Raw genomic sequence first — 144179 nt, forward strand, 5'->3', positions numbered from 1 at the left:
GATCATGATCTACACTGGTCGCAAAGGCAGAATCAGTCGTGTTTAGCATAAGGGTTAAATGAAAAGGTCCTGTTTATCTTTATATTTTAAACCACGAAGTGAAAGTGTTTCTTTCTGAGAATAGTTTGGACAAAATTTGAAGCTATACGTGTTTATGCAATCATCCAATATTTTATCTTATAGAGTTGCCACTAAATATATATTTGTTTCTTCGACTTAATGGAAAATTATTTTTGCTATTTGAATCAAGAGCTTCGTATATGCTTATTAGGACTGAAAATTTAGTATAATGCTCTTTAAACGTGAGAGAAAGGTATTCAACGACATCAGTTTACATCATTTCAGTTTTTTGTGCAGATTTTCATAATGAAATATTGTATATGTTTTAATAACTTTTTTTAAAAAATCCGATAAAACATTAAATTTATATGCACTTTTCTTTCGATGTAAGCATAAAATTTAAGAAAAACTGCTTAAATTGCCTCAACTTTTCCCAGTACCAAGAATCGAAAAGTTGTAATCCATTCAAGTCACTGGCAGGGATCATAGATAACTATGGTGGCTGATTTCTGCCATTTCGCGTTTTCGCCCCGCGACCCCGCCGAGCGAAAACACGAGAATTTACAAGTTAAAATGGCGGGGGCGCGGGGCGAAAACTCGCTATTTAGCGGGGGCGCGGAGCGAAAACACGATAATTAGCGGGGTCGCGGGGCGAGAGTTAGTAATTGGTATGTCGGGGGCGCGTGGCGAAAACACGATAATTAGCGCTGCTTAAACGCCGAATTTTCGCCTGGCGCCCCCGACATTCCAGTTCCTAAATCTTGCCCCTCGACCCCGCTAATTATCGTGTTTTCGCCCCGCGACCCCGCCGAGCGAAAACACGAAAATTAACAAGATAAAATGGCGGGGGCGCCAGGCGAAAACTCGCTATTTAGAGGGGGCGCGAAGCGAAAACATGATAATTAGCGAGGGCGCGGGGCGAGATTTAGTAACTGGAATGTCGGGGCGCGGTGCGAAAACTCGACGTTTAAGCAGCGCTAGTTATCGTGTTTTCGTCTCGCGCCCCCGACATACCAGATACTAAATCTCGCCCCGCGACCCCGCTAAACAGCGAGTTTTCGCTCCGCGCCCACGCTAAATAGCGAGTTTTCGTCCCGCGCCCCCCGCCATTTTAACTTGTTAATTCTCGTGTTTTCGCTCGGCGGGGTCGCGGGGCAAAAACGCGAAATGGCAGAAATCAGCCACCATAGCTTACTAATAAACATTCTCGTAAAATATGTTGTATACAATGTAATACCATGCAAGTAAACAATAATCAATTTTGGATTTGATTAGGGATTTTATGGAAATTATTTAATGTATATGCATAAGAAATATTTTCGATGGTTTTGATCCCTATTCGAGGTGAATTTTGAGACATTGGGTGTAGTCGTGTAGTATTATATCCGATTTGCTATAAACATTCATGCCACTTTATATGAAAATATACATCGAACTCAAGAAAATAAATGTCTAGCCATTACAGCCTATAGAAAAATAGAAATTTTCAAAAACCTTTCATCCAAAAGCTGTAACTCCCCCGTTTCATGCTAACATGCTATTTATGCTAACAAAGTCAGTGACCGTGACATTTACTGTAACCTTGACTGACTTAGGTGAAAAATTGCACGATTGAGGTGAAATGTTTGCTCATAATTTCCATATTATTTGATTGACTTTCATGATATAAAAAGCGTCAAAGACAGAAAAACGAGTAGTGCTTTCGTCGACATAAAACTGTGCCAGACATTCTCAATATGTTTTGCAAATACTTCGCCCAAATGTCAGTTTTACGGAACAAAAGTTAGGTCACATGCAGACACAGCAGTGTTGTTGGTTTGTTCGGCCCAGCTATGGATATTTAAAACATGTTGACCGTTTCAAAGAACAACAGATTAATAATTAAACATTTTACCGGAATCGTAAAGGCCTCATAAAAACAATACATTTTGTTTTCATTTTTAATGCACGAATAGAAATAATCCACATTTGATTTGTGCATTAATGTCTGCAAAAGCCCAAGGGATTGTTGGTGACCGAGACCGGTTAGAAAACAAAAACCGTGTATTTTCGATACATTCGAATGCGTAATTACTGTTATATGCGAGTGTCAAAAGAATAAAATAGTTTCCCGTAATTAAATATGTATATTTATCTTGGCTTCTGCGATAAGCTTTTCTTCTTGAACATCGTACAAACATTTCGTAAGAATTTATTAGACTATTCTCTCATTGGGTGGTTTTTGAAATCCTTTTTTGTCCCAATTTAGAATTTCAGGCTATAGTTTCAGTTCATCCAAATCTGTCCAGAACCATTCTGGATTGGGTTTTTAATCCGTTTTGCCATTTTTTATCGTTAGTCTAAAGCTATCGAGGCTTTGGTCCTCCTTCTATGATCATGAACATTAATGCGAGAAGCTAATTATGACGTCAGTATATCATGACGTCAATGTGTTTGCTTTTGGATAACATCATTTTCACAAACGTTTTAGGACTTATAGATCGTCCATTGCTTTGGCTAATATGAATCGGTCGTTGTTGTGGAATCAGCCACCGTTGTGTTATAAACTGGTTTTAGATGTGTGTTAAATTTGGACATCGTTGAGCAAATCAGCCACCGTTGTTGGACTTGCCATAGATATTAGACCTTCATATACGGACAATTTCATTGTACAAAAAGTGTGAATATTTAAAGCTAGCGAAGGTTGCATTCGTCTGTGCATGTTCTAAGTCGTTGTGTATGTGTATACATTTACACATATTCCTTCTTCAATGTTGAGTGCTGTGTAGGAGGCTGCGTTCTCTGAATATTGGACTGCTGTCTTTGTCTTATGCCATTTGCATTTATGAGATCGTTTGCTATGACGCAAATGTAAATAAAGCAGCCAAAATTATTATGACAGCAATAGGTTTAGTAATGCTTACTGCATCTAAAATGAAACCATAGAGAGTTACATCGACAGCATATGCATCAAATAAGATCCCTTCACATCGCTAATCAATATCTACTTTCCAATAATGAAGTTTGTTATTATAATATTTGTATTGTATAGTTAAGCATGTGTGAGGAGCTAGAATATTAATGGATGCAATTTTAAGGAATTTGCAATATTTCTTTGTCACCTACTTAGATGTCCGAAAGACTATTTATATTTTTTTCTGAATTTTTTAACTTAGCGAGGTGGCTATGGAAAAGCAGATGATTAGGTTTAGAAAGGTCAGGTGGTGAAAGTTAAAGCGACTAACCCACACATTGTGAATTGTAATTATGTCTCCCCCAGGAGACATATTGTTTTTGCCCTGTCCGTCCGTCCGTCTGTCCGTCCGTCCTTCCGTCCGTCCGTACGTCACATTTCATTTCCGAGCAATAACTGGAAAACCATTTGACCTAGAACCTTCAAGCTTTATAGGGTTGAAGGACTGCTGGAGTAGACGACCCCTATTGTTTTTGGGTCACTCTGTCAAAGGTCAAGGTCACAGGGGCATGAACATTGAAAACCATTTCCGATCAATAACTAGAGAACCACTTGATCCAGAATGTTGAAACTTCATAGGATGATTGGTCATGAAGAGTAGATGACTCCTATTGATTTTGGGATCACTCCGTCAAAGGTCAAGGTCACAGGGGCCTGAACATTGAAAACCATTTCCGATCAATAACTAGAGAACCACTTGACCCAGAATGTTGAAACTTCATAGGATGATTGATCATGAAGAGTAGATAACCCCTATTGATTTTGGGATCACTCCGTCAAAGGTCAAGGTCACAGGGGCCTGAACATTGAAAACCATTTCCGATCAATAACTAGAGAACCACTTGACCCAGAATGTTGAAACTTCATAGGATGATTGATCATGAAGAGTAGATGACCCCTATTGATTTTGGGGTCACTCCATCAAAGGTCAAGGTCACAGGGGCCTGAACATGGAAAACCATTTCCGATCAATAACTTGAGAACCTCTCGACCCAGAATGTTGAAACTTCATAGGATGATTGTTCATACAGAGTAAATGACCCCTATTGTTTTCTGGGTCACTCCGTTAAAGGTCAAGGTCACAGGGGCCTGAAAATTGATAACCAGTTCCGATCAATAACTTGAGAACCACTTGACCCAGAATGTTGAAACTTCATAGGATGATTGAACATGCAGAGTAGATGACCCCTATTGATTTTGGAGTCAGTCAATTAAAGGTCAAGGTCACAGTGGCCTGTTCATGTAAAATCATTTTTTGGAAATAACTTGAGAACCACTTCACCTACAATGTTGAAACTTAATAGGATGATTGGACATGCAGAGTAGATGACCCCTATTTATTTTGAGGTCATTGATCAAAGGTCAAGGTCACAGGAGCCTGAACAGTGACTTGAGAACCACTAGGCCAAGAGAGTTGAAATTTAGCGGGATGACTGGACATGCCAAGTAGATGATCCCTGTGTGCAGCCAACCATCAGTGTCTCTTTGACTTTCGCTCCTGACCCCTATTGACTTCTTACCTATAGGACTTTGCATTTGGGGAGACATGCGCTTTTTTACAAAAGCATTTTCTAGTTTTTAAAATAATTTATCACCGAAAGGCAAAATACCGCCACTGTTTCATATATTTACATGAAACATAATGGTTGACCAGTTTACAGTTTCCAGAATTACGGGAACATTCGAGTTTTTGCAGTTTTTCTCATGTACTTTTATAAACCGTTACAACGGTTTATTTTGTAAACATTGATAAATATAGAACGAGACACGACCGTATTTTTAGACGCTATCATCATGTGGGCAGCAAATCAAAATAGCTAATGTAGTTTGACGGGTCAATTTATATACTTGTCTACCGATTAAGGAAGTCAGCATGATTTACTTTGCCTTATTTAGTTAAGAACCACTGAAATCGTACCGAATAACCTACCTAAATAACGTTCCATTATTAAAAGTACATGTAAAACATCGCTCGCCACAACACCGAACTATAGGTAGCGCACTGTATTAAGACGTTTAGAAGTGAAAACAAAACAGTAAGATAAAATTAGGTCTAAACACAAAATTTACGATTTAATTAGTGATTTCTCGTTGGTTGAGCAGTATTTCTATTATACCTTTTCGTCGGGAGTTTGATCCCATTTTTTTCAGTTTACATTTAATTTACATACTTTGTGTAAGTTTGTTTTTCTCTGGTTTCCAATTTATTGTTTTGTTTCTTATTTTCGTATAAAATTGGAAGTATCTATAAATAAAACAATCCTAAAATTATGGCCAGGCAATGCTAACTAGAGTATTAATGTGAAGTGTAAGACTGTTATAACACTAACCCGTACAGGTTTGAAAATATCGCAGGAAAGATTAAAAAACATAAGATCATATTATAGGTGGAATGTATTTAGACATAATTACGTGTCAGTTGTGACATATAATTTTTGTGAACATGTTAGAACTAGATTTACTAACTCGTTTTGCCTTTATTGAATTGTAGTGAAGAAAAACTTAAAGGCAAACTTTATTTAACGGGTCTAGGAATCGAACTCACGAGAACAAGTATAATACGAATGCCGTAACTAGGCCAACGAAAAATCACTGACTGCATTGCTAACATACTCAGTGTACTGACTTCCATTTATGTTTTTATTTTTTTTATTTCAAAACGTCACAACAGTGTGCGATACCTATACGTGTGCGCTCTTTTGAAAATCACGTGATGTTTGCTGACGGGAATACCGTTTTTTATAAACCAGAAGTTGTAGACGAATGTTTTTATTTTAAATATATTAGGAACAACGATTTTCAACAGAATTTGATGAAAAATACATTGTAAGAACATCGATTATGCAGCATGTAGGTGAATAAAGCAGACGTTTGATTTTTTTTTAAATCTAACACAACGATGTTTGGGTAAGTCGCTTTAAACGAAATCTAAAAGAACATTCCTTAAGGATTTGGAGTGTTTTAAAAATGGGTGTTTTCGGGCTTGAGTACATGTCTATCTGAAATCATGCTGTTGAAATTTTATCATCATTGTTTGTAACACGCCTCTCTGTCCAGAGATAAAAATGTTTTAAAAATAATTTAACATTTCTGATTCCAACAGTATTTATTTTGTAAAAGACAAATGCTGCAATGCAAATAATAGAGCTATTTATTTACCTGATCGTTACGTAGGGGTTTGAATAATTTGCTTAATTTTGCAATTTAGATGTATTGGTTTTGTCCTTTCGGGTTTTCCAATGCTTCTCAAATATCTACTTTTTCGTTTTCAGTTTTTTTATTTGGCAAAATATCTGTGTGTGTGAAATTTTATGTGACATGGGAGGTAAAAATGACCAAAAATGATATAACATTTTAACAGCGATTTTCATAATAAAGGCACACGATGGCAACACTGATAAAAATGGCGAGGTACTTCATTCGAATGGTTGGTTTGATTATGTATAAATTTCAAATGTTTAAAAGAAGATATAAAATGATTTTTTTTCTTGTAAAATGTTTGGAAATTTCTGTAATTCTGGCCTCATTTCTAAAAGCGAATATGGTAGCTCTTTGGTGAACACCTAACATTCAAAGTAAATATGCACAAATATAGGCTGAACTGATCTTAGACTATTAAATGAACATAAAAAAATTGTCAGAAAGTTTAAACTGTGTATGTGATTCTGTTGATATCCGTGCATAATATGTTAAGCCAGTATTTGAATTAATCATATGTCATTTTGTGACTATTGTAGTGGGTGTTTGCTAGTGAATACACACAGGATTATGCGTTTCTCCTTCATAACTATTACACAGTTAACTGTGAAATATAGTGCTGCGTCAATCAAAATGCTTTAAGCGGAGATTTTATCAGGATTATCGCTTCATTAACTGCGTCAATGGGAAGGCACTTAGTAGATACATATATGGTTCATTAGAGGTTTCTTTATATATTTCTGCAAAAGCATTGTTTATGTTTTGCATATCATTTTATGTGTAAGGGATTCTTCTTGCGTCTGTGTAGATCTTTGCAAATATTTGCGTTTGTTTAAGAATGATGCATATGATCTTGCTTAAAGGGAATTCCTATAGTTTTTTATGCGCATCTTTCTGCGCAGCCAACACTTTCCATGGAAAACTGAACTGAAGTCAACATTTGTTGAAACATGTTACAGACAATCTTAAATATGAGGAATTTGAATGAAATAACATTTTTGATAAGTTATATCAGTAATCAAATGTTGATACTGATTTATGTTGTATTGACAAGTATCATGCCTGACAGGTATCTTGCTATTTTTGTGGTTGTGTTTTCACATTGCATTTTAGTACAAAGACAGTGTTGTTCATATAATGTAAGATAATTGGCTTAGTACTGATAAGACACTATCACCTTTCAGATTATTTAGTATTCAATTATAGAAAGAATTAAGAATTTTTAAAACAAATTTTAACTTTTAGCAGACATACATGTAATCAATTTGGCCAGGTTCGCGCCATTTCCGTCCGAACAGGTGTTGTATTCTAGCGGTCTTAACATAAAATTTAGCCTGGTGACCCATACATTTTTAGCCATTTTTATGCTCACAATACAGTTATCTATACACAAGAAGAAAAAGAAAAAATTCTATGAAAGAGTTTTTTCAAAATTAAAAAAAAATATATTCTTCACTATGGGTATTTTTCATTGAAAAAAGTTCACAAAAGTAAATATGAAACAATATTTTTTTCATTTGTACCCATTATTGTAAGGATAGGGTATTACAAATATGACTATGATATCAAATAAGTATATAATAAAATCTGTAAAATGAAAATAACTGTATTGTGCTGCCTGGATGTATATTTTGGTTGGTATTTATAAAAAAGCAGAAAATTATAAAAATGTTGAAAACTCGCTGGCAGTTTCAGCAACAGTGGGTGTGTTCAAAACAATTTTTCACAAAAACAAGCCTGGTGACCTATTGTTTTTATTTGTTCATTGTTTTCAACACAAATTTTCCTATCATATATGTGAATTTAAAAAAAATCTATGAAAGGAAAAGAACTATAGGAATTCTCTTTAAAATATGGAAAAAATGTTGTGCTGCTCTCTGATCGTTCGAGATATTTGGGAAGACACTTTGGATGTATTTTAATATAAACATGCTTGTCATCTCTGCTACACATAAGAAGAACGGTTATGCAAATAAGGCACAAATCGAGTTGACATACAAGACGAAATATTGGCATGGCGTTTTGGAACACGAATCACAATATTTGCGGAGAAAATGTTGCCGTTAATATAGAGAAATTGAGATTTTAATTAGTTTCATTTCATTTCATTTTGTTTGTTTGTTTTGTTGGGTTTAACGTCGCACCCAGACCATTTTTTGGTCATACAGCGACCTTCCATCTTTTATGGTGGAGATAGACCCAAGGTGCCGCTACGTGCATTATTTCATCACGGGCGGGTATTCAGTTTTGTAGTTGAGCAATTTAACTACTTACTACGTCATACCGGTATTTATGCAATAATAGTACTTGAATATGTATTTTCATCCTATCTGCCAGAACGCTTATACACAATTTACTATTTAAATTACTGTTGTGTTCAGAAATACTGATCTCTCCTATTTACATGATGACATCCATCGAGTTATTGGTCGGCAATTATATTTCGATTTCTTCATTGCTAACGGTATCCTTAATTATGTGATGAACATTTCGCATTTTACCAGTTTTTAACACAAGCAAGAACCCTTTACACGTCGATGTGTTTGACTATTTTCTAATCAAGGTGATAAAAATGTTACTCATTATGTTAGGCAACATTGAATGAAAATATACAAAGATCTTCAATTAAGCGCAGTGCATATATTTTGTCTTGCAATTTTTGAAACTATCTAAATTGTTTACATGTCTGACGTCGTTGGCTAGAAATAACGTCATATTTTGGGGGGTTTACATTTTTGTTATAACATTTTCAGGTTAACGTCTTTTAAAGTGAAGAAAAACTGGTCGAATTGGCCTCGTCTATAGTACGTACAGAAAGAAGATATTGCGGCCTTTCATTTATGTCTTTCAGCATTGAAATTATTCAACCCGTTTAATAAATTCAGTATGAAAAAAAGCACTCAATTAAATAGAGGATATTTGTTTGTTTCAGTGTAAGATTGAAATGTCTGTTACGAGTGAATACCAGACGCAATATTTTCAGGAGTGGCATAGCTATGAGTGAAATATATTTTGATCGTACATGTAAAACAAACAAAATTTTCTTTTTATTTCATGTCTTGTCTGAATTTACCAATTTAATAGTTTGTTTTCAGTGAAAAATATATTTCATATTTTGTACTGTGCAAATACCAGATCGGTTTTATTTTAATATTTCTATTATTCACTGAAAAACATGTAATAAAATCTTTTATTGTTTATAGTTTGGTATATTTAATATAACTACTTTTTTGAAGATAATAAGTTCCGATATACCATCAAAACTTTATCACGATAACGTAGTAGGCGACAAACCTGTCTGCACGCAATAAGATCACATAACATTATCAAATGACGTTGAAATTGCTAATTTCTTTAACATGTTATCTTTCTATCAATAAAAGCAAACAGATGTTAATTCTACGTAATGATTATCTACTAAAAAAGTTCTAGAACGTTTGTTTGTTTGTTTTTGGCCGTTTTTCAACAGTATTTCAGTTAATTAACGGCGGACAGTTAACCTAACCGGTGTTCCTGGATTCTGTACCATTACAAACCTGTTCTCCGCAAGTAACTGTGAATCAGAGGTGTAGAACGAATGATGTCAGACACACTGTCTTTTATCAAATCGTCACGGAGAACATACGCCCCGCCGGGGATCGAACTCGAGATCCCATGATCCGTAGATCTGCGCTCTCCCTATTGAGCTAAGCGGGCGGCTGTTCTAGAACGTTTATCAGCTTGTAGAAAGCCATTTTAACTGCGTTTTGTTTTCATTCCTATAATCAGTTCCCGTGATCACAATTTGCTAGTCAGAAATATAATACTCTCGGAGAAACACCCATATCCTTTGTGATGGTTTGGCGGGACGTGATCTTTGTCACACTCTAGTGCAGTCGGAGAAACATATTTACTGATACTGGTGTTATTTCGTGGTCGTACTGTATGCTGCGTAACCTTTAATCAGTCATTGACTAGAAAGAATAGAAACAATTTCCTGTATTGATTATGTTCCATTTTGCAGATAATGTTTATTATTTCCGCGGCAAAAATACAGCTACGGTCTTTTGGATCGGAACCATCGATGTGTTTCGTATCATGAAAAAAGGGTTAGAAGCCAGACAATTGTGTCCATGGAGCTTACGAGTCTATTTTTTATTGTCGATTGTTGGTGCTTCAAAATTCGGCATGTATATTTGTTAAATGCAGTGAAATTGTTTAAAAGAAGTCATGGCAATATGAAAATTATGTCTATATACACCATATTATATCGGATGAATAAAGCGGTGATAACGGTATTATTTGAACTATAGTGGAGCACGCTTTTATAAAACAAATGACGAAAACCCTGAAATGAAAATGAAAAACAATACTTAATTTATTCTGCAATATGGTATACAGCCCGCTGTATGTACCTTAAAATTAAGATTGAAGTACTTGTGTTATCTGCTGAGATAACAAATGTTTTGTTCTGTTCATCTTGTTCAAGATATCTTGGGAAATGCTCTGGATAAATTTCAATGTAAACATTCAAGCCGTGTCTGCTAATTAGAATTTACAATCAGTACAAATAAACACGCACGCCAGATTTTCATACTAAATGTCTGTGTATCTTAAAACATTACATATTGAATGCAGCTTCACACACAGAGACAGCATGACAGGCCAGGAAAAATGTTGTTTTACGTAAGGCTAAGTGACAGATCTTTTACTTATACATTTGAAAATTATTAATTGTATCAAGCTAAAATTACCTGTGTTTTTTCCCAAAACACGTGTAAAACACATTTTGATTTAAGAATAGTTCAACTATTGTGATGAAAAAATAATGTAGATTATTCGTACTATTATTCATATACATTTTGTATACTGTACTGAACAAAAAAAAAAAACTTCCGATTTCTATACATACTTTTTAATGTTATAAAACGAAATCAACATGTCAGTTGGCCATCATATGTTAGCGAATGTGTCAAATAAAGCCAGTTATAACTGGATTGTACGCAATGTTGGATACTCATCCTTGTTTTTTTACACAAAAAAGTAAACGTTGAACTCTATTAACTGGTGCATGCACGGAGCAGTATAATCCGTGTTTGTAAAATCAAACCTTTCAGTCTGATTTTATAGACTTTTACCTGAACGTGCCATTGGCATGCTTAATGCTGGTATGGCGACGAATGAGGTTGCTTGGGTTGTTGGCAGCTCTAGCCGTGCTGTTCGAAACTTTAGGCAACGTTTACAAGAAACAGGGCGTACGGAAGATTACCACGTAGTGGACGTCCGCGCGTCACGCCTGGCCAAGACCGCTATATCTTGAACAACCCACCTAAGTTTTCCAAACTGCTACTGCCGCTGCCACTGCTGCTAACACCCCTGGAACACATCTAAACCGAAGGTGGTCTACGTGGACTTTGTCCTTACGTTGGTTGTCTTATGACGCGATGTCACCGCGTAAATCGTGTTAATTAGACACGTACACTCCATCGCTGGTTAAGGCAACAATGGAATAGCGTTCTCTACTCCGACGAGTCTAGATTTTCCATTCATCGAAGTGATGACAGGCTTCGAGTATACCGTAGAAGAAATGAACGTCATGCAGACTGCTGTGTACTTGAACGAGATCGTTTTGGGGGTGGAGGTTCCGTCTTGGTCTTGGCACGCATTGCGCATGGTTATTGTACGTCTCTCGTCGATGGGAATTTGAATGTCCAACGCCATCGAGATGAGATTCTTGCGAGGAACGTCATCGCATTGTTTCAAACTAATGCCGGTATCACTCCGTTTCAACAGGATAATGCCACAAGTCATACAACTAGATATGTGAATTTCCTCAGGACGAATAACATTGCATTTATTAATAACTGGCCCATCAAGGGTCAAACACCTGTGGGATAATTTGGACCAGCGTGTTAGACGTCGCCCTATTCCACCGTCGAACGTCAAGTTACTAACACAAGCATTAATTTAGGAGTTGAACAACATTCCTAAGGCCGAAATCAAAACACTTGTCGGTTCTACATGTATGTGCCAATGATGCCAGGCAGTCCTCGATGCTCAAGGTGGCCATACCCGGTATTAATGTGTGATTTTGGTGTACGACCCCTACCACGTTTAATCAACCATTTCATCAGTTTTCCGTAAACTTAGAGTGATAACATTTTTCACATAAATTCACATTGAAATACTCTTGCAATACATATAAAGATAATTTAACCTTTTTCCATATTTACGTCTATCTGCACTTAAACACAGCGGAAGTTACTTATTTTGTTCAGTATATGTTCTCTGATATGTTGATATATATAAAAAAAAGATACACCTTGCAAATATTTCAAATTTTAGAAACTGCTTTTATTTGTTAGCTATAAGGTGATTTAGTGTGTTGTATGTGTTGTTTACAAATCATATTTGTCGTCATGTCTTTAAAATATGTAGTAAAGCTCTCTTTAGCTTAGTCGCGCAATAAATATATGATGGTTTTCGGGGGCATTTTATACCGTTATTATAACATATCAAGTTATTCTAATAAATAATATTGATTTGTTATATTTTTATATTTAACAAACACTGCTGCCTGGTTTAAACATATTGAATCTTTATATATCTGGAGGCATGATCCTTCATGATAGAAATTAAAATCTACTAGAAGACCCTTTGGAAGCATAGAGTGCAACCAAGACCAAAGTAAATAACAGAAGTCCCGGTTTAATTGATAAATTAATTAACTGAGAATGTTAATGACAGGTAATGAAAAGAGCAACATTCACGAACCCTAGCAATGGCTTAAGCGGATTGCTATTACACAGAAGTTAGATGGACTCAAAGATCCTTAAAAAACAAGAAATATAACAAAACCGAGTTCAAGTCCGGCGCACGGCACATGAAGACTGATGTTGTGATAGTAAATAAAATGTATGAGAAGATCCCTTTGAAGCAAAAAATCTCATTTTGTATTATTACAGCTACACGCATGCTACAGTCGAACCGTCAAATTTTACTGAATCGTATTCGTGAATATTTCTGCCTCCGAAAAAAATCAATTTTAAGATCAGTTAATATTTACGTTTCAAATAGTTATTTATCTAACCAGGTCGGTTTTGTTCCGCTCAAGTATTTTATGGGGACGTAGATCTGTTTAGTAATATTTGAACAGAAAGGGTGTCACAAAAACGTGTTTTGCTAGTTGTAAGTTCTAAAAAGCGTTTTTTTGTGATTCTTTAAACATAAATTGAAGCGTAAAATTATGGTATTTATGGCATGATGTGATTTTGTTAAATTTTAAATGTCTTAATCACATGTTTTCAAAATACTAGCAAAAAAACAAATAGCGGATCAGCAGTTTTAATCAGCAAAGTCAATAGGCGAGATAAGCTTACCTTTCAGGAATCAGAATTTGACGGAATTACTTTATACCACCTCTGTTTGAAACATATTAAGTGCGTCTGGTTCCGTCTCTTTCCATTTTAAACGAAACGTATATCACTGCTCATTTAGGTTTTTCATTTCTGCTGTTGGCATGTTAATCGTACTTGCACTAACACATAAAATAGAAGTAAATTTTGGTTGACGAGTTTGTTGTTCTGAATATACAATCTGTAAGAAGATCCGTTAGAAGCATTTTTACTCGTTTTCGAAAACAAATATTTATGTTATTGGTCTGGTGAATGTTTGTAACAGACTGAATGTCAAATTCTTGTTTTTGGTTGATACTTGTCATTTGAATTCCAAACGAATGATCTTATTTGCTCAGAACAAGTGTCCATATTGATATCTTATACATAGTAGTTAAAAGTTTGGTTTCAAGAAAATTTCGCTATTCCTTTGTTTCACAGATACATTTGTATTCTGTTAACTTTATGACTTCGATATTGCAATATATATATATATATATATATATATATATATATATATATATATATATATATATATATATATATATATATTTAAGAATTCAATTACCTGATGGAACAATGGTTATCGTATGTTATTTTGGTACTCAGTCATGATATAGACAAGTTAAACGTGATCAGTTCACATCTTAACGGCAACGTTGCTCAATTGATAGTACCTGCAGCGAAGTTAACAAACTGAAGACGCAATTGAAACAGAATGATATTCGCTTACGTTTCGATTCAAAGAAATAAATGTCTCTCGATTTTGTATTTTATTGCAGTTCCGAAGGACAAAGAAGTGTAGTTTACAAACAGTTTCGCTTGCGACGAATAGCTGAAAGCTTAGCACTGCCGATTCTTACTCTGACGTGTATCTTTAAGGAAATGAAATAGTAGCAAGTATAGTCAAACCTTTATAAATCTAAGCTTGATTTGAAAGTGTTTTTCTCAAATGTTAAAATATAAAGAATTTTAAATTTGGAATTGAACAAGTAGTCTTTAGAATCAGGTGTTCTCTGTTTACATGTTACATTTCACATTGAAGAATAGAAAGTAAACAAATCTTGATGAAAATAATTGTTTATTTTTCAAATCAAAATGATTTCATACATGTTGATGCAGTACTGAGATGGTACTAATTTAAGAAATAATCCTTTAAAAGTTCTCAACATATTCACCCGTTAACAAATGTAAAATATTTGTATATAGCAAGACATCAAAGAAGCAAATCATGTATAAAGCAAACGCTATATTTTTTTTTTAAAAAAAGAGTGAAGGACGCTTATGCAGATCATTTTACTATCAAAACATATGAAACTATCATAAAATTAACAAAATATTTTGACAATATTATTTAAACCATCTAAACCTATCTTTTCCGCAAACTTAATACAGTCAAACCTGTGTTAAGCAGCCAGCCAATGGAGCAGCATAATCTGGCTGCTAAAGGCTGGTGGCTGCTTAAGAGAGGTTGAAATTAAAACAGAAAGTCAATTTGGGAAGTAAGCTGACTGGCTGCTTAAGGCAAGTGGCTGCTTAATATAGGTACCCGCTCAGGCTGGTTTAACTGTAATTCAAAAGCATTATCCTAAGAATCATTTTATTAGTTGACAAATTAACTAAGTTTTAGTATTAAATATTATGAAATTATTTCAAGCGTTGAAACTATCCAAAATTCAAGGACAACCTCAGCTCAAGCATTACCCAGTTTTGTTGGTAAAACAATTTTATCGGTTATATTGTCGTATTTCATTCGGAGCGCGTCTTCATATCACAAGTATATATTATAATGTTTTATGATTCGGACAGGTTTCGGCTTTTCCGCATGTATGTCTCTCTGTCTAACCGTCCGTCCGTCCGTCGTTCAACAGGTGAGGCTGTATGTTTGCGTTCACTCATAGCTGCTTCCCTATGTCAATGTTGTGAGAAACAACTTTGTATTCCAGTCAGAATATTTTTATTTAGAACGAAGGTATCGCCATTTAAATTTAAAGGCACATTCTTCATCCGGTTTCTTATAAAGTTGGTCTGTTGTGTACCTGTGTTTTTCATCAGAAAATGTTTCACAAAATATTTATCTAACCATTTGCCATGTTTACATGGCAGAAGCCCCCGAAACCGAGTATTTAAAGTCATGTATGCACATTACCGCTGCATGTTCCATTGTACATTTCTTTCATGTAAAAGAAACCATAAGTTTGCTAATGGAAGGTCAATGGTTCTACCAAGATGCCAAACTTCTCAAACCATCAAACGGAAAGTGCGACTGTGCTAATAAACAAATCCAACAAACTCATTTACAATGCAGTTATTGTCCCTGAATGGGTAGAAACGTAACTTTTGTAACTATTAACATGTATACATTGTAGCAATTACTGTTACATGTTTTAGGGGGTCAACATTTTGTAAAATGCACCCGTAATGTAGATCCACTAACAAAATTACAGTTTGTTTCTTGAGATAATGAGCAAAGGAATTCCATCGTCTTACTACTTCCGAAAAAGTTCAGTAAACTGTTGAGTCATGCTGGACCTTTCCTGAGTAGTAGGACGTTATAAACATCACATATACGGCTGTAAATATTCTATATATAAACACGAATTTTATGTACAATTTTAAAGCAATATATACAATCAAAATAACAGGCAACAGTATTAATGCATATTCATACATTGTAGATCAGTCGAGTCATTTTCATCTCTCAATGTAAGTTTCAGCATAATTGAAGGTTTATACAAAAATAATCTAAATAGGAGATAGAGCATGCAACATATCCTCTTAAATCATTAAATGTATAGCAGGAAGGAAATGCTTGAAAAAGTAGTACCAACTAAAATAGCAGGATTTCAAACGAACCCATATTGACATAAGAACTGTTAGAAAATTTCGTTTCAGTTTGTCAATACCCAAGTATTTTAATGGTCAGTTTAAACAAAATAAATGGTAGTTGTTGTATTGAAAACACGCTTCGGCCGACTTTCTTTCCAAATCAGTTTATAAAAATACGAGCAATTTTTGATAGACATTTTCAAACATGTAAATGTCAAGCTAAATTTTCGAAACCCGCTTTGCCAAACTTTCCCTACTTGTGCTACAGCTATGTTCACTGCCAGTATCATTCCGAGGATAAAACTTTTAGAGAATTAACTTTCTATTCATATCATCTTTTCATTTGTTAAAGGATAATAGCAATCAAACAAATACATATATATGACAATTAGTCATACAAAATTCCCTGACGTTTCTTATAGTCAAACGTCTTCTTTCTTGCTATACATGGATTCATTTGAGCTAACAGAATAAAACACTGCATGATGGTCCACAGTGAGACGATTATGAGTTGAAGCTCCTATTGAGGCGCTTCTTGGTCGATCGAGTGAGCCAGTTTCTTCCTTTACTCTATCGCCTCGACAAAGAAAAGGTCTGCATGGTGTAACATCACTTTGTGTTCTTTGCATAGATGCTAATTCAATGTCAGTTGCATCAATATGAGACACGGAACCTGTTTCTTCTCCAAATACACTAGAATCAACTGTTCCTTGTTTAGAATAATCTTCAGCAGTTTCACCAGCAGTTTTGTCATTTAGACCGTCCATTGAGTCTGTTGACAAAGTATCAATAGTTTCCCCTCGTACTAGTCTTTTACCTATATGTCCGTTTTGATGGATCGCCGCATTATGCTTAAGAAAACTAGAAGCTATACCTGGGTCACTGTCTAGAGAAGTATGATGACCATTTTTACGTTTCTTGCTGAAAAACTCAGCAGATGAGCCAAGAAAGGATAAAATCTTGCCTTTACTATGACGTTTTGTGTTCGTCTGATAATCAACGCTGTTTACTTTATTATCAACTAGGTCCATGGACTTTCCTCGCCGCATTTTAGGAGTGCCCAAAACTGACCAAAAACTAGTTGATTTGTTGCCAAACGCTCCAAAAGCAAGACTAGCAAAAGAACCCATCGCACCCTTACCGCCTGGTCGCTGCCTTGCTGTAAAAAGGTTAATTCGACAATTCAGAAGTGTATCATATCGAAATGACTTGATGCGCAAATATCATACTCGTTATTGTTTTACTTTCTCGAAATAGATAATAGTTGGACAGTATCTGGAACTTAAACAGATATTTAAAACAATTGTAATTCTAACCGTAAGTTACTTATAGAGTCATGATATTTTTAAAATGCAAGTTTAATGTACGTTCATCCCAATGATTCATTGTATAAAATGTAATTTTGTGGTTGCTTAGTAATGGTTTAAAAACATGTGATCTATGTTAAACATAATTTTATTTTAAATGATCAATGTTTAAATCTAAACATGAAATATAATTGACATTATGACATGGAAGCTTCAAAAACTGGTAACTCAAGTAAAACAAATTAGTCTGACTCAGGGGATATTTCTAAAAACATCCTGTAAGTTATGTCATTTTGCAGTGACACAAAACATCTCCTGGACTAAAGCACAAAGTGCTATAAAATTATGTTTTAGAGAAGGACGACAATAAGATATTGAATCTAAGTATCACAGAGGGAAGGAAACGTTTACAACAAAAGATTAATAAAGTGGTTGAAGACAAAGCAATGTCAAGTTGGAAAACGCCAAATTGATTAACAGATTTTCTAGCATTGTAAAACTAAATTTTAAACCAATGAAGGGATACAGAAATTTCTCTGATCAAAGATGCTGCATCTCAAGAAAGATTTGGGGAAGTGATTTCTAACATCGTTCTATAATATTAATCATTGTATTTTAAGTATATATTCGAATCGATAATATTATTTATAGCATTTAAATAATGTTGCCCTTTATTTACACTTAAATCAGCTTTATTAATTCAACTTTAATAAATTTAATAATGCTCCGGCTACTTTATACTGTACTGTGCAAAAATATCGAACGTCTGTCACTGAAATATTGCCATAGTCGTGTTCTTTTTAGCCTTGAAAAATGTTTGTGTTTATCTATCACTTGTTAGTGATGGTCATATATCACTTATTATTGCTTAATATTATTTCAGTGGAAGAAAACATGTGTTTTCTCATTTTGTCTGAATGAATATTCTGCTTACGTAATGTCGGCCTTTATATTATATTTATGATTGTCGGTAACAGATCGAATCTGTAAAGAAAACTCCTGGAGACATCTATAATTTACACGATATATTTGCAAAAGCAGTACATCGTTGTACATATATGTCCTTGATTTCGATAATTTCGATAATTTTGTAATTATGCCCTAATTGTTAGGATATTACACGCACTACATTCTATCAATTATTTATTTTGCTTCCATAACGCTCTTCTCGTGCATTTTGCCATAGATTCCGAAATAAGTTCACAATTAAGTGCGGAGATAACCATTAAGACAGGTATATGTAAAATTTTGAAAATATTCTGTTACTGTTTAAGGTAGATTTTTTTCTATTTTATTGTTTTAGAATTTCCTGATACCATCTAGGATACACATTTCTATCTTTAGCAAAGCTTAATTTATACAAATATTTATTTTTGAACATTTTAATCATAAGCGCACCTGTTCATTTGTATTTAACAATATATGCGTCCATGCTATTAGATAACTGATTAATTGTTAACCCGAATCCGAAGCATTGCACTAAATAGTCTACATGGCGGCTTATTAAAACTGCTTTTACTCCTAGAAATTAATAAGTTGCTGTATTACATAGAATTTTCGACAGTTTTTCACTGTCTTGTTCAGCATTGATTTAATTTTACAAATAACCACAGTTCACTGCGTAGAGAGACATTGGCTCACTTCTTGCTGTTAATAATGGATACAACACATACCTAATGGATCAATCTAAAGCATGGGCAGAGTTAAAGGACTCAGTTGTTCCGAGAACTTTTTACGATCTTGTTACTCCTTTCAATACGATATGAATTTTAAGGTTTTTTTCTTCATTAACGTTCAATTATGATACAATGTACGCTATCCGGCTACTTCTTATTCAAAAGCTGTAGTTTGTTTTCATGCGGGATTACAGTGCCTACCTAAATTTCAGACAGCTTCCAAACTCTGTTGTATCAGGCTAAAATAGAGCTAGATTTACAATCACAACATCGAGACGGTAAAATACACTAAAAAGGATAAAAGAAGGAAAAGTAAGGTCTTAGGTCAATAAAAAATCTTTATTTCCTTTAAAACATCCATATTCATGCTTAACAGCTAAACATTAAAGGTTAAAAGGAATACATGCCTGCATAATTCCAATTTCACACTTATATATTGTTATAATATCAAACAACAATTATCACGCAACAATTCTTGCAAAATATACTTATGTACAATATCTTAACATTATATATTCGGTAAATAAATGAGTTCTTATCGGCTAAAATGACCACTTATTACACACAACTTTGAAAATTGCGATATTCAAGAGTTACTCAAGTAACCCTTCAAAATAGCAAGTGAGAATTTATATATTTATACTTTATATCATTAACAATAACAGTTATGAACATTTTAGCTGTGTCTTTGTGAAACAATATTCGTTTGCACATCATTTAGCTATAAAAACGCATAATTATTGAATGTTACAAAAACATAGGATCCTATGTACAAAGTATTCGAAAAAAAGAAGACAAGTGTCACCTATATAAATTTAATTTTCGCCCAAAAAATGTCTCAATCAACACGTTCCAAGTTTATTACATTAAGTCTAGAGAGCATTAGGAGAATAAAATCCTGCCATCGGTCAGTTTAAGCTTACGCAGAGAAACAATTGATAAAATGCTAACATTGGATTTGTCCCAAAACCTGTCAATTTATTGTTTTGGACAATTTAAATTATGGGTTGCCGATATTTAATAATGCACCAATTTTCGCATCATCATTTATACAGTCTCAAATTTTATTCATATACTTCTTACAATGTTCTTTAGTCGTTTTCTCAAACCATTTCATTCATTTCATTCATGCACTATCTATGCATTTAGACAACACACACGCACATTCTGTCATTCCTAATTTGACATTTAATTTTCAACTATTTTAATCATATCTTTAAAGCATTTATGACCATCTAATCTATGTTCATCGCAAGTTTTGTGCCATATCCCATATCCTCCTAGCAGTGTAATACGTAAAAATGTTGTATTTAAGAATTACACCTTTTTACAGTTATCAAGAGTTACCTACAAAAGCTTGTAACTGATAAATTTCAAGTGCCGTAAATGATAAATATTTTAAAAAGTCATCAACTTGCGAGCAGATAACAAATTCCTACTTCCTATTTATGTATGCCTATCTATCTATTATAAAGCTCAATTACTCGAGTACAGTTATTTACATACAATACTACTTTGGTAATATTCTAGATTAGATTCGATTATTCCTATAACTTACGAGTATATTTCAAGAAATTAACAATTAATTTCGTACAAATGGAAGCGTGGTTAAGTTGTTTGGGTTTTACAGGTTTTGTTTCGATTTTGGTGACGTATCTAGCTGTTTACAAGAATTAAATCATATTTATCGTTTATACACTGACGTAGAGAAATAATATTGTATAGCAATTCTTTACGAGTTAAGAGAACACTAAGCATATAACGTATCTAGCATATCTCTGATAACATATGATATAATGTTTAATTCGCTGTAATAAAGATGAAAATCATAGCCCGTAAAAATGAATCATGCAGGCTGTATTTATTAATCTGTCAGCTATGACACTGCAAACAGTGACATTTATTTGGATTCCATAATAACTTTTGACACTCTGTGCCGGGAAACATGATCGATCGAAATCAATAGAGTTTATGGAATTGAGCTTGGTAGTATTGTTATGTCTACAAGTCAATATATTTCGGAAATTTTGTATTATCCATATCGTATTGATCCAAAATAATCTACTAATATCAATAAGCAACTTTCCTCCTGTCAATTTCCAGGTTACTTAGAAACGGGTGATCAGTTGCTTCACATTGGCTACTAAACTCAGCTTTATCAACAGAGAACCAGTTTAGGGTAGATAAGAGGAAGATTAAGTCTTTAAATCTTAACGGCAAAAGTTTCTTTAGGCAAGAAATATAGTTTTGCACACAGATAAGTTTGTTTCACACATTTAACGAAAGGGGAAAGACGAAAGATGACATAAACACACATAAAGAGTTAATTAAAGGATCAAGAAGGTTCCACAACACATACAGTCTCATGCATCACCGTTTGCCATTTTTCGCATGCTTGGAAGATCCAAACAGAAACACGCCTTCCACTTTGAAATCTGCATTACCTAGGCTCTGAAATATCTTCCAGTCATCTATTCCCTCACTAAGACATAGTTTCTTCAGTGCTTCAACTTGCTCCTGTAATATACATTGATTTTGATCATTTTGAGAGAAAATCTGAAACTGAAATGTGAATATTACATTGTACCCTATCAAAATGAAAATACCTTTGTTTGTGTTATTTCTTTTCGGTGCGTTTAGAATCACGACGACACAATTTAGGTCTTTGAGCGACTTTTAAAGTTTTTGATGATAGAGACAGATCCTGGATGCCCCAGTAGGCACTGATTCAGGTACGGGCAGTACCTCCGATCTTCCTAAGACAGCTGGGTTGCTTTCTCACACGAAGAATTTTACAACCCAGGCGTGGTTGAGAATCGAAACCGCTGCGAAGTGATTAAACTGATTCAGCCACACAGCAGGAATCTCCCTAAATACCGATAGAATTTAAATATACATTAAAGTATTGTATTTATACATTTCAAGATTTCATCCCCTGAAACTTTGTTAAATTTGAAAGATACTTGTTGTTCAGAGTACTTTTTGATAATGTTGCATCAGTAAAAATTATACAGGTCATTTAAAATCCTATTAAACAGATATTTTCCACTCATTGTTCTCAACACCACTAGAATTATACGCACACACTGGACCATTATCATTTTTTTAAACCTTTTAAATTATAAACTTAACGGCCTACTTTAAGAGTGCTCGTAAAAGTGTGAATAAGATAAGAATATAACCCTATGTCTCTATGTTAAATAGGTCCAACGTTTGTGAAATCCGAGGGAAAATAGATTCTTTTCACATACATCAATATATTAGTACCTCAGCTTTGTGCATAAAATGTTTAAAATGCTATTGGTCCAGTAATATCAACGTAAGTAAAATTTAACGACAAACATTGTTAATAAACAAACAAGAAACATCTTTAGATAAACCTTATACGATGACCTCGTACTTTAAAGACAATATTCAGAAAGTAATTTGACTTTTGAAATTCAACTGGCGGGGATAACTTTTATTTACACTGTCCCGTGACTTTGGATATGATGGGGGTAAGAGTGAGTTTCCCGTTGACTGTTCAAAGGCAGAGCTCCACTGTGTTCGTTCATTTGTTCGTTTTGTTCAGTTTGTTTGCTTTGTATGTGTGTTGTGTGCGCGTCCTCGTGCTGGGTTAGCCCGCCCGCTTAGCTCAATAGGTAAGAGCGTTGGTCTACGGATCTCGGGGTCGCGAGTTCGATCCTCGGGCGGGGCGTATGTTCTCCGTGACTATTTGATGAACGACATTGTGTCTGATATCATAAGTCCTCCACCTCTGATTCATGTGGGGAAGTTGGCAGTTACTTGCGGAGAACAGGTTTGTACTGGTACAGAATCCAGGAACACTGGTAAGGTTAACTGCCCGCCGTTACATGACTGAAATACTGTTGAAAAACGGCGTTAAACCCAAAACAAACCAAACCAATCGTGCTGGGTTAACGTTTGGGGAGGCTACGCTTTTGGAACGTGGCTTTCCCTGTTGGGTATTTATCCTTGCTTTTTTCAAAATGAAATACTAGGCATTTGACGCGTAATAAAACTAGTCACTGACGTTTCAAACCTTAGCTTAGAATCAGAGACAGGATCTAAGAGACGATTTATATACATATTCATTGGAATAATTATATTGAATCATTTTTATGATATGCAAATACGCCTTTAGTGGCGTAAGAGTGTTTAAATAGACTTTGGGGTTTATGCAATGGGAGACTCTACGCCATGCCTTATACATGGCGTTTCGGGATGCTTTACCGTCAATTAACAGTTTGGGGTACATTGTACGTTTCTCGTTTTTATGCAGCTCTCCATTTCATGTATGTTTTCTTGCAATATATCAGAATTTTCATTTTTGTCAGACAAAAACAGTATGATCTATATATGAAATTGCTATTATCTTTAAGTATGTGACGTTTATATATTGACTGGCGGTCCTTTAATGTGTGTCTGTTATACCGAAAGGGGAATGTCAACCGTTTAATTCTTCATTGCCTGCTACCTTAACATGTTTTCCTTACATTAAGCCAGTACTGTTAGTTTGTAGTGATGCAAGTTACTTTATCATGTCTTAATTTTATATATCTAGCATTACTGTAGACAGATTTGTTTTGTCGTAATTCATATCATTGCACGTATTTGTATATATATGTAATGCCAATGTATAGCAAGTAATACGTTAAGGGTAAATGCCACAGTTGCTTATATAATATGTACATAGGCAAACATTTTCTTACGGACAGAATTTCTTTAAACTTTGTGTACTGACTGAGAGTCATGTTTAAAACGGAAATATGTATTAAAAATCAAAGGTACCCAGACTTCGTCTTGAATAATCTGCCCTTGAAAGTTCAAAAATACTAAAAAATCTAATTTTCAAGGGCAGATAATTCAAGATCAAGGCACGGGAACTGTGCATTTTAATCCTACTTCTGTTTCAGACTTCATTTGCAGCCAGTATACAATGTTTAAAGAAATTCGGCCCATGGGAAAGATCAGGACTTTGCTGTATTATTTTGTCATGTTCATAGACATTTGTCACAATGTCTAAATTGACAAGGGGCAAACTTTTCTTACCTCTTCTTTAAACTGTGTTTACTGACAGAGAATCAAATCAAAAACAGAAATATGAAATAAAACAAATCATACGTATCCAGCCTTAGTCATGAATTATCTGCCCTTGAACGTCGGAAAATACGGAAAAAAACCTATTTTCAAGGGTAGATAATTCAATAACAAGCCTGGGCACCTATGATTTTTAATACATATTTTCATTTTACACTTGATTCTCAGTCAGTACACAAAGTTTAAAGACATTCTGGCTGTAGGAAAATATTTGCCTATATACATACAAGCAACTGTGGCATTACAATTTAACCAGGTTGAAGTGAAATTTCCCTGTCATTATTACAATTTAACCAGGGTAAACTCAAATTTCCCTGTGATTGTAACAATTTCATCAGGGTATTGTGATCATACAAGTACAATCATGGCAATTTGATCATTACAGTTTAATCATGGCAAACGACATTTTGGATATAAATAGACAGACATTTGAAAATCTAATACTTCTTGCTGTTGTAAATTTTGCAGACAAGTTAAAGTAGTTTGAATTACCATATATTGCTATATTTCAAACATATTTGCATATTAAAATTTACCCTTGAGTTTCAGTTGTGCTTTTTTTAACTGTGGATTAATAAAACCAATATAAAGAACCTCGTAAACGTGTATGTCCTTGCCGATGAAAGTATTGCAGACAAATTTATCCAGTGTGTTTGACTTCGCTATTGGCATCATAACAGTATCTTAACTACATCTGATATTCGCATGTACATATACTTCGTATATACTTTGTCTTATTTTTTTTAACTGTATTGTATGATTCACATGCTCTTCACTAATGGAGGAAATAAAGAAATATATATCAATAGTTTAGGTTTAGCTAGTGAATTTACCTTCTGCTGTTAATATAACAGATTGGTTTAGCCAGTGTGATTAAACTTCTGTTATCAAAATTACAAGTCTAGCAAGTGTAAATTACCTTGTAATTATCACGATCAATTCGTATCTGCTTGTTTTCATGCTCTATCTTTTTCTTTTGTGTAAATAACATCTTTAACCGGAAATGCTCGTGATCCTTCACGGCAACAACCAAACCTGTTCAAACAAAGGAGATTAATTTATTAAGCGACCTTATCTAAATGGAAATGAGATAAAAACGCATCTGCACAATATGCCACGGTAGGAAACATGCACGATCTCTTACAAATAATAGGAACATTTGTTTTAGAATTACACTGCATTTGAAAATGCATGAAAAGTTCCCGTAGTTTATATATAATATTAAGGGAAATGGAACGGGAAATGAACTTGAACACAGAAATTATTGACATTGCGAAAAATAAATTAAGTATATTCAGCGTATCTAAAACAAATGTAACAATGTTAGGAATTATAGTATTTGAAATTGTAGACATAATCAATAAAGTATGTCTAGCTGTAATAAGAAATTGTCAAACGTTTGATATTTCGATTTACATTTCGGCTTAAACGTCTATGTTTTTTAGAACAAATTTATAAGATGCGAGCAGCTGCCATGCTTACGTTTTACTAAAAACAATGCAAACACTTACTGTTGGTCACCCTGATGACTCGCCATGGGAGCATAAATGCAAGTATATAGACAAACTGCTTCAGAGTGTACATTGATAACCCTTTCACAAATATCATATCAACAACAAAGGACGTCATTATAACAAAAGTGTCGAATACCTGAAACGAGGCTCATGTTTATTAATTGACAAAAACAATTAAATATAAATCACTGCAAACTTTATCAAAAAGGCAAGAGAATATGTAAATTTGGACAAGTAGGCAGTAAATTAAGAAAATTATTTTGATCAATTCAGTATTAGGGTATGACGTTATATAGCATTTAATTATGTGCAATCATCGTTTTATGTGTTCTACGTACCTCTAAACGCCTGTCAAGAAGATGTCGACCAAAACATATAATCTTTAGTAAAATCTGAAACAGAAAAAGTCAGTATATTCGTAACCACAGCAAGTCTTTTAAGAACAAAGTTAGCATCATTATCATCCTCTGCTTGGTAGTAATTATAATCAACATCGTTATTGTGACTGTACATGAATGACGTTTTGTTATTGTTCATTCTACATATAATGATAGTGTACCTGATATACTTTACGTAAGTCATACATAAAGGAACACATACAAAGATAAATATCCAACTGAGCAATGTACGTTGTAAGAACGCCATCTTTCCCAATAAGCAACAGCGGCGTGCAGACCAGCATACAAGCACAGGCACACGCATCCAGAACCCCATAAATCACAGCCAAAGTATAACATACTAACAATGAGGACAAACAAAAGATTTTATAAGGGAACCTTACTTGGCATCGCCTTCAATCGTTCAATGGCAAACGCATCACTTTGAGCTTAAACCGGTTTATGATGGTCACCAAACCTCAATTTTAACCCTCATCATGTTACAAAGTTACAGGACAATGCTTATCAATTTAAAGTTTTTCCTCCTTCAGATAAACTACGAACACACTCAATGGCAACAAATGGCATGGCATGTAACAAATAAAAAGCTGCTCTTGTAAATTTATATAAAAGGCAAATCTTAAAAACCATAAACGTATGTGTGCAATTTACGTTCGCACGTAAAGCAGAAAGACGTCATGACCTTTAAAAGATATCTGCAACTTTAAGTGCTAGTTTTGGAGCATCATCTGGGTTACGCTACGTTTTTCGTACAATAACGTTTATGAATAGCGATTCATACTATAAGAAACAACTGACCGAGTATTGAAGTGCAATACAGAAGTCCGTTACCGGTGAAAAATATTTTCTTGACATTCAATAGTGACCTTGAGCTTTGACCGACAACCATGGGTCATGCGCGCAACGTCTAATAATGGGGGAAATTTCTGTGTTGTACTCAAAAATTCCTTCGATGTAATTGAAAGTAACGGAGCAGAATGCATGATCTATGTTCGTGTGTAGCACTAAGATCTATCAATGCATATAAAAGTTATGGAGCAGAAAGAAATTTTTACTTGACCTTCAATAGTGACCTTGACCTTTGACCTACAAGCATAAGTCATGTACGTGCATAATGTACATATTGCCCTATATTCACATAGTTAAGTTTTAAGAACCTAAGGTTTCGAACAATTGATCTAAAGTTTGCACTTTTGATGACAGTTCGAATACTGTGACCCGTTCAATAGATCCAAGTTCTTACAAATTTTGATCGTATGATATAACTGTACACCTAGACATAGCGACCACCTATATTTTAATAAATTGAAGTTTCATACTTGTACGTGTAATTGTATGTTCAGACAAACTTTCTTAAATACCAAAACCGTTATGCCAAATGTCCGAAACATTGAATCAACTTCAGAAATAGGCTTAATTTACAAAGAAATATTTAAAGTGTATAACTAACTTTTGAGAAAATTGTGATGTTATAAATGTTGACAACTGAGACACTTATCAAAATAAAGAATAATATTTAACACGTACACGTATCCGACTGTTTTTAAATTAAGCCATTTGCAGATAAAGATTTAACATAATAATTTATTTTTGTCATTATGTCATATTTAATTACAAACATTAAATTTTGGAAGTATGTCCATACAGTTTCCGAAAGAAACGACGGAAAATGTAAATTCGCCGCTTTTTACAACGGAAGTTTTATTTATTTAATCAACGATACGCGTATATTGTCGATAAATTGAAATCAAAGATTAGTGGTGATCAATACATGACAAACACGAAAAGGGCAATATAGTAGGTATGCTGCTGGGGCTTCAACTCGCAAGCAGTCGGTTTGGATAGTATAGTCCTAGGTAAGGTCATTATAAAGAACTGACGATTCTGAAAGTTCCGAATAATTATATTCTTTTACTGTTTTAGTTACTTTGATAACAAATCTTTGTTAACATTCTTTATTCTTATTTTTCTCTAGTTAGAGAAGGCAACTTTTGTCTATGGCGATGTTTGTTCTTACCAAGGGGTTTTGTGAGTAGTACAAGGGATAGTTTGTTAGAAAGAAATAGTGATATATTGTGACAAAACCATTCATGTTTGAGCAAAAAGAGCAATTTAAAAACATCTTACACAATTTATGTTTGAACTGAAACTGGGCCTGGTTCAGACTGCTTAAATCATTTTGTTTCTGATATGTGAACGCATGTCTTTAGCAAATATGTCCAGTAAAACTACTGTTGATGTTACGTGCGCTAAAAATTGTCTCGCCTTACACCAGTTCATGAGATGACAGTCAAAAAAAAAGCAAATTAAATACAGTTAATTACATTGTGATTTTTAATTATTTGAGGTTTTGTTTGAAATAATATATTTTTATTATCGCCTCATTATATCTCAGTGTTGTTTTTGCAACACTTAAATCACTTCGATATTAACATAATACTGAGTGCTTCCTGGAAATTTAGATAATAATGTAAATTTATATTTTAGCAACAAGGTAACAGAAAAAAATTGAGCCTTTAGGACTTATATAAAGTGACCACAATGTGAAAATTTGAACCAGACATTTAATTAATACCTGTTAAATGGAAAGGTCCGTTTAGACATTTATATTTTGACATCTGAATTATGATTAAGTGTACAAATAAACGATATTGTCATAGAAGTAAACATTCTTAACATTTTAGAGCCATGAATTATAGATTTACTTCAGTTATTTAGAATGTATCATCTATTTTAGAAATTTCAAATTCGTTTGCTACGATGGTTTGTCGTCAAATCTTACAGCACGCGTGTATTAATTTATTTTGTTGGGCTTAACGTCGCACCGACACAATTATAGGTCATATGGCGACTTTTCAGCTTTGATAGTGGAGGAAGACGCCAGGTGCCCCTCCGTGCAATATTTCATCACGAGCGGGCACCTGGGTAGAACCACCGACCTTCCGTAAGCCAGCTGGATGGTTTCCTCACCTGAAGAACCCACATCGACGCTGGGCAATAACCTTAACCACTCGACCACGTAGGCCCCTGTCCTAATTTACGACTGCTTACTGACTTTCATGATCAAATTGTTAGTGAAGCTATATAGGTCTGTCTTTTCCATTAGCAATTAAAGTTAAAAATTAGAACAAAACAACAGTAAGTAAAATCATTTTTCATGTAAATGAAATTATAATAATGTCTTCAGATTTTCCGCCCCATAATTAAGCATACTTTGTGATTTCAATTTGCATTTAAGTTTTGTTCTGATTCAAGCCCTTCCATAAAGCTCAACTAGTTGGATCATAAAATATATTGTATTAAGCTGGTCCAATGATCAGGACTCGACGCTTAGGCACATGAAGGCATCTATCTCCCAAAGTAACATTTCATCAGTGACATATAACATATCATAATTTCCGGTTGACATCTTTCTGATATTATATCAGAATCACTGAACAGGAAAAATCACAGTCTGTTTCTTTGATCCCTTGGAATATAGGTTGCCGCCGTTATGTGTTTAGTCCTTGGATCAATAGACTATACCCTGCCGCCTGGAGGAATTAATGAATTACTTTCTCATTGCCAGAATTTCCATTAGTTTTGTGTTTTCGGGAGACGTTTATTTCCAATTTATATCTCCGTGAAGCGATTTGTCTTCAATACAATTCAATGTCTATCAAACATGTCTAGTTTGATCTTCGCTCGTCACGAGAACAACAACTTGAAAGGGAAATTTTCATCGTTGTTTATCTTTTAGCATCATCTTAATCTATTAAGTAAATGTGATCAATTGCTGTACATCAGCAACAACCACTTTATTCAAAATTTTGACTTGTACGTATATACTTTTGTGAATCTCTTTGTAATGCCAGAAAAAAAAATCATCAACTTTTTTTTTGGTTTGTGGTTTGTCCTCATAGCAGTGTTAATGACAATAGCATTTATGCTATTTAAGCGATAATGAATTACAGGCATGAAATATAATGAGATATTTTTGTTGGCAATAAATTTGTGAATTACTTGTACAATTTACAATTAATGCCATTTGTTATAATTTGGCAGTAAATAATTTTGCAGTTTGTATCTAAGTGCATTTACATTTTTTAAAAATGAAATTGGCAAATTATGAGAATTATAACATGATTTTTCTGAAAAGAACTTATAAGAATTTGAACTGATAAAGGAGCACATCATACTCTGGTGCAAGATATTGCTAATAGATGGCGACAAACGTATGTACCATAACTGATTCAAACAATGATAACGTATACGTGGATGTATTACACGTATCGCGTTAACTGATGAATTGGTCTTCTAAAAATCAGCAGCATACACATATGTATTTTTACACAATTTAGTACCAAAATATATTCAAATAAAACACGCATCGCACCTATTGAAAAGCTACTCCTTTTAAATAACCTAGCAGACCATAAGAATATTTTACTGTAACGTACTTAAATATAAAACCTATATTGAAAACACATACTTACATATAATACAAGTATCACACTTATTGATAAGCTAGTCTTGTGAAAAATATATCCGACCAATCTCAGCACGGAATCTTCGTGGTCTTCTTGTTGCATAGATGAATTTGCTTCTTGAGTGTCAGTAATATCATTTGACTGTGCATATGGTCCATTTGAGTTTGTAAAAGTTGCTTTGGAGCTGGTATTAAAGATGATATTTTGATCTGAGGATGTTGACTTTACCATAAAAGCCGTTCCATTTTCCCCGCCAACAAGTGCCGTGTGCAAATTGGTAGCATTGCTGTTCGTGTATGAAGAAGACCAAGAAAGATGGGCCAGTAAAATCTTTTCGTAAGCCATGTCTATTCGACTGTCAGGAATTCCAGAGAAGTGACTTGGGTATCGTGTTTGCAGGCTTTCCAAAAATGAGGCAGAAGATTGCTGGGTTTCAAAGAGTATATCTGAAACAGAGCAATATAACGAGTTTGCATTTTTTGTTGGGTTTATAGTCCAGCCGACACAAGTATAGGTCATATGGCAACATTCCAGCTTTGATGGTGGAGGAAGACCCCAGGTGCCCCTTCGTGCATTATTTCATCACGAGCGGGCACCTGGGTAGAACCACCAACCTTCCGTAAGCCAGCTGGATGGCTTCCATACAGGAAGAATTCAACGCCCCGAGTGAGGCTCGAACCCACACCGATGAGGGGCAAGTATTATAATTATTCCTTTTGCGGCAACTGCATCTTTAATTTGTTCATAATTATAATAAAAAAGATTTATAAGATGATCTTCTTGAAAATCTTCTGGAAGCACAGAATAATCGCAACTCTTATTTTTTCAAAAATCCATAAATAACAGCATCACAAATTCCATGTATCATCGGTAGAAAGGATGAAATAAGTGAACATATGAGACATAATTTTATAGGAATTAATATCTTCTTATTTTCAACTATTTATACACTTTTAAATCTTTTCAATTCCATGATATAGCAAAATGATATCTCAGCTTGAACTGATTTTGCACGCTTATTCGATTTATATTAAGATACTGGAAATTAGCTAGTTTAGTATCCAATTTCAAGTTTAGAGAAATTAATTTGTTTTTCAATCCAAATTTCAAGAATTTTGGAATTGTTATTGTCTCTTGTAGACAGTTTAGATTGCAAAACAATGATCTGATCTGTTGATAGTGAATGAAGAAATCACTGTATTTTATTTTAAAAAATAAAACAGATATATATAAATATATATATTCAGTAAAGAACAAAAGGTTTATTGATAGTTATGTATTATTTTCATATGACAATGAAAGTTGTTCAATTTCAATTTGTCAAGGGAACTCGTTTCCTGTGATATGGATCTCATGTTTTAACAATAAATCAGTTTTTTATTGTTTTTGTTTAGCTAGGGTTTACGTCGCACAGAAACAATTATAGGTCAAACGGCAACACTGCAGCTTTGACGGTGGAGGATGACCCAAGGTCGTGCATTATTTCATTACGGTCGGGCACCTTGGTAGAACCACCGACCCTTCGTAGGCCTGCTTGATGGCTTCCTCAAATGAAGAATTCAAATAATGCATTATTTTAGCAATTACTTCCCTATGTTTTCTCGTATTCTACAATTTTTAATTTACTCTTTTTGAATGATTCAGATGTGTTTTTGTACACGAAATCTCACTTATTCCTCATAACAAATTGTACTTTTTAATTTAGAGTAAATCAGCTTAATTTATTAATTCACCGAATGCCTACGTTATGAAAATCTATAAATCTTTGTTTATATTTTCAGACAATATAAATTATGGCTGTAACAGCATACATAAAACGTGCTCAAGAGACGTATAGTATTTCACTTGTAAGTGTTACCGTTTGATCCAGATTTAAAATTGTGCTAAATCAAATACAAATAAGGGAAACTGTAACGCAATAAATGCGGAAATGGCGTGAATTAAACCAACGAAACTTATATTATCTGAACGAAAACATATAGGGATTGGTTACCTTCGGGGAAGTTTTGACTCATGGTGTCTCAGAAAAAAAGGAAGATTTCCTTACAGAATAGACTGATATATTCAATACATTGTACATACATCGTCGTCATATGATTGTCACTTTTGCAAATGCAGAATATGATTTATATAACGTGTATAAAAGAACACAAATAATAGTCTTTATTTGCACCTAGTCTTTATTCATAGGTTAAAATTGATCGCGTATATCTAAATAACTAAATGAAAACTGGATTCTGCACTACTGCTAAATTGTTCTCTGCCCGTACAAGTAACTGACAAAGTCCCCACTGACAAAGAGATCGTTGACGCATGGCGTCTGTCAAATCATTTTTGAGAACACACAAAAAAATTCACAAATCGAAGTTGTGACCCATCAATACAATTACTGTCCGCCTACAACGGTAGTTGCGTGGGATTCTAAACAATGAACATCTTTATTTGTGTTGCATAAATATCACCGGAACAATTTTGTTTCTTTTCTTCCCCAAGAAATGAAAAAAGCAGAAAGCGCCCTTGGTTAACATTTGTAGCAATCACAAGAATCCCTTAATGTTTTAGTGTTCCTATATCTTTCTGTGTTTTGTCTCACGTTATTTTGTAAAACTGCACCGGTTTTAAATATAACGAGTGATATGTTTATTACTTTTATTTGATGCTGGGCAATTTAGTCCATCCAAAACTTTCAAAAATAATCATATCTCTCTATTCATTTACCTTTTACGTGATGCAGATCCAGTATCAACTCGCCAAGGACCAATGCGCAATCGATGATGTTGAGTACAACAATAAACAACAATATATATTTGCTGAGCAACAGTTTACCACACTTCCGACGCCATCTGAAAACAAAAACAGAAATCATTTAGATATGAAGAGTAATTGTTAATGTGATACTTTTTGTCAGCTTTAATGAGTATGTATGCTTTTTTACTTTATTACACTGACATCCGTTCCATAAGATATAATAAAGTTTAATCATAAGGCGGTTTAAATTCTGACCAGTTGTGTTTCAATTTTAAATGTTATCGCCCTTTCTTAATCATTGTATAAGACTGCATTTCTTGTCAGTGTGAGTGAGGTTGCCATAACAGGAAGCGGATTACTTTCTGTCCTGCATTATTAATCCTAGTCAGTGTGAGTGAGCTTGTCATACCATAAAACGTTCCTGTGTGACTCATAAGTGAGTCATATTGTGATTAACATTTTGTTTCGTTTTGCATGGACACTTCTTGGTTTATACTTCATTTTCTATCTAAGGAATGGTTGAATATTTTCTATTGACGCTGTAGAGAATCGTCTAGATTATCTGTCAACATGCAGGGCTTGTACACAAGTTTACCTTTTTCATTTGCAAAAGTATATTGTGAGACAACGTTTAATGGGATATATTTACATGCCTGTTCTTCTAATATTAAGAAAAATGAACATTTTGTTGTGTCTTAAAATTAACAATTAAGGCCAAATGAAGAATTGCAGGAAGCATTGAATAAAGCCAATGCTGAAAAATAAAGTTCTGATTATATTTTACTACCAGTATGTTTACAATTATTATTCATATTAACAAAAAATAACAACAAAAAAACAACAACAAAAAACATGATGATATATTGATATATGTAAGTATACATTGACGTTAACTGTAGATAGCTTAGAGACAAAATATATGCAACGAAGCATGTCTGGTGCAACTGATTGTTGGTTACAGAGTAATATATCAATTAGGTAGGTTATAAATAAGACCTTTATAAAACGGCAATGAAATTGTCTGTGAAATGGTTGTAAATAATAAACATATCATAAAACTGGTTCTTGAGGAAAAGAACTTAAATATGAAAGAGTTTATTACTTTTACAAGACAAGACGTTGTCATCAATTGGCATAGTTATATGTTGAGGGATGATTACAAAGAAACTGTCAAAAAGCAAACCTCTAGTTACGTTGTTAATGTCTTAAGTTACTACAAATGAGGTCGTTGCATAGTGTTGTGTCACTGAAGTTTTTCTATGTACTTATAGAACGTCGATTAGTCAGAATCTTATTTCTGTATGGCATGTTCCTATTTCAATCATTTTTCAAACTAGAAAAATAACAGCTGGACAGACAAAAACGAAATGCAGTCTAAAACCTGTTTCACGACAATTTTTACTAAACACTGAAATGTTTAATTATTTCAGGACTTTTGGAAATGAACTTGAATATTATTGCTATGTTTGTATAAGTTTGAATAAGTCTGGCCTATTGTCATGTTTCAAGGATAAGCGAATCCATTTTAAACAACTTCGGGTACAAATGCAGGGAGATGTTCTCCGTTTCACTGAAGTCTGTTCATAATGAAATTGAAGGATGCAGCACACCTCACGCCCTTCCAGCAACGTTAAAGCAGTTATACTGGCCTATGGACACGAAGTCGTATTCAGAAGAAAGTTGAATCGTCCATGTCATAAGGAACACAACGGACTCAATAACTTAGCCGCACCATGAGAAAACCAACATAGTGCATTTGCGACCAGCATAGATCCAGACCAGCCTGCACATCCGCGCAGTCTAGTCAGGGTCCATGCTGTTCGCTTTCAAAGCCTATTGCAATTAGAGAAACCGTTAGCGAATAGCATGGATCCTGACCAGACTGCGCAGATGCGCAGGCTGGTCTTGATCCATGCTGGTCGCAAATGCACTATGTTGGTTTTCTCTTGGCGCGGCTCAGTTATGTAAAACATTGTCAATGTGTGTAACTAAATTTACTCGACAATTTTATGTAGGAGACGACTCTGGCACCTTGACCCCAGATATTATACAACTGACTCGATATCACCAGCTGAGATTTTCAGAGGCAATGGGCTCGCTGGTAAAATGGTCCAGTAGCTTCCTTGTCCGGTGTTCAGCATCCAAAACCAGACAGTCGTCTATTTCCCATACGCTCGTGACGCTGTCGGAGGATACCATCAGGAATGAGATATCGAGAGGGTCTTGTTTCACAATAGACTGCCCTTATATGTGTGTAAATTAGATGTTATTCTAACACGACCAGCACATAACCTTCATACACGCAGAGCAAAATCTATCTCGGGTTATTCTGCAATAAACCACTCGCGTGCAATGGCGTCATCTGATCCAGGCGCGTAACACGGTCGTAAAAAGTAGTTACCATTTTTATAACACTTTTGATACTAGTATGTCGTGTTAGAATCGAAATGATAAGTTCCCAAGTGTAATTTATCGTAGAATAACCCGAGTTTTCCGTTCTTATGCGAAACAATATCTCTCTCAGGCCTACGGCCTTCATGATATATTCTTACGCATAAGAACTCAAAACTCGGGTTATTCTACGATAAACACGTTTGGGAACTTATTATTTCTTAAATATATATGTTTTATTTTTGTGTTTAGAAGATAGCAAAGTTTATGTATTACTATCATCTCATTCGTAACATTTCGAAAGCGATTTGGATCTATTTCAATGTAAATAGACAAACTGTGTCGGCTAATTGGAATTTACTACCGGTGTGTATAAAAAGCTTGTTAACACACAGGAATTAAAACCAGATCAATTTCAGCAATTTAAATTCTGCATTGTACATTATGCTTTGAAAATAGCTTTACACAAAATATATTTATTTATTTGGGTTTTACGGCGCACCAACACAGTATAGGTTATATGGCGCCAAACAGGACTACAAATTTTGGTTTCACATCTCATTTACATCGAAATTAAAACATGAGGTATGGAATCAAAATTTGTATACCTGCTGGAATCACAAAGTTACAGCAAAACCAAGTGTTAAGACCTTATTACTCGCCTCTTCCGATCATGCGAGGGTAAGGCAATGGTTCCAATTCTTTTCATACATAGATCGTCCCAGAACCACATGGGGCGCTTTACACAAAACGCAGGAAATATTATACTATATTCTAAAGAATTAACTTGTTTGGGGTTATTCAGACTGAACTAATAATTTAAATAACTACCCATATTATATCTATTATTATACTAATAAGACACAACTGAAATCAGATGAAGTTACCAAGAATCACTGCATTTACAGAAAAACAATGGTACGTATGTCCGTTATATAGCTGAAAATTAAATGTATTAGCCCAAATTGAGAATTAGAAACTGTGTATTTTTTTCCTGATAATCTGACGTAATTAAACATAGCACAATTCTGGTTCAGATTTATGGCAGATGAACATATTCTAAAAATTGTTATTGGTGATTGATAGTGTTCTGTTTTATGATGCTCTTGATTGTTAAGCACTAGTGGTCACGCAAAACACTTAAAGGAGTGATGTGTTTTGTCTGTGTTTCTCTTTAAGATCAATTTATGAGCATGCTGAAAAAATACATCGTTGTTTCACGTCTTTGTCTATGACTAACCAAATGAAGTTAGTTTTTGGTTGCGGTTTATCCCGCAAACAAAGTTAAGTGTATTTGATTCCAAATCACAACTAAAGGAATTTGTTCATGTGCTACACAAAGTAGTCCCATTCATGAACAATGCGGATGAATTATCAATGATCAAGCATTTCTTATTCATCCTCTATCCATTCACACTGGCCATTTAGATTATATAAGATTTGTCAATGATTAGATATTCCAGCCCATGGTTATATCACTTCCAGCTGTTCATGTAAGGTCAGGCAGAGTTTATCTTAGATCAAGGCATATTAGTATTTGTTTCTTATACATGTATATTAATAGATTGGCATTGAAAATGAAAATAAACCTAGCAAAACCCGCAACCACCAGACATCTCAAGGCTTTGATTACATACGTATCCGCCTTTGAAAATTGTAAATTATTACAGCTCAAAACATCTTAAATCATGATAAAGCGTGCATTGCTCGTTTATAATGTGATAACAAGTACCAGAAAGTGACATTGATCTGTTTTAAAGGGATACACATGTACAACTGTGGTTGAAAAATTAGATTCCTTTATATTATTGTAGAAACGATTTTACTGACATTCGCAGTTAAAACAGGTATATGTTTTCGTACTTTTACGTTGTGGATGTGCAACGTGCTAACATAACCAACGTCTGCCAGGATAGGCTTACACTTAAGCATTACTATAAAATGTCACGTTCCGCTATTTTTTAATGTTACTGACTTGTAATATGGACAAACTTTAATCTTCATATTATTGATTGAAGATACGTCATATATGTTTTGCGACTTCACATAAAGTCATGAAGCAAATAATCATGATTCTGTTTCTTTAAAAAGCATCTTGGTAGCCCTTTTAAATTTTAAACTGCCTTGTGATTTGTTTAGCTAACAGAAGTTGTTGTTTGTTTCAAATATCTAGAAGTGTAATGCTTTTCTAGAGACATGACCATTTATGACAGTGATAACTCTTGATTAACAATAAACGCATATATATTTTCATACAAATCGTTTGCAAATATTTGAATATTTCTTTTTTTTTAAATTGATGAAACAAAGATTTGAAGACAGTGGGTTCCCTCACGCCAAAACGATTATTTTCATTACATTACAAATTTTTTATTTGCTCTAGTTTACTGAAATTATGTATGTATTGGCATTCAATGTTTTTTGGAAACTGTGGATGCAAAATCATTTATTCATGTATTTCTATGGTGTTTCTTTGATTTTTTTCACCATCTACGAAAATGCTGGAGTCGATAACAAATCAGACAGATGAAATGTACTGATATCTTTGAAAAGTAAGTACACATGATCTATGACAAAGAACCTAATTTCAGTGTGTACGTAGTATAACTAGGTAATGTAACAGTAACTGTCTGTCATTGTTCACTGCTACAGAAATTCGTACTAAACCGACTAGTAACTATCAATGACACGTATGGAAAGCATGCTTGCAATTCTACTTATCCGTTTCTCCGAAACAACTTTTTGCCCATCTCAATGTAACTCAGTTTAAGAAAAACTCAAAGCCTCGTTCCTCAACAATCTGCAGCGTTTGCCTTTGAATGACGTTAAAATTAGGAAAAGTAAAAATACTTTTGGTGATTTTATCTAATTTTGTTTGTCTCCTAAAGCGGCCATAAAGTGTCATACGAGCTTTTTGAAGAACAGCTTAAGCGGTTATTACCTTAAAAGTCCGCCGTGTGAATACTGTTAATGTAAAATATAAAGAGCACCTTCCATCAGCGTACAGAAACGTTTGTTAATATCAGTTTCCTCTGAGACTGAGACAATTTGCAAGTCAAGACAATTTGCCATTGTGTTTGTTGATAGTTAAATGAAAGTATAACCAGAGATACAGTTACAAGCAATACGAAACGGAAGAGTTAAGTCCTGATTTTTTATTAATCAGAAGGTAGATATGATACAAGAGACAGACAAGCTTTATCGTACCAATTTTATATATGATAAATTGATTAAATACATTGATTTTGCAGCAAGGTACATATATGCTTAATGAAACTTTATGCAAATTCAGCATGTATATGCTCTGAATTACATGTAGAAATTTATAACAAATAGTTTACAGAAATATATTTGATAAATCTAATTCACAGTTTTTCATTCCGTATAGAGCAAAATATGATAGCAATAATAATGCCTCTACATTTTAGAATCATTCAATACAGCTTTCATGGAAATTTCTTGCCCAAATTAGATCTATGAAAAGATACGTATCTTTCAAATTACTTGTTATTACATGTAGGGTCATTCTGTCTTGCAGGAGAGAAAATCCATAACTTCTGATGTTTTCACTTAATATCAGCAAGTTTACAACGTGCATCTCCTGTTGTAATGGTGTAACGACACCACTATAGTGTCTCTACTGTGCTACATCACTTTCCAAATAATAGAGAGGACTGTCTGCTCTGGTATGCTTAACGAATGGAAGATTATTAGTAGATATTGTTGCTTTATCTTTGTCTAGCCATGGAAATTAAAAACATACGTTATTCGGGAAATGGTTTTTCTCAAACATACTGCAATTATAATTTTCAAATAGCTACAGAGGACAATATCTAAAGATAAAGGTCCTGCTGTAGGCTCGTGGTTAGTGTTTAAAGTACAGACACTTTAATGTCATTATTTCTTTCTTCTTTCCTCATCTTAAAATCCTCTGAAACTTAAATTCATTTTTCAAAAAATCACTAAGAAAATGAAAAAAAAATGCGTTTACTTATATTAAGTTTTCAACACGTAATAGGGGATGCATGAAAAGCCCTAATACGCGTAAAGTACTGAAATGAGCTTTTAGACGGGAAGGGCAAAAATTACCCTATATCACGGATAGGCAGTGTCTAATTTCATACTGGACTTACTTCGAAACAAATCTATTTATGTCATTGTTTATTTAATATCTGTTTGTGGCTACGAAAGCTTGCGTTAAAGTATATATTCATAGGCATTGTGTAATGATATAATTAATTTTGATTCCGTATGCGATGTGTACAATAAACTAATGTTTGATCGCCCTTTTCCTGAAGAAGGACTTTTCCTTTACTTAGTAAATATAAGACAATTAACATTTACTGCAAATTTTGCTTTATGTCATATTGTTACAACTTACGTTTAATGTAATTATATTTATTAGAATTGTATAATTCAGTGCAAGTATGAAATTATATTATATTATATGTATATGTCCGTCATATTATTTGTACTAAAATTGCCACATGGGTCTATGACCTTATGGATATATGAACATAAACAAACAAACAAACATTTAATTCATCGTCAAAAATTGTTGCGGTATTTCACTGATTCACTGTCACAATGATTGTCACAATGATTGTAATTACTTTATTTTTAACTTGATTATTATGAAACTTTAAATGCACCATAGACAAAACTACGTCAAAGACCAGAAGTTAACACAGGATAAAATACATTTTTGACATCATTCAAGGTACTTTAGTTCTTTCTTCTAACCCAAATTCGAATGTGGCCTAAAGGTCATCAAGATAAATATTCTGACCAAGTTTCATGAAGATAGGGTCATAAATGTGGTCTCTAGAGTGTTAACAAGCTTTTCCTTTGATTTGACCGGGTGACCTAGTTTTTGACCCCACATGACCCAGATTCGAATTTGACCTAGAAGTCATCAAGACAAACATTCTGACCAGTCCTCGTGAGTTTCAAACTTAAACTGTGGCCTCAGAGTGTTAACAAGGTTTTCCTTTGATCTAGCCTACTGACCTAGTTTTTGACCTCAAATGACCAAGTTTCGAATATGAGCTAGAGATCATCAAGACAAACATTCTAACCAAGTTTCGTAAAGATTGATTCCTAACTGTGGCCTCTAGAGTGTTAACAAGGCAAATATTGACGGACGACGCACGACGGACGCCGGACAATGACAGGTGATAATGGCTCACCTTGAGCACTTCTTGCTCTGGTGAACTAAAAAAGGAAGATCAAAAGAGCTGCACAGCTTAAGGATAATAATGTAAATGTGAAAAATAATTTGTGTAACTAAAGTACGCAGCATAGCAATATAAGATACTCTTGGTGAATCGAAACGTTATGTAACAAGTCTGTTCAAAATGGTTCATGCAGTTTACACTTACTCTTAAGCCTTGTTTTCTAAGAATGCTTAGAATATAGCATGGTGTTTTATAGCTTTCATCTCGTTCGTGATATTCGGGAAAATAACTTGGCTTTATTTCAATGTAAACATTACATCGACATTTCACCATCATACCATCGCGATTTCATCATCGTGCCATCGCGTTATCACCATCGTACTATCGTTGTTTCATCATCGTGCCATCGCACCATCGCTTTTTCGCCATCGTACCATCGTGCATCGTGGTTTAAGTTTCAATAAAAAGTCACGATTGTCTAAACGGAACACCGTACAATTAGAAAGGCAAGTTAATGAATATAACATCCGAAAGAGTAAGAAACTTTGTCATAATAATTATGTTTATATGACGTCAACGATAACAATCGACTGCGCATTTGCTACCTGACATTCAGGCTTATTGTTTACGTCATGTCTACATAAATCGCCATCTCTGTAAACGACAAATGATTGTAATATCAAGAAATAATGAGTTCCTTGACATTAACGTTCGCTTCCTGTAAGACCTGGATTATGAACGGTAAAAACATTCCGGCATTTTTATTGCTGATTAATCACGGTGTGCTTTATATTTTGTTCGATTGACATGTTTCTACTCTTAAACAGTACAAAAGCGGTCACGAAAATCCTTTTATAGAGCGATGTGTTTTGTTAAGGCAAAAGAAGAGCATACTGTTGTTTCATGTCTTTCTGTAGGATTTTAATACTAGCTTTCAAATCTTTGAAATTTTAACACTGGATAAAATTCAAATTTTCTTTAAACTTTTTAAATCAAATTTTAGTGATCTTGAAAACAAATCACAGAAGGATTCAATTATTATAACAGAAATCCACGCAATGTATAAGATTATTCGTACCTGTTCTATAACTAATATGTAAAAGAGACATGCTTCCCTCTTAAGGTAAATACTACCAAACTTAGGAAGTGGTTTCATTACTTAGTAAAGGCTTATTAAAACAAATTATTAGTAGATTCGCATAGTTCTAGGCTGCATTCAGACTTTACTTTTCTATCGACCTTTGTCGAATATGTAGAAAACATTTGGGTTTTTAGGTTTTTTTTGTTTGTTTTGTTTTGGGTTTAACGCCGTTTTTCAACAGTATTTCAGTCATGTAACGGCGGGCAGTTAACCTAACCAGTATTCCTGGATTCTGTACTAGTACAAACCTGTTCTCCGCAAGTAACTGCCAACTTCCCCACATGAATCAGAGGTGGAGGACTAATGATTTCAGACACAATGTCGTTTATCAAGTAGTCACGGAGAACACACGCCCCGCCCGAGGATCGAACTCGCGACCCCGAGATCCGTAGACCAACGCTCTGCCCTACTGAGCTAAGCGGGTTTTTTAGGTGGTTGAGGGAGACCTCAGATGCCCCACCTAGTATTGGACGGGTACCTGAGAGGAGCTAACGGCCTTCTGTTAGCCCTGCTAAATGACCTCCTCACATAAAGAATTCTACACCCAAAGCGAGTGTTCTAGCCAGCATCTATGAGAGGCAAGAGATTCGACGCCAGAGACCTTAACCACTCGGTCTCGCACGGAAGCCTCGAGAAAACATTCTTAGAGCGCTAGTTCCGCTTTAAAGAGACTAAAATGATGGGTTGTAATACAAAAATGGCCGCCAATTTTAATTTGCCACGCCAATATGTGGCAAAGAGAGCAAGTACTTCTGTACATGCTATCTTAAAAAATCTTTCACGGCAGTTAATAAAAAATTTCAAGTTTTGCTACCTGTTACATATATTCAAGATTTTTTGATGCATTATACTTTATGACAAAAAAAAAACGCCATATTATATCACCTACTTAGGCTCATTTATATTATTAATAAAAAACACTGCGCATATGTATTCTTACAATTGTTTTGCAGATGTACATTTATCATAATTTTGTACATTTGATAAATCTAGGTCTTGAAGGTAGGCCGTTCAGATAACATAGTCGTCAATAAACTTGTCTCGTAATTTCAGCAAGATCAGTTAACCTTTTGAAAGGTTCATACAGAATATTAATTTCCACGTAACAGCCAGCGATGAACCTGTTTAATAATATTGTTTCATTTCATAGCTAAATACAATTCCGCGACAGTGAATGTACAAGCAAGATTGTAAACTCTGAAGCCTGGATTTACGAAACAACAGTGGCATGATAATATAAGTAGGTTCTCTGTGACGATTCGATAAATTTGTGTCTGAAAACATTCGTCCTCTACCTCTGATTCATGTGGGAAAGTTGGCAGTTACTTGCGGAGAACAAGTTAGTACTGGTATAGAATGCAGGGTGACTGGTTAGGTTAACTGCCCACCGTTACATAACTGAAATACTGTTGAAAAAAACAACGTTAAACCCAAAACAAACTGTGTCATAAAAAGTACATCTTCCATGAGCTTGTAGAAATGTCACGTTAATTGCTTTTAGACAGGATAAATATTTCTACATTTGAAGTAAATGTCTAAAGATAAAATATTTTAGCGAATAATGGCTATTGGATATCTTTAATATTACAATGTACCAAATTTTACAATGTACCAAATTTTACCAAATTTTAGAATGTACCAAATTTTACAATGTATCAAATTTTCATTTTCTGAAAAAACAGGTTGAAAATCTGTTTATTTACCTGTAGCAAATGATTTGGCAGTGAGACACTTGTATAAGTGCTTGATACTTAATGTATAAACAACATAAAATATAGCATATGCTCTAGATTTCCGTATCTATTCATTGTATTTTATGGCGGCACATTGTATAAATTTTCCATTCACCTTTTCCGTTCTGTACTACAGTTTACCAATTATTTTCATATATGTGGCTGGATAACACCTACGTAGGCATTTCGTGAAGATGCAATTTTTATGTGTTATATGTAAAGTATATGATATAAGTAGTTCATTGATGCCGGTAGTCACAGTCCTAAGGTCAAATTAAGGTCAAGAAATTAGGTCAAAGGTCATTAAGTGCAGTTTTTGCAAATTCCACTTATATGGCATCATATCTTTTGATGAAATAAGTGAGCAAAAATGGTATTTAATTGAAGCCAATGTATTTACCTATGAAATAAAATCACTATATGCAAATTAGCTCATTTGCATATTAATTAATATTAATGAAAGCGGCAAAACCGTACAAAATTACGATAGAAATTGGCATGCATGTACAGCTGTACAATTTTTGTTGTTTTATATATAATTTTCGTGATTTGAATAACTGAAAGGTAACAAATGATATATTGGATACTTTTCTATTGATAAAAGCAACTGTTTATATCGCCATCATATGTGTTTTATGTGTAGATACTGCCTGAAGTGGGTTGGGTGAGTTGACTTCTGACCAACAATTATCTTTAGCGCAATTGAGTATTTATTTTCACAAAAGCAAGGGATTTCTTTTGTATTAGGTACATTTCTGCCGGCTATTTCAAAATGTGAACATATGCCACACAGCCAATATGGCTGCACCTTTTTTCAAAATGGCGACCAAGATGACCACCAAAGGTAAGTAGGTTCAAAAGTATGCATGTATATGAGTGTTTACATATGTTTTAATGTAATTTATTGCAGTATTAAGATTGATAAATACAACTGATAAAACCATACGCCATGTAGGCAACCTCAGATAACCAATATGGCGTTCATTTTTCAAAATGGCTGCCAAAGTCAATATGTTAAGGTTTCTTTGCATACACTATAGAGTTTACATAGTTGTTTTATGTAGTTTAGTATAGTATTGTGAATGAAAAATAAAACATTAATTACTATTTTAAATCAGGTTGACACTATCTCAGACAACCAACAAGACATTTTTCACAATGACCGTCAAGCAGTCAGTATGTTCAGTTTTTCTAATATACTGGAGAATGTACAAAAGGTTTTATGTAAGGTTTTGCAGTATTTTGACGGATAGTTAAACAATATACTATTTAAAATATATATTGGGTTTACAAACAGGATAGCCTAAATTGGAATCAATAGTATACATGGTATAACGACAGGGCACCCAATGTTACTAGAGGTATACAGAAGGCAACTATGGATATCTTCGGCATATCGGCAGGCAAACTTTGCTTTTCATACAGGCCACTATGGATATTCTTAGGATACAGACAGGCAAACTGTGTATCAGTGATATATAGTCAGGCCAGTTTTGGTATCATTTGTATACAGACACGCAATTCGGGATAAATATTGATGCCACAATCGATATCGAGGGTATACAGACATGCCAATCTGGGTATCCTGTGTATACAGACTGGCCCTTCCTGCTATACATACAGACATCTAGGGAAAACCTGGCTATACATATAGGCAACAATAGGTAGCCTGGATATAGAGACAGATAAAATGGGTATCCTAGTTGTACAGGAAAATTATCCTGGGTATACGTACATGAACATTCCAGTATGGGTATCTTAGTTATACAATCATTCACTCTGCGTGTTTTGTTAATATATGTATAGCCACTACTAAGGGTACCTTTGCTATACATACAGGTCATTATGCGTATCATGGTTATACAGAAAGGCCTATCTGGGTATTCTGTGCATACAGACAGGTCATATTGGCTACACATGTATACATACTGGCAAATACTGGTATACTGAATATACAGACAGGCAATTCTGGGTATTCTGGACATACAGAAGGGTCAACCGATTTTCCTTGCAACTCTGGATATTCTGGGTATACAGGCATGTCATCCTGGCTATACATTTGTATATAAAGGCTACTATTTAGGGTATCATCGATTTAAATACACACCAGTCCAGGTATCTTGGGTATACATACATGCCATCATGGCTATACATTCAGGTGACTTTGGATGGCATTGGTATACAGACAGGTTACCTATGTATCCAAGGTACAAAGCCATACCTCTCTGTGTAGCCTGGATATACAAACATGTCATCGTGGCCATATATATATGGATATCCCGGTTTTACATTCAAGCCTTTCTGGGTAAAACAAAACTGGGTATACAGGCATACCATCGTTGCTATACACTAGGCCAGTATATGCGGTGTCACCTGAGTGCATCCTAGGTAGACCACCTTGAGTATCCTGGATATACAAATAGGCCATTCTGACCGTTTACTTAATACCACCGCTATGAATATCCTGGGTATAAATACATGCCACCGGTGTACCCGAGGTAAAGAGGCAGGTCTACCTTGGTATCCTTGGTATACTGTCAGGTCTTTTTGGCTATAAATACAGGCCACTATTGGATCCTGGGTACCGCTATTTGTAAACTTGCTATACATAAAGACCATACTGGGTATACCGGGTATATAGGTCTTCCTGGTGATATATACAGAAAGCTATTAGGTGTAAAAAAACAGGCCTCTCGTGGTATTCATTGTATACATACAGGCTATCATGGCTATATATGTATGCCAATACGGATATCCTTGGTATACAGAAAGATCACCAATGTATCCAAGGTATACAGGTCACTCTGGGTATCATGGATATACATACAGATACTCTATGAGTGTCCGTGGCATACAAAGAGGCAACTATCGGTACCTTAGGTATAGATGCAGGCCATTTTGGGTATCAGGGTTAACAGACAGACCATCATAGCTATACATATACATGTATATGCCAGTTTGGACATATACTAATTAAGCTTCACAACTTTGCATCGATAGCGTAAAATAAGTTTGCATGCATACAAAGGATACCACGGGTGACATGTATGACTGTATTCCTATAATACCCAAAGTAACATATCATATACAAAAGTGGATTTTAAGACGAAATGTGGCAGTTCAATGTGCAAATGCTACCGATCCAACCAGGTCTGCATGTTTGAATGTGATGCGAGGCTATTTATAAACCAACTGTAGAAATGTACATGGCAACGAGAACAATAAAGTTGTGACATTTTTAAAACAATGTCCTCTGGTATTGTGTATAGAGAAAAGACTATGAGCAAGATTGAACTGTGTGAACTACGTTTTGCAGTATTTGAATAAGTGTTAAATACCAATTATATTCTTAATGCATGGAATATTTACAAGCTTTGCTTGAACATTTGTAAAATTGATAAGATTCTTATCAATGGTTAAAAACAGATATGTGTGTACTAAATGAACGTTTTAAATGCATATCTGATACATTTTAATTAATATTCATGAGTATGCAAATGAGCTGAAAACCACTTAACTAATATTTGTGAAGAACATTATTCCAAAAACAAAACATCTTACTATCTCAAAATATAGTTTATATGTGAGATATGTAAATATTGTTAGTTTTTTTAATATTTGTCTTTTTTATTGATTATTATACCCCACCCACTTTTGACAGTATTTACTATTGCAAACAATAAATAATACTACAAACAGATATATATTTATATAAAGTAATGTTTCAAATGTAACATTGCTTATTTTTGTCCATTTATAAACACAAATAGTGAAGCTTTGATCTTTGTAATATTTGAAAATATCATTTTTAACGAATTATCTGCCCATATATTAAGTTTTCATGAAAATTCATAAGTATGTAAATGAGAAAATATTTGATTATGTGTTTGTAAATAAATGTACAAACCCCTGGCTTCATTTTGATACCATTGTTGTTATTCTACACCGATAAATGACCAAGACACAAGGTATTTATGTGACACACATGAAAATATGCACCGAATGACCTTTGACCTCGTTTATTTCACTATAAAGGGCCTCTCAAGGGTGACTACCGGGCAAGTCTTTCTTGTCGCACCTAATAGATAACGTTTAACATGGTAGTCGTCCATCTTCAGAGAATGCCTACGCAAGTCAAAATTTTGAAAACTCTAGGCATACTACACAGTCAGTAAGCCTGCTAACAACTCTGTTGTGCATTTTGTCAGCTCTTTTTATCGTTTTGAAATTTGCATTTCGTAGTCAAACTTTTTTTACGAGCTCGTAATGTCTTCTTTTTACATGCGTAAGCAGATCAGGACCTAAAAAATCACTTACATTTTGTTGGCAGTATTTAAACTTTGGAAAATATACATTTCTTCGTTAAGAAGTTTATTAAGTACCTCTTAAAAACAAATGAAGCTTTGTCCATAACCCTTCATTCGCTCTGACCAGTTGTTGAGTAAGTAGTTGAAGTACAGTGACTCTAGCATGTAAGTTTATCCAAGAAAGGACTCTGTAGTCCTTAGAAAATTGATATTTCTTTGTTCATTTATAGCTAACCTGAGCCAAAGGTTCATGGTGAGCTTTTGTGAACGCTAAATGTCGTGCGTCATGCGTCCGTCAACATTTTCTAAAAAACATCTTCTTCTTAAAAACCACTGGGCAAAATTACACCAAACTTCACAGGAATGATCCTTGGGTGACCCCCTTTCAAAATTATTCAAATAATTGAATTCCATGCAGAACTCTGGTTGCCATGGCAACCGAAAGGAAATACTTTAAAAATCTTCTTGTCCAAAACCGCAAGGCATAGAACCTTGATATTTGGCATGTGACATCATGTAATGGTCCTCTATGAATATTGTTCAAATTGTGCTTCTGGAGTGAAAAGAGGCCCCGTCCCGGGGGTCCCAAGTTTCACATAGACTTATATAGGAAAAAATTTAAAAATCTTCTTTTCTAAAACCAAATGACCTAGGCCTTTGATATTTGGTATGTAGCATTGCCTTGTGGTCCTCTACCTTAATTGTTCAAATTATGCCCTTGGGATGAAAAGAGGCCTTGCCCCGGCTGGTGGGGGGGGGGGGGGGGGGGGGGGAAGTCTCAAGTTTTACATAGACTTGTATAGAATAAAAAATTAAAAATCTTCTTGTCTGAAACTGCAAGGCCTAGGCTTTTGATATTTGGTATGTTGCATTGTCTTGTGGTTATCTGCCAAAAGTATTCAAATTATGTCCCTGGGGTGAAAAGAGGCGCCGCCATGGGGGTCCAAAGTTTAACATAGACTTATATAGGGAAAAATCTAACTCTTCTTGTCTGAAACTTCAAGGCCTAAGCCTTTGATATTTTGTATGTAGATTGCCTAGTGGGTCTCTAACAAGATTGTTCAAATTATGCCCCTGGGGTGAAAAGAGGCCCCGCCCTGGGGGTCACTTGTAATATGAGTTATATAGGGAAAAAAACCTTCAAAGATTATCAGATCATATTTCCTAGACTGTTTGATTATAATTACCTGGTGACCCTAAGTGATTAGGGGGCACTTTACTGTGACCTTGACCTACTGACCTACTTTCTTGTTTTTTAAGAAACAGCCTTGAAATTTGGATGACATGTACAGTTTTGCACAAAGATCTTAAAACTGACTTTCAGTGACCATGAATATGACCTACTGACCTAGTTTCTTAATATTTAATATCAGTTTGCCATTTGAAACATGTGGCTCATATTACTCAGGTGAGCGATCCAGGGTCATCGTGACCCTCTTGTTATGTCTAGGTCTTTCCGACTTCATCTCAGTGTTGTTATATTTTCTGGTCCTTCGGGATCATTGATTTCAACTCATTTAGATTTGAAGATTGAATACTGCTTAAGCCGGTGCTAGGGGGCGTGAGCAGTGTTGCATTTTCCATTACTGCTCATGAACAGACTCAATCAAACCCAGTCTGCAATTTTCACTGTTTGCATTGTTCTCGGTGCTTCCGAGGGATCTACTTTTCAGATTATATTTCTTCCGCCATTATGTCACTATAACTTTGAAACTAGGAGAGACAGGTCCCATATAACGTGTATATTGTTTTATGCCATTTGGTTACTTGTTTGTTTGTTTTTCATGATATACAACATCAAATAATATATCTGTAGGCTCCCTTCATTAAACACCGTCTAAATCTTGGAAAACCGACTGATGATCAGACAAGTCATAAAAGAAGGCAAACTCTCATTCACAACGCGTTTCTGCTGATTTCAGTCTTCATCAGTTGAATAAGATTTGGATTCATTTCAATGTAAATACACAAACTGTGTCTGTTAATTGGAGTTTGCGACCGGTATGCATAAACACGCTTTCTGATTCTCGTTAAATATATGTGATCTTCAGTCTTAAAGGGGCCGTGAATGAAGTCTGACACACAGTAAGTAGAAAAATCAGAAATGTGTACGTTTCATCAATTAGTTTTGACGTATTTATATATGATATCCACAATAACAAAACACTTCTTTTGCTAGTACTATCATAAACAATGGAAACACTAAGTCTGAGAAAGTATGTGTTAAACAGGATGGATTTTAAGCATTTGAATGAAACACAATTTCTGAATACGTTTCAAAGTGAAAGGCCTTTTAACAGAAATATTATGCTATTATGCAAATAATCGGACTGAAATTGAATAGCATACAGATTAAGCATGAAAACGATAAAAGAACTCAGCTTCTCCAAACTGTTAGGATACCATGAACAGTTGAGTAACAAGAAGCACTACATTTACGGAGATAAGTTGTCACCAGATTATACTATTAGGTTCTGATTAGTATTTATCTGAGAAGTTATATGTAGCATTCCTAATAACTAACGAGACTATTTATAACAACATCATGTTATGCAGATGTTACATCAACAAACTAAACAGACTACATTTGCTTCCTGACATCCCTGGCAGTATAGCGTTTTTCTAAGATGGAAACTCCAAGCATCTCTTCAAAAATCTCCACTCTTACAGACGACATACAATGTTAAATACTGATTAATATATACTCATCGATCCGCATGTTCTCTTTTATTTCACTAATATGTGTGACGTTCTTCTGATATTTTATTTCTTTTAAACAAAAACAGTCAATCGAAAACCCTTACATATTGATGTATCTTATCTATTTTCCAAGTTCTTATTTAGGGCAAAAGCAGAACACGTTGGCAAGATTCATGTCTGAATTTACGACTATAATCACTTAAAGTCATTTTTATACCTATAATAGTCTTGCCTGACTACACACAAGATTTTTGTTCTCTATATTCTAAATATCAAAGGATTGCGGTAAAAATAGGCACAGCAAAAGTTCCTTTCTGTATGGGCATGTACATCCTGTAAAAATTTGAAGCATATTTTTTCATTAGTGTTTGAGAGTTTTCTCTGTATTCTATATAGCAAAACTATCAAAGGGCAATCACTTCGGTAAAAATAGTCACAGCTAAAGTTCCTTCTTTACGGTCACCTGCCCATCAAGGTTGCTCATCTGTGAAAGTTTGAAGCAAATCAAGCTAATATTCGGGATGTGCGTCCATGCGGACGAACGGATGAATGTACGGACGGACGAACGGACAGCAACAACGCTATGTAATTTTTGGCATACCGTCGTTTACCTGACCAGTAACAAGTTGTAAAGAGGTTGAAGAATTCAGTTATTTAACTTCTAATTCCGGAAACAGTGATATCTTGATATGAAAATATTGCATTAGCTTGTAGAAATGTTTTGTTAATTGCTTTCTATTTTAGTTACCATTATCAGTTTCCTATGAGAGAACAAAAACAATCGCCACTTTGTCTATCGATAGCATGACCAATGAATCAGCAGACGTGCACTTATTTTCGTTTATGTATGACATCAAAAGTTTCGTTACAGATTTAAAATACTACAAATGGTGACTTTTAATAAGGGTACTATATAAAACTTAATGATAATCTAGCAAACTCTCTAGCTGTTTGCGTATTCTGACAAAATGAGCTTACAGAAAAAAACGTTTAATTGATCTTATGCACATCATTTCTAGAATACATGACGAGAATTATACTGTAACTATATTTTGGATCCCCTTTTAAAGACACTGATTCTGGTATGCCTGGTATGTGGCCTATGGGAATGATTAGATCTGCGGTAATGGCCAATACACAAGCCTGGACTTTTGATAGACTTGCTTCTGTTTATCATAATAAGCTACTGTATAGCTACTGTGCAGTACATAAATTACAGGTGATATTTCTCACCTTCATAGCAAATTAGTTCTCACCTTTATAACCAGTTTAGAAAACTTGATTGAATTAGGGCTAAATAAACAAAGTGATAAGATACAACAGTGCTTTTATCATTTTTTTGATAATCAAATTTTTTAACAATTACATTTCATCATTGCTGTTTTTTTTAATAAAAAATATTTAAAAAAATGCATTCAGGCACATAGCTTTTAGAAATAATAAAGTATGTGTATTTTGAACAATGATATCTCTTTATTGCTGGATTTTATTATACATAAAAGAAACGTTATTTAGACAACACAAGGGGAATTATGCATTTTTAATATATAAAACCCTTCTGTCCATATTCCATTTTATCTGTTAAAAATGCATCTGAACGCTTCTTTAATTTCTAATAAAATCCAGCAATTATCTTTTTTTTTCTTTTTCTTTTCGTTACTTTTGATAAAAAGATCATAATCATTGAATAAACAAACTTTTAATTTCTTTTATTAAGTTTTAAATAATTATTTAAAGGTTAAGGAGTGAGAATTGCTTTGCTATAAGAGTTATGATTTAATTGGCCGGGACATTAATCAACATCAATTAAAAAAACATTTGTGTACATTCTAAAAAAAAAAGCATTTCAATCAATGAAATGCAAAACACAGGAAATAACCAATTTATCTGTAGGCAATAAAATTTATGATTCTCTGACAATAATTAGACTACATGTCAAGTCTACATGGGTTTTATATACCCTTATCAGACTGGACCAGATAGGATCTTGTATATTGGGGATTAAAAAATCTGGTATGGGGGGGGGGGGGGGGGGGGGGGGGGGGGGGGTCACTTATTTAGGAGATTTTCTTTGCCTTTAAAAACACTAAATTTTTTTCGAAGCGTACACTTTTTTTCACGACTCGCAATTTGTTTTGTGTATACTACTCAATTGATGCGCAAACTTACATTTTGCAGTCCAAAAACTAACATTGTAAATCTACCCACGTCTTCTGTAAGAATACCAGATAACAAGACATTATTTTCAATTCCTTCAAAGTAAATATTCTCTGGACAAATACTGAATAATACCATGCAAGTAAACAGTAAATATTTAGAGAAATTAAGTATTGATTATGAATGTGAAGGAAATTATTTTATGCATATGCAGGCAATTCTATTCTCAATGGTTTCTGTATAATGCAATAATAATGAGATACTGTTCAGCTGGCAATGAGCCAAATCTTCCTCTGCTTTCATTATTCAAATCAGTGGTCACATAATTATACACACTTTCACATACCGTTTTTCAAATACAGAATTGTGCGAACATGTTGACACGGACCGAAGATTGTACATTTTATAACCCGTTTCAATGGATTTGAATATTTGAGATTGAAGCAGACTTCAATTTTTTATAGCATTTAATATAAGTAACTTAAACATATTGATATATCTTGAAATAGTTTGGTGTTAAAGATCAAATTTACAGATGTTTCAATGCAGATAGGTTCTTTGATTAGACTGCCTCACGAATTCAAAAAGCAAACAAAAGAGCTTTCCTGATGTGATTGCTTCCAGGCTACGTATTTAATTTGATGCCGATGCATTTGATAGTTACGTCGACAATTTGACACTGTTCGTTACTGTTTTTGTTTGTTTGTTTGTGTTTTATTTTTTCACACTGAGAACATGTGTGTCTGTTCTTGTATTTTGTTAATAAATTCAAAAGTCATTTTCAAATAATAGACAAAGGGTCTTTAAAAATAAATAAACATACAATACAATGCAAAGCATTGATATGTGTGTATATACTGTTTGAAGTTTGTCTTACAGTTCGTCGTTTATTGAGAAACAATCTATGAATTAATACTATAAATCAATGTGACGGATCCTATCAGTTGCAAGTTAATTGAAACCTAATGGCATATTGTTGCTTGAGATTTTGTTGGCGACTTTAAGTTGTAAATAAGATGTAAGTAATGCATATCTGTTTTCTTTCACTAGGGCCAAAACAAACATTATTAATCTTAGTCTTATTTTAAACTTATCTTATGGATTTCAGTTCCCTTTTCCTTACATCAACCGTGCTCAAAACTTATATGTTATAAGCCATCTCTGCTATTCGAATCTCAAGGACAGAATCAAAGTCTGTGATACATCATATGCCTTTAGTTTTTGTGTCAAAATAAGATGTGTTTATCTAATATTCGGTCATCATTGAGAAATAATCAATAAAAGCAATTTCTGTCGTCTTGTTTCTAACTCAATAATACGTAAATTAAGTCAGGGAGAATTGAATTAAGGTTGACCAGCAAGCGATGTTACGAAACAAATTTTGTTGCCGCTTCTGTGATTGTTCCGAGGAACATGAGTTTTGTCACACTCTAATACTTTAGAAATATAGTTTCAAGATATTGTTGTAAATCACTGTTGACCTTGCAAACATCTTAATAATTATATTTTTCTACGATTTCTTAAGACAATTATTTAACAATACCAATAGACAATATTCTATCCTCTTTTTAAATCACAAGTCAAAAGTCTAATTGAAACGAAAACGAATTCAAAGAACGCAGCCATCCTTATAGCTATCAAAGTGGATATGCGTACATGTGTATACCTGTGCGCACAGATTGTATTGGGGCGTTCCATGAGAAAACCGGTATTAGTGATAAAAATTCAAAATTGAGATAATAACATGTTCTTTATCATAAAGAACATTCATTTATCTTTCAAATCCGAAAATTTGAAGTGATTATTTTCACTATTTTAAGAGCTACAATGTTTTTAAGTTAGTCACCGAGGGTATTTTGAGACGTGACGTTAAGAACGTCATGAAAGCAGTATGCCGTCGTTGTGCATGCCCTCAAGTCATTAATGGAACAAATTATGCGTAACACTTACTTAACATCATACATTTGAATATTTAAGAACAGTTTAAAGCGATTTTACTGAAAAATAGCTTAACCGTATATTTTTAGTTTCATCACGAGCCTTTTATCTATACACCTCTATATATTCATGACGCATGGGTGCTTTGGAATTTCCGTTGCCATGACAACAGAAACAACATTTATATGAAAAATATGGTAGATTTTGATTTGTCTTAGATGACACAATTACAATATATTACTTTTAAGTTTCTGATGCAACATAAGAAAAACAGCGATTTTTCAGTATTTTACACTACTAATTATACAAAAGTTATATCATGTCACTAATACAGGTTTTCTCATGGAATGGCCCAATGTTATTTGATAAAAATGACACAGATGTAATAAACAGACAATATTATACATGAAGAAGTAACACGCCAAGACATCGCTTTTGAACAGGAAGCCACAAGTTTAAGCCTGAGAAAACCATCAGGTGAAAGGGACATTTATCAAAACCATTCGTCCCTTTGGGGGTATTCCGGAGTTTATAGAAATAGAGCCCCAACTTTTCATCGCACAACAAAAGACAAAAGCGGAGTGACCAGCTGTAGAACGTTAAGCGAAATATGCAGTTTTCCTCAGAAAAATAAGTCTTAGCCTCTTCGAATAAAAGTTTTAATAAAGTACTTTGTCCGGTAGTCTAATTTAGTTTGTAAACTACATCTCCAAAGCAATCCGTAACGTCTTATGTTTATAATTTAATTAGACTTACGTAAATAAAATGCAACAAAAGACCTGCCAAAGAAACGTGTTGATAAAACTAGTAGTAATATTGGGAAGGTGAAAATCGATCTCTTAAATTTTATAGGCTCTGAAAAGTAAGTACAATACTTTACACAAAGATTTTATTGACGTCATTTTGTGTACACGCCAATATTTTTGTGAGTTCACTTACGGTTTATTTGTTGCATTTTCAAATGAAATATTGTCCCGTCGCTATATGGCTCCTCCATAATTTATAAATCATATAAACATCATAAATGCATTTTAATTGTTATTATCAAAATATGCAATAAATTTTATTAATTGAAATATGAAAACCCTTGAATCCTTTGGCATATTGAAAATGCCAAACCAAAGTAATTAAAGATGTATATCTTTAAAACATGGCAATAAAATGTTTTATGTTTTATGCAAAATTTATTTTTTATTATCAAATATTACGAAATTCTTTAGTGCATTTGTGTCAGGCTGTAGCATATCAAGACTGCTTTATCAAAGTGCAAATCTACGATACCGCCAGACATCTATGCATTTTGAATTGTAGTTAAAATATGATTGCAAATTGAACTGATATTCCGGTTTAGGTAGCGGTAAACGGTTCGGTCGGGTATCTATTATTTCAATAAAGAACTATTCGTACAAAACAAATACACTTTCTTTACTTTTCTTAAGTTAATTTTGGATATTTAAATAAAAAGAACAATTATGGCCATAAAACGTTCTTTTCCTAATACGCGTTTGTCACGTGTCTCATTCGTTCCCTTGGGTGAACTGTACCTATAAACCATAGGCTGGCAGTCCAACATTAATAACATGAATATTAAATTCCTGACATAGTGGATATAATATCAAATGATATTAAGTAATGTTAGTTCCTGTAGAGTTTGGACCGAATGATGAATACGCATGTTACTATTTTTGGTATGACGACAAAGCTGTTTTCGGTGAGTTTAGAGCAGTTTGAGTTAATGTCAAATATGAAATTTTCTATACAAAAATTCATTCATAATTATTTGAGTATTTCACAAACGTACTTAAGACAGCGTACGAAGCATAACTACTTATCTAAGCAAAGCTTGTCCTAATTGTATCTCTAAATATTTTACTGATTTGCCAAAAGAAAAATGTTTCTGTTCATTATTACTCTATATTATTTTTTACATTCGCGCCACTTCCTCAGATCTGTACAATGAAAAACAAATTCAAACAATACTTGGCAAGATTTCAAGCTTATGTTACATAGATCAAGATATATGGTAACCATGTAAATAGCTTTAAATTTTTGATTAGTTTTCTAGGTTGTCCTAGTTTCTTCAGTGAGGCTGCCTATTCAACTCCCTAAACAAATACATATGTAATAGAAAAATATTTACTATAGCCTTTAAGTTGCTTGAAAACGGTCTTCTTTTGAAATGCGAACCAGTGGGCTTATACTTATTCACCTATTTAAGACATTCCTTACTATAATTAATTAGCAGCCTTAAAATTAACTAAATTAAATGTAACTAGATGAAAAACAGAAGAACTTGTCTTAATCCTAAAACATACAATTTTGACAATTCGTATTGAATGAATTAAGAGTGTAATAGCGTCGTTGTTTTATTGTTATTGTGGGAAGTTTCTTGCTTCAATTTACAAATATAAGATCTAGCATGAATTAACACAACTCGCTAGTAAATGCACTCACTGATAGTCGATAATTATATTTTACTGATAATTTACTCAGAATGGCATGCAACACAATTTACAGGTTTGAAACATATTCTGCAATACCTCTGTAGATGCAAATGATAGCATTTAAAATACCATGGCAATTTTACAAGCCAATGCTGGAGAATGGAAAAGCATAATCAAGAGTCTATTCAATAAGCGCTTTTTACACCAAAAGAAGCATCTTTTTTTGACTGAATGACAACTACATAATCAAAATATTGATAACATGTGTCTGAAACTTTTCTTTATTTTATGGACATGGACTGTGCTAAATGAATGAAATTCCACAATCAACATACAAAAGATTCGAACATTATCACTTTAATCTTTCTCAATAACTTGCCACTAAATAGCCAAAATATTGATGTCGTGAAAATCATAGTGGCATCCTGGTGGATTAAAGTTCGTTATGTAGTGCTAAGGCTTAATATTGCTTATCGACAAACATATTAATTTTTGACGACAATAACGTAATTGACGCGCGGCGATCTTTGTCACCATGATTTGGAAGTAACTATTTTTATGATAGTTTGAATATATATTGCAAATAGACTAAGGTACAATGGTAGGAAGTTTGTGATTTTCTTTTCATTATACACATTTTTTATGGCTCCAGTAACATTACTTTCGGATAAATTCTCGTATGTCGAGATGTAAGCCTGCTTTTAGATGTTACTTAATACCTTCTATCCTTCCTCTTGTACTGTATACCGCTATGACAATATTGATGAGAACGACTTCACTTGTTACAATATGGATTATTATCTATAATTACCATTGTTTGTCCGGTTCTGCTGTATAAATATGCGAATCACGAGACTTAATTAGTGCTTAATTGGACGCTAGTATAGATTTTCTTATCAAATCGTAAGCTGAGAGCATTGTTATATTGCATTTACATCCGTTTAAATAAACGCTAACTCCAAGATTACTGAACTAATTTGCGTATTATTCAAGCTAGTGTCACGGCCCACCAACACACATTCATCGTCTGTACTTCACTATTACTTCTGCTTGCACAACACAAGTCATGAAAACAGAGAATAGGGACTTGCATTTTTTGTTCTTCCAAGCCCTGTACACTTCCCATTTTGATAAACTCTGTCATCTTTATTCAAGGACAAAGATGGTGCTTACTGAATGAAATCCCATAACCAACAGATACAATATTCGACCATTACCACTCTTTCATGTATACGCTATCGCAGATGAAACGCTATATATCTGTATATGAATGTATCACTTCAAAATTTGAACATCCGTCAGATAAAGTGTTGTACGCGTAAGAAGCAGCCTTAGGTACGATATCGTATTCTAAAGAATGGAGATATTTCTTTTGTGACTTTATAGAAGTATCTTATGAAATTATCTATCAATTATGAAAAGTTTTTCCATTCGTTAATTTCTTTATAAAAGAAATAATATGTGATATTTGATAAAGCATAATTCGAGAACAAACTGACCAGTTTGTTTATAAAATGAGTCTCAAAGTATAGGCGATTTACAATACCGAATAGAACAGAACAGAACAGAACAGAACAGATAGTTTATTAAGACTTGTACATAGTACATCATCTATAATACATATTCTATACATATATAATATCAACGTGACAATTTACATGGCATAATGCATCATTTATATTTAGTATTTTATACTTGAATATAATTACATGTACAGTGAAAATATGTGGAGAATGAACATAAGATATCAACGTTCGACAGTTAGAATTGCATTTCTGAGAAGTTCCTTGTAATGAATAGCCCGACTTAAGAAGTTATTTCTGACGCAAGGTAATAAGCTTCGGTCAAACAAATAAGTTAATACTAACTAAAAAGCTATAGTACACTACAAAAATAATGCGCCACATAGTTTTGAAACAATGTTTTTCAACTTCTATTTTTGGTTTTGCTTTTTCTCCCGTTCACTATTGAAATCGGACATTATATTATTGTTATTCTTAAACTTAATATTATTTTCTCTATATAAAATTTGTTTTTCTTTTGATCACTTCTCTTTCAGAACTGTAAACACGAATATTACCACTCCCGTATGAACTTTATCATTTATGTGTATGTATCTGTTCACATGTATTTACAATATGTAAACTGTGACTCCGAATAAAAGTACTGACTTGAACTGACTTGCTAACATAGCAAGTGAATGACCAAAATTGAGGTAGTGGTGCGTAACCTAACAAATCTGTCTAATAGAAACCATGAATCAATTTTGGCAAAATGTTATATACCACCATATTTTATTTGATATGATATTCATAGATTTATCTGGAAGGTTTAAATCTCGTTGTGGATATGAATAGAAATAACAAAAGAGGGACAGTTGTAGTTATGGAAGGAGTTTGAGTACTAACAGCAGATCACAGCAGAATAAGATAATTCTGTAGAAAACTGATGCGACTGGATATTCCTCTAACCTATACTTTTCTCCTGATATAAAGTAAGTTTTAAGATTATTTTTCAGAGTGCTGTTAAGGATTTTGTAATCTAATATGGGCACTGATATTTGTAACAATATTATGACCATTAAACAGTCTGTTTAGGGAATAAAGTATAGTCCATTATACTTTCCGATTACCAATGTTAGTGCAGTTGTTTCAGGATGAAAGAGCTACTTCCAAGCATAGGCCTACCGTATGCCTTCACCTGACCATGCAATGAAATAAGGAATTTATGCGGCTTTCATTTTTTCTATTAACTTGGCTATTTAATGTTTAAATCAATTATGGACCAAACCAGGAGACCTGCAAATTAATCCCTCCGTTTGATTTCACAAGACAGATTTGTAGAACTACAAGCTTAATTAAATAAATAAATCTACTCGTTTATACTTACTTGTGAATTCCCTTAACTTTCTTTGGGTCGTTTTCTTTATCTCTTTGTATCTCGGCTTCCAGCTCGTGTTCTAGCTTTTCTACTGAGCTGTATGCTTTTGCAAAAGCTAATGAGCCAGCTGCCAACATCTAAAAGTAACATAAACAAAACACAGATAAGTGTCTGGAAGAAACAAATCTAAGCATATCGTAGTTGGCCTTCTTTATTCTATATAATATCTGCAAATATCCAAGATATTCAGGGCCTGTAAGGGCCGCGGTCTATATATTTTTGTTCAAAAATGATTACTCATAACGTTACGCTTTACCAACTTAAATGTATTTTAGAATTTTTTTTGTGGCAAATCCATTAATCGCGCGCTAGCGATTCATGTTAAATTTGCCGATCCTATTCTGTCGTTCATTTCGCATGACCGAAAAAAAAAAGTTTAATTTCTTTTTCCTTTCCAATTGTAAACGAGATTAAATTATAAATTGCACACATCTTGTTGCCTTTAACATAAAACTCGGCTTCCCGGTCATTCTGTTCACTATATAGACGGAACAACTGCGACGTCATCTAAGGAACGTTATCCCTGACTATACGTGGACGTCGCCAAAACAGCGGCCTGTTACCACTAAGCAGCGTTGACGTAACTTTCGCGCCTTTCCTTTTGCTGTTCATACGAAATGAACGCCACAATTTTCAGTGGAAAAGAATGGGCGAATGTAAATATATAGAAACGAATGTCTTGTGTTTAACCAATCCCAATAAGGTATAAATAGTCGACATTTTAAACTATGTACCATAATTTGTGAAAAAAATCACTTATTTACACCTTGTGTTAGTATCTGCACCAGCGTAATTACACCATTATTCAAGTACAACTGAGCGAACACGTGCCATATTTACTGATAAGAATGAATATTTATTGTTTTGATCGAATCGCAGTATTTAATCAGTTGACACACCAAAGGCTAGACATTACCTATATGAAACTTTACTTGGTGGAGACTTATAAAGCATCCTGTCAAACATTATTTCTATCCTCTTAATGCAATTCGCAGTTTAGTCGATGAAGTTAGTTTCGTATATGACTTTAGTCTATTATTGAATCAGCAAATTACCAACATCACTTATCTCAAAGTAATCTTTTTAATGGAAATGAGTTTCCTTTATCTCAAACATGCCAAGGTTAAATTTCATGTTAAACATAAGATGAAAAAAAAATGTTCATTTTATGTCCATTACATGCCGCGTGCAACAATTTTAATTCATACAATTTAAATAAACTACATGTTTCGTAGCATGTTTCACAGCATGTTCATGCAACGGAATTACATTAATTCCATTAAAGATTGCATGCCAATTTAGACATTAGTTTCAAATGCATTAAATTGTAAATATTATGACCAACTAAATATAATAAAACACTAGGGTGTTGCCTTAAATATAATGGAAATAATGATGAACAGTGAACGCTAAAAGCCGTAATAGTTGTGTCTTCATAAATGAATTCACAATAAAGCATCTACACATACAGTGAGTGTTGTCAAATTTATATTTTAAGTTGCCTTCTTCATTTCGATTTATCAATATTGAATGGCTTTGTATCAATAAGGTCATGTCGTTTTTAATAGAAAACAACGCAATTAACACAAAAAACAAGGATGGATATCCAACAGGTAAAACCCCATTCTAAAAACGCAGCCTCTCCAAAGCGAAACCCACCTCACGCGGACGTACACGTACAGAGTGAAAAACAAACTGAACTCACAACAAAACGAACAAATAACAGAACACGGTGGGGGTAAAGCCTTTCTTGTTTAATGAACTCGCAACAGGCATCATCCGTAATCAGCGACGTCATTTAGCCCAGCTTAAACGTTTTTTAGGAAACGGCTGCTCATATTCAAAAGAATTAATTAGTTACAACTGTATTACAATGTGAGTGAAATTAATAATATGATAGAGTAAATTATTCTGATAATATCAAAACGACGAAATAGCAAAGGAGTGTTAAAATCCAAAGTACGATCAGTGGCAGTAATGTTAAGAAATTTTATGCGAAAAAACTTTTTATGTGCATAGCAAAATCTAATAAAGACAAGTGCACAAAAGTATGTGAAATCTCAATCTGACTAAAGTACATATCCTATTACGCTACGCATAGGATCTGAGAACGACCTATTCATTGCCTCGTTCTGACGACCCTTTCGCTAGCCAATCAGAGCCTAACTTACAACATCTTGCAAATCTACCTGTAGCCTTGACTTTTGATATTTACAATTTTTATGTCATAATGTATCACATAGCCGGTTAGCTCAGTCGGTAGGCCACTTGCTTTGTAAGCGAGGGGTCCTGGGTTCGAGCCCTGGAATAACTGCACATTTTTCTTACTCTTTGACATTCGAACATGTCGTCTGATTGGATAAAATAAAAATAGCAATACTGGAAATCCAAAATATACAGAAGACGAATGTGAATGGGTCGTTCTCAGATCTTCGTTTAGAAGATCAAGTACTTTAGTCAGATTGGTGAAATCTCAACCTGCCAGTATTTTATTTCTATATAAAGCAATTTTATAAACTACCAAAATAGTAATTACATGTCGCAGTTTAATGTAAATAAGATGATGTGATACAAGCCGATATTAGACGGAGACAAACTTTAAAAGTTGTATGAAGAGTAAATATTTCATAAATGTATAAAAAGTGGGAAATGCAAAACATAAGATCAAAGTAAATTTACTGAATGATCGTTGACTAACGTTATGGAAGTTCCAAGCTTTCTCTTTCGATGGATACAATTAATAAGTAAATTTGACAAAATATATTCCCCAACCGGCGTCTGCAAAGTTATGACAGCCGTGATGGATGGACTTGTTTATCCATTTCAGACTTGATTACTTATGTATCGAAAATAAATGACATATCTATTACCAAAGTGATTGTTCCGAGTAAATGAATGATATTCTATATCCAATTACTGGAATGCATGGAATAACATGAGGCTTCCAATATGATGCCCTGTACCGCTGCATTCCTCTCTAACCGTATATATTAATGGTTGGCATTGCATTTGCTGTATAAAAATCACCAAAAAGTAGGCCGGATAAACTATGAAAAGTATTCATAATTCGTCACAATACATGTACAATTTTAAATGTTTTGAGAAAAGCCTAGAGCCTTTTTATGCATAGTAGTAAAAATGATTAATCTATCCCAAGCTATATGTGGGGAGGGCCCTAGATAATGTTGGAATAACCGTTGGCCAAACCCATTTGTATGTATTTAATTTAATGCTTGTATTAAATGTGATGTATACATGTGTGTGAATATATATATACAATAAAATATGATTAAACTAAAATATGTGCAGATACAGATCTATGCATTTATGGCATTCAAACAATCAAACCGAGTCTGCTATTATTCTTTTTTGGTTGCATTCTATGCCTCCAATGGATCTCTTTACAAATGTTATTAACTATCACAACAGTAATCTTTAAGTGCCATGTGCGGCCCCGTACTTAGATTCAGTGTTGTTATATTTTCTGGTCCTTTGGGATCATGGAGTTCATTCAATATATGTGTAATAGAGTTCCGCTTAAGCCGGTGCTAGGGGGCGTGAGAGGTGTAGCACATTTTATTACCTCTCATGAACAGACTCAATCAAACTGAGTCTGCTATTATTCTTTTCTGGTTGCATTCTATGCTTCCAAGGGATCTTTTTTACAAATGTTGTTATTCATATAAGTTAATACAAATGTTCTTGCAATGAAATAGCATTTGCTGATATAGATATAGAAAAAATGTTTATATTTTCAAACATTGCCAATGTTAATTAATCTTGAGGTTTGTTTGTCTCGGCATTTTGCCACAACAGCATAATTATTGAACTTTTTTTCCGACATAATACAAATCATTTTACTGACGATGTTACAGTAAATGTCTGCCGACGTTTAATTAGGGGAAAAAATGCTAAATTTGTGATGGGCTTCAGAAGAAAATAGTTCAAGCTATGGTTTCATGTTTATTGTGAAATATTAGTGTCCAATTTTTAAAAATTGTTTTCGAACGAGACCACTATATTTTTAATGAAGTAAAATCGCACGTGCAGTCTCGCAGAAAGTATTTCTCTTGATATTACTGCACCATTGTTGTTTTTACAAAAGTAAATGCTTTGTTCTTTCAGTACAAACTATTTCGTGAATGTAAATATAAATAAATACAAGCGAAATTGAACACTACTGTTAGCATTGCCATTAGCATATTATTGCTGCTAAAATGTTCACAGTTTACTTAAATCATGGAAATAATTATAGGTTATCGTCTTTGTTTTCATTACACCTAAAGTAGAACGTTTTAATGATTTAAAATGGCAGATATTTATATACTAGTAACAAGGTAAAATATCACACAGCAGTGATTGTTTACAAATCTATGCATAACATGGTGCCTATCTATATGACTGAACTATTGAGTTTCTCAAATAATAAATTACATTATCTACGATCAACCAATATACGCCAACAAAGATCTTGTTTTGTGTATAACAAACCGTATAAATTATCTTAAAGATTCGTTCTCGTACTTCAGCGTTAATATTTGGAATAAACTACCTGCTGAAATTAAGGAATCGATGTCATTACAAACATTCAAAATAATTTCAAACAACATTTGTTCATGTTACATTCCAGTGCTTAGAATATGTTCTTCCCGTTTTTACATTACATTTTTGTTGCTGCTGTTTGTTCTCTTTAATTTTCAGATACGCTAGTGTCTGTATGACGGATGAATGGGAAACTTCTTAATACACTGATCATTGATACACCCTTTTTAGCCAGGTTATAGCTCTTAATCAACTACCAAGACAGTTTCAACCACGCGTCGTTTGAGTTTTCCTTTTTTTCTATGTTACCGCATCACACAAATATTCAGGACGTGTAAAAATAGTCCCGTATTCATTTTGTATAATCTTGGTATTGTGTGAGTGTGTGAGTAACTGAGGACTGTTTAAAGCAACAAAAACAAGCAGCAACGGATTCTACAATAATTATGAACTTTATAATAACGTTCGAAATATTCGGAATCACTCCACTCTAGGGTTAGGGTTAGGGTTAGGGTATAGGGTTAGTGTTAGCGCTAGGGTTGACATTGGCCCCACCCTGGGGCAAATTTAGTTTAACATAGAACTGTATAGGAAAAACCTTTAAGCCTTTAAAAATCTTTTTGTATTGAACCACAATGCACCGATATTTGGCATGTAGCATTGTCTAGTGAACCTCTACAAACATTATTCAAATCATGACCAGTCTATGCACAATGAAATGTTGATTCTTTAGGTGTATCGGTAGCAATATAGCTCAATAAGCACTGGTTATCAGTCCTTTTAGGGCTTTGATTTAGATATATGATTTGTTAAATTGTGAATGTTTGTATACATGTGTATTGTTGTTGTTAACTGTAAGTATACATTTCATTTTCTTATTATATACAATGCATTTAATGGATTTATTTCACTACATCGACACCAAATGATGTGATGATAGCAACGTATTTATGAAAATCTAATAGTTCCAAAGGCAATCAATGTTCTGTGTTATGTTTAATAATATTTCAGTATTTTTGAAGTTTACCTCGCATTCTTGGTGAGGCTCAAAGGTGTGAAAACATAGGCAATGTTCCATATTCTCCACTGCCTGTATATCTGGTGCTTGGGGTGAATATAAAACCTGCAACTCGGCTGGAACAGTTGTTCTTCCATTCAAAGTAAGGACTTCTGTCGACTACCAATGCTAAAAATAACCCTCAACCTTTGTTTTCCATTGTATTGTGTAACTAAAAACATTTGAGAAACCGTTCGTTTACCAATGGGAAAACATGGACAAACGAAACCTACCCTATAGATATGGTCGCCAGAGCTGCTCTACAATGTCTCATTACTGCTCATTACTGCTTTTTAAAAAGCAAACACTGTACTTTTTATCAATAACAGTTTATAATATAGGCAAACTTACTTGAATGTGCTTTAAAACAGTTTGGTAAGATCGCAAATGTAATTTAAAATTTAGGTCAAGGCCTGTCTATTCTCTGTTCTGTTGGACTTTGTCTTGAATAAGTTAGTTGTTACCGGACCATTAAGTTGCTAGGAATATTGTTAGTGAAAAGTGTAGGTAGTCAAAATGTAGAATAATCATAGAAGGTAACAAATGAAAATAATAGCTGTTCGTTATAACAAATAATCTGTTGGATTCGCTAATTATGCGGTAACAGTCTAAACCAGTATTTAGAAGTACGAAATAGGTAATAAATCAAAATATTGATCAAATGCAATCATAATTTTAAAGATATTTTGTACAAACTGAATGTTCTTTATTCACTTAGTATCAGTCAGTATTCAAGGATCTGTCAGTAGTTTTATCTTATCTAACTGTTTGTAACGAATTGCTATACTAATCACTTGCTACTTATACCAATTTTTACTAGGGAGAAAACTGTTCAAGCAACTTCAAAAAGTGATAACAATTTAATACAACCACATTTTCTAATAATAACAGTAAAACTTTTAAATTTTAAATTATGCAGGCGTTATTTTATCAATGGCAAAATCATGAAGATTACAGCAGTGATAATGCTTAAGCATTTTGTTACATAAAATTTTACTTTTGTTATAACTGTGATCAATAAACAACTCTTAGATTGTTATATAAGATGAGAAATGCTGCATCGTTGCCAAATTGTTTTTGTATCGAGATTCATTATTGCAAGAAACTTTGATCAATAGTTCCGTATTTGAAGATTGAATTTTCTCCAAATAACAATGTTGACGGATGTGTGATTTGTCATCTGAGAAAATTTATTGTCTAGAGGTCCTGTCTGAGGCAGTATTAGTTTTTTCTGTTCCTTCATATATCACCAGCATTAGTAAGAGCCCTTCTGACTTGGCGGGCTTATTTAAAGAGCATTCATCGAGATGTACATGAAAATATCAAGTTTGTACCCTAACAGGAACGTCTCCATAATATCAAAAGTTATCAGTGAGTAATACAAAAGAAAATAATCACTAATCTGTAAAATGAGGCTTGATTTCTACATGTTTACATTATTGTTTTATTACGTTAGATGTTCAAGAAATGCACAGGTATTTCTATAGATACAGAATTTATTGAATAGCTTTGGATTTTTATGGCAAGAAAATAGTTGACCAAAAACATTGGTAATACATACTAACTTGCGCACTGATTGTCGTCCGTGTACTTCAATTCTTTTAATTAAGGATATCATTACAGAAATACTTTTGTTACTATTTTATTAAGGTTTTTTTTAAAGAAAAATCAACAGAAATTAAGGAAGAAAGCATAAGTTCGGACTGGCTCTAGTCTCGTTATCATAACAATCTAATGAGGCATTAAAAGATGATTTCTTATTGACCTGAAACAGAAAACGTTTTTGCGAGTTCTGTCTAAAAACAATGCCCCTAGGTCTAGCATATAGTGCATGAGTATCCCATGCTTTTATTGAGTTTTGTTTTATATAAGAACTTGAACGCCTTTAAGAAAGGCAATCTTCCCTACATTTTTACAGTTCCATGTTGTTCATACAAAAATAGTACATACTTTTAATTTAAAGTACATGACAGTGCAGACAATCATGTCAAATGTACAATCTTAGAAAAAGATGATTACCTGACAGGTATAGCCGTGTTTAAAAAAAACAGCTTCCCAGAAGCGTAACTCACAGCACGCGACGTACACAATGTTAGCACAAACACAGGCAAAGAAACAGACAAAGCAAACGAACAGACAAAGGAACACTGGGGCACCGCCTTACAACTAATAGTTAAGAACACTGGGGCACCGCCTTACAACGAATAGTTAAGATCAATTTAGAATATAATAAACCTTTGCATGTGTTGCTAAGGCTTCGAAGCAATGGCAGTTCAGAATTACTACGTACGTTATCATCTGTTACAAAGAAGAAAAACAACGGTACAGGATTTAACCGTTTAAGGCATTGTCAGCCAGTGTGCTTATGTACACAATAATTGAACGTTTTATTCTTCAGCGAAATTTCTTGTTTCTGACAGACAGTGTTTGCAAGGTCAAGCATAGACATGAGCGGAGATATGCTTTTATTTTCAATATTCAAAACATGATCAGTATGTATTTAATGACGTGATAAATCCAAGCTCTTACGAAACAGTCTGAGTAACTGAGTTTTTTTAGAAGCCCTCAACAAAGCAAGCAAAGATACTAGAACTTTACTTCCTGATTTTTTTTATTTTATCATATATTCTGCAAGTTGTTTTCAGTTTAGAGATAGCATTTCAATAAAGATAAAACTGTCCAAAGACTTTTAGTGCAATTCATTATCATTAATTTATTATCAATTATAAAAACACTTGCCGAAATGATTATTTTTAAAACCGAAATCCTCATCAACGGTGTATTAAGTGGCGTGACTTATCGCATCTCTCACATAAATTTGTTTATGAACCATTGTTTTATGAAATTATATGAAAGCCCAATCAAAGCAAATGTAGCAAATGAAGTTATCAAAAATCTTCGTTTTATGTACTAGTATGTTTTCATGATTTTTGCAGTGTTTCAGTTTGGCGAGAACATTTCGATAAACAACATTCAAAATGACTTTGAGTGATAACAAATGAACCTTCAGTACCAACAAATTACATCGTTTCTCTCATTTTTAAGAAGCACATATAAAGAGACAATATTATTGAACTATTCAGTGAACAACACCATAGATAGGGGCATTAACGCGTATTTACAAGAATACTAACTACTTTATGTGATATATTTTTACTAACAAACGATTTTTCAAATACTGATGTTCAAACATTAGTCAAAAAATAATGTAAAAAAGGATACTAGAAAATCCGACGATCCAGTAATTTGTTTTCAATGCATGAAAATACCAATATTAAAGGGATAAATAGGGAATAGTGGCTAAAAAGTAACCGGTACTTTGATTATTGAGAAATCGACGTTTCTAATATTCTACAGACATGCTTTATTAAAATAGAACGATTCTTTCTTATTTTGACGACGTAAGTGCGCAATTTTCATTATCTTATTAACCTGACCTACGTTTGCTAGGTTAAGAAAGGATATGAAAATTGCTACAAAATAGCTTGTTTCTTTGTTTTGTTTTTTTTTTTGTTAACTTTGTTTACGTAAAAATAAGTATGACTGTGATAAAAGAATATAAGATGATAAATATGCCGTTTATTTGGGACAGCATATTTAGACATATTGCGGACCTATGATATTGTACCGACGTAATTTACTTGACAGAAACCATCAACTACCGATACAATTACATTTATCTTAATATACAGTGTCTTCCGCCTTTTTATCTCATTCGTGGTCAGAAGGATGTGTCCATATATGAAAAGCCATTACTTTTATACCTTGAATTGTATGCTGCTCATATCCTGCGATGGAATAAAATGTGTATCTTTCTTTATCTAATGCTACAAAACTTGAGGTCTTACTATAGGTCAGACAGTACACGAATAAAAACCTTTTAGGAGGACCAATATTTACGTTATATATACCGATAATGCGAATATTGCATTGTAAAAAAAAATCTTTCAAAATGTAAAATACAAAGCCCTTTTACGCTTGACGGAGATCAAAAAAATAACTTTTCACATGCTTATACAAGTTATGTTGGCAACAATTTTAATCAGGTTTACCAGATATAAATATACTGGAATCGTATCTATTACTTCCTACATAATATGTGTACACCTGACGAAATCTTTTATTTTCATTATCCAAAGGAAACACTGTTCAATCTGTCTTTCATTGTTGTTAAAATGCGGCTAAAATGGACACTGAATCACGGAGTCCATTCAGTGATGCAGTAACTGATGGTTCCTCTTAAAACGGCGATAGAGAACGTCTCGGTGCGGGAGTGGATGTGAGGATTTATAGCTGTGACCACACAACTGATAGACGTCTTGCAGATAGCCTGTCTAGGCATTTTGCCCAAACAATATTCATTAGAACTTTCAATCACACCATCAGACTGAATACATTTTCATTTATCTGAGAAAATTGACAAAATGCCTTACATAAACAAAAATGAACAGTGACTTCCTGATAATTGGAAAAAATACATGAACCGCTTTGTCAGCCAAATTCATATAAAATTCGCAATGTTCTCATGACAAAAAAAAATATATTTATTTTTGTGTGATTTCTAACCCTTTTGTTGAAGTTTTACAGCAGTGGAAATGCCTTTGCACATTGTGACATAAAATTTTATTTTTTGCTAAATAAATGTTCTCATAAAAAGCCTTTAAAGGGTAATAAAAGATGAGAAATGCTGTATGGTTGCCAAATTGCTTTTGTATTTGGATTTATAGCAGCCATGAAGCTTAATCAATAGTTGCAAATTTGAAGATTTTCCTCCTAGTAAGGAAGTGTTGACGGGATGTGTGTTTTGTTATCCGCGGAAAGTTTGCTGTACATATGGTCTGCATGAGGCAGTATTTGCTCTAAGATATTTCTCTACGATAAATCAAAATGTGTGTAGATCGGAATGATAAGCTATCAGCAGTAAACAACAAAATCAGCAATTTTCGCGAGAGATTTAAATCATTTATTTATTATAAGCGTTTCTGATGCATTCGTGAATATAAGCGAGTAAAGCATTACTGATTACGAAGATTGATGCGCGAACATATTGACATTACAGAAGAAACCACTGCCTATATGTTAAGTGAGATCCTATCAGATAAAATAATTGAATATCAGTGTATTTATACTATGTATACCAATAGTTTCCTATACACTTCCATTATAACATTATGGCGTGTATGGCCTTCCATAAATCGAAACATATATCTATATACTAGTGTATAATATCTAATCACATCTTTTCAAGAACTATCTTAGTTCCACCAAAACATCTGACGAAAAACATATGAACAGTGATTCTTCATCTAAGTACTTTTCGTCTGAATGATATGACCTGTTCACATCGTTGGCATGGCGGGAGAAATTCATTTGATAAAACATTTGTTTTTCAAAATGTATAATAAAATACTGTAAATGCAGTAAAAAATTATTTTTTTACGAAAATAATCACTTCTTTGGTTTGTTTACATGACTGACAAATCAGAACGGACAAACGTTACTTTATTCCCAGGTATGCACTTACCTTATTCCCAGTAAGTTCCCTGTACTTTTTTGAATTGGTGGTCTCCGACCGTATAGGATAGGTGAAGTGCTTCAATGCATTAAGAGTCATTCAATGGATATAAAGTTTCAGAAGGCTTTTTAACCAAGTACTGAAACTTTTTACCGCGAATCTATACAATGCCAGTTTAATGCGGGCATGATTTGAAGTTTCCTGTATTATATATTTTAAAATGGATTGTTTACCAATTCATACGAACTCGTGTTTTGTAAGCTTTTGTTTTGTATAATTGGCAATCAAATATATAATTGTATATCTTGTGTTACCGTAGAAATAAATTAATGCATTTATTGTTCAGTTAATGGAAACAATTTAAACAGTGCCTAGATCTGATGTTAAGCAGAGAGAAGTAATATAAATAAATGTATTTATTATAAACAATTAACTGCAATCTGACGTCACTATTTCGTGTGGTTGCAACGTATGTTTCCATCGAATCTTCTTCTAAATTTGATCTCAATGAACAAAATGAATAATTTCTATAAAGATTGTTTCCATATTACAGTTATATTAAGATATTAAGATTAAGTAGGACTTGATTTTATATTTACAGGCATAACTGGTCAAGGTATCACTGCAGCATGTTCTCTTTGACTGAAAACTAACAGGTTTTCGGGGAAAATATGCGGATATGCAATACCTATTATTAACAGCTTTTTTTCCATTTTTTATTGTGCAAAACTGAGTTTAATTCAACTGAAACGTCTGTCTGGCATATTGCAGCGATTACTTGGATTAATTCCAGAGGTAGCGAGTACGATTCCCGTGCGAGCCAAAAGTCTGCTTCAGAACTTCGAGGATTTGTGTTGATATATTGACATCTGATGCAGCAGAACTGTACAATTAATTCTTGCAAAGTTACGAACATATAACACTGTTCGAGAGGATTGGCGTATTACATGAAAACCAAACTAAAATGTTGTCAAACGTTCCAGATAAATTTAATCGCAAAAGTTTCATCCTTTTAGATAAAATAAATACTCAAACCAAACTTAAATGTTGTCAAAAGTTCCAGATTAATGTAATCTGAAATCCTTTCAAAACAAATCTCTCACCTAATGTATCCATGTTAGTTAATAGCTGCTAGCTGAACTCTACTCCCCACCTTTAAAAAAAGAAGATACTTAAAAAAAAGAAATTTAGCTTTAAAAGGGATATTTTGAAAGTGTTTAAATTACAAGAATTGCGGGCATCGACAGGGAATATTGACGGCAAGCCACGAAATGTTCATGCAACAGAGCATAATTACAGTGATATTTGAATATACCCATTCTAATGTTTAAAGTAGGTTTAACGCTTTGACTGCTAACATTAATGTTAAAGTTTCGCACATTTGCAATATAAGCCTTTTAATAAAACTTGCTGACTATAAAAAAATCTTAGTAAACTTCAGGAAAGAATAAAAATAAAAGTGCGGGTTTATTAGCACACAGCATTAGCACATGTTGATGCACTTGTGTCTAATTTGTAAATATGTGTACAGTAATTCATGAACTGACGCAGTTTTTGCAGCTTTCATTCTGCAACAAGATGAGATGGAGATAATAAAGAAATTGTTTGTGTTATGCCCCTTTCGGTATATCATATTAGTGTGATGTAATTCTATTCAAAGATTAAACAAATTCCTGACTAGAAACTAATAAAATAAGATATTCTGGTTGAGAAATCTCGAATGACGTATTCAAGATAGGGGCGGGAAATTCACGCCCGTAAACAGGAATTACGTAACGTTATATATTTGTTTGTTTCATGACTTGAGAAATATACAAGTACAAATAAATGGAAAGTATCAAGATATTTGCTATTTACCTAAAAGAATATAAAATCCTAAAAGGAATGTTATTACACGAGAAATACATAAACGTGTATAAAACAGACAATTCACTTGATTTTCTTTTTTCAAATGCTGTGCCAGGACCGAATAGCATAAAAGTTGCAACCTAATTCATGGTACTGCCAACCGCTCTAGCTATATCTTTACTCACCACTCCCCAGATTACCCCCTTTCTAATGTGATGTCAGAAGAAGGAAGCATTTGATTTTTCGTTGATAATCGTGAATATGTTGAATCACATGTTATTTGTGCGATTAATTATTTTTAGTAATCATATCAAAGATGTTGGGATGAATTTACGGGTACGTTTTCATTCAATTCCTCACAAAATACATATAAATCTTAGGAGCAAGTAAGCACGATCTTACTCGTAACAGTAGTTTGTAATCAAAATAAATCGTATGAAAAATTATCATTCTTGAAATTGTGTTCCTGTTCACCGAACTTTTAAATTTGCAAAAGTTTGGCACATGCAATATGTGCGTGAAATTAGCCAGAGCAGCAAGAGTAGCCAGAGTTCAGCCAGAGTAGCCAGAGTTCAGCCAGAGTTTAGCCAGAGTAGCCAGAGAAGTCAAAAGTCTGGTTACTCTGGCTGGCCAGAGTAGCCAGAGTTCAGCCAGAGAAGTCATAACTCTGGTTACTCTGGCTGGCCAGAGTAGCCAGAGTTCAGCCAGAGAAGTCATAACTCTGGTTACTCTGGCTGGCCAAAGTAGCCAAAGTTCAGCCAGAGAAGTCATAACTCAGGTTACTCTGGCTGGCCAGAGTAGTCAGAGTTCAGTCAGAGTAGCCATAATTCTGGTTACTCTGGCTAGCCAGAGTAGCCAGAGTTCAGCAGGAGTAGCCAGAACTCTGGTTAGTTACTCTGGCTGGCCAGAGTAGCTAGAGTTAAGCAAGAGTAGCCAGAGTTCATCAAGTATCCAGAACTCTGGTTACTCTGGCTGGCCACAGTAGCCATAATTCAACCAGAGTAGGCAGAGTTTCTAGATTTTTAACATGTTCTGGTTACTCTGTTCAGCCAAAGTAGCAACAGTAGCCCGAGTCACCAGGATATCATTTGCTCTGGTCACTCTGGCTGTTTCTAATAGAGTAGCCAGAGTTCAGGCAGAGAAGCTAGAGTTTCTAGGATTTTAACATGTTCTGGCTACTCTGATCAGCCAGACTAGCCAGTGTAGCCAGAGTAACCAGGTACCATGTATTTTCAGTCTTAGCTAAGTTTAATTATGAAACTTAATATGTCATTTCTATCTAAATAGCATATTTAAAACTGAATTTCAAGTTAATAACTATTTTCAAGTGGTTAATTAAAGTAGCTCTGGTTACTCTGGCTGGCCAGAGTAGCCAGAGTTTCTAGGGTTTTAACATGTTCTGGCTACTCTGGTCAGCAAGAGTAGCCAGAGTAATCAGGTCCTGTGTTCGCAAAACATTTTCAGTCTTAGCTGAATTCGATCTTGAAACTTAATATGTTATTTCTTTCTAAATAGCATGTTTAAAACTGCATTTCAAGTTAATAACAATTTTCAATTGGCTATTTATAGTAGCCAGAGAAGCCGGAACTCTGGTTACTCTGGCTGACCAGAGTAGCTAGAAAATATAAAAGTCCTAGAACGTCTGGCTACTCTGGCTGCAGTCTAAAAGATAAGACAATTCTTTGAAGTCCGTTTTATGAATCACTTGATATATATAAAAAACACTCAAAAATCAAACCTGAGAGAACCAAAAGGGTCATTTCGCAGTAGGTATTACAGTATTTTCTCTGGCTATTCGGGCTAGCCTACGTAGCTAGAACCAATGGGCATTTCGGAAATTCTGGCTGTTCTGCCTAACCAAAGTAGCCAGAGCAATTGACATCCTGGTTACTCGGCTACTCTGGCCAGTCAGAGCAACCAGGTTTCTGGCTACTCTGGCTGAACTCCGGATATTCTTGCCAGCCAGAGTAACCAGGACTCTGGCTACTCTGGCTGAACTCTGGCTACTATGGCTAAACTCTGGCCAGCCATAGTGACCAGAGTCCTGGCTACTCTGGCTACTCTAAATAGCCACTTGAAAATAGTTATTAACTTAAAATTCAGTTCTGAACATGCTATTTAGATAGAAATGACATATGAGTCGTGCTATGAGAAAACCAACATAGTGGGTTTGAGACCATAATGGATTCAGACCAGCCAGTGCGTCAGGATCCATGCTGTTCGCTAACAGTTTCTCAAAGTCCAATACGCTTAAAAGCGAACAACATGGGTGCTGACAAAACTGCGCGTATGCGCAGCCTGGTCTGGATCCATGCTGGTCCCAAAGCCATTATGTTTGTTTTCTTATGGCACGGCTCAATTATTAAATTTCATAATCAAATCCAGCTAAGACTGAAAAACTTTTGTGAACATGGGACCTGGTTACTCTGGCTACTCTGGCTGACCAGAGTTGCAAAAACATGTTAAAATCTTACAAACTCTGGCTTCTCTGGCCAGCCAAAGTAACCAGAGCAAAAGGAATCCTGGTGACTCGGGCTACTCTGGATACTCTGGCTGACCAGAGTAGTCAGAACATGTTAAAATCCTAGAAACTCTTCCTACTATGGCTGAACTTTGGCTGAACTCTGGCTACTCCCGCTGAACTCTGGCCACTCTGGCCAGCCTGAGTAACAAGGGTTCTGGCTACTCTGGCTACTCTAGATTAACCAGAGTTCTAGCTACTCTGGCTACTCTAAATAGCCACTTAAAAATAGTAATTAACTTGAAATTAAGTTTAAACATGTTATTTAGATAGAAATTACATATTAAGTTTCATAATCAAATTCAGCTAAGACTGAAAATGTTTAGTGAACCAGGTTACTCTGCCTGCTCTTTAAATCCTAGAAATTCTTGCTACTCTGGCCAGACTAACCAAAGCAAATAAAAATCCAGGCGACTCGGGCTATTCTGGATACTATGGCTGACCAGAGTAGCCATAACATTTCAACATCCTACAAACTCTGGCTTTTATTGCTGAACTCTGGCTACTCTGGCCAGCCAGAGTAACTAGAGTTCTGGCTACTCTGGCTGAACTCTGGCTACTCTGGCCAGCCAGAGTAACCAGAGTTATGGCTGAACTCTGGCTGAACTCTGGCTACTCTGGCCAGCCAGAGTAACCAGAGTTATGACTTCTCTGGCTGAACTCTGGCTACTCTGGTTACTCTGGCTAGCCAGAGTAACCAGAGTTTTGACTTCTCTGGCTACTCTGGCTAGCCAGAGTAAGCAGAGTTTTGACTTCTCTGTGTCACAAATTGACATACGGGCCTTATTTTATATGTATTGTAAATGCAGGTATTGCATCATCTTTTTGTAAATTTTTGATTTATTGAGGTAAATGTCAGATTTCACGCCTGAAATACCTCTCATGTTTTTCTGTATTTCATAACTTAAATTTCCATGTAAATTTCATTAAATTCTGTTCAGTAATAAGAAAGTTGATATTTTATAAACTTCAGTAATTTATGTTTTTATCCCCAAAACCACTATAATGGGCCTCAAATTGTCAATTTAAATTCGCGCCAAAGTAGTTAGATTCCCCGGCTATATCGTGAATCCCGTGAAAATGACAATAGTCGGAGTCCACGGCTTAGCCGTGAATCCCATGAAATTTAGTATTTGGCGGGACATTACCCTTTAAATAGACTGGACTAGATATGCCTTGCGCACACCACCTTACGACTTTATAGACGAATCTATGTCTGAATTATTTTCTTGCTAGAAATTTATGCTCGATCGAGGTAAGAAATTTATTTGTTAGATTTTTGTATGATTTTTGCATTACGATTTTTATTTGGTAAATTTTTGTTCATTCTACAGAATTCTGTAACATTTACGTTTCGGCATATGATTTTGGCCAGTTTCGGTATGTCAGGATAATTTATTAAATTTTTCAGACTTTTGTAAATTATTTGGAAAGAGGAATCTAAAATGTTTCATTTATATAAGATGTAAAATTTGTACTGAAATTTGTAACATGATATTTATAAAGTACTTTGTTTCAAAAACTTATGTCAAACATTTCGTTATTATGGAACGCCATTACTGCATTGTATTGTTATGTATAAATTTATATGGCAAGTCTAGTACCATGTATATATTATTGTAATATGAAATTGTGTGACAGTCTATTGCATACACATACAATGTCCGTTTTAGTGTATGGCATTTGATATTATATGGATGTCAACTAACATATAACGTTTGATTTACATTGAATTTTGTTAATTTGTAGTTGTAAATAATAGCTGCAGTTTATCGTGTCCGTATCTATAATGTTTCATCATATACTTTTCATATCATTTCATACTTTAACTTTAGTCTTTTAAGTAAGTAATCTTTGTAATATGGAAGTAATAAGTGACGTATTTTAATCATGTGACGTTTGAACTTAGTAGCACATATGTTTTGTATAAGTAGCACGTATTATTTATGGGAGCCTACGGAGGTATGGTGTACCCAAAGGAGCAGTTTTATGCCCTGACTTATTTGTTTTGCTATGGTGCTTACCATATGTTATATATTTTAGCTTCTTCCGCCAGACGATTTTACCTGGTGATGTCATAACCCGGAAGTACAATGCCCGAGGTTCACTTGTCTTCACTCGCCTGGATGTGATATTCCCAGCGCAGAGCTTTCGTCCCATGGTTGTGCCGTAAACCGCAAAGACGATGATTTTTGTTATCCCCTGAAGTCAGCTCAGGGATGCAATCACCTACCACCATAGGGAGCCAATACGGAATCAACGTATTCACGGTTTAAAGGGACTGGATTTTGAGATATGTTTTGTTTGTGCTACTTAAAGTTCACAATTACATTAAAGACCTGTGTCACGTCAGATTAGAATGGACTATAAGAACTTTTGTATCTAGAGATACTGAACTTTCTTTTTTTTTTCTTTCTTATAATCAGTTTTTTTTTTCTTTTCATATCTATTCATTGTTAATAATCATCTTATGTAAATAAATTTGTAAATATTGTAAAGGGTGTTGATTTGTTTTGATGGTTACTGTCGCCGGTACGGCCTTTCCTGTCACTCTGGCTACTCTGGCTAAACTCTGGCTGAACTCTGGCTACTCTGGCTGAACTCTGGCCGAACTCTGGCTGAACTCTGGCTACTCTGGCTACTCTGGATGCTCTGGCTAATTTCACGCACATACATGCAATATCTGTACGTAATAAAGATAAATAAACTTGTGGCTGAAATAATACTTGCTTTTTATAGTGCCGTTGATTTTGTGAGCTCCGGCTACAGATGTTGACCAATTCCAGGAACAACATAATGGTAATTAAAATGTATAATAATCTATTCCTATATTTCACTATACAATTAGTGTTCTTGTGATGTTTAATGCAAGAATAGCGACATTACTCGTTTGTTTTTGTTTCAGTTTCGGCCTTCAACAAACATTTAAACATTAGAAGGTGTTTAATCACTACTACTAGCCTCCATGTACCATCTCTCGACCCAGTTTTACACTATTTTGTGGTAATTATATAGGTCAAAAAGTAATCAGATATAAGATATTGACATTGATTGGTAGACTGACCTTTTTCAAAGCTGTGTATTCTATTTTGGGATGTTCACTTCTACTACATGACGTAATACAGGTATGTACATGTAGGTAGGTATGATCGATAATCACATTCTACAGAGAACCAATTCTCGACTTTTCACCAGTACTGCCTTTACGGTGTCATGAACAAAATCAGACAAATATTTCAGCAATAAAATTTAATGCATTTATTTAAATAGTCCATAAGTTTATATATAGTCTCATCAAAATGAGAAAATTTGTACACATGTATGAGTTAGATCTGACAGACGGGAAACCCATCAAAACATAAGTAATTAGATTTTCTTGTAAAATTTATGAGGTCAGTGTACTTTCTCAGAAAAGGATATGAATAAAATATTCTATAAACACTTACCAATACTTCGCTCAAAACTGGCAAAAAAACAATGAAAATGCCAATAGATTAGTAAAGTACCTTTGCAAAGAGCGGTAATTCGATGATATATTGAAATCAATCGGGAGATGGTAGCGTTCGATAATTGGTACAAGGAGGCTAATTTATCATGCTGGACACGATTGATTCTGGCTTTGCGACCAGTGTAGATCATGATCAGCCAGCACATCCGTGCAGTCTGATCATGATCTGCACTGTTCGCCATTCAGCCAGTATCTTTTTGTTAAGCACCCCTTTTAACAGTTAATGGTACTGTCCTAATTGAAAGATGGGCAAGTTCATTATAGTAATTTAACAGGGTAAGGGTTAATAATCTGCTCGAAATGTCGTTACGTCATTCTGTTTATAAACATACATTTCCTGCCACGCCGCTGTAAAGAAGCTGTTCGTATTATTTTATTTCTTTTATTTAAAGGTAATACGTTATTCAAAAAAACAAATATCACTGGAAGTAGGTGCAGATGGAAATATCCGGTTCGAAGGTAACTGTTTTGCGGTAACTCTTTGTTGCCTAAAAGTTACCCGGGAGCCGGCTGCATTTGAACCAGTGAAGAATTGTTATATTCTCGCAAAATAACGGTCTCTCATGAAATTACGCTGTACAAAATCATTGCGCCAGTAAATTTTAAAGTGTTTTAGAATTCATTTAGATGATGTAAACTAATAAATATCCATTTACGACAAAATAAAGAAGGTTTACATTCTTTATCAGAGTGGTTATCTTAGTGAAAAACAAGTACATTTGTACTGCACTTTTAGAAATTATTTCTCTTTTCCTTTTTGACACCCCAGTTCCTGCCAATAACTTACCTATTACAAAAAAGTTCCTTTTGTTTATTTCTTCTTCAGTCTGAATCGAGTAATTTGTGGGTTTTCTGCCGTGAAATAAATACAGCGACATAAACACAATACATTATTTGCGTGTTTTTTTTTTTCATACTGAATTTATCCAACAAGTTAAATGAATTCAGTGCGGACAGACACATGTGTGATATTATTTTTCTCACATGTAATTATTTTTATGTATCATCGACATTACCCTTTTTTACCTATTATAGAAACGTTTATTTGACCAATGTTGTCTATACTTATAACAATGCCAATGCCAAAGTATTATTTCACTAGAGAAATACAAAAATATGTATATACGAGTATAATGGCTTTATTTCATTTTCATGACGAAGAACGTGATAATTAAAACATCTTGTATTTTCAGGTAAATAGCTTAAATTTATACTTCCGGAATATTTTATCAATTTCTTTGTGATATTAACTCACTGTTTTTGAATATTAAATACCGCCCTCTCTATAGTCTTGTAATGAATCTTCAATGAATCTTCAATCAGTTCTAAAGATAAATGTAAACAGAAACTAGAGCTTGTAGAACACAAAATACCCCCTTGATACATTCAGTAACTGCACAAGGAACAAAAATTATTTGGTCACTGTGCACTGGACGTTTGACCTACTGACCGCAAATCAATAATTATGGGTCATTTACCAGTCATAAGTGACCTCCGTATCAAATGTGATCTTAGAACAAAGCATTCTCTATTTGTTTGGCAAAAAAAGTTCTACTGTTCTGGGTCAATGTGACCTTGATCGTTGACCTACTGACTTCAAAATCAATAGGTGTCATCACCTGGTTATTATCAACCTTCTTATTTAGTTTCGTAATCCTAAGCCCAAGCGTTCTCAAGTTATCGCCCGGAAACGGTTTAAATGTTCCGGGACACTGTGACCTTGACCTTTGACATACTGACCTAAAACATCAATAGGGGTCATCTGCATATCTACTTTGACCTACTGATCTCAAAATCAATAGAGATCATTTGCTGGTCATGATAAGTCTCCCTATTATGTTTCGTGATTCTAGGACCATTCTCAAATGATCGTCCGGAAACCGTGTAATTGTCCCGTGTTACTGTGACCTTTACCTTTGACCTACGAATCTCAAAATCAATAAATCAATAGGGGTCTTCTTCTGGTCATGACCAGCCTTCCTATCAACTAACATGATCCTAAGACTTAGGGTTCTTGAGTTATCATCCGGAAACCGTTTGGTCTACGGACGGACCGACCGACATCTGCATCCTTCTTCGAAGGGGCATAATAAACAGATTAGGAACAGAAGTAATACGATGTGCATGGTATGCTCTAATGGGTGTTTGTCACATTTATTTGTGTAAGAATCTAAGTAAAAGGCTCATTTGCATCAGACAGGTTCATTTTTTGTCTGAAGAACATCTTAGCATTGTCTCTAATCAGCTTATAAATCACACAACGTTGTACCTGTACAAGTTTGCTTCGCATTGCACACTCAACCAAAATTTAGCGGAACGATAATGTCAAATGCATGTTATACTTCATTTTCTCTGTTTTCAATGGTATAAACATAATATGCGATTTCAAGAGACCTAAAAGGTTGTTTTGTTTTAACTGTTTTAACATCTTGCTTTGTAAGGTTTTTCTGGGGCATACACGTCATTGTATTCTGAAGTTTGTCATTTAAGAGCTTATATCGATACATGAACCTTGTTACTGTGGTACAACACACGTTTATGTCATTTGCAGCAACTATCACGACAACCTTGTTTCCATATCTGTGTGAAACAAAATTAATATTTACGACCTCGTGAGGATGCTGTTTTTCGCAACGGTTTCGTGCGCATTCGCGTTGAATGAAAGCTCTTCGTTTAAGAAGAACATTTTAGAGTAACTAGTATACAAAGTCATTAGGATTTGTTTAGTCGCTGATGTTTCATTTTTAATTATTTATTTAAAGTTTATACGGCTAAAATGTATTTGCTTTACCGGGTTTTTATTCTTTTTATTGAAAGTTTTGATAGAATAGCACCAAATAGTTTTTTTCCATCATGTTCAGAACAATAACTTGTTGCTCATTACTGGAACAAACGATGAAGTAAGAAATGACAAGCTCGTGCAGATTGTGAGAATATTGCTATTTTAAGGCCATAGCTCCATTTTGACACCATTTGTATTGTTTTATCACCAAACTGACCAAGATATGACTGATTATCATCCGTATGGTTGTCCTTTTCAAAAATGTACGATTGCCATGGAAACAGTGAAATCATATATAGTTCAAAAGAGTTTTTTCATGGGAACATTTTTTATTTTGAAAGAGCTGGTCGTGCCGAACAATTTGGTACCTATGAAAAAAAAAGTCTAGAGGGCGGGGTGCATGGTAGACCTTATTGGCCCCCGTACTATAGGAGGCAGTAGTTATAATATCACAGACGAAATATAAATTATTAAACAAATGCATTTAATACCATATTTGGAGCAAAATCAATACAAACAATCAATGACAATCCTCAACCAAAGACAACAACATAGACGCACGTATAGGCGAGTTGATTAAAACTGACAAAGTTATATGACAAGAAATAGCGAAGGTATGCAAATATAACTATCTAGATTTACCTTTGACAGTAATCAATCTGGATAATTGCTCAATGTGTATAAACACCTGGCAGTTTTCCCCCGTTTTCTGTCAGCCATGTGTTTATGTTCTGTTTGTGTTTTGCTTTCTATATTTGAGGATTTTTTGGGGGATCTGCGTTGGTTATTTTCATGATTGTTTATATTTCTTTTGTAAATTGGTTTTTCTTTGCGAATCTGCCTATTTTAGTCATTTGTTTACTAGGAATAGATATCTCCCAAGAGAATCAGCGAAAAGCGCCAATGATATTTAGTCACCATCCCTTCATCTTTGATAACACGCAATAAGTATTCTGACATACAATGAGAGATAGCCCGTTTGTTTTCTTTTGCTCAGTTGATCTATTTATTTATCTATCTATCTGTTTTGAATGTGCAATCCTATTGGACTATCATCCTCTTTTTCTTCTGGATTGTCATGCCACTTTTTATTTCATTCGGAATAAACAGTGAATGGAAGAAAACTTTTCAATCGTATTTTGTGGAAATGGTCTGGCTTTTGTTTATATGTCCCGAAACTCTTACGGTAAATAGAATTATTCCGCTTCAGCAGATGCGAGAGGCTGAAGTTGTATTTCATTAACATTACCTCTTATGATCATACTTAAAGGTCCAATACTAAGGAAAGTGAACATTTTAATTTCTTTTAAAAAGCACAGAAACTATTTCATTTTATTGGAAAATGAAAGTTGGTATGTAGAAATTCGAAATAAATCGCAGTATATGTACAATTATTTTTCTATGAAGTATGAAGGAAGTTAAAAAGACCTGGGGGTCATTCTGTCGATTCATTGAAATTTCAACATAATACACATACATTTCTTTGAGTTCCAAAGACCTTCTGTAAATTTTGACCTGCCAATCTTCATTATTTAGTGTCTTGCAGAAGTCTATGCACTGGCTATGAAAAAAATTGCCAACTCACTTTCCCTTAGTAATGGACCTTTAATCAAACCGAATCTGCTGATAGCGCTAGATATGTTTTCAAAGGTTAGATTTTATCAACGATTTTCACACTTTAATTGATTCTAATGTAGATTTTTATGTCAGTTATTCAATTATTATAGTTCTAATTCATAATAACCGAAATAAATCAGAGGAATTAACAAAAAGTCACATCCAGTTGCAAGTCTATGACACACAGTTTATTTTCCTGAAACCACTGGATCTTTTAATCGGATGAAAAGTTTTTGCAAACTTAAAACCTGTATTGAAACTTACTGCTATAATTCAGCATGCTGCGAAAGCATATCTGACTCAACTTTCTAGATGTATTTTAAGATTACAAAATGAAATATCATAATTTTTATAAGCCAGTCAAATAGGCTTATATATCTTAGAGACATTTCTACTAAACAAATGAAGTCAGAAAGGACATGAAGAGAGCGCAATTTCCTTGGATGACAAATCATACACCCATCAACACTCCCGTTCAGTGGAAATTTAATTTTCGAATGCGCAAATATCGACCAGAGCTCCTTGCAACAATAAATCTAAATACAAAAGTGATTTGCCAGCCAAGCATTTTTACTCATCAAATATCACAGCTTAAATGATTTTTTCGGGTAAACTGAAAAAGAGAAAAAATAATCCAACAAAAATGTCTATTCTTATGTCGCATAGGCATCAAAAGAAAGTAAGTTCTTCCGCAGAAAGACTAATGCCTAACAAAATATAATAAGTACAGGTTCTTTCCAAAAATAATATTATCCCAAAATACCGAATAACATGCAATTGATAGATTTTATATATATTTATACAAATGTTATGTGTAAGAATATATTGTGATGCGTATCAATTTCGTTGAAGTGGTAGTTTGATGTAGCTACGTACAAAACGATATATCCGTAGCAACGAACAAAAGGAGAAAGTAGATATTTGTATCAAACAGTGGACAAGGATTATGCTCTCTTGTTTTATTAACTTATGTTCTCTTAAAATGTTGTTTTTTCACTATCACGCACATTTGCATCAGGTCAGTATGCCAATGCGTCTGAAGTAACTTGGATAAATTTTGAAATCACGCACAAGGCATCAGCGTCTACAAAGCCTCCGCCAGCCGCATTTAGTTGACTTCTTGAAGCCATACATGATTATCGAAGATATTAAATCCGAAGAATCTGGATTGCTGTGTTGGATGTTTGGTACTAAAAATGTCACTACAAATTCTTCTCTTTAAAATTAAATAAAATCTATTGATTAATTTATAAAATGAAGCTTTGTAATTTATTTTGAAAATAAAGCGCACAATTAATGTAAATAAATACTAGTAGCTTCATCAATGCATGTAAAGGTAATCCAGATTAAATAATCACATACAATCGTACCTTATCGTAAATCAAACTGTTAAACCAAATTGTTGTATCCTATTAATTTTGAATATACGCAGTTTACTTTTACTTTAATTTTAATTTACTCTTAAAAGTAAATACAGAAATAATCATTTTGATAACAACTTCTTATGAGTTACATGTATATAGTTTCACAGATATCAGTCATACATTTTTTTATTAATTATGCAATTTTAAAAGATTTACATCAAAAAGACAACAAATGAAGGCACACCTCCGATAATATTAAACGGACTTCTTGCCACAAATGCACGCAAGATACCAAAATAGTAGCTTCAAATCTACTGCTTCGGCGATATATGGCCTTTTTGTGTCGGTTCGCCGTAAAATCCAACACACTCACTCACTCACTCACTCACTCAAATCTGTATATAGCACAAAGATAGATCAAATACAATAACATTTATTGATGAGATAAATTGTTTACGTGAAACGTATGAATCCCCCTCTGATTGTTGCCATATCTGAATGTTTTGTAATATTTTTTTTACATTCGTGATGGAACTATTACAGGACATGGATGTGGTTTAAACTGGATATTCCCGGTCATGCACTGGATATTCCCGGCAATCGAAACAAATATGTTTTGACACAGCTGAAATAAGTATATTGAAAATCAGACATCCGCAGATTGCACAGGAGGGTAGACATTTAGACAAAACGCGTCAATGTCTGTCCCATTGTTTACGTATCTAATGTAAATGCCAATGAAACAGCAAGCTTAAGCTTTCGATAGGTTTGTAAATGTAAAGATGTAAACGTGTCAATGTCGTCATCATACTATGTAAAAAATCTTATTATAGGGTTTTATTACGCGGAACAAAGAGACGTAAAGGAAAGCTAATTGTAGTCAGTGGCAGCTCTGTCTAATTTCACTGATAAAATCTATAGTCACAGACGATTATTTTGGTATTCAAACAAGTATGACATGTTTGCCAAGTATAACTCATTTTAGTTATAACATATTTTAGTGATGTATGTTACAGGGCTATTTAAGTAAAGTGATTAAGAAAAGGGGTCACATTTACTGACGTCATTCTTGTTGAGTCCATTGTAATTTTTCGTATGTTACTCTTTTTAATAATGTTTGTATTTATAGTGTACCTTATTGCTTTTACATTTAAGAGCAATTTTAAATCTCAGATCACAAGATTTTGCTGTGCGGTGCTAATATGGCCAAATAAACTATAGAAAGACTTTATAAATTGAATATTTTCAAATCTACTATATGGTTCCGATTCGAGAATATCATGTATGGAGGTCCATTGTTCTCAATGAAATTTTTCTTTAGCATAAACATAAAGACAAACCTCAAGAAATTTGATTGGATTTTAATTCAACATTTGTCATCAATGAACTTATTAACATTATTCGTAAAACTTACTAGATTACTTTTTGACAAGATGTTTAAAGTTCCATAAGACTTTTAATCTTATTAAAAACAGATAGTACTGCTGTCCAAATAGAGACTAGTAAGAAGAATGCCACTTTCAATATTATACATGAAATTATGAAGACAAGGTCACACAGAGAGATAATCAAAACTGCAATGTACAGTATTTTCTATTATGTTACTCATAGTCAACCTATGACAAACACATGAGAAAACAATTATCAAACATTTTAATCAAAGGCATTATGACCCTTTAAATATTTCTCACAAAATAAACTTAATATCCAATCATGATGCGTCAAATTCACACTACTACATGCGATGCATGAACGGTGCATGTCCTAGCAACTCTGTTGATAAGTGTCTTCAGAGTTAACCTTAGCTTTCTATTCTTTAAGTTGCTGTACACTTGATGTCTTTTAATGCTTAGAACAGAACATATCTTCAATTGTTAACACGGAATACAAAATATACATGACTTTAATAAGATGTGGAAAAAAAATATAACGACGGTGCCGATCGAAAATCCCGAATAACGAAAATGCCTATTTTTTCTTTGCCGAATAATGTTCAGCATTTTCCTGCGCACATTCTCTCCAAATCTGGGGTCAATTAGCCAATGGAAAAGGGGTGAAACATGAAGAAATAAAATACCGAATAATGAGATAGATAGAAAATGCCGAATGAATTCGCTGATTGGAAAAAAGCCGAATAGTGAATTTCAACACTTTCCGTTAAGTTACAAGGGTCTTTCAAATAGTCATGCATGTACGAGCACATTAAAATACCAATCAGCATTGCAAGTATGAATGTTCTGTGTTGTTTACTTTTTTTCAGAAATTGATCTGAAAAAAAAATTATTATTCAGTATTTTATAATTGACTTGGAAAAGGCGGGAAACACTAAAAGTTAGCTTTTTGCCTCTCCTGAAAACCACCTTTTTATTTTTTTTGGTAATTTCGATCGACACTGTCGATAACTTACCCTGATACTAACTATATCACACTAACCTGATTAGAACACCATTTTTATAATTTAATCTTCGTTTATACTGAAAACGTTTCAATTGGTTGTATAAGAGCTCATACAAAAATAGAGAATATGGTTTTATAGTTTGTTTCAGTTAAAATCGTAATGTTAACTTTTAAATCACGACAGAATAAGATAATAGATACAAACTCCCATGATATCTTTATTATGCTTCTATGACACTTTTAACTGTTAAAGAAGTCTTTTATGATATATTTTTTCTTTTGCTTTCAAACATACTCGTAATACCTCAATAAAGCATGCTTTGTGATGAGAAATATTGCTTTGCTAACTAATTTGTTTTGTCTTTTAATTCAATTTTGAAAAGAAGATTAATCAGTAATTGTGCATAGATGCATTATTTTTCACTCAAGGAAATTGCATTGTCTACTTGTCTTATACGAGGCAGCATTAATTTGTTTCTCGTTATATCAGATAAATATTAGGAATTTGCGCTGGATACATTCATTTAAAAAGCAATTATTACAAAGTAAACTATTTATCACTTGTTTGACGTCATGTCAGTGAAATAACTTCATCTCAGATTTTAATATTACACTTGTGTAGTGACATTTTAACACTGTGGTTTCAAGTTTAGAAAATAACGGTCGAAATGTCTGTCTAAAACTGAAAAATAAAGAAGAAATTTCCATGTTTCGGCAGAAAAACTAACTTAAGATAAAAAGAATCTTATAATTATATGTGTCTTTCCATATTGTATTTGTGTCAGAGCCTCGCATTTATTTATTCTATTGAACTCCTTCTTTTAAATCAAACATGAAAAGTCTCTCGTTTAAAATCATCTACAGTATTTAACCCTTAGCCTGCTAAATTTCTAAAATGGACTGGTCCATCATTCAATTTTGGCCATACCACTTATTATTCGAAGGGGTGTTCACTGAAAATGTACCGACTGAATAGTGAACAGTGCAGACCATGCATTCTTGGTCTGCACTGGTCGCAAAGACAAAATCACTTGTCGCTAGCAGGCTAAAGGTTAAACATAGTTTGCTAATAATTATTGTTAATATGTTCCTCTCAGCGTTAATTGACCCCCATTGTATGAAAGTAAAGTATAGATGATATTTATGTATTTATTTGTTGGGTTCAACGTCGCACCGACACAATTACAGGGTCACATGCGACTTTCCAGCTTTGATGGTGGAGGAAGACACCAGGTGCCCCTTCGTGCATTACTTCATCACGAGCGGGCACCTCGGTAGAACCACCGACCTTCCGTAAGCCAGCTGGATGACTTTCTCACATGAATAATTCAACGCCCCGAGTGAGGCTCGAACCCACATCGATGAGGGGCAAGTGATTTGAAGTCAGCGACCTTAACCACTCGGCCACGGAGCCCGCCCCGCCCCTCCCACCCCCGCCAGATGAAGTATACGGATAAAAGACATGGTGCCTTCATGCAACGTATAGAGTCATGTGATATTTGAGTACATTTTCTTACTATAATTGAACAATGTTTCACATGTGGAGGATATATGAGTGTATTTCCTATAAACTTACTTTAACGTAGTTCTGCACGTTTTATTAACCGGAAGTGACGTCGTAACGTCATTTCTCCGGAAAACCTGGAATAATACCTGGTAATCATGAAACAGATAGCATAAATGTCACTGGGAGCCTATTATATCCAGTGTGTTGAGTGTTTAACAACCAGTGAGATTGTCTTTCTCATGCTAAAAACTGACAAAATGTAGGTTATGATGTTAAATAATTCGAAATGATAGGATAGAATAACCAGCAAGGGTAGGACTCCAACTGATATTTGAGTTGTGAAAAACTGAGCACACGGACCTAATCATTTTATTTTGCCATATGATTGAAAATTAACAAATTTTCAACTGTGAAAACTTTCGCTTAAATATAATACCTTTATAACTTTTTGTGCACGGGAAGATTTCACCAAAAGTGATACTTTCCCGTAGGAGATCATGGTCAAAATTGTCCAAAGGGCCAGTATTTTTGAATCGCTTTAACAAAAAAACAAAAGTACACAACCCTCTCCTTGTTATTGAATTCATTTCCTTTGGATACAATGATGCTCCGAAACATTGAAGATTAATGTTTGTTTAAAACTTGAATAACTACCTTAATTTAACATACAATGTTAAGCATTGTTAAGCAAACACATTTTTGGTGAGGAATATTGGTTACGGACAATGACCTGTAGGTGAAATGGCAATGCTTCCTGTCTCAGGTACTCACTAAGAGGAGTAATTATTTTATTTATTTGGTTAATGGACGAATTTTAAAACGGTGCCTAGATCTGATATAAAGCAGAGAGATGTAATATAAATAATGGAGCTATATAAACAACTAAACTGTAAACGTAATGGAATCTTAACCTCATACAGTAAAAGGCTGATTTTTCTAGGTAAGATATTTACACAAGAATAAATTGTAATATTGTTAGTGATTGGTTACAATTAAATATTATTCTTATATAAACCGTTGATTACAGTACTTAAAGACTTTCTGCTTGATTAAATTGGAACGAGATTTTGGCAAATTATGAAATTGCATACCCGCAGTCATGTTTATTGTGTAAACTGGCTTTGTGCACATTGAAAAAGTATATAGTTATAGTTAAATAAACCGCGTGCTTCTTTACACTGCCAATGCCAGCAGCTTCGAGCTTTCCCAAATACCTTTATAATAATTACAACTATGACATTAAATCTAAGGTAAGTTTTGTCCTTGACTAGCCTTTAATCCATTCATTGGCATATAGAGAAAATGAGAATACAGAAAACTAATGAATTGGCTATTAAAACATTTAACATCTTTCAAAAAGAATATGAACACACTTCAAAATAACATATAGAATGTGGAAACCTAAAAAAAGAAGAAGAAAAAACAACAAATTATGGTTGCAAGTTAATTTCTATTGAATGTGGTTGACTAAAAAAAGAGAAAAACAATAATGGTTGCAAGTTATTTTATATTGAATGCGGTTGACGAATGCGGCTACGGCAACTATTGCTAGCTCACAGTATTGCTTGGACTGTTATCCAATGTATATGTATCATAATGAAACCATATCATGTGTGTAAATCCTTTCAATAAGGTGATGTGAAATTACCGAAGGGTATGTATAAAATCGTCTGTTTAAAATCAAAGTAAGTATGTAGAAGCCTATCTAACGCAACAAGAGCACACACTAAATCGAGCAAGATGTTTGTCCGTCATCAGGTTCATTTCATAAATATATAGATAAATTAGGAATATATGTGTGGATGCTTGCTTGTGGATAGCTTATGAGCAAATGGATTCAGGACTGAATGGCTAAAAGACACTATTATCCGCTACCGCTATAATAAAAACATTTAGTGTTAGACGTGCAAGTTGATGTAAATAAGTCTTAAATGCGGCTTTTCAAAGTTATACTTTGGAAGAGATAGGTTTTTACTTGTATGTCCATGTATCAAAATTTGTCTGATGCCAGTTCTTTTCAATAATTGTTTTACCAAGATTTTCCTTTGTTTGTATCTATATATCATTTTTATCAAGGTATTAATTGTTCAATAACCTTTTTAATTTTCTGTGTTCCGCTCGGATCATTTTTTTTTCTGAACCATATACATCCAAAGTCTAAACGAAGGAAGTTGAAACCACGCTGGTGAAAGTCAAACTCACAATAGTGCAAATTCCCATCTAGTTGGCGAATGTCTAAATCACAAAACTACGAACATGAAAACGCAATATGGTTTCGTGTGTTCGCGATCGTGATTTCTTCATGAAAGTCTCAATTTCCACGATCGTAGTTTCAACGTTCATCATCGTGGTTTTGACTTTCGATTTTCAATATCGTTGTTTCGACTTCATATATCGCAATTCTGACTTTCGACCTTCATCATTGTTTCGACATTCACCATCGCGGTTTCGACTTTCATCCTTGAGGTTTCGACTTTCATCATTGTGGCTTCAACTTTCATCAGCGCCATTTCGACTATATCATCGTGGTTTTATCATTGTGGTTTCGACTTTCATCGTCACTTTCAACTTTCGTCTTTCTGCTATCAAGTACAGATATGTAGTTCAATATGGATACCAGTATTGCAGTTGAATTTGGCTTGTGTCCCACGTCTGTCTTCTTTCACTATTAACCATTTAAATGGCATTTCTGTTGACGATAATTAAAATTAAATATCTACATGGGGACCATGTTTATAGAAAAAACATTCTGAAATCACACGTGTAAATATTGCCTCATAATGCGTATGTGCTTGCGTGTTACCCCCAACTATGGCCCACATATATGTGTTTCGGAACTGCACTTGCAGGCACCGCAAATATTGACTATAATTTAACTATTTTTGTATATGCGACGCTGTATGACATTTGTGAAATCAGAACAGTAACTCCGTGGCGCTAATTAAGATTTATTTGTTGAGGTCGCAACCGGAAGTCTTAAATCGAAACGACGACGATGAAAGTCGAAACTAAGATGAGATAACGAAGACACGAAAGTCAAAAGTATGATGGTAAAAACACGAATTTCGAAACCACGATTCAGGAAAGTAAAAACGACCACGGCGAAGATGAAAGTCCAAACACGACAGCGGAAACAGAAAGTCAAATTCACGACATGGAAAACGGAAACCACAGTGATAAAAAAGCAAAATTATATGGCGTTTTCATCATCGATGTTTCGTGATTTTGTTTTCATCACTGTAGTTTCATTTTTTTTTTCATCATCGTTATTACAGCTTTAACCAGTGTGGTTTCTACTTTCCACTTTCATTTTCATGGTTTCGTGTTATTATTCTCGTGGTATTTCGACTTTCATCCTTGTTATTTCAAGAATCCTGCTTTTGGGAGAAATGTGAAAAAATGCGATTGTCCAAACGGAACATCATATTCATAGCATGTCAGATGAGGGCTTTATTTGTTGGTAGTATGAGAACTAAAATAATGTTTTCTGAGATTGATATTTAAAGTATCTTCTACAAAATAATCTCGTTATTCAATAGGGATGCGCAAAATTTACACGGTAATGCTGTGTTCTGTTATATCTCAAAGTCGACATTCCTAGAGAAAAGTTTCCCTTTACATTTTAAATGATAATAGATATCTGTCTTCATTGCCCTAGTTCGGCAGTGTCATTTCATGTTAAGTTTTAAAACAAGTCGAAAGATTTCCTGCGGCCAGAAGTTATACAGACCAGAAATTGATACTGATGTATGTGTGACCACTCAGCCTTAAAAGTAACTTATGGGTGAATAGCGTGCTTGTTTGTTTTTTATTACCGGACTGTTTTCCGGAGAGTTACGGACACTGACGAAAATGAAATTAATTTTCAAAATAGATACAATAGTTTATTGCTCTTCATAAACAATATCTAATACAGTATCCAAACCTGATTTTTTTACTATTATTAATAAATTGTTGCCTGAAAATATCTATGCAAGTTTTATTGCAAAAACGGCGTTCCATAAATGCGATAAGCCAATCTCATTTCGGTAGAAAATCACGTGAAAACACACATATCCTACACTACTTGTTGCTTTCCGCAAACTGGTCATGTAAATAAGCAGAGAAAATGAGAAATGAAAACATTTCTCAAATTTCAGAACGTTTAACGTATAAATTTGAGGATATATAACAGGATTCCTTAACAAATTTTCTCACTGCATCTCACATACATATTAACGGTTCAATCATGTTTGAAAAGAAATCATAAGAGTTTTAGTTTTTGCTTTTCCTTCTCGTTAGTTATTTAATATATATTGTCGGTTTTGACAACAGCAAATAGACAGTTAGTTGGCAGAGTTGATTAAATAATCTTAACATTTTTTTTTGTTTTACTTTGTTTTGGGTTTAATTATAGGTCATGTGGTGACTCTCTAGCTTTTGATGGTGGAGGAAGACCCCAGGTGCCCTTCCGTGCATTATTTCATCACGGGTGGGCACGTGGGTAGAACCACTGACTTCCTGTGAGCTAACTGGATGGCTTCCTCGCATGAAGAAGTCAACGCCGCGAGTGGTTTGAACCCGCATCGGTGAGGAGCAAGTAATTTGAAGTCAGCGACCTTAACCACTAAGCCACGATGGCCCCTATTAAAACGTATCCGAATAAACTAGTTTTTTCTTGTTTTATCTGTTAAGAAATTTAAGACATCTTTAAAAAACGTAAATGTTTATATACTTCCTAACAATATAATAAAATAAAGATTTTAGTTAAAAATATTTCAAAAAGCGTCGTATCCACAGTGTTCACATTTTTCCCGTGCAGGTTCACGCGCAACGTCATGACTCTTAAAGGTATGGAATTTACAGATTATATAAGGACAAGTACAGATGTGTGCTTTGATAAGACATTCTGAATATTTTAGTGCAGTTTTGATCAATGACCACTAGTTGGTGTTCATACCAACATACTTTTCCGCGATATATTTCAGTTAACATCATGAAACATCACGTAGACTAGTATATCATTTAATATGTTGTTTATAAAGTTATAGTCATGATGACGTTGCAATTTGAACTTGATAATCTGCATTTATAATTAGATTAACTTTAGAAAGCCATGATGCAAGTTATCAAACCTATGTCAAACGAGAAGTGATACTAGCTTCTGCTTAATATATTGTTGTGTTTTTTTTTTGCAATTACCAGACTAATAACTTCAACAAAATTAAAAGTTTATAAATCTGTCAACAAGTTCATCCAACCGTACCCAGATTTAAAATGAATATATTGGACTGAATCAATATTTAAAGACAAACCTATTCACAAACAGCTTGTCTTATGCATATTTCATTATTTAGTAAGTTATACTTTTTGACATATCACTTTCCACAGATCATCAATATATGTATCACTTTCTTAAGACAATAGCAATAAGCTGTATAAAAGTAAGTCCTACACAATGTTCTTAACGTGAACTTAGACCGAGTAAGATGAGACGTTTTAAAATTTTTGTGGCGAATTTATATTACGCTCTGCGACACCAGCTGCATGCGACGTCTCATGTTTCTTGCTTTCAGTCACATTAGCGGTGATGATCAGCATGTGGTCAGTAGAATTACAAACTTTTCCGTACGTAATTGCAACATACATAGCACATGACTAGGACTGGTTCGCCACATTCTTGTTTCGTTTACATAAACAAATGAATCATACCTTTCTCTACATAAGCTATTCATAGAATATGTATGGTGTGGAAGGACTAGGCACAGCACAGTCACATAGTATAACTTACCGTTTACTTACACCATATAAATACAGGCTACACACAACTTTTAATATCTCTCCAGTGTTTCTAGACTTTTGGCCAAAACGGTATATCGTTTTAAAAAAACTCGACTCTTATTTCACTATAATGGTTTCTGAATCTTTCAATTTGGCATTTTGCCTCTCTTCTCTCATTCAGCACAAGAGTGTTAATTTTGATCAGCGTCTCATACACAATCAAACCACTATAATCAAATAACTAAATAACAATCATGCCAATACTGGCGCTTTCGAAGCGAACATGGTATAATTATACCATGACACCGTCTTTTTCTTTTAATACGATTCCGAATTACATAATTCACATGATAAATTTCTAAACATAGAATTCAAAAATGCAATTTGCCGTCAAAATGTATGTTATAACATGTATCTATGGTGGCGGTATGAACTTTGAACCCCGGCTTCTGTTAACTTTATGACTTTCAGATTTTTAGAACCTGCAACAGTCGAAATTCTTGTAAAGTTCTCGTTTGCTCATGATTATTCTTGTAGGCTAAAATGTTTAAAACGGAAAAATGTTGAATTTATATTAGGACAGCAACTTTTAACGACACATTCTTTTTGCAGGCAAGGAATGTATTCCTCAAGTAGATAACTCAATCACCTTTAAAGATATCAAATGCAAATTTTTCGCTAGAAAATTTTCTTCAGATATAATTTAAATTGTACAATATTCTCATCAAATGTATTTAACTTGGCTTATTGAAAAAAAAGTGTATGTAATGCAATATTCACCTTTAAATCTTTAACAGTCACCTGTAAAAATACTTCCAGTTTTTAGTAGTAAAACAGTTCTACTATGTTTAGCTTATGTACTGTTTTAAACCTTACGAATATGAAATATGAGTCTAGCATACTTGTAAGCATACAATTTTCAAATATTTTATTTGCTGAATCCGATGCGTATATTAAAACTTAAATTACATAACCGTAAAAAATGACAACTATCCATTTCCATTTCTTGTATAACTATTTAGTAGTAATTCTAAAGTACAAAACGTGTAAAAAATGTTCAAATGTTTAAATGTCCACTTCTTCCGTTAAGTTTACACATAAACCGCTACCGTAGTGTATATGCGTATATTTTTGTTAATTAAAAACCTTTTATCTTGAGAAAAATAAACAGCAACGACAAAATCTTACCTTCAGACTTTCCCCAGGCTTTGGTTTCTTTCCCCATTTCCGCTTCTTCACTTTAGGTACTTGTAGTGAAATAGATTGAACGGACATTTTATCTGCCGTTTGACGTAGAAAAACACTTCTTTTGATGAATATTCATTTAATTTTAATTGTCAATATTTCACTTCTTTATTTACGCCGATACTTTACTCCTTTTTAAATCATCAAGTTATCACTCCGAATTTCATGCCTTTTTCCTTATTTTTTTTTAAAACAACAAATGATTACACGAGATTTATTTCATCTCCATAACTCTTCAACCAGTTTGTCAAATGCAATAAATTCAATTTTATATCTCCCTGTCATTCTCATTGATTCACAATTCACGCGATACTGTAAGTTAGAACAACAAAAAATCTCCGCCACTGAATATCCAAGGCATTATGCCCACTGGTTTTCGAAATTCCAATTCTAGGACGTCCTCTAAAGATATTGGATCAAGAAGTTAGCAGAACTATTTGATCACGTTGCCCTTGTGTCAATATTATACATCATAGCCATCGGGATTTAATGTTCTCGTCATCGTAATTGTTTCATCCCTCTGCGATAGCTTAATAATTCCAGGTTTCATATCATTCGTTTACTTTTATTCATATTTATGCAAATTTTCATTTATGAAATAAAAATAAACGAAACTGAAATATAAAGTTAAAGAAATACAAAATTGATTCTGAATTTATTTTTATTTCTTATCATTTTTTTTTTTCAATAATTTTGTTTCAATTTTTTCACATTGTATGTCCAAGATTTACATAGCAAAGTAAGGTTTTGCCGTAGGAATGTGGATGTGTAAAATTCGGTATCATTATTTATACTTTTATTTACATTATACATTGTAAGTGATTGAAATAAAATTTTCATTAAAATATGATTATATGAATGATAGTAGTTAACTTAAAATGATTATTATTAAATCTGTGGTACAAATAAAGAGCATTAATTAATCTACTAACCCAGAGAACATTAATTTAGTAAATGCCTATATTTCTCATGACAAATTGCACAGAACTATTCTTAAATTTTCTTAGAATATAATCCAGACAAAAGCTTTGCCGCGAGAGTCATTCTTTATGTCACGAATATATTCCTCTCCATATAACAATAAAACAAAAATCAACCGCATAATCACATTTGCACCTAAGGCATTTTGGCTAGGAGCAAAGTGTTATTGAAAACCTATACTATAAACATTCAATCAATCGACTAGGAAAATTGCTTGAAGAATATTTGCCAGATGGGATGGAATGGATTGGAGCGGCATATTAAATTGGCGTTGATTAAACAGTACAAATTCTTGTAAAAACAGCTTGTTAAAGACTAATGATAGGAGTGTGTAGTACAGGCCCGTCTTGGGCAAACTTTTTAATGATATGACCACAACGATTTAACTGATTTAAGACATTTGAACAAAACCATAATGACGAAAGATATTAGAAATATAAAACATGAACACCAAACTAATGAGTCATTCTACGTATACATATTGCATAAATCGAGAGATATGATAACATTAGGTACTTTGGCTTGGCTTTCCGGATCATACCATAGCCATGTGCACATTGCAAATTAGATTATATCTTATTTTGTACCTAACGACCGAGTAGTGCAGAATACATTTTGTATATCAAATTCTAATTATATGGATCATCTGTCCAAATTATACAGGCTTACTGCATAATCATGTTAAATGTATAGACGTAGTTTATTGATTCATCTTCTGATCGTACTAGATTTCATCTTAAGTTCTATACTTTTAAACAGTCTCACATACATGACTTGAATGACTTATAACTGCATCGTTCACTTTGTCTTTCTTAAAAAAGGGACATGGTGAGAGTTTTTATTCTCGGCAAGAAATATACCCATATTTTTTTTCTATACAGTCAAATATTTTTTTTTTATGCTGATATGTTTTAAAACCTTTATTTCTATATAATAAACTGAAGGAAATTGAAATAAGTCCATATATTTCAGCAGTAAACAGAAGACACATTCAAATCAGTCAGATATTCACCTGTGTGACTACAAAACATTCTAATAATTAGCAGTGTTACTTGACATAAAACAACCAAGATATGTTTTATGTATATTTATGTTACCACCACCTGCAATATAAGCAAGTGTGCTTGTTTGTCTTCAACATTCCGCTAAAGTTCAGTTTGAGTTTGATCAATGAACTTCGTAATTGCGTGTACAATATAAATGTACGAACGATGTATTCAATTTTCCTTATCATGTTCATCACGATTGCTTCTACTTCAGAGAAATGATACCTTTTAGCCTGAAGATTTTATCACAATATTAACATCTAAAGTAAGTTATATTTTGTTGTTGTTTTTTTCTAATTGAAATATTCTTTTTTCTGAAGTTCATTCTAGTTCTTTCCCGGCAAATGACAGAACATCATCGATTTGACATCTATTTAGCACAGCATGAATAAGAATTGTTTTTGTCTAAAGCTCTATATATCCTTCAATCATCAGATGTGCATTACAGTATATTAGATTTTATAGAACAATAAAGCATTCTGTATGCTATATCTTTCCATGTGGGAGTTTAGCTGTGTAGCTCTGTATACGTTTTGAAGTGCTCAGGGGTTTTTGGGGGGAGGGGGATTCTAATTGAGCCATTTTATCCCCTAACACTCTGTGAAGCTTGTCTGAAAATGGAAAATGTTTTTTTGCATGTTCATTTCAGATAGAAGACAGACCTTCAGACATTCAAAACATCACGATCCTCTTGCTGTTTTGTTGAATTTTCTCATATATATATTTGGGCTTTAGACGTGACTTTTTCAAAAAATGCTTTTGTTCAATTTTCCCATACCATTTAGCTGTACATAATTTTAAAATAAATAGTGCTTAACTTACATTTTCATTTGTAATGTATTTGTTTTTGTTTGTTCAGGGCCGTTTTTCAACAGTATATCCACTATGTTACGGCACCTTAATTCTGCACCAGTACGTACCTGTTCTCCACAAGAAAGTGCCAACTAGACAACATAAATCAGATATAAAGGACAATTTATTTCAGACACAATGTCCTTTATCAATCGTCACTTCTCACCCTGGGATAAATCTCACGACCCCGCGATCCGTAGATCTGCGCTCTTCTTACTGATCTAAGCGCGTGGACATGTCAGAAGAGTGCATATATTGATGTAGAAATAGGTGTATATACAAAACATAGTATAGACAAATTCAAATAACTATAGACTGGGGACAAAACAAAACATTTGAGCACGGACTTGTAACGGCCTGCGCCCAAAATCACACTGCAGATATGCGCACAATTTTCCGCCTAGTTACAAAGTAATAGGACCCTGTAAAAACACTTTATCCCTTATACATGTAATGGTGATAATAGCCACAGTATATGAACACTACCAAAATCCGATTGTACTCAATGACTTTTGCAAAAGACAGAGCAACAAGAGAAATACAATGACCTGGAATTTGTGTAATTAAAAACATTCGCGATATAGATATCAGATATGAAATGAGAAACATATTTCTTAGTGGGTTTTTTGTTTGCATCACATTCATAATAATACACGCATTGTTTTGAAAAGGAAAACCACAACTCACAGAAAACATTAGCCGACTGGCATTAAACGTTTAGAAACAGCATCATTTTCAAGTCAAGAGTTGAAGTTATATTCTTTGACTGTAAGAATTATATTGAATATAATCCCGGTTAGCGCTCTATGGTCAAATGCACGATTAATGACAGGTCCTATAACAATAAAAACATAATATATCACCTGATGATAATAATCACATTTGCACCCATCTATTGCAGCTAGAAAGAAAGAGTTATTGATTGTACTATGTACTGCTATAAACCTTCATTCAGTCGGCTAGGATGCTCGAAGACTGTTTGTTAATTTTGATAGAACGGAATATAGCAGAGCGTTGATTAGAAAGTGTTGTTCTTATGTGACATTTCCAAAAGGTAAAATAATATGTATTCCAATGTTAAGAATACGACTCTTGAATTAAGCAGACACACTGCATTTTTGATTACGGAGTATGGTTTGCTAAATTATCTTATATTTCAACAAAATGCGAGCAGAAATATCTAATTGTTCAGTGGTATATATTTCAATGCAAGAAACGTTTGACATTCATTACAATAATCGGCCATTCTGCCGTTCTTAGCCAAGGGCGACAAAGTTAATTTGTTTATGCAGTGTCTTCCACTCCTAGCTGAGATCAGTTCGGGTTTTAAAGATATTTATGTCGCCTTTACAGAAGTCCACCCACATTCTATTGGGCTTTGTTCAGAGACTTAAGCATTTATTATTTGAGAGTTGTGAATCTGGTCCTCCTAGTTCCACATCGGATTATATTCCTTGTTTTTATCGTAGTTCAATGTCTGTATATACAATGTACATATGATGCGCTGAAGTGATGGAACACCACTTGTTAGCAAAACAAGCTAGAAAAGGTATTGGCGCCTGTTTGCAAAAACTTTAAACCCCTTTCTAATATACAGAATGTTTTGTGAATCTCGTATTTCCTACATACTAATAAAAATCAGAAGTCCTTCGATTAACGATCTTCTATTTTTCAGAATTATTGTCATCTTTTCTAGCAAAACCGCATACTCCTAAAGGTTCAACCTAGGTAGAACATAAACTCGTCAGAAGTAGCAACGTTTTATTTTCAACCACCATTCACAATGTCTTCTATCGCCCATCGTCTATTTATGCAGTGTTGAACTTTCCCTTTGTCTCTTTAGAAGCAATATGGCCAACAGTTTTGACAGAGACTCCCAACTTAGCTGACATCTGTCTTTGTAGGCTGATTGTTAAAATAGAGAAAAGTGGAAACTTTAAATGATTGTTAAGTCACACGAGCAATGAACCGCATGTGTTTTGCTGTAAGTTTGTTTCCTTAACCTTTTATGTATTCAAACAACACTATCTTGCTGCGCTGTAACCAGATTGACTTAAGAATATTTTGTATTGAGCCCATGGAAATTTTACATTTGGTTTGATTTACAACTTTTTTGACATTATATGTAAATAAAGTTGTAAAGTTGAATCAGTATGTAAAATAAAGTTGGATACTCTTAAATGAATATTTTGTCACCTATTATTTGCGAAAACAATTTTTTTTCAGTTTGTACATGTCAGAGAGCATAATCCCCCAGGTCACTTGGTTTAATGTCAATGTCACACTTGGAAGTCAAAAGTCAAATTGCTTAACTTCTTGTCTGTTCCGTCTTAACTGCTTGAAATGTTGTCAAAAAAAAAAAAAAAAACAAATTGTTCAGCTCATCAACACGTTGTTAGATAATATTTACATTCAGTAAAATTTAAGAAAAGATGAAACCAGCACGCTGTAGGGTTTCAGCTGTACTGTAGAAAGTTAGAATTATGTTTTGACGTACATACAGTATAAAAGCAATTCTTAGGCAGTGGTAACACTAAACGTCTGTCATCCTTCATTTTATACAAGCGAATGTCAAAAACATTTTCTAGGAGTGATGTATTTAATTGCTCTTTTATGACCCAACTTGACCTCTCAGTTTTGATTCGTGTGTAGTACTTAAAATCAGGGACATGTTTGTACAGGATCACCTAAAGACCGACCAATGTACATTGAATATTGCTATTCGATATATTAAAATCAACTTCACCTTGATGTTTTAGCTGTACCTACAGGACGATAAAGCGCGACAGAAACGTATGAAACCATTTCAACTTTTAATGTATAATTGATGACATTATCATTCTTGTTACTGTCATAAATGGCGATAAACGTCCTGGTGACGATTGGATTTAGAATGCATACCTCATCAACACAGTTAGTATCATTTATATCCTGAAAACAGTAGAACTTTTTTACAATGCATTGCGTGTATCATTAATGCCTATTGATTGGGACAAAAGTACACAGGAAATATTATTTCTCCGTTTTGTCCATTATGTGACTTATTCGATCTATCATAGACTGAGCGCTTGGACATTAGGCACTTTTATGACATCAAACCTCGCGTTGATCAGTCTTTCGCATATATATATACATATATTTGGATTGGTTTTGATTTATATAAGTCAGTTTTTCAAACACTGGGCGGACGCAGACTTTGAATCTGCTGCAAAATTGATTTCAGAGTTAATACTCATAACAAACATGATGAATTTCGCACTGAGATAAATCAAAAGTAAATGTAAACAAATGAATATATGAATGGAAGGTTTTTTAGAATATGTATGTAAATATATACTACTTTTAAAATCTTTATTTTAATGCCAACATCATTGAACTAGAAATATTATTTCTGAAATGCACGAATCAATTTAAAGAAAAAAGTTGTTTCTTTTTCATAGTCCCTGGTTTAATATTGTATCCTTAGAATATAGTACCTACCTTTCAGCTTAACTGCGCAGACAAGTTTATGTAATACTTTGCTCATCATCACCCCGACTTTATACATTTACGAAAGAAGTAATTCTTTTTAAATGACTCAAAACAGTTGATTTGACATGCTCTTGCCATTTTACTTACAGTAGATTGTGGGCAGTTGCTTGCTTAGCAACTACTGTCAGACGGTTTACACTGTTGTGTGCAGAAATTTTATTTTGACTTTTAAAGAAAATATGCTTCCATTGCTTCAAAGAATCTCCTAGCTACTGTTAAAATAATTTAGATATTTTTTTCTTTCTTTAGATACGTGTACTAATATCTATTTTTGTTCTTATACTTTAATAGAACTAGAACTATTGACATTTTGGTTCTAAATATCGCAAAGTACACAGCTTTCACTTCTGACATTTTTGTGTGGAGTTCAGAAATCCTTACATTCTTTTGTGTAAGCTTCAGGGCCTGGCCGGTATAAATACTCCATATTGCACGTTTTCAGGCTTCACAGGTGGCCGAGGGACGGATATTTCCATCCGATTCGTAAACACATGACAGATATTTTTTCTTGCATATCGTATACATGTTAGCATTTTATTCTGGCAGATTTTTTTCTTGCATAACATATTTCACAAAAGGTAGAAATAGTTTCTTTTTAGCACTCTTTCTTATAGTGGAGATTGAACATAATGCGCGGGAAATTAACGTCCGTAAGCAGGAGTGACGTCATGATGTTTTGCGTTACGCACAATAACAAAGTTCCACTTTAGTTTTGACGTTTGTAGCGTAACTTTATGATTTATGGTAAACTAACGTATTTTGAGTCGAGAAATATACTATAAGGAACAAAGAGAAACTATCAAGGTACCTGCTTTTTTCGTGTCTTACATACATAATATATTATAAGTGCATAAACCAGTAGTTGTCATTAACAGCACGAGAGTCATCTGGCATGGGGGTGTCAGATTGGTTTTGTCGGCATTGGTAAAATCACCGGAAACGCCAGTCCGGTGTGCAAGAAAATCTGTGCTTTATATGTATCAGTATCAGAAGTGTTCTAGTTTATTAGAACTAGGATATCAGTTTGTCTACTGCTTAAAATAGACAATGTAAAAAAACAATGTAAGTGGTCAACTCTTCAAAATAATTTAAAAAGGCGCCCCTTACTTCTTAACTTCTCAACAGCTTTCGGAAAAATATTTAAAAGAATTTGTTTTAAAATATCTATTCATCGTTTATTACCAAATATTTCAACTTTTTTGTATATTGAATTACAAACTTTGTCTATTGTTATTCATAAACATAACTATTAAAATGAGGGTACATGATTTGATAATTGACATAAAGTAAATACTTCATTTACTTCAAATATAAATATCTCAACTATTGTGGATTTCTTGTGGTGTTCAAATGCTAATTTCCTATGTGTAAGTTGGAAATGTAGCAATACTACTTATTTTCATAAGCTTTTAGATTCGCATTTAAAATGAACAAAACTGCATCAAATCGATTTTTATTTGTGTAAAAAGCAAGTTGTGACGGAGAAACGGTAGGCAACAATAGACTCCGATGGTTTTGGGTGTTACATGGTGTTTCTGTCTACCAACTAATAACAACATTTCTTTAACGTATTTAGATAATGGATGAGGTAGTTTATTAAATATCATTCGATTACAAATTAACAAACGCACCCATAGCGCGAGCAATGGCTATTACTAAAATTTGACATTTTTGGATGTGGATTTGAAACTGACATTTGTTTATGTTTGCGTTTAAATATTACTTTTTTTGTGCCTATCAATAAAACATTCCATGCACACTGTTGAGACTATTTATTGGGTCTCTGAAGTAAAGTACCGTTTACAAAAGAAATTAAGGACGCAACTACAAGAAAGAGCAGCCATGCGCTAAAACGCTAAAATTGCTCTGGATGACTGACTGATGAAGAGCATTCAAGTTTATATAAAATTACAGTATCTTCTTCTATTGAATAATTTACTCAACCGGTTATAGTTATTAACATGTCTGAATAGTGTTGTAAAGAAAATCGCATTGAATATTTTAACCGAAACGTTACACAAATCTCTGGCAACTATTATACAGCTGTTTCGAAACATTGTCAAATGCCGATATATCGATATATCGAGCAGAATAAATTATTCAGATAGCGTTGACTTATTGTTTAAGGCATAAAAGATGAGATATTTGTGTGCTTTCCTGAATGCGAAACCATCAACGTTCAAACTTTCCAACTTACAGCCGTAAATCTCCCCGTTTGCTCTTAACTTTAGATATACAGTCTGTTAATTGTAATGGTTAGACAATATACATGATTCGTACTTTCCAGTCTCAGTTTCCAGTATCATAGGAGAGGCTATTGCCGATGTTCATTCCTGACAAAGAATGTAACAGCGGTCTAAGAATTATCGTGCAGCTTTCCCATATCTTAAGATATCTTAACCCTTTTAAACTAACCCTTTTAAACTCTATCTTTGTTACTGTAAACACAAAGCTTTACTGTTGACGTTTTCATGACTTGCCTGTGGAAAGTAAGCATTAGTTGCTGACGTTTAGGTCACATACGTCACATGATTCCACTTCCAAAGCAGTAGTTACAATAAAGGTCTGCAGTCTTTCGTTTTAGAGGAGCGATTGTCAAAACATTTTCTGAATGTGATGTGTTTGACGACTTTTAGATGTTCACAACCCTTATTTATATCTCAATATATGTTATGTAAGCATTAACGGCACTTGTGTAAGAAATAATTTTCTTTGGACGAATTGTTGCCAGTAATTTAGTATACCGCATAATAGTTATCGAGTTATTAAAATCAGTAGTTATCTTGTTACCGTATAATAAAATCTGTAAAAAGATCTCTTGGAAGCATAGAATGCAACCAAATCAGAGCAATAGCAGACTCGGTTTGATTGAGTCTGTTCATGAGAGGTAATAAAATGTGCAACATCTCTCACTGTCCCTAGCACCGGCTTAAGCGGAACTCTATTGCAAATCTATTGAATGGACTGCTTGATCCCAAAGGACCAGAAAATATAACAACACTAAATCCAAGTATGGGGAGACTTTTTACAGCACCATGAGAGAACCGTACGATGTATCGCTTCAGTATGAAGCTCTTCGAAAGTTGCTGATACTACAATTCTTTTAAAGTAGTCCAAAGGCTATAGTATGATGTATAACGTGGTGAAAAAAGGATTGCAGTTAATTTTATAATTGTCATTCCAATGCATGGTATCTTAGATTAGGGATACAGGATTTTTAAATTTACATTGTATCTGTTCGGACCTCCGACTTAGCTCAATATGGAGAGCGTCGATCTACTGATCGTGGGGCCGCGGGTTCGATCCTCGGGCGGTCAGTGACGATTTGATAAAAGACATTGTGTCCGAAATCATTCGTCCTCCACGTCTTATTCATGTGGAGAAGTTGGCAGTTACTTGAGGAGAACAGGTTTGGTACAGAATCCAGGAACACTGGTTAGGTTAACTGCCCGCCGTTACATAACTGAAATACTGTTGAAAAACGGCATTAAGGTAGTTCTGCACGTTTGGATCGAAATTATTTCTACAATGTAGAATTTGATTAAACACTGATTTTTCAAAACTTCAGAATATACCTAGAAAATTAAGCAAATAAAAAAGATAGGGTCGTGTGCTTGATTTTTTTGCTAGACTGATTTGAAAAATAGGGACCTCACGCAATATTTCATAATGAGAGCCTATGGGAAAATCATAACTTTCGTAACATTTTCGCGAATAGAATTTTTTCTACAATGTAGGTTTTGATGAAACTTCTCACAGTTGTAAATGAAGACATGGCCTATAATTTGATGAAATAAAATATATACATCCCTGTGCTTATTTTTGAAATATTTGACCATGATTAAAGTAAACCGGACATTTCACGCTAAATTTAAGACGTTTTTTTGAATTATTTAACATGTGATATGTTTTAATCTCATAATTTGACTTTACAATATAGCAACAGTGCCATTGTAATAAGTTTACTCACAGGTTCCAAGTAATTCATAAAATCATTTTCTGTTCCGTACGCCGAATCAAGTCTTTATTCTACGTTTTCCGGAAAAATGGCGTCACGCCATCACTTCCGGTTTATCAAACGTGCAGAACTACCTTAAACCCCAAACAAACAAAGTATCTGTTCAGTCTACCCTGCACAAATACATAGATCTGACACATTGGCATGAAAGTCATATGGGAAAAGCGAATTGTATGCTTTAATATTTTACATTAGATTTGTTATTCATGTCGTTTTGCCAGAATTGTGTGTATTTTACTGTCTTATCTGTATATTTTAAACATTTTGATTCAATACACTTGTAACTTTTCCGAAAACTCGAATAAGGGCGACATCTTTGCAGTTACAAGGAAAAAGGAACATAATTTCAAATTGGGTATACATTCAAACAGTCAATATTTTTAGGCTTGAATTAATAATTCTTATTCCTTGTAAATGCAAATTATCATACACTTCTTCATGTTTTTATCATCATAATGGTTAAAAAAATCGAAATATGTCACAACCTGATTCCATAGTTTATTAACTTTGTAAAATTCTAGAGCATAGCCCTTAGCTTAGGCTACCTTTTTCTCTTTGATTATGCTATGATTGACGGGTAGGCGCATCCATGACAGGTATGATTATTTTCCGCAGCCTTGTTTCGTCGTGACCTTATGGTGTTTCTCTTGGTGCTATGGGTTCTGCAAAGTCATTGAGTACATACGTTAACCGCCCCATGGTGTTTGATTATCTTTAAGTTTCTTTAACTACTGTAACGTGTACAGGGAATGCATCTAGGAGTGTTTTATCCGCTGTTTTCAAGGAACAAGGTGGGATAAAGGATTTTTGTTTGATGAAAGTAAACTGGTTAAGTAAACATGCGTTTAGGCTGCGTGTACACGTATCCTTATTATAATCTAGGATAATGTATGTGCGACTGCGTTCTTTGAATGTGACTCTTCAGCTTTACTAGTATGTCTCAGTAATAACTACCCATCTGTGGTAAGTGCAATATATGTTCGTCAGTAATGAAATAAACCCCATCATAACCCCTATCATGATTCCCAGCATACAACGACATTGGCCAATGCCTCAGGGTAGTGATGTTCGCGATCGAGTATATCGAGGTATGAATACGGACTGAAACCCAGTTTCACTTGAAGGTTAGTGGGTTAAAAATGGCAAATATTTAAAATTACCTGCCATTTTTGTATATGAAAATGCAAGCAACGCATCTAATATAAAGTCTGAGATTTGAAAAATAATATTTTATCCTCGCTCTTAGTAGAGAAATTAGTAAAGGAATGATTCATCTACGTGATGTAGGTGAATAGCAGCCACGACAGATGGTCTATGTTCCGTGTTTCCTTTGCAAGTCTAAGAAAGGTATGCATAAAATGAAAAATATCTAATTCGTGTATCATAGATAGATGTTTTTTATCTTTTGAATTGTATTACAAATATGTTAGAGCATTGCTAGTTTTATATGACAATATCATTTAACAGAGAAAAAGTAGATAGATCTGGCAGTTCCTTTTATAATAATAACGAAGCAGACTTTATTTATAGAGGTAACATAGTTGGGCAACCTCAATTATTCCACTGATTCGTACTGCATCAAATGCTTTAACAATGAAAGTTCAACTACATAGACCCTTGAATTCCTAACGATGTTTAAATTTTAAACAATATTTTTTTGCCATTTTTTTGAAATATTTTACATGCGCTTATACATAATGAACAACATATGAAATACGTACAGGCAGAATATAACTCTCAAAACTTAAGATCTAGACACAGAGTCAGCTATGAAAAGAGCCATTAAGAGTAAAAAAAAAACACTATTTTTATGATGGAATCGGAAACAAACAATAATTGATACGCCAACCACGATATTCCAATGCAGTACTGCATTTTGTTATAACGATGCATCACATCACTGAATTATTCACCTGTTGAACTTTATAGTTTAGTGTAAAAATTCTAGTATAACAGCAGTACCGCTTATGATTACAGAACAACAAAGCTATGCTGCTATTTATTTCCATTATGGCCACCTGTAATAGGAACAGGTGATTATTGTTTGTATTTAACATTCTTGTGTATTTCTGATTGATATTAATCAGAGCACTGTGTGACCGCATGATTATACATTATACATGTTTGCAGGATATGTTTGATTTTCTTATCTTGTTTATTTAGGGCTCTTCTCCGAAATCACGTCTGTTAGGGTTGTGATTTTGTTTCTGTATCAATATTATTAATATCAGTATTTTGCTTGTTTATTTGAAGTGAAATATGAAAATTTTGCTTAATTGTCTTAAAAGTAATAAATAAAACCTTGACAGATCGTGATAAAATTGTAAAAAAAATGAGCGTTTAATAGTATAGATCAATTTTAATAAGCGCTCCTTACTTCTTAACAATCGTTACAATGAAAATGTTCTACAAACAACTTCCGTACAGGAAATATATGACCTATCCCACGATACACAAAAATTATCAGTATAAAATGCTTTATTACGTCGTTTTTAATTGCAATTTAATACAGAAGTATTCCTTTTCTTTACTTTCGTTCTTGCATTATCGTTCAAAACTACCGACTTAAAGGATGAATGTTTTAGGCTAACAGAAGAATGTCTAGGATATCTTGATGATCTCGATAAAGAAATTTGAGTACAACTTACGTACATTTATAATGTACATGTGGTTATACACGGCCTTGGCTTAAACAGACATGAACTTGTAAACAAAGATCAACAAGCGAATACTGAAATAAAATAAATGTGAAGCAAACCGTTGCCTTTATGTCCAACTATTTATTATTACCGAGTATATTGAAAAGATAAAAGTGATTGAAAATTGACTTTATTGAATTTTTATGGTGTAGCATATTGTGCTATATGAAAGCCAGTTGAACAAAATCTGGTGCTCTTGACACAATCATTTTTAAATTGAATTTAAATAGTTAATTGAAAGACCTTGCTTGAAAATGTATATGTCAACAAACTAATCCTTAGTGTAGCGTTTAAACAATATATAGTACTATTAAAAGAATTTAAAAAGTAGGAAGGTAATTTGAAATATGTTTTCCGAATACGGAAGCAGCTATATGGTATGGGAAGGAATATGCTCTTTAAATAATACATTGATTGCAGTAGAAAAAAAGACTAGAGTTGATTAGATATTCCTACCGATACGCGATGTGTATTTCTTAGTATGTTTCAGATCAGCGGTACACATAGTTGCCAATGATCTGTGTAATAAAATAAAGTAATATGTCTATTACTTTGAAAGCTGTACCATTACTAAATTTGATTTTATCTTATCAAATTATTTCTTATTTATAAGAAATAAAATCTGTAGAAGATCCTTTGGAAGCATAGAATGCAACCAAGCAAAATAATAGCAGTCTCGGTTTGATTGAGTCTGTCCATTAGAGGTAATGGAAGGTGCAACACCTCTCACGAAGATAAAAAAAATTGATTTCCAGGAAAGGAATGCTCAGAATTCAAGTTTTGAACTAATTTACTTTTGCTTACGTGGTATTTTGTTAAGGCTGCAAATGCCGTGTGTTAGGGTAGTTTTTCGAACATCAGGTACTGGTTTTATTTAATACAGAAGTCAATTTAGACCAAAAAGCATTGTTGATCACCGGGTATTTACACTCAAACTATTACCATAATATTTTTACTGAAGCCACAAAGTTTTCACTTCTTGTTTTTGCCGACCAGTAAATTTAACAGTGTTTGACCCGTCGGCAAAGGTTGTACACATTTACTGAGCACTGATTCTATTGAATAATAGGTAGACATGTGATTACAGGATTAGCGGTTATACTGATACACATAAAGTAACATCACGCACCCCTCAATTTTCTTAATAGAAACTCCTTACTTACAGGTAAATGACTCTTGTGAAAAGGTCATTTTGATGTAAATATCAGGTTGAATGATTTGACATCCAATGTTTGTCCGCAAATTAAAATGTTTTAATTCATTACAGTGATCATTATAACTATCGAGGTATAATTTTGACGATATTGGCCTGCTTTGGGGGTAATATAAATCTTATTCCGGACCTTTTTAGTTGCTTTAAAGAAATAAAATTTAATGTTGGTATTGACCAACAAAATAACCCAACAACATGACAAGCTCTGAGCTTCTGATCAAATTTTCAGCGTTTACAAGAAAAATAGCACACATTAATTTTAGTTCCGCATAATGATTTAAATGTTTATAATTCGTAGGTATTGGAGGCAAAGGCAAATTCACCTACTTTTGAAACTGAAATGAGTATTTAAAAGTTATATTGTACCCTAACGATTTATCTTATCGTTGGGATTTAAAAGCTAACGTTTTAACGAAAATAAGGAATAAGGAATTTGAATGTGTAAGATGCCGTTAAACATACATCTTGCAGACTTCGAAATTTGTGGTGGACGTCAAATTCGTCTGTGTAAATACCTTCATACCATACTGAATTATCAATTACTTATCTTCAATCCTTAGATATCATTTGATTATGTTTGACATTAAAACAATTGCAATATAGTTTCCTTTTGATTGATGATTATTTCATCTATTTATCATCCATCTAGGATTAGATTGTAGAGATAGACCCTAAAATTTTCAATGATAGTTATACATTAATCTAGAAATTGATTTCCAAGTCCTTGGAATAACCAAAAATGATTTCACAAATGTGAAGTTTATGATAGTTTTGTTAATATCAATAACAGAAGTTTGAATTTTTAATTTAAAGTTGTGATCCACAAAGAATGACAGCTCTTGCCTTGGGCAAGTATTTATAAGCAGATATATCTATTAGTTTACTTCCCTTGCAATTACACAACTGAGTGGAAAATCAAAACTGTTTTAGACACAATATCATACTTTTTTGCACAATAAAAACATTTAGGATTTATTCATTTGTGTTTGATTTACCCCTCAAAACGTGGTTCCTACGGTTCTGTCAACTTGCATATGGTAAAAAAATAACTTTTAACAAGCCAATAATAAAATGAAGTACCAGTAAATAATTAATAGTGCAGCTAATACAGTTTTGCTTGTATCAAAATGTCACAATAGAAGCACTTTTGTAATACAGAAAACCTGATAGGATTAGTAAAGGTGCAATTATATTGATCTCTATTTCCTATGCCTATAGATTGCTGTTAAAATGAATTGTCTTAAAAATGTCCAGGGTCGATAAAATAACGCTACGTTGATAGACATTGATTTAGTGTGGTAAGTTTGTAATATGCTAGTGATTTCAAAGATTTTAATATCAGTTTAACCATATAATTGATAGAAAATATAGATAATTAATTAATTCTTTTTTTTGTGTGTGTGTGTTTTTTGTTTTTGTTTTTTTTTGTTGGGTTTAAAACATAGAGACACAACTATAGTTCATATGGCGGCCTTTGCAGCTTTTGATGGTGGATGAAGACCTACGGTGCCCCTTCGTGCATTTATCTATCACGGGCAGGCACCTTGGTAGAACCACCGACCTTCTGTTTGCCAGCTGGACGGCTTCCTCACATAAAAAATTCAACGCGCCGGACGAGCTCGAACACACATTTGGTGAGGAGCAAGTGATCCGAAGTCAGCATTCTTAACCACTTATAGCGGAACAGCTCAGTTAATTAACTCCTCAATAGTAGCATCTGTTTATTACACGTCTTTGCGTGTTTTATCGCTCGCAGTATCTGTGCTGATCAGTACAATATCAATTTTAAGTACCGGCGATGATTACAGTCAAGCACATTTTTCTGACCCAGTCTTCTTGGAAATAAAATCGACGCGTATTTGTAAAACTGTAAAACAAAATCGATGTTGACTTTTGTTTCTTGCTGGTTTGGTTGCTTCCCTCGATTTCATAAACGCAAATATAGGTTCAGAGTATTTATCCATTTTAATGTCCACAATTTACCTGTTCTATGAAATAAAGCTCCCGCAAAACAATATAAACCAGTTTTACTTAGACTTCCGTGTTAAGTTTCTTTGTAGTTTAGTCTTTGAATTTATAGTTTCATTGCAAAAAGATAGACGTGTTTCTGTTATAAACGATAATAGGCGCATTATAGCAGGTGTGAATTATGATTGTTATTAGAGCTTTAGTGTTTTTATTGTTAACTCTAAACTGATTTAATTAATTTCGGTATATGGCGGAAACTGCACATTGTAACGAGTATAAATGATCTTCATTATTCTAGGTAAAAATGCTTTCTTCAGAGTTTTTACTCATAAAGCTGTTTAATTAAAAAAGATTTCACTCGTTCGTGATCTTGTTCGGCTAACAGGTCTTAGGTTAAAGCGGCTATCTAACCAAACTTTCCGCATTCCAATTCCAAGTAAACACATCTGGGTAATGTTTAGAAAAACTACCGAATGAATGAACATTTTGATATTATTTTACTGTTTGTTTCCTTATTTTCATTTTAAATTTAGCTTTTAATTTCCGTTGATAAGACAAATCGATAAGGTAAAATATAACTTCCACGTACTCATTTCATTTTCAAAAGTACAACGGTGAATGATTTGCCTTCATTATCTATGAATTATAAACATGAATATCATTTTGCGGAACTGCAATAAAAATACGGTGGTATGTTTAGGATTAAATTATCTCGTGCGCACGACATCTTATCCCGAGCGCACAACATCTTATCTCGAGCGCACTATATCTTATCTCGAGCGCACGACATCTTATCTCGAGCACTCGACATCTTATCTCGTGTGCACGACATCTTATCTCGAGCGCATGACATATGTCGAGCGTTCGACATCTTATCTCGTGCGCACGACATCTTATCTCGAGCGCATGACAAGTTATTTCGTGCGCATAACATCTTTTTATCTCGAGCGCACTACATCTTATTTTTTGCGCACGACATTTTATCTCGAGCGCATGACATATCTCGAGCGTTCGACATCTTATCTCGTACGCACGACATCTTATCTCAGTCGCACGACATGTTATTTCGTGGGCACATTATCTTTTTATCTCGTGCGTACGACGCACGACATTTTATCTATATATATATTAAGGCACTTTGTGTATATTCAGGTCATCAGTAAACGAACAATTAGATAATTAGGGTCCTGCCTATTCAGATGTTATACAAACTTACCACAAGTACAAATTTATCACATCATTTTGGAGAGCAGTACCCTATCTTCAAAATTAAAAGAACATAATTAATGATGTGTTATAAAAAGTGCATGCATGAATTAAGGGGAAACGGGGAAATTCTTTGATATATAGGCAAAGCCTACATACTAAACCTTTATTTTGTCAAGGACTTAGATTTATTCCTTTGCGTCATCGCCTTTAAATTACTGCCCTGCAAACACGTGAAACGGTTGTAAGTATAAACAAAACAAAATCAAAACTATGGCAGTCGTATGTTTTTATTGATGATCTGAATACACACAAAGGGATGAGATGTGGAGCGGTCAAGATAAGATGTCGTGCGCACGAGATAAGATGTCGAGCCTTTGAGATAAGATATCGTACGCTCGGGATAGGATGTCGAACGCTCGAAATAGGATGTCGTGCGCTTGAGATAAGATGTCGAGATAAGAAGTCATGCGCTCGAGATGAGATGTCGTGTGCACGGGATAAGATGTCGTGCGCTCGAGATAAGATGTCGTGTACACGAGATGATTTTATCTTCAAAAAAATGCATGTCCTAAACATACCACCATATTAAAAAGTGTATTGTTTCAATTATTCCTTGTAAACGCTGAAAACTATTAAACCGATCGAGTCGAATGGGCTGAAAATAACATTACCAAAGACAATGTATTAGACAGAAAAAATATTTAATTTGCATCTAAGATTGAAATCCAGATCATAGTTTGCCATTAAATTCAAACGTTTTGTCAGTAGTATATTTCTCCCCATATAACGATAAAACTAAATATTCTGCGTAATCATATTTGCACCCATTGAAAACCAATTTTCTGCTATATATCGACTAGAAATTTGCTTGTGGAAAATTGCCATGTGGGACAGATGAATTGGAGCGGGATATTAAATTGGCGTTGATCAAAAACAACGTGTTCTTGTTAGACAATTAACAACCCTTAACGGATGGTCTTCATTATTCAGACTCCCTTGCCCGTAGTTGATAGTACAAACATAAGTCAGAAAGGAAGCTTTACTTGAAAACATGCATCTTAATCGCTGGAAGAAACAATATATCAGTTTAAATCATTTATAAATGAAAATGCAGTCAAGCATCCGATTTGTTTGCGTTTACTTGTTTGTTGCTTCTTATGGGATCTTTTAATGTTCCAATGACATTAGGACATATGGCGACTTCCCACGTTTAACTGGTGGACTAAGATACCAGGTACATCAACGGGCATTTCTTCAAGGCAGGTACCTGTGTAGAACTATTGAACTCTGTAAGTTACTTGGATGACTTCTTCGCCATGAAAGTGTATTCGAGCTCGCTATAGTGAAAGGCACACAAATAATTTGAATTCAGCGGCCTTAACCACTTGCAATGGTCAGGAGGTCCCTTATTATTATTATTATGATTATAACAATTGAAAATTTAAGCGTTTATTCAAGCGCAGCAAATAATATGTAAGCAGACGGCACTGAAAGGTATATTTGGAGAATCACCCTTGTTACCCGGATAATACAAAATGATACGATAACTCCAACATGCTATAAAATGGCCGATCAACGATTTTGAAAATTTCACGTTTTTCGATAAGTTGCTGTGGCTTGATAAGAGATTTTAACCCACAGGTGTTGCAAAAAGAACGAATGGCGATTTGTTTCCATGGAACTCAGACTATTTTACTGTATTTTTGTGAATCCAATACACAATATGTTAAATAGTTTACAAAAACCATGTAAGTTTAGTTTGAAAAATCATAAAAAAAATATTTAGAATTGTTTTTCATGCTTGTAATTCACTGTATATACGACTCTACCATTTCACTATCTAACATAGTTTACAGTAAGTTGTTTACTATTGCCGTTTTAATGTCAAAATCATTTATATTGATCTGTGTATGAAAAATGGATAATAGCCAAAAATGACCATGGATAATGCCCTACATGCGTTGTCTTTGAAAGTGGATAATAGTCAAAATTGATTTTTTTTCATTGACATCCCATTACAGATTGACCAGTTTTGTGTGCGTGGACATTGTTTTGATAAATTACTTTGTAACAACATGATGATATGAGCCTGTTAACATTTTTATGCTTGTAACAGGCACAGTTTACAACTTGCACCTTCCTGGTATCAAGTACACATGTGCATAAGTATTATTTCATCACCCCACCCCCGCTGTTCCTTTTTACCCCACGGTCTCCATATTCCATATAGAATACATACATGTATTTGATTGTCAACTACCTTTTATAATCACTAATAGCACAAACCCTGTTCACATTCTGAATACCTAGGTGTACATATTCAGGGTTGCCAGCACTCTAGGTGAATAAAATTCCCTGACTTTTCCCTGACCAATACATGTTTTTCAGTGACCAAACCGCCAAACATATAAACGGCCTCCTGACCTCCCCTATAGCCGTCCAATCTTCCAGTTATTTTTTTTCCAAATATTTTGTATTTATTTTCCAATATATTAAACATAAACATCAAACAAAATGATAATAAACATGGTTTTCTTTCTTGTATGACTGTTTAGTGGTCAAGTCAATGAAACATAATTGTGACTATTGGTCAGTGAAACCTAATTATTAAGAGATATGTAACATGTCAAAAGCATCTTTGCAAGACATGTAACTATCAAAAATCTAACATCTTTTAAGGTACACTTTTCTCACGGTAAAAACAATAAAGTATGGTTAATAACAAGACCATTGGGACCCTGCTAGTATTAGCAAAATATCATTCTCAAAAATCCATGATCTGTTATTATACAGTTTCCTAGAGACAAAAACAATAAAATACCATGACTAATAGCAAGACCATTGGAATCATATTGACAAAGCATCACTCTCAAAATCCAAGATCTCTTAATATACAGTGTCCTAGTCACTGTGGCAAAAACAATAAAGCATCATGACTAATACTGTAGTAGCAAGACTATTGGAATCCTATTGGCAAAACATCTCTCTCAAAACCCAAGATCTCTCAATAGTTTCCTAGTGGCATAACAATAAAGCATTGATATAAACAAGATCATTTGAAGCATATCTGCAAGGCATAATTCTTAAGGCACACTTTCTTTGTGGCAAAAAAAAAACAACAACAATAATAGCATAGTTAATAACAAAAAGAGTTTTCACAATATTCATCACTAGAAAATATTGTGTTAGTCTTTAGAGCCTGTTTGTCCATGTTTCCTAATGAAAATGACCCTCCACCACAAATAACACATCTTGCTTTATTCACATTTTTTGGATCTTTTCCTACACAACTCTTAAACTCAATGTCTGTCAGCCAACTGTCATTGAAAGATGTTTGTTTACTACTCATTATTGGTTAGTTTGTTAGTTTGTCATGCTAGTAGGGAAGTGCCTGAAATAGTAACTTGTTTATAATAAATGCCATCAACAATGTACTTAGATGTGTATGTTATGATATTATTTAACAAACAGAAAACACCTGGAGTACCTACAACAAAAAAGTGTATTAGAATAATGTTAGTTGTAGGCTCTCTTCATGTGTCACTTTCCTACAAAATAACAAAAATAAAATGTTAGTTAGCTCTGGAGGCAAGGGTTGCAAAGCATTTCAGTCTTCAAGCAAAATCAGTGTTTAAAGAAAAATGGGGGATTTAAACAAATTAGATGCATGTTACAGTATTACATCATTAAACTTTGTTTTTAAGACCAATTCTCTGTAAGAACCAAAAAAAGTTGGAAACTCATAGTCACAGATTTCCTTTAAACCCAGTTTTTCTTGAAGAGGGTACAAAATTAAGAAAAACCTGTTTTTCATTTTTTCAATACATGTCCCGGTTACCATGGAAACGAGGATGCAAATCCCAAACTTGCTCAATTTTCAAAAAAGTAGGGGTGCATGCCTATTTTGTTATCTGGAAAGTACTAGAAAGTGTCCTTTATTTTCGTACTTTCAAATTTTAAAGGCAAATGAACAAGGTTTCATACCAAACTAATATTTCCAAATATTTATTTGATTCTTGTATGATCTAGACTTTTATCTGCAAGAAAAAATATATTTATGGAGCAAAACATATGTTTATATTGTGCTTTATATCTTGAAAAGTGCACAGGTCTCAGCAGAAAAGTATATTTGTTTGTATAAAGGGAAGATGATATTTCAAAAAGAAACATAAATCGTAGTGGGTCATTCAGACACATTCTTGTAGATTTGGGCCAAAGTTTATGATTTGGGGCATTTTTCCTATTTTTATTACCTCCCCTTGATGCTCTTCATTTAGGAAATCACAAACAGCTTATCTAAGTTTACTTCCTGGATTATGCTGAATTCAGATTTCTACTCGGATTTTGCAAATTTTTAGTATATAGATACAATGACAGTCAGAGATTTTATGCTAAATGGGTATGTGATGCTTGGATGTGTCCCTTCAAACCAAGTCCACGTTTAAAATTTGCTGAATAGCGACATTGTTTGGGAAAAATACTCTGGCAGAAAAGAGTCTAAACTGTGGATAGACGTCAGAGCCTGACATCTGTCTGTTTATCTCCATAAGTGAGTTTATATCAACTGACTGAAGGATCAGAGTTAAAGGATAACACAATGAAAACAGGTGAGTCTCGTAATATTTTATGTTTTAATATGACATGCAAAAATTTCAAGCTAGATGCAAGGTATGTGCTCACTTCCTTCAACAGATTCAAAGACCATACAGAGGTTATTTTCTTAAATATTGGAAAGACATTTCTTATTATTTTACCAAGATAAAACTTACAGGCATTTTTCCATCATTTTGGGAATACCATGCACCAACACCAGTGGAACTGGGAAAATGCTCTCAGAAATTGTTTAATGTGGAAATTTTCCAAAGTACCAAAATCTATTTAAAGATATTTTTGTCTAAAATATTAATGGATTACATTTCAGTAATTGAGCAACACTATAAATGTTGTTGTAATAACCTAAATATAGATATATACAAATTTTCAAAACCATTTTAAAACATCAAACACCCATATAAGGTAACACATTTGGGAATTTCATATTCAGACTTGGGAAGAAACATACTGTTTTCTTTGGGATTACCTCCTTTTATTGGAGGTAGATTTATAATGGAAAAAGCCCTGATTTTAGTTGTAAATGACCATTAGCATGCTTTTATATTATTTGTAAAAAGCAGATAAAGACATATTTTTATTTCAAAATGTATATATTTTTGCAAATTTGTTTTGTTTTTCAGCTGTGAGTTGTTTCTTTTGAAAATGACTGCTTGATGATAAAGTTTCAAACAACTATGAAGTGAGTGGATGTTCTAGAGAGGTAATCATACTTTAGTCATTTGCAACAGTGTATGTGTTTGCCAAAGTACCTGTAGAAATATAGACTTACTGAAGTAAAAACTCACTGAATGCTGAAAAATGAAAACATTTAATTGCATCCATTGCTACACATACAGCATGTTTTAATCTGCACATGCCTGTTTTACTGTTTTACAAGTACATACTGAATGTAAATGGTTTGTGTCAAAGTTAGTATGTTTTTATGTATATATTTACACCTCAGAGGCCTACATGTATTTGAAGAATAAAGTCCCCCACATGCCCATATTCATACAAGTATGAAATCTTGACCTCTCAATCTATGATACAAGAATAGCTAGTAGGTTAAATTGACATACATTTGTATTGTGACTATAAATATTGAAAAGTGTTTGAATTTTTAAAGTATACCCTTTTTCAGAAAAGGACCCTGTGCACATGTATGAGAAACAGATTTTACCTTTAAAGTGGTCCATATAATGTTGAAAAGGATGAAATCCTGTATCTGTCAAAATGTAACAACAGTAACAACCATTTTAGTTTGATTTGTGTTTATTCCAGACTAATTCTTCAAAGAATGAATGATCATCATCATCCTTATATTGGAATAAAAGGAAGGAAGGTATCTACATTTTATTTATAGTTTGTCTTAGTGTCTGATCAGGTCTGATTTCACATCTTTATAAATGCTTGACTGAATGTTATTTTTTGACAGAATATTTATGAACTTTGTTTAGAATTTCATGTATCTTAAATTCAATCAAAGTGTAGCAAAGTCAAAAGTATTTAATGTATTTCATACAATTGTTCCTTTTAAAATCATTTCAAGGAGGGGGAGGTCTATGTGATAAATTATTTTCATTAAAAGAATAAAGGGAAGATGTATATATTATACATTTACTTATACAAAATTTATTAAATGATTGAAATAGTGAATGTAAATTTTATTCATTTACAAATTTGTGAGAGGAAACCCTCCAGCTGGCTTGTAGAAGATCAGTAGTTCTACCCAGTAACATGATGTCACAAATATTTTTACTGGAGAGCCCATCCCCATCCCACCACCACCCATAGTCAAATGAAAGACATTCAGATTGTTATTCTCTCACATCTCTATTTTTCAGTGACAGCTACAGTCATGGTAAAAGTAAATGCAGTCAGAAGACCTCTGATATCACCTGAAAAGCCAGCCTTCTCAAGATTCTGTATCAAATAAAAATAACAAGGACAGTTAAAAAGACTTTTTATAACTTGCAAATGTGCAGTCTGTGACATAACTGTCTGATCCAGGTAGTTTAGTGTTGACAAGATGACATTTCATCTCTGTAGTAGAGGACACAAGTTTGAAATGCAGTATGTCATTGTGAAGGCAGAATGTTTATGAAAATAGTGTGTGTGTTTTCCAAATAGAGAAGCTGAAAGTGGGGAATCATCAATTAATGTTTTTGGAATAAGTTATGGACATCTGAATAGTGAAGATCTGTCCCTTTTTTGGATTGCCACAGACCAAAATAATGATTGGTGCCTTTGAAATAAATAGAAGAACTCACACTGGACACCCTGAAGATGGATTTATGTTGTTTGCATTAATGTTTCTTTTTCAGATTTATGGAAAAACATTAGAATGTCATTTATTAAAAATGTTGATAGTTGTTTAACCAAAAGCCCTGTAATTGAAAAATATCTTTATTCTTGACTTTACAGTAAAATTAAAAAGATCTGATATTGTTTGATTACTTTTGCATGTATAACATTAAATTTGTTATATTTAAATTTGATAAAATTTTATGTATTTTGAAAATGATGCACTTGAACTTATCTAAATGGAATAAACACATGACACTCTTTGAATATTTGTAAAAAAAGCACATGTTTTGCAGTTCTCATCAGATTTGGTTACCAATTTACAGCATAACTATACATGAAGGCTTATTACTCAAACATATGCAGATCTAATTGTATATTTTCTACCATAGATAATTTTATTTCATATAGATTTTTTTAATCTTTAAAAAATACTGAGAAAATATAGCAAAAGAATGGTTGAATTAGTATACTTGATTTTGTGAGACTGTTGAAATATTACAATTCTTTTTCCCTCTTAAGCCTGTATCATAAAATCATATTTTCTGATGAAATTTATTTTTTAAGAATGTCTGCAATGCAGATTTTAATGAAAATTCATACATTTGTAAAGTTACCTATATTGTGTTAGGTAATTACTTAAGCCCATATATACTAATTGGCCAATGATTAAAGAGAACATCGAGTTTCTAGCTGACTTTCTGACTAATTTAAGACCTCATTAATGTAACAACATCTATTAATCTTCAGAAATCCAGTAAAATTGTCATCTGTAAAACAGGTTTCATTCTAAGATATACAAGGCATATAACATCCTATTTTACTAGCATGTATTTTAATAAATAAAGTAGATTTAGTTGTGTATTTTGATAAATTTTGGAAAAAGCATTAGGAGATATGTCTGCAACTGCAGTTTGTATTAATTGAGTATTTACTGGCACTGGAATGTGCATGATCAGGGTTTTTCTGAATAAACTTAGTAAAGTCTTAAATCTACATTATCTATAGCTATCCGTAAAAAGTCTGGCCATTGTTTTGATAGTTTGAAAGAATTAAATACATTTGAGCCGAGCCATGAGAAAACCAACATAGTGGCTTTGCGACCAGCATAGATCCAGAGCAGCCCGCGCAGTCTGGTCAGGATCCATCTTGTTTGCTTTCAAAGCATATTGCAATTAGAGAAACTGTTAGCGAACAGAAGGATCCTGACCAGACTGCGCTGATGCACAGGCTGGTATGGATCCATGCTGGTCGCAAACGCACTATGTTGGTTTTCTCATGGCGTGGCTCATTTAAAGTTGTATCTAGCAAAATATTGACTAAACTGTTCTGTAGATCATTTGGTTTAATTTGATTGTTAAAGGAAGAATGTGCATCATGATTGTTATTACATAAACATACTGTATTATTTTTAAATATCATAATATTTTTCAGTCTTCGATATACACTGTTATTTGTTTATAATTTTGAATTGTATTTAAAATGTATATATTAAATCAAATGGCAAAGTAGACATGATTTTGCTTTTACTACTATTTGCTTCCATGGCAACAAAATGATTTCTAAAGGTGAAAGGACACTGTCTTTACACAAACACACATAGATATTTTTGTTATTTTATCCAAAAATGTCATTTAATTTTAATGGCTTTATAGTAACTGCAGCAAAAAATAACTATGATTTAAAGTTGTTTTTTAATGCAAAATGAATGTTGTAACCATGGCAACTTGAAAAAAAAAGTCATGATTAGTAACCATACAATACCTTAAAGGCCAGTATCAGTTGGTTATGAGTATTTCCAACTGCTTTGAAACTCAAAATTAGTTTACCCAAAAGAAAGAAAAGTGCATACAAGGTTGTTGAGAACTGACCTTGTGACAATGCTTTAAGTTTCATGGATCATTATTATGGTTGTATCCTTCTTAATTCTGCCCAGAATGTGCTTCAGGTGCGTTAGATGCATTGACAGTTTGCAAATGAACTTTTCTTGTTTCATAGAATACAAAATTGATACAGAAAGTGCTTTAAAAAGGTCTGAATTATAATTTTCTTGTACGTTGCCATGGTAACGTAACATTCTCCTTAATTTCTAGACAAAGTGTTGGACAGTTTAACTTTGTTAAATGATTTTACATGAAATACTTAGGTTTTGCTATAATTCTGCATCTGGCAATGTAATATTATTTCAGGTTATTCTGTAATTTAGGCATAAATGAGTTTGCTGAAAACTCATTTTTTGTCAATTTTCAAATTTCTGTAAAAAGCTCAAATATGAATGACCCACTAAAATTCCTCCTTAAATTGAAATGGGTATCATAGCTCTGCTGAATCCATACAAGTATTATATTCAGATGCGTGCACTTTTTTTCTATTAGAAGTTGAAAAATATACATGCAGACCAATTTTTAAAGATAATGTAAAATCTTAAAAGGGGGTATTTATAAAATTGTTGCTTCTAAAACTGTGAAAATGTTGAAAGACAATATTTGTTTTAAATAATTACTTCAGGTATGTATTTCAGGCAAATATGAAAATTAGTGCTTTAATTCAGACATAGAGACCACTATGTGTGAAGAAAATTGTAACATTTTAGTAAAATTTGACTCTCAGAAATTGCCATTTTTCGCAAAAAGTATAATGTTCCCGTTTCCATGGTAACCAGAGCTGATTCACATCTTTTCACCCTTGATTCTTCATATATGGCTTGAATACTAAAAAGGGTGCAAATATGAAGTAATTCTGAGACTATGAGTTCCCGACCCCTTCTTTAATTTTTTGGTTCTTACAGAGAATTGGTCTTAATTACTTAAATTTAATGCTTGAAGACTGCCATAGCCATAAAAGTTTTAAATGATTAACTTCTTCGAGCTTTGAAATCATTTTTCCCTGACTTTTCCCTGACTTTCCAGGATTTTCATTTTTCACTGATCAAATTTTAAAATTCCCTGACGATTCCTTAACCTGGAAAAAGAAACCAATTTCCCTGACTTTTCAAGACTGCTGGCAACCCTGATACCGGTTCACCAAGATTTCTCTTACACGCACACGCACACGCAATTCACGTCACATTTTGTAATTGGAAATCCCGGACGACCAATTCACCGTGACACAGTTATAAATTGTTTGCGTAAACGCGGGATTCATTTCCGTCGTCCAGCTCGATGTCAGGCTCTTGTCATCGTCAAGAAAAGCGACGCTGGGCTCTAAATAACCGACGACGTCAGTAGGGAACTGTTGTATTTAGCGACGAATCAAGATTTAATCTCCATCACGCTGACGGATAGATCAGAATATAGAGACGCCGCAACAAACGTTTCGCAAATAACTGTGTGCGTGAGGTTTATCCGTACGATGGTGGCAGAGTCATAGTATGGACAACAATAAATTCCACCTTCAAGTTCACCCTTGTATAGGCTGTCATACAGAGCAATGGTGGCTACACGCGTTATTGACTGCACTGACGTTGAAGCATGGAAAGAAATCTGTTATGTTTACTTTGATTACACATATAAATTTGTATGGCTAAACATTAGTAGGTTATAAATATTGACTATTACAATACTTGTTGCGTTTCTTTTTCGTGTCAGTTTACAATGTTGACTATTATCCGTATAACATTTTGGGCTTTATCTTCGAAATTTCTGTGAACACTTTGGTCAGTATCCATCGACTAATACATATGCTTATATATTTGTAAATTTAGGTTATTTGATCTAAGATTAAAACTTCCTAACATGTTCATATCATTGTTTATATAATAACTGAAATTTATAAAATAACATCCATTACCAAAAATCCATTAAATGAGGTTGACAACGGTTTGAATCGCCAAACTCGTTCTCAAAAGCAAAATGTAAACATTGTTAAAGGGTTTTCAAAGTGAATAATATGTCCCATATGCAAATTGTTTAGCGCAAATTGTACAGCTTGTAAACTATTTTGAATCAGTTATAACACTTTAAACGATCAGAATGAGTAATTAGAAAATATTGAAATAAACAATGTCCTGACCAAGTTTGACAGTTCATCCAGTTTGTAGTATTTTGGAATTATCATATCATTTTGTATTATCCGGGTAACAAGGGTGAGAATGTTTTGAGTAAAATTTTAATTACATTTTGTCAATTATTCATCACTTTAAGACCGATCCTGACTTAAAGAAAAAAGGATGTGGACATTTGATATCTCTGTTACTTTAGTGACCTCTGAGCTTGACCTCCTTTAGATGTATTTATTTTGACATACAATGACATGGAAAGAGTGCCATAAAGACACACAAAGACGTGCAAAGACTGTCACAAAGGCATCCAAAAACATGCAACAACAGACACAAAGACATGCAACAACAGACACAAAGACATGCAAAGACAGACACAAAGACATGCCAAAACAGTCACAAAGACATGCAAAGGCGTGATAAGACAGTCATAAAGAAACACAAAGACTTGCAAAGACAGACACAAAGACATGCAAAGACAGACACAAAGACATGTCAAGACAGTCACAAAGACATGCAAAGGCGTGATAAGACAGTCATAAAGAAACACAAAGACTTGCAAAGACAGTCACAAAGACATGCCAAGACAGTCACAAAGACATGCAAAGGCGTGATAAGACAGTCATAAAGAAACACAAAGACTTGCAAAGACAGTCACAAAGACATGCAAAGGCGTGATAAGACAGTCATAAAGAAACACAAAGACTTGCAAAGACAGTCACAAAGACATGCCAAGACAGTCACAAAGACACAAAAGGCGTGATAAGACAGTCATAAAGAAACACAAAGACTTGCAAAGACAGTCACAAAGACAGAAAAATGAAACAGAGATATACAAAGACAGTCAAAAAGACACACAAAGACACGCAAAGACAGTAACAAAGACACATAAAGACGTGCAAAGACAGTCACAAGGACAGACACAAAATCAAACTATGACTTGCGGAAACAATTATAAACTCAATGACGCACAAATACATGTAAATACCGTTAAAAAGACACATAAAGAAATGCAGATAGTCGACAAAGACACACAAAGACAGTCACAAAGACATACACAAGATAAAAGGTAAAGACAGTCACAAAACATGCAGAGTCAAAAGGCATGCGAAGACAGACACAAAGACATGTAAAGACAGTCACAAAGACACAGAAATACATGCAAACACAGTCACAAAGACAGAGACAAAGTCACACAAAGATATGCAAAGACAGTCACAAATACATGCAAAGACAGACTCAGAGATACACAAAAAGACATGCATGCAAATGCAGTTTAAAAGACACACAAAGAAATGCAGACAGTCACAAAGACACACAAAGACGTGCAAAAACTGTCGCAAAGACATACAAAGACATGCAAAGATGATATGGCAAATATCCATTTTTAATGATCCAAGGTATCCAAAAGGACATGGCATTATTTCAAATACGAATGTTTCCCTGGGTAGAACAAAGACCTTCCATATATGCACAAACAGTGTGCTGTTAATTTGAACCATGAAGACTGTTCCGGTTTTGTTTTAACAAATTGAACAAAAATTCATCCATACTTTAGGTAGCATTACACTGTACTGAAATGTTTCATTTCATATCAGTATTCTACAAAACCTACAATTCAAAGTTTATACATCTTTCTGGGAAAATGGTACAGTATAAATGTACGCACATTGTGTTATAATTTTATTACAGCTTGTTATCAAGATATTTTCGATTGTTAGCCATAATATGACATCGCAGCATCAATATATGAAGAACTTTACATTTATTGTCTTTTTGACCAAAAGAAACCAAACAAACAAATCATGCAGCTTCAAAGAAACTTAAATTTGGTGGCATATTTCAAATACTTTGTATGAAATAATAGCTACGTGAAAAAGTAATTAAGATTGAATTATGCGTATTTCTATTTTTACTTTACGTTTACACGGAATCAAAAAAGCTACAACATCGTCTCTAGCCTAAAAAGAGGTAAAACATCTTCAAGCTCACGTTTTGGTACATTATTTTAAAGTACATACTTTAAACAATCATCAATCCTCAAATGTACGTGCATAAACGTGTGCTAGAATTTTCATTTTCAATTATTCTATATTCCGGACAAACACTTCTCGTCTATAAAAGATAATAGGCGCACGCATTATATTTGATGATAGCACATACACACTGTGAGCAAGTGCAAATTATATCTGTGCAATATCAACTGATTATTAAAAACTTACCAGTATCTATCATAGCCTGAACTAACTTCATTAATTACTGTTGATGAAAGAAAACTTCATTGTGTTTTTCATGATTTATCTCGTTAATACAAGTTTAGCGGATTAGTTTCAAGAGATTACACTGGCGAAGCACTTTGATATCTATTGTAACAAATTTCAGATTTTCATGATTTGTTTTTCATTGATTTTCCTTTGTTGTTGATATTATTCATAATCTGACCGGCAAATGTAACTGTTTATTATGTAAATTTATTGAATTTAAAGCGAAAAACATCTCACAAGCAAAAGGCGATAGATGTACTATTCAGACGGTGGTGTAACCAGTTTTTTTTTCCGCAATGCAAAATGGGTCATTTATTATAGAGGTTCTCCAACAAAAGAACACATACATCTTGGTAGCTTATCCTTACAAAAGTTATTTGGTAAAAAAAATCAGTCAGCTACACACTTGGACAAAAATACGTTTGCTTTAATAGGCTAGGCATTTGGAAATTTAAGAACGTCTACCTCAATCAACTTCATAGCAGGACACATGGAGTCGTGCGCCTTGACCGGATACCTGCTTGAAAACATAACAACGTGCGCCTTGATCAACTTCACCATTAAATATATGAGGGAGTATGTGCCGATGATAAAGAAGTAATACTTTTTCGCCGAAAAAAAATGTGTTACGACAGACGACCTTCACTATCGTGATTTGAGTGTGCTACACTATACCGGTATTTGATTATTCGGTCTATACTATCCAATTAGTTCTAATCACATCTATTCACATTTTGAGTTTCCTTAATAAAAGTTGCTCATGAGGGAGAAAAATATCGTTCTCATAGGATTGTCCTTAACCTCCCCACTGGTTTAGAGTATACTCTCAATATTACAAAATATACCTCTGTTTTCTGCGGAACCTATGACGTTATAGTGTATTATCTAATTTTTCATTTTTCATTGACGATCGCCAGCATGATAACTTTCACGTAGCACATATTGCAAAACTTAAGGAGATGTGCATTTAGCTGCTTGCCAGTCAATGCCTGACTTTCTTAAGTAGCAACAGCAAACAACATGATACGAGCAGAATGTAAACCAGCGTTTTATCACGTTGGTCATAACGTTTAGCAAGTCTTCTTAGGTATGGCATGTTTTGGAAATATGTTTAGTTTGTCTGATCGACAGTTATTTGGTCATTGTGTACCTCATTTCTAAGTGTTTGAGAAGAAAAAAATGTTCTGATGTTAAGTAACTAGCATTATTTGTATCACCCGACTTCTCATATATGGTTGGGAGATATTTTATTGACACCTATGAAGTATTAAAGACACTAGCCCACACATCGTGGTGCCAGATTAAAAAACTTTTGCATACTCGTCTACAATTTCTGATAAGGGTCCCGTCAGCGAACACCTTGCAAACATCACGTGGCTGTGAGAGAAAATAACATCAAACATGATTATCAATAGACATCGCACAATATAGTGACGTTTTGATATATAAGCAAACAAAACAATAACATAAAATGAAGTCAATACACTTAGTACGTTTACGATACTGTCAGTGATTTCTCGTTGGCCGAGCGGTTAAGGTATTCGTATTATGCTTTTCCGTCGTAAGGTCGATTCCCAGACCCGTTAAATTTTGTCTTTAAAACAGTATTTAATTTTTTTTTCTTCAATACGATTCAATGAAGACTGAACGAGTTAGTAAATCTAGTTCTAACATGTTCACTTAAATTATATATGTCACAAATAACACGTAATTATGTTTTAATACGCTCCACCTTTACTATGATCTAATGTATTTTAAGCTTTCCTGTGATATTTTTAAAGCTGTACGGGTTAGTTTTGTAAGTTTTCTTACACTTCTCTTTAATAAAAGCATTGCCCGGCCATAATTTCAGGATCGATTGATTTAAAGATAGTACCAATTTTATATGAAAATAAGGAACAAAACAAGAAACCAGAGAAAAACAAACTTACACAAAGTATGTAGAGCAAACTGAAAAAAATGGGGATCGAACTCCCGACGAAAAGGTATAATACGAATACCGTAACCGCTCGGCCAACAAGGAATCACTGACTAAATCGTAAACTTAGTGTATTGATTTAATTTTGTTATTGTTTTGTTTTCACTTCTAAACGCCATAATACTGTGCGCTACCTATAGTTCTGTTTTGAGGTCACTTTTAATAATGTAACGGTCCGTTGTTTAGGTAATGTTATTCAGTACGATAGTGATTCTTACCTAAATAATGCAAAGTAAATCATGCTGATTTCCCTAATCGGTAGACGAGTCTATAAATTGAACCCTCAAACTGCATGCGCAGTTTTGGTTTGCTGCCCACGTGATGATAGCTTCTAAAAATACTGTCGCGTCTCGTTCTATATTTATCAATGTTTACAAAAATAAAGCGTTGCAACGGTTTATAAAAGTTCTTTAGAAAAACTGCTAAAACTCGAATGTTCCCGTAATTCTGGAAACTATAACCTGGTCAACCATTATGTTTCATGTAAATATATGAAACAGTGGTGGCAATTTGCCTTTCGGTGATAAATTATTTTAAAAATCACAAATCACTATGTGTGGGTTAGTCGCTTTAAGACAGGATTTTAAACTGCATTTGTCATAAATCATATGGTTACTAATCAAAATATATAGCTGTAGGTAACTTCACGTATGTTTATGATAGACGTAAAATGTCTCTCGGTAGTTGGATTCAGTTTTGTTGTATTTTCTGGCCACTTGGGATCATTGAGTATATTTAATAATTATGTAAAATATAATTCTGCTTAGCCTGATGCTATGGACTTGAGGGGTGTTTGACTCTCCGATTGCTCTAAGTACTAACTCATTCCTAGTGTGCTGTTATATCTATACTTCAACGGAGTCATCTCGGAGTTTGTTAAAGAAATTTCGGTGTAATCTACTGCTACCCGTGGCGTAATGTCACCCGAGTTCAACATACTCAAGCAGGCCCTTAGTGGTCCCATTATCCCTATGGCTGTATTTTTTCTGTAATACTGTCATTGCATCCTCAGTTTGAATACTAGTATTGAATATTTCGTCATTATTACATTTATAAGTTTATGTATTTCGCTTGGCTCCTATTATATCATTCTTAGACAATATTTCATTGCATCAGTAAACGTTCAATATGATAATTATTGATTCGTCATCGAACGTAAACGTACGTGTATATGCCGGTCGTGCTATATTCTGCTTACTTTAAGGGGACGCATATTGCTACTTTCACACTTCATGCAGAAATGAGGAAGAGATGGATTTTTAGAAATTGATGGTGGGAAGATGAAAATCTTATTCCTAAATTGATAAAATACTCATGGACACCTGATATATTCAGTTCTTTGTGGATAATGATGTGGTACTATGAATGTAATTAGAAAACAGAGGTCTTCGAGAAAGTACGGCCAATACAAAATATTAAGATTATGTATAATAAAAAGCAGGTTTTGTACAATGCCAGTGTAACAAATAATGTTGTACTTAACGTACCAGGTTTGCTGAAACAGGTAAAAATTTAACGCCCCGTCATCTCAGCTCGGGATCGACGCTATCTTTCTCATTGATAAAAATGTAAACAAAAAAAATCAGAAGTTTAGTTGTTAATACAACATTCTACTTGTTCATTACATTATGAGATAAAGGTTTCCTTAAACTACATTATCAATTAATTACATTTAGATTGTATTTCATTTACAACATGTCTGACCCCGATTTTTTACGTGAATAACAGCAGTCTCGTGCAACACGTGGAAACAGAGTAATGAAAAATATTGGAGAATTTGAGCACATGTTTTAAATGGCATAAAAGTCAGGATAATTGTATTTTTGTTTTTGATTATTGGCATTCCTGATGTGTATTAGTAAGTTTTGTGAATGGGATTTGAAAGACTTGGTTATTTTGCACGTATTTACATTGATTCGAACTCTCAACCAAATGCCATACCATATTTTAAAGAATTTTAAGAAAATACATTGTCAAAAGTTTGTGGAATGTGTTTCGATATTCAAGTGCATTGTATTTCGTGAATACCAAGTTGAAAATTAATAATGGAGTCATTTCTAGGCCCTCATTGCAAGCAACTCGACTTCTGTAACCATAATAGCTTATTGTATTAAGGAGAATATACTCTTTTAGTTTTGGAATGTGACCTTCCTTGACCGACATATCTTTTCATATGCACTACTTTGTAAACAAATTACAGTGTTTTAGCTTACCTATGCAAAATGAAAATAAAGAGAGTGAACTTATTTCACTTTTTTGTTTAAATTAGCATCTGTAGGATATTGATAATTGTTCGGACAAGGTAAAGTGCTATTATTTTAACACACAAAAATTATTACTTGCTGAATTTGAATGTTCACAATGAGTTGTATGTAACTTAACAATAACTTTCTTATTTGAGTTTTGTTTTCATCTTTATAACTAATAGCAGTTAAGACAGTATCTATTTCATGTACAAAAATATTATCATACCCCACCCACCTTTTTCTAATTTCAAAGTCTGGTCCCCTTAATAATTATTATTTTACTGTTTTAAACCTTTAGCTTAGGTAAATTAACTTTCGTCATTATTTGATATTGTACGTAACATAATCATACAAGTCCTAAAGGCCATGGCCCAGTTGTTCGATATTTTTACCAGTTATTACATAACCGCCGGTTATTTTTTTATTCAAAATATTACACTTGGTAGGAAAAACTAGTATGAATTTTTTATATTACTTTAAAGAATTTTAGTGGCCATAATCCTTTATTTGTACATTTGTTTTTTAAGTCTTCTAAAATATCAAAATATAATCATAAATGTTAATCAACCGTTGGGTTAATCATTTGTTAAAATTTTAACAATTTATTCCATATTGTTATATCCTTCGTAAATAATGATATTGTGTCGTCCATAAATATTTAGACTTCGGTATCATTTGCATAATCAAGACGGTCACTGTTGGTAGCATTATTGGTACATTGTATGTTTCCTAAATAATGATATAGTATCGCATGTATCATTTTATACATATCATGTTTGTATATTCACATCCAGTCCTTATGTATTATCATTCCGTTTGATACCGGTATTACTGTTTAGTCATCATTTCATACATTTCATACCTAACATCATCTCCTTAAATCTTTAGAATACAACTGATTATCGTTTTATCCTAATTATATTAAAGGTAAGTTCCGTCCTATTGAAAAGTAATCAAATGTAGACAAATTGGCTTCTGTAAATATTATATTCATGAAAAAAAAATTGTACTGAATAATATTTGTTATACGAAATAAAGTACATTTTGAGAGTATTCTTGAAAAAAGAGTTTTAGTAATCTATTTTAGACATTTTTCACCACTATGGACATGAATTAATGTTCCTTTTTTGTTTTCATATTATTTAGTTTTAATGTGATCTGCATTTATTTAGCTGCTCTTAGCAAGTACTAGTATCGCATAGATGTGCAACCTAACGTTAGTAATGTAAACTTGTAAAATTCGTGTACGTTGACCATAATTTCAGAGTTCAGTCTTTATCGTATGTATTTAACGCATTATACCTAAATACTTAAAGTCATTTTTCATGACAATTTTACATATTATTTTAATTGTATAACGGTGCGTAATTTTTAAATATTCACAAATAAGAGATACCAGTCAAATATTCTATACTTTACCTTTTTATATGGATCCACACATGAATTAAACATTATTCAAGTACAGCCACGCCAGCGACTGAACTCTGATTAAGTGAATTAGATCTTTATGTAGGTAGGTATCAGTTTCTCTACCGTGCGCTGTCTGTTGATAAATAGCTCTCACTTGTACTAAACATGCACTTGTCTTAAGCAGCCCGTCGGCTGTCTTACGAAATTGATTTTTTTTTCTATTTTTAGCAGGCAAAGTGTTGCTTTGTCCTAGTGTTTGTCATTGATTCCGCTAACAAAATGAACAGGATACTGCTTTGAAAGTCTAAATAACTAGGTTTTAAGGATTTTGACTGCCTCGTCGTTGATATAAGTTGCACAAAATTGTTTTATCTGAGAATATGATTATGTGAGCATTTTTCATTGAAGTAATATACAACAGCTATTTTGCAATCTAAATTGATGTATGAATTATTGTTCTGTACCACTCCAGTAGCTCAATGATAGAGTTTCCGTTTTGAATGCGAGAGGTTGGAATTCGATCCCTGACCGCGTCATACCAAAGACGTGAAAATTGTAACTGGTATCTCCCTAGTTTGGCACTCACTATTTAAAGGGTTGTACCAGGACGCAAAATAAGCCAGGTAAGTATATTTTGCTGGATACCTAGTTTGTTGCACAAGAGCTTTGTAGCTCATGCTGTACATTGATTACACGAGACGTTAAATAAAGCTCACCTTTACCTTTACCTTTACGTTTCAGTTATGAGGAATAGTTCCTGAAAATCTGTTTCTGACAAGTAGATACAGTAAAGTAGGGTAGGAGAATAAGAAATATTGTTCGCTGCATCTGTAGCTTTTTGCACAAGGAACTTCACCAGTAGATGGAGTTTCTATACATTCTAATTGTCGCTCGCTTTGGTTGTTATTTTTCTCTTCAGAATTAGTATTCCGGTCAGGGACATGAAGGAAAAAGCAGTAACATATTGTTTTCTTGACTATTTTGTCAGTGTTCGTTCCTCCTTTTCCTGCTTAGCAATAATTTTCTTTTTCTTTTTTAAAGTCCCGAAATATTCATGACTTATTTCTTGTTGACGATACTTTTACATATATGAAAGCTTACAATTCAGCGTAAGATGTGTATATTGCAAATTGAATTATACCCCTATACTCTGATTGTACGGAATGACCTATTAATGCAGACTGCACTGCATAGGGTAATTTCTAATTATCTTTGTTATATGTCAGTAGTAATTATTTCATCACTCAAATTGTACTACATAGAAGAAGCTGAATAATTCTTGTGATAAATTAATTCGAAGATGTTTTCAAAATGTAACAAATAAATTTTCCTACATATAATAAATCAGTAAAAATCCTTGTACAGGAATAAGTTATATAATGACTTTTTAAAAAATGCAATCGCCAGGCAGAAAATAACGGCAGTAGATTCTGATTTTTTGTCTATAATATAATATCTATAATAAATATAACACTATGATATCATAATTTTTTTTTTTTTGTAAATCTTACACGTATATTTGACAAAAAAGGTTTAGTTTCCAATACATGAATACATGTGTTTGATGCGAATGACAAGTGTAAGTGGTACATTTACTTCTAAATAATTTTGAAATTGTTAATTCATACCTTTAGTAATTTGAAAGAAATTATCAGTTGTTGTCTCATCCGTCTATAAGTTTCTGATAGTGTTCTGTCTGAGTTTGATCAATGTACTTTATGACTGCATGTACAATATCATTGTAAGTAGGATGTATTTCTTTATCAAGTTCATTAACCTTTAGCATGCTAGATGAATTGTGGTCTGCTGGAAATGTCGTCTGCTAAAATTGTAAAGTTCATTCAGTTTGCTCCAAAATTGGAAGAAATATTGTCAGAGTAGCAAACAGCTTGGAACTTGATCAGACGCCGATTTAATCGGCGTCTGATCTGGTTCCAAGCTGTTTGCAAAGGCTGTTAAATTCGCCTACAGCAGGCTAAGGGTTAAGGTTGTTTCTTTCTTAGAGAAATTGCATCTTTTAGCAGTGAGCTATATCAGAATACCATTATCTTTAAATCTTGTTGATTTTGCAAGATATCATTACCAATAGTACTTCACATTTTGTTGATTTTGCTGGATATCAATGTCTATAATACTTAACATTTCTTTGTTTTATTGGAATTTAATTTTATGATTTTTCTTTAGTGTTTTCCAGTGCAAAATCTTAGAGTATCATTGTTTAGTGATCTCAGTAAAACAGTTTTAATAAGATTATAATTTATTCTAATTAAACAGAATTGGTACACGAGAGATGTTGAATTTATATCTGAGCAATATATATACATATGTTTCTCTGAAATGGTTTTATTTTATTGTATCAATCGTTCAAATTAAGATACTTTTTAGTAGTAAATTATTCTAAACGCTTAGAACAAGACGGCAAAATATTTATAGTTTATTAGTCCAGTTTGTTTCGTTTTGTATGTAGAATAGATTTTAAGCACTCTTCCGAAATTTAAAGCACGCGTCATCTCTTTAGGGATCATACTATAGCACAGGCCTCTGAGTCTGCGAAGAGAGACCTTCGAATTCATTCCTAGGGAGCTAATATATATTGAATTCCATGATTTTAAAATATATGGCCCGATGTGCTATTTTGACGGAATACCTAATATAAAGCGAATTCTACTAGAAAAGAACTTTTTAAACATTTTGATCAATTATAGTTCAAAAAGATAGATCTATAATACCTTTCTATATAGAATTTAAAGTATACAGTAGATCATGATTTGTATTAAAAATTCGAAACTATGTAATGTCTCGAAACGAGACTCCAGCCAAAGTTACTTTATTTTAAACAGCAAGAAACCCTCATACCAATCTTCCTTTTCTTATGAAAACTTTATTTAATTTTATCAAGATGTGATGTATCCTACCCGTGTGTTGGCGGAGATTGTGCATGGTTGGGGGTTCTCGTGCGTGAGAGTTGGAACATGAGCCCATAAAGGCGATTGATCTAGTGTCACGCACCTGGCCGGCTGGCCGTGTGTGGGCGTCCGTCGAGGCACGGGTGGAATATATTTTTTGTATTCTGACGTGATTCACCTTAACTGTTTACCTAAGAAAAATGTAAGAACTGTCTATTTTTTATTCTCAAAGGTGAAGTTCTAACATCTCGTCCTTTCCACTCATTAAAAAAATCTTATTGAGGGAAGCAGACTAACTAAAAACCGTGTATTAACGTATGTTTACAAATGACTAGGATTCTTTTTTCTCTTTGGGAATTAAAGAAGTGGTTCATGATTATAATTTGTACAATGTTCATAACACGTTTTGTTATATTTGTTATTTTATGTTTGTATTCTCTTAGGCCCTTTCGGGCCATGAGATCCAATAAATCTTTGAATTTTTGAATAATCATTGTGACCTTTCTTATTTCGCACAACTGCCTATGCCTTATAGGTTTCACCTTAGCAAAACATAACCTCATCAGAACAGATATTGTTTCTCTAAATCTGATCGCATAATTTTGTATAAAGCTTTCACTCTAAAATTCTTCTCCGTTTTTTTTTTTTTTTTTTTTTTTTTTTTTGTTGATTTAGGCAGTGTCAAACTGGTGAGCAATGCTAACCTGGATATTATCTGTCTTTGCCCTTCCCGCTAAGCTTAATGAGGAGAGCGCAGATCTAAGGATTGCGGGGTCGTGAGTTCGAGCCCCAGGCAGGACGAATGCTCTCCGTGACGATTAGATATGATAGTGTGTCTTAAATCATTTGTCCAACAGCTCTTATTCATGTGGAGAAGTTGGTAGTTACTTGCGTAAAACATGTTTGTATTGATACAGAATCCATGAACACTGGTTAGTTTAACTGTCTACCATTACATAACTGAAATACTGTTGAAAAACGGCGTTAAACCCAAAACAAACAAACAAAGGTATTTGTCTTTTATGTCGATAGACTGAAATAATATGTATGTTATTATATACAAGATGCTTCACTTTTTTTCATAGTCTGTAAGAATTAGTAATTCTTCAAAAGCACAAACACTATGCGCTCTAATTTGTCCATATTTTTGCGCCTACTTCTAGAACTTTTTCTATTCAAAGAAATTGCATCTGTAAGGTATTACGTAACAAAGAAAACGGTACAATGCACAAATTTCGAAACACTCATGCATGCTGACATATCGATACGTCCTTGAATTGTATCCGTTCGTCACAATTTTAAGAAATGTCAATGAAACTTGAATATATATAAATAGATAGTCAAACCTGTGAAAATTAGACGAATCAAATGTATATTAGAGGATCAAAATTCGGTACATTTTTATTAAACATGTCGAACGCTCCAGTGACAAATGAGTGAAATAATATTTATTTCATTGACCCCGTTCATGCAATTATTATGGTTTAGTCTTGAACATATAACCTTTAATGATAAAAATGTCCGAAAAATAATTTCAGTTTTCAAATAATTGGCTTAAATTTTGGATCATTTTATTGGTTTAAAATAGTTTGTGTCGTTTTTAAAAAGAATTGCGATGCGCTTACATTCTTACATTCATGTTGCATATCCGGTTATAAAGTGCACTGATCATACTAAGCAGAGATACACAAGAATTTTATAAACAAACAAAAGCACATATTTATGTTGCAGATGGCAGTAATGTACAGGTTTGTCCTTTTACTGGTGCTATATGACGCAGTACTTGAAAGTTAACTTTTGTTCAACAGTTGAATAATCCAGACATGCATCTATTACAAAATGCAAACATAAAGTATTTATTACTATTAAGGGAACACCCACTCTTAAAGCGTTACAACTGTTGCTTCAACGGTGGAGGAAGATCTTTTTATTAATGGAATGAAAAAGTATATATTTACGTTTTTGATGAAAATATGCCTTAATAATTGTACTAGAAGTCTTAAGTTTAATATCAAACCATAATGATAAAAAACTAACAATATAATAAATTAAATTTATATACCTGCACCAAGAAAAAATATGAGAGCCCAGTCTGAGAGCTTCACAAAACTGACACGGATATACAGACTTTGTTTATTTCACCTGCACTCGTGTTGACTTTAAACATGCGCGATACGTTTTATGCACGTGCAATAATGTCGCACTAACTGCGCTAGATTAACACGTTAGTCTTCCTTGCAATATACTCCACATTTTGTCACATGTATGTAGGATAATTTTTCAGACGACATTATCAATATGATGAATCAGACATTAAATAAACTACTTTTATATTTGACCTTCAATAAATTGTTCCAATGGTCAGAACATTGTTTGAGCCCAAGGTTTTTATCTCTCATTTATTTTATATGCTTTTTTATCTTTTAAATTATTTATTGTCATAGTTTAATCCTGTAAATGAGAAACGAGTGAATATCTAGTAGGGCTATTTCTAACTCCGCTTTGTTGTGAAATCGTATTTGCTCACTCCCAGTAAAAATGGGCAGTAAGATTAAGGCCTATTTTAGCTGCACTATTGTTTTGTTCTTGGCGTTCGTTTCGCTAACCCGACTCGGCTCTACACTAATGTTTGCAAAGCAAATTTTCAAATTCATATTTACATAAAAAAATACAGTTGTAGCATTTTGCAAACACCGTCTCTTTACGGTCATATGCAATTTGTACAAATGCGTTTGTTAGTTTTTAAAATTTATATCTGATACAGTACTGTTTAGCTTTCTTTAGTGTACCTTACAATTTTATAAACATAAATGCACGATCGATGTACATCAATTTCTTTATCGAGATCATCAAGAGATCACTTACTGAAATAGCATGCCTGTTAGCCGCGAGATGTTATCACAAGTATCAGTGATCCAGAGCATTTGATATATTTACATCAAGTTTCAATCGAAGTATATGCATCTACCTAACCGCAGAATCAACTTATTTCTTTCAGTTAATTAATATAGACCTCATTGCAACTCTATTTCTATTACAATTGATATATACCTGTACATATACATCTGAATATAGTAGTAATCTCCCTGTATTTAGAAAAAAATACTCATGATATGTTGTGAAATTCCGTTTTTAAAAGTGATATCAGCCAAAATTGCTGTCTTATTTAAATGGCCTCCTGTAGCCTTATGACGTATACATATGGTAAAATAATGCCCAAACCTTTTCGTTTGTTTCGTATTGCTTGAAAGTGCAATTGCATGTCTGCATTCTGTCCACAACAGACAGTATTGAATATTTTTTCTTACTACTATATTTTGAATATCAGAGGAACTGACATACGGAACTGAAAACCGAAAGCATTTAGCAAGAAGTTGATGCAAGATATACATTTTATGAAACATCATCAAAATGTTACTACCGCCAACATGTGGAATATGTAAGTATATAACTTTAATGTTATAGAACTATTAAATGGAATAAAATTCAAAAAGAAGACATGCTTTTCTGTAAACGACAATAACATAAACGAACTGTTTGGTAGACAGTTGGCGAAAGCCCTGAGAAAAAAATCCGTAGGCTTTTTTTAGTACAATATGGTATCATACATCAAAAAGTTCGTTGGGGTATATGGAATTCAGCTAGGGCGGATGCCAGGCTCAAATATCCCTATTCAAGTTTTCATGAGGTCCCAAAAGGGGTACACGTGGTAAGAAATAATAATGAAAGTAAAATGTTGTTTGAATTACAGGTTAAGGTTAATCTGACTTAAATATATAATAGAATGGAAAGATTCAATTATATAATATAATTTGACGTATAAATGTAATTTTCAAGTGAAATTAAAGACTAAGAGGCCCTAAATTAGGAGTTCTCCGTCAGACGGCATTTACATGATGATGTGACGTATCCAATATGTTAAAATTTGCGGTACATTGATATTAACATGTAATTAAGAAATGAATGTTTATCCTTTATAGTATCCAGTTCATATAAAAAAACTAAGACATATTACATTTTCTTTGAAATTTCATATATAATTCAAGAGGCCCCAAAAGGAGTTACAAAATATGATTCGTTTTCAACCTAAAATATTTGGTAAAAGTTTAGCATGTCCCTAAAAAGCAAGGTGTATGTCAGAAACTACATGCATTTGATTAAAATTTCACATAGTGCTTCCAGTCATCAAACCTCGGTAAGTAACCAATATATGGTTTTGTAAGTCTTGCCCAGTCATGGTCCTTGTTAACTTAGAAGTTGTTGAATAGTTGAGCGCAAGGCTTTTGGGCAGCTATTGTTATTAAAATCGTTATCGGACTTTATCCATGACCAGAACAGGCATTTTTTCAAAACATAATTTATTGAAGCAGTGGTATGCCATAAGACCAATTGATATTCAGTTGTTTTGAAATGGTGGAGTCACCAGATGTAATAATACTATTACAATATAGAAAACCTTGATTGACATTACACGTAAATGTTTGTAATCGCGTCTACATTACACAAAAGTGTTTTGCAAGGTAAAAACTTCAAACTTATCAAACTTAAACTCTTGGTCAATTTATTAATCATTTAACAGTATCAAGACTGTTACGGATATTTGGTATGTCATTCCTTACTGATGATCGAATTTCTGTATATCGAAATGTAATTAATATGAGTATCTAAGGTGGTAGTGAAATGAATTACAACAAAGGCGCCATATGCTCATGTAACACACGTCATGCTTAGACTGTCCTAAAGAATGGATGTTGCATTTTTACTTTTTGAGAGCATTTTCAAAGCACAAGGCTAAAAAAAAAATCGCATGGACAAATATTCATTAAGAAAAACTACGTTCGAAGAAAGAACATTCCCCCTCAAACAAAAACCCCATATCAGTGATTGTATGGATGTGTACATGATTAACTTTACACTTAATATACATGAACAAAGTAAAATATATAGACAACGAGAAAGATACGGACACAAAAAGGAACAAAGTGGAGCACAGCTTTGGAACTGACATTGCAAAAACACAACTTGGAAATTAAACCAGTAAAAAGTGAAGTAAACCTTTCTTCTTATCCTTCCAACTTTTCAGAGTTGCATAACAGTGTAATTAAAGGACGTAATGGCAAAGTATGTACAATACTAAGATACTTAGATACAAAGTAAACCTAACAACTATTAAGACATGTACTCAGTTCTTTTAACCTGAGCGAAATAGGCTTCTACAGCATAAGAAGCCTAGAACTGAAAAAAAAGACCATTAACAATTTTTGAATGCTGAGCTGGAAGTACATGGAGGGCCCTCAGGTTGGAATCTAGCCCTGACCATCACTAAGGTGCCGGGAAAATCGTTTCATGCTGTCATTTTTACATAAAAATGCTTACTCTCAGGAACCCTTACAAGTATAACTATCGTTAATAACGAACAACAAAATATATATTGTAAAAAACAGATTTCACAGGTCCTGGACATTCTTGTTCCTATAGCATGAATAGAGGCGAGTATATGAGGACAAAGAAGAGCCGATATCTACAATCTGCAAGGCACAAAATTACACAGAATAATAATGATTACATTATTTTTGAAAATAATAGAATTTTCTAGCCCCTTTTTGGCTACTTCATAAACACCACCTACCAAAATCGTAGCTGGTTGGGAAAATAGGTGCTACATGTTCACATGAACATCAGTTAGCCTTTTCAGGTAATGAAATACTTACAATATTAAAATGTAACTCATCAGCAAATTTAAACCCCTTTGGAGGCCTCTATTTTTTATATTCTTTTTTCTTTCGGGTGGGGGTGGGGGGGTGGTTGCGGGGGTGGGGGCGGCGGTGACGGTAGGAAATAAATAACTACCTAAGAACAAATATTAAATTGCCGTGAAGAAAATATTCTGGTAAATTTTATGGTTTACAACATATGAAAGAAGAGGGCAATTGACCATTTTTTTTTCGACAAACTTTAAAATTTGCTTATCAATTATTCTACAATAACATGACCCCATAGTGGTGATTTTTTTTTATTATATTGTGTATTATAATGCCTGTTACACACCTGAACCTTAAATACTCAACTTTACTATCGTAGAGATTTCACAAATAGAGTAAAAGCAATATACATAAATTATGTGATCAAAAATTTCAAAATATTTTTTTAAAAACCCTGTAATGGGCCTCAAATTCTAAAATAATTAGTGTGATGAACATATTTATTCATATTACAATACATTTAATTTAATACAGATACACATTTTATCAAATAATGATAAAAATGAAAATTTTCTTTAATTTCCCTTAAAATTGAGAAAAAAACTAATTGTCCCAATTTGGGGCCCCACAAAAAAATAAAATTGGATTTTTGAGCCTGGTATCCACCCTGGTTGAATAGAAGAAAGAATAACGAACGTTTTAAGGTATGATACCATATTGTACTAAAAAATGCCTACGGATTTGTTAACCAGGGCTCTTTTCTAAGTGAGCCAACTTTTAATTGTAGTTGTTCTTTTTAAATTTGGAGACTTCCGAGAAATCTAGCATAACCTTTAATTTTTATTGCTGGCTATCTTGTCATTCTAATATAGAAAAAGTGGAAACTCCAAAGGTCGCCCGACAAAAATGAAAATGTTACCGGCTCGGTTTGTTTGAGCCTGTTCACGGACGGTAGTTGAAATACATGTTGCCGTCAACGCCCTTTTTTTAAACATCAATTTTTATAAAAAAAAAAATAAAACAATGTGTATCAGTATTATAATTCAAACCTCGATTCCCCCCTATTTACACCCGATATTAATGGCGGGACGAACACTTTGGTGGAGGGCTTTTCATTAATACATAGTACTTCATATCACTCGTAATATCACTTTATTTTATAGATAATTTTCAGTTCAATGTGTTATAATTAAAACTGCTATGAATATTCGTCATCATGTTTCAAGTTTATATTAAAACTATTGAACAACATCTCTCACGCCTCCTAGTACCGGTTTATGCGGAATTCTATGGTACAAATACATTGAACGAACAACAGGATCTCAAAAGAGGTGAAAATGTAACAACACTGAAAGTCGTACATACAGACATAAAACAGGTCTATTTTTGTCAACACTTTCTTTATTTTAACTTAACTAGAAAACGGAAAAGTACATCCTTGCCTACAGGATATAGCGTGTCTGCTTATACATAACAATAAACAACTACATAGAATGTATCAATAAAATACTCGGAAAGTTACCTTTCGGTCATTTCCCTAAGCCTGGGGAAGAGAATATTATGTCGTAAAGATCATTGTTCCTTAACATAACAGTAATGTGTCGTCTGCCAGAGTGGAGATCTCCCAGTGTGATGAGATGTTTCTGAGTTTCCATTGTAGAAGAAAATACGACATGCTGTCAACAAACAAATACAGTCTATTAAATTCGTTGACGCAATATCAGCAGAACAAGACGTTATTACGAATGCACAAGGCGTTTTACGTTTATTTTCTTAGATACACAATGAACATAACCAAATAGTATACAACTTATGTACTTGTGATATTTTCCGTTAATGTAATAATTGTTAGATATACAATGAACATAACCAAAAAATATACAACATATATGTACTGGTGAGGGTATTCTCCAAAATGTAATGAATCGTGTTGCATAACTATCTATGTTTTTCTTCTGAGATACACAATGGAGATTACCAAACAGTATATAACTTATATGTACTGGAAACAGTAAACTATGCCCCACCTATAACGTGATATTTACAAACATAACTATAAATAGATTTAAATGAAGCATAGGGAATTCAACATTTTTGTCAAAACCTTAATATTTCAAATTGTTATACCAATTACAAATTAGCTCCGAGGTAAAGCATACTGCTTATGTTCATTAGATCTTTTGCCACATGTGTTCGAAAATCAGCGACGGCAGTTAATTTTCATTATGTTTTTGTGCAGAAATAGATTCCTTCATTTTCTCTATGACACAACGACAGAGAATTATCTGAAGCCGACATGGAAGGTGAGAAAAGTTTAGTACCATATAAAAGATGATATTAGTTCAATCCATATACTAAACATATAAATAGAAAGTGAATTATGAACATATGTTTCACAAATAAAAACCATCAAAGAAAGGAACCAAGAATACGGGAACAGAATTGAAAACGGATAGGAAACAACAACAACAACAACAACAAAACGACAAATTGTTTTTGAAAATCAAATCCGCATGAGGATTCGAACTCGCACAAAAAACGATTTGATGATTTGCTGTTGGTACCTGCATTTCATCCGACTGAGCTTTTTTGCCATACGCTTATTGGATAGTTAAAATGAAACAAATATTGAGATTTACTTGTCATGTAATGCAAAAGCAATAGGAATTATTATTTTAATTGACACGTCCTCGCGTTTGCGCGGGAACCATGTTATCACTGTGGATAAGTATTTCCCATCAATGTAATGATTAGTATTATTCGATTATCTATAAATAGAGAACGATAACGAAAACATTATCGGAAAAGTCGATTATGTCTTTATTGGTAAATCAGGGTTTTCTTTATAGTCAATACGATTAAAAAGTAGTACAACTATTTTGTCACGGATAATAGTTTCACTACCCGATTTCCCTTTTCTCAATAGTAACATTTAACATGTTATTGTTACAGATACCTTGCGAGAGTATTAGTACGTTTATCTTCTTAGATACATAATGATGATAACAAAATAGTACACACTTTATATATACCGGTGACGGTATGT

General features: G+C 33.7%; 1 protein-coding gene and 1 long non-coding RNA gene across 3 annotated transcripts; one reads left to right on the forward strand and one right to left on the reverse strand.

Annotated features, from left to right (window-relative positions):
• Positions 1 to 14654: 14654 nt before the first annotated feature.
• Positions 14655 to 97388, reverse strand: LOC123536823 (uncharacterized). The gene is made up of 10 exons (XM_045320287.2): positions 97149 to 97388; positions 96160 to 96830; positions 60503 to 60630; positions 33596 to 33720; positions 30884 to 31323; positions 26349 to 26402; positions 26008 to 26146; positions 25416 to 25531; positions 21841 to 21913; positions 14655 to 17572 (listed from the first exon to the last, which is right to left on the reverse strand). Exons 2-10 carry the CDS (start codon positions 96244 to 96246, stop codon positions 16836 to 16838), a joined length of 1899 nt encoding a protein of 632 aa, XP_045176222.2. The 5' UTR covers positions 96247 to 96830; positions 97149 to 97388; the 3' UTR covers positions 14655 to 16835.
• Positions 97389 to 118057: 20669 nt separating this feature from the next.
• On the forward strand, positions 118058 to 122141 carry LOC123532520 (uncharacterized). 2 transcript variants are annotated; one of them, XR_008368022.1, is made up of 4 exons: positions 118058 to 118340; positions 118968 to 119047; positions 119608 to 119668; positions 120171 to 122141. It is a non-coding gene; the product is annotated as an uncharacterized LOC123532520 (long non-coding RNA). The 2 variants fall into 2 exon arrangements; XR_008368023.1 differs by lacking the exon at positions 118058 to 118340 and having other exon boundaries at positions 118954 to 119047.
• Positions 122142 to 144179: the final 22038 nt, after the last annotated feature.

The sequence above is a fragment of the Mercenaria mercenaria genome, chromosome 17 (genome assembly GCF_021730395.1).
Source record: "Mercenaria mercenaria strain notata chromosome 17, MADL_Memer_1, whole genome shotgun sequence".
Taxonomy (NCBI): Eukaryota; Metazoa; Mollusca; class Bivalvia; order Venerida; family Veneridae; genus Mercenaria; species Mercenaria mercenaria.

Bases quoted from the DNA above. Each gene is read 5' to 3' on its own strand.
- LOC123536823 (XM_045320287.2), bottom strand. From the start codon at position 96,246: ATGTCCGTTCAATCTATTTCACTACAAGTACCTAAAGTGAAGAAGCGG. The intron at 31,324-33,595 runs GTAAATGAATAG...GCTCTGTTTCAG, and splicing joins GGATCTGCATCACGTAAAAG to ATATACTCTTTGAAACCCAG. The intron at 26,147-26,348 runs GTACGTAGAACA...GCCTCGTTTCAG, and splicing joins TTCTTGACAGGCGTTTAGAG to GTATTCGACACTTTTGTTAT.